The sequence below is a fragment of the Glycine soja genome, chromosome 20 (genome assembly GCF_004193775.1).
Source record: "Glycine soja cultivar W05 chromosome 20, ASM419377v2, whole genome shotgun sequence".
NCBI classification, from domain to species: Eukaryota; Viridiplantae; Streptophyta; class Magnoliopsida; order Fabales; family Fabaceae; genus Glycine; species Glycine soja.
Window position 1 is genome coordinate 1,448,442 of NC_041021.1, and position 121,654 is coordinate 1,570,095.

At 35.4% G+C, this 121,654-nt stretch overlaps 7 protein-coding genes, 1 long non-coding RNA gene and 2 pseudogenes across 8 annotated transcripts; 4 read left to right on the plus strand and 6 right to left on the minus strand.

The window, feature by feature from the left end:
• The first annotated feature begins 15,566 nt into the window (after positions 1-15,566).
• On the plus strand, positions 15,567-21,944 carry LOC114402329. The gene is made up of 3 exons (XR_003664415.1): positions 15,567-15,586; positions 21,489-21,563; positions 21,794-21,944. It is a non-coding gene; the product is annotated as an uncharacterized LOC114402329 (long non-coding RNA).
• Positions 21,945-22,906: 962 nt separating this feature from the next.
• LOC114402328 (17.1 kDa class II heat shock protein-like) lies at positions 22,907-23,617 on the minus strand. The gene has a single exon (XM_028364846.1). It carries the CDS (start codon positions 23,525-23,527, stop codon positions 23,051-23,053), a length of 477 nt encoding a protein of 158 aa, XP_028220647.1. The 5' UTR covers positions 23,528-23,617; the 3' UTR covers positions 22,907-23,050.
• Positions 23,618-35,407: 11,790 nt separating this feature from the next.
• Positions 35,408-37,079, plus strand: LOC114402305 (solute carrier family 25 member 44-like). The gene is made up of 3 exons (XM_028364821.1): positions 35,408-35,554; positions 35,674-36,401; positions 36,434-37,079. The coding sequence occupies exons 2-3, from the start codon at positions 35,712-35,714 to the stop codon at positions 36,791-36,793; spliced, it is 1,050 nt and encodes a 349-aa protein (XP_028220622.1). The 5' UTR covers positions 35,408-35,554; positions 35,674-35,711; the 3' UTR covers positions 36,794-37,079.
• Positions 37,080-54,310: 17,231 nt separating this feature from the next.
• LOC114401656 lies at positions 54,311-56,163 on the minus strand. The gene is made up of 4 exons (XM_028364231.1): positions 55,558-56,163; positions 55,164-55,284; positions 54,772-54,950; positions 54,311-54,659 (listed from the first exon to the last, which is right to left on the minus strand). Exons 1-4 carry the CDS (start codon positions 56,012-56,014, stop codon positions 54,466-54,468), a joined length of 951 nt encoding a protein of 316 aa, XP_028220032.1. The 5' UTR covers positions 56,015-56,163; the 3' UTR covers positions 54,311-54,465.
• A 6,575-nt stretch (positions 56,164-62,738) lies between these two features.
• On the minus strand, positions 62,739-65,304 carry LOC114401520. Its single transcript, XM_028364039.1, has 4 exons — positions 64,824-65,304; positions 63,761-64,017; positions 63,498-63,677; positions 62,739-63,219 (listed from the first exon to the last, which is right to left on the minus strand). The coding sequence occupies exons 1-4, from the start codon at positions 65,230-65,232 to the stop codon at positions 62,887-62,889; spliced, it is 1,179 nt and encodes a 392-aa protein (XP_028219840.1). The 5' UTR covers positions 65,233-65,304; the 3' UTR covers positions 62,739-62,886.
• A 2,843-nt stretch (positions 65,305-68,147) lies between these two features.
• On the plus strand, positions 68,148-69,211 carry LOC114402469 (protein NLP3-like). The gene is made up of 4 exons (XM_028365048.1): positions 68,148-68,311; positions 68,415-68,512; positions 68,637-68,786; positions 68,919-69,211. The coding sequence occupies exons 1-4, from the start codon at positions 68,230-68,232 to the stop codon at positions 69,090-69,092; spliced, it is 504 nt and encodes a 167-aa protein (XP_028220849.1). The 5' UTR covers positions 68,148-68,229; the 3' UTR covers positions 69,093-69,211.
• A 7,023-nt stretch (positions 69,212-76,234) lies between these two features.
• LOC114403532 lies at positions 76,235-78,344 on the minus strand. Its single transcript, XM_028366550.1, has 7 exons — positions 78,282-78,344; positions 77,938-78,205; positions 77,767-77,851; positions 77,323-77,453; positions 77,144-77,234; positions 76,911-77,061; positions 76,235-76,396 (listed from the first exon to the last, which is right to left on the minus strand). The coding sequence occupies exons 1-7, from the start codon at positions 78,342-78,344 to the stop codon at positions 76,235-76,237; spliced, it is 951 nt and encodes a 316-aa protein (XP_028222351.1).
• Positions 78,345-82,349: 4,005 nt separating this feature from the next.
• LOC114403533 lies at positions 82,350-90,412 on the plus strand (annotated as a pseudogene).
• A 7,412-nt stretch (positions 90,413-97,824) lies between these two features.
• On the minus strand, positions 97,825-98,667 carry LOC114403534 (pentatricopeptide repeat-containing protein At5g39710-like). The gene has a single exon (XM_028366551.1). It carries the CDS (start codon positions 98,665-98,667, stop codon positions 97,825-97,827), a length of 843 nt encoding a protein of 280 aa, XP_028222352.1.
• A 7,921-nt stretch (positions 98,668-106,588) lies between these two features.
• On the minus strand, positions 106,589-109,276 carry LOC114403538 (annotated as a pseudogene).
• Between the last annotated feature and the right edge of the window lie 12,378 nt (positions 109,277-121,654).

Genomic DNA, 121,654 nt, shown 5'->3' on the forward strand with positions numbered 1-121,654 from the left:
ACATCCAGCCGACAAGTTTCTTCCTTTATGCTTTGTTTTATGCATGTTTATTATTATTATTATTATTATTATTATTATTATTTTGATGGAAGGTTCAAGCTATTTGAGAGGTACTTCAACTTCAAATTTCATGCTATTCTACTATAGATTTATGTCTTCTTTCTTCATTCTTATTAATTCGTGTTTCATTTTCTTCTTTAAAATTGCAATCATGCTATTCTCATATTTCTTCGTTCTTTATTCGCTTTTGTGATCTCTTCTCTTCACCATGAGTAGGTCGAGGCAACCCACGAGATTTGAAGACGTCAGTGTTCCTCTCATTTTTTCACTTTAATTTTGTTTTAAAAAAATAATTTCATACTTTGTTATACTCGCTGCGTATTTATTTGTAATTGTCTGATTTTTGTTTGTTGTAAACATTTATATTATAAATGTTAAAATTATCTTTATTATTTGTTTACTTCTTTGGTTCTGAGAGAGGTAGCGACAATTCCTAGAGAGAGAAAGAGCCAAGAAAACATTTATATTATTATTATTATTATTATTATTATTATTATTATTATGTAGGCTTTGTTCTTCTATAGTTTCTCGGTTTATTTTCTAATCAAAGAATAAATAAGAAGGATTAGACAAGAAAATAAATTGGTAATGAGAAGACAAAAGGATTGGGATGATAGTAATAGTGATTAAACTACCTTTTGTAGTTTACAATTTTTTAGAAATGTTATTGAATGATGTATTTTGAATAATTAGTTAATTATAAATATTTACTTTCTTCATAATTCACTTCTCAATTTAATTTTAAGCCTATATTGCAACTTGAAGAGCTGTACCTAATTAATTGAGCTTTTAGCGATTTTTCTTGCTTTCTTTGTTCAATGTCGTTATAAATAAGTTCATATACAACAATATCATATAATTTATATGCAAGGATAACATATGTAGGAATGATTTATTGTAAGCAGGTCATACATTTTTGTGACAAGTTCATCCTTGAAGGACCAATTGAAAGGTATAGTTAATTGATATCAGTATTTGTTTTTAGTTCTTTTCATTGACCAGTGGATCCAAATTATGTACGGTTAACAATGCTTCTTCTTACGGACAAAAAATGGTTATTTTTATGTTTCAGGACATTTTGCTTGATCCCAGGCATGATGTCTTTGTTGCTTAAAGTAAAAGAATCATTTAAATATGAATGATTTTTCCCTGAACTTTTTATTTGACATTGGTAGTAGCCATTTTTGGCTAATCCGAAGAGTCTTCAAAAGTTTGTTCGGATTAATGATGTTAAGAATCATTCCTTTGTTTTGCATGTTTACCTTATGGAAGTAGCTAGGTTGACATATGTACATTTGACAGTAAAGTGAAAGGGAGAGAAAATGATATGAAAATGGATTGTAGAAATTAGTCAATATTTTGTAGTTTCAAGCACAATATTATTATAAATAGTAAGTTTCTTTATTGTTACACACTATATTTTATTTTATTCCTATTATGTAATAAAAAATAAAACAATCAACTGAAAATTTAACAAAACCACTGAAACTACTCGATGGATATAATAACCAATCTCATTCCAATAAACTCATAAGCAAAATAAATAATTATAGGTTTCAAAAATCAAATATAATTATCTAAATCAACTTTATACCAACAAGACTAACATATTTTATATATAATGTATTAATATTATTATTGTTATTATTTAGTTATGCCGAATATAATGAGAGGAACACTTACTTCTGTATTAGCTGGGTTTTTTTTTCCAACCATGTATTTGTGCGTGTTATTATTATTATTATTATTACTACTACTACTCAAGTCAAGTGATCATGACTATGCTAGGGTGTTGCCTAGGATATTCCTGTGATTCAAATTTGTCATCATGAGCAAGGCAACCACGAGATTTGAAGGGGTAAGTGTTCCTCTCATTTTTCATTTCAATTTTATTTTATTTTAATTTTTCATGCTTTGTTACACTAGCTGGTCATTTTTGTTTTGGGGATTCGACAGATACATGCACAAGAAATTCCAAAGTAAGTCTGATTTTTCACTTCAATTTTATTTTATTGTAATTTTTCATGTAGTCCTGATTTTTTCACTTCAATTTTATTTTATTTTAATTTTTCATGCTCTGTTACACTCGATGCGTATTGATCCGTAATTGTCTTTTTTGTTTTGGGGATTCGGCAGACACATGGACAAGAAATTTTAGAGTAAGTCTGATTTTTCACTTCAATTATTATTATTATTATTATTATTATTATTATTATTATTATTATTATTATTATTATTATTATTATTAGTATTAGCATTACTCAAGTCAAGTGACCATGACTATGCTAGGGTGTTGCCTAGGATATTCGCGTGATTCAAATTTGTCACCATGAGCAAGTAAGGGCAATCACGGGATTTGAAGAAGTAAGTGTTCCTTTCATTTTTCACATCAATTTTAGTTTACTTTAATTTTCCATGCTCTGTTACACTAGCTGGTTTGTTGTGTTTTGGGGATTCGGCAGGTACATGCACAAGAAATTCAAGAGTAAGTCTGATTTTTCACTTCACTTTTATTTTATTGTAATTTTTCATGTAAGCTAGATTTTTCACTTCAATTTTATTTTATTTTAATTTTTCATGCTCTGTTACGCTCGCTACGTATTGATCTGTAATTTTCTTTTTTGTTTTGGGGATTCGGCAGACACATGCATAAGAAATTTCAGAGTAAGTCTGATTTTTCAGTTCAATTATTATTATTATTATTATTATTATTATTATTATTATTATTATTATTATTATTACTCATGTCAAGTGATCATGACTATGCTAGGGTGTTGCCTAGGATATTCGCGTGATTCAAATTTGTCAGCATGAGCAGGTCAGGGCAACCACGGGATTTGAAGAAGTAAGTGTTCCTTTCATTTTTCACTTCAATTTTATTTTATTTGAATTTTTCATGCTCTGTTACACTAGCTGGTCTTTTTGGTTTTGGGGATTTGACAAGTACATGCACAAGAAATTTGGTGGGGTATCTTTGATCTTAGCATTTTACACTTATTAGTGGCTTTAGTTTCTCTACGTGGTCCTCGATAGATTTTTAGTTGTGCCTTTATGTGTAGATTATAACCCTAAGCGGCATATGAGGTGGATATCTTTTGGTATACAGTTGAGGTTAATTTCGTTGCCACTGCCTTGAATTTTGGTCATTTTATTGCTCGGTACACAACATAAAAATGACAACATTCTTCAAATATGTCGTGAGCAGTGGTGGAACCAAGATCCTAAGTTAGTGGGGGCAAATTATAAAAAATAAAATGAGTGGGTTCAACTATATATATATATATATATATATAAATGGAATAAAATACAAAAATATAAGATTTTATTTACAATTTTTAATTTAAAAGAAAATTTATTGGTGGATTTTAAAAAATGACGGGGTGCAAGTGCACACCCTCAATCTAATGTAGGTCCGTCATTGGCCATGAGGTAATGTTACCACAAGATCCTTCAAACAATAAAAAATATAGGTACAAACAACCAAACTATACCAAGGCTAATTGTACTCATTTTTTTTGTGTATCTATGGCTGGCGAATATAAATTATAAGAAATTGAAAGAAAAATTAGATCATGGCTCCACTTGGTGTCTCAGTCAGTTTCCAGATATGCTTGAAGTGTTGACCTTTTCTTTCATCTTCTTCTTGACCTCCTTAATCTACAAATAATTGCAGTCATGTCAAGGCAAATCCGGTATTTTACCTTTGGTTGAGGGTTATTAGGAACTCTGCAATGCATCAACGTTAGAAACTTCAAGAAAATTTTAAAAATGTAGATTTGGGTCTAATTTAGCTTTAAAATATCAGTTTGTAAATTAAGATTTATCTTTTACTTATATATTTTATTTTAATAATGTTTGGTTTTATTCTTAGGAGGAGGAACATATACCAAGTGACCTGCAGTCTCACCCACCAAAATTCACCTCTCTCTCCCTCCTCTGATTATACATTAATTTGAATTTAGCAATTTTTCTATTCAGACGATAAAATATATTAGCAATTTTCCTGTTGAGATGATAAAAAATAGAAAAATAATGTGTGGAGGGACCGTAAATACCAGGTCCCATGCTCTCGCTATCTGGATTATTGGAGGCGTGCCCCCAGTTTCCCTTTCCTCTATGTTCTCCAAGTATAATGTATGCTGCATTAAATTTGATGATGATAGCTGATGAAGTTTGAATGAATATTAGGTGAATGGGAAGAAGATTTTAAAATGCTTTGCAAAATTAATATTGAAATGGATGTAGGTCTACATATTTTAATGTGGTTTCTGTCATTGGTAAGATGGTTTATTGCCTCTAGCTAGATTTGGATGAAGTAATGTTTATGTATATTAAGAAAAAGAAAAGAGACCATTTCTATTGGAGACTTTTCTGTTGAAAAGGAATACTCATAATAGATATGTGAAGTCAGCACATAAAGGACCTAACAGCCGCTCTATTGTTTATATATTATTATTATTATTATTATTGTGATCATGAAAGATGTAGTTGTATAGTGATTGATTTGACTTTAGCATATTTTTCTTCTGCACTTCCCGAGGAGACTACAGCAACATTGGAAGGCAAGTTTAGCTTCTTAGGGAAGTTTTTCACAAATTAATACACTTCATCTCTTTCTTTGCACTACTTCTCGAAGACCAAACCTCTTTCTCCTACTCCACTTCTTTTTCATTGTTGTTTCATCTCTCTCTCTCTCTCTATCTATCTACACTAAAACATGATTAGCAAGTTTTTTTCCTACTCGACTTTTTCATTGTTCTAAAGCAAAGCTCCATTAATCTCCAGCTGTTGTCCTCAATAATGGCAATGTATTTGCAAACGACCCATAGAAGAATCTCTCTCTCGGATGTGCTAAAGTTTTTACTTTTGTTTATATGGAATTTCTTTCATTTACTCTTCCCTCCGCACCTGAATTAAAAATAATATGTCTCTCTTGCATCTTTGCTTCCTTCTATATTATGATTTATTTTGGATTTCTCTACACCCTTTGTCACATCTAGAAAGGGGAATTGGGTTGGTTTGATTTCATATAGTACGTCATGTGTTTCAAAACTCATTGCTTTTGCAGATGACTGCATTAGAGGATATAGAAAGGCAAGTATTGACTTATGGAGAAAGGTATTTGATCAATCAGAGGCCTTTCTATTTTTTCTCTCATTCTTCAATCCCAACTTTTTTTCCTTTTCACTAAAATTCTCCTGTTGCTACTTCAATTCAAGAAGTATCACTTAAATCATTAACTTAAATTGTAATATGAGAATTTGTGAGGTTACCCATTTCAGGAAGCCATTGGAGCAGTTCTTAAATGCAGTCGTAGATGAAATCACTTTGAATGATATTACTAAAATTTCTCGGAAGATTATTTCCCCGCCTCTCACTATGGCATCATATGGGGATGGTAATAATCAATTAATTAGTAGTAACTTAATTCAAGCATTCGATTTGGTTACTGATACAAAATGCTATTGCCATGTCTTTGCCTTGTAGTATTCAATGCCTCCTAGGGAGTTCCATGCAAAATGAAATTGCTTTTTCATTCTCACCAAGCCAAAATAAATCTCGGAGAATTTTTATTGCGGATATGAGATGAACTTTTTCAGTTTTGTTTTTAGTCATTCTCTTTGAAATATAGGTGTATGATCTCACGGCATTTTCCTTCTTTTTGTCAACTAATTAATTTTCTGTATTTCTTTTATTAGTTCTTTTCAGGAATAATTGATTTGGTTTCTACTTCTGTAAAAAAAATAAGAAAAATGATTTATATGTCTTCTTTTGAGGCAAAAAAAAAAAAAAAAACAGTCTACAAGAGGATTATGATTAATTTGTTAAATTCGTACTGAGTATTGACAGAAGGAGGGTTTGCAAAAATAAAAACCTGATGCTTGCAAAATAAATAATGAGTGCCAATATTGTCTCCTCCAAAATAAGTCTTATCTCCCAGCTGTTCCTCCAACAATTTAAGGGCCTCTATGAACTCCTTCTTGGCAGCTTCTTTTTCTTCTCCCTTTGATGTCCAAATCTTCTTTCCAAGATCATGTATCTATTCGGCATTAAGAATTAACACCCAATTAGATCATAAAATGTAAGTGAGAAAAAAAGGGGTCACTAATAATAACCAATACACTCATATCTACCATAGTGATACCAGAAGGGATGATAGAGACAATCAAATATGTTTTGTTAGACACAAGATCAACCACTTAAGAAGATAATCAAATACTTTTTGCTACATGTTGCTAAAGTAGGCTGAGGAATATTTACCAATCAATAAAACAACAAAAGAACAAAACTATTAAACACGGAAAGTAGCTGAACCACTTAGATAGGTTGTGGAGAATCTAGGGGAAAAAAAGGTGTCTAAAGAAAGTAGCTATTTTTATCCAAATGGGGTCCATTTTCCTTTCATTAAACATCTCTCATATTCCAGATTACATCTAAGCCTCCATAAATGGTCTTACGACTTTGTGGAGACCTGTGTTTTTGATAAAGAGTCGCCCAGACCTGGTCACTGCGACCCCCTTTGTGAGGAGGCACCCCATGAGTTTTATTTTACAGGGCTATTTTGTCGACTTCCCTTACTAAACTCTCCATGAGTTTTAATTTTATTTTTTTGTTTTAATACATAGGTAGAAGCTCCTAGATTTATGTTTTGTTAAGCTTTCTGGTTGCTTTGTCCAAGTTTAAAGAAAATCATTGCACTTCTTCGAATTCTTTTTTTATTTTTCTGCTTCTTCGGATTCTTTTTTTTGCTTGGTTAGGTTCTGAGCGTAATTTCAAGAGCTTATGATCTACAATGGCCAATATTCTTGCCTTTTACTGATATTATTCGTGTTGTTATTATTATTATTATTATTATATCTACAAGAGTATCAACTCGGACAGCTCAAGGCAAAAATAGTCAAACTTAGGACACAATTATTGAAGTCTTGAAAAGTATGCTGCTATTTATAGTGTTTATTATTGGTTTCTATTTTCATATTTAGTTTCTCTCATGAGTTTTTGTATGAATTTTGCAGGAGAGCAAGATTTTGAAGTTTTTATGATTTATGTGGAATCCTCTTTCATGGGTTAGTGGCGAACCTAAGTTGCCTCCAGGAGGTGCACTTGCACCCCCTCATTTTTTAAAAACCATCAAATTTGTAAATAAAATCTTATATTTTTGTATTTTATTTCATCTATATTTATATAATTGAACCCACTATTTTTTTTTTATAATTTACCCCCCGCTGAGGAGTAAGCTGATGTATACTTTTAAGTTTTCATTATATATTTTGTTGAAAATGTTTATTTTGATATCTCTGTGTGAATGCACATAATAGAATAATGACTTTCATCCCTGATTCAAATTTGTCTTCTAAATCAAGTTTTGTAATAATAATTAGACTCATATGACATTTAAAAAATAGATTCATGTTATTAGTCATATTATTATTATTATTATTATTATTATTATTATTATTATTATTATTATTATTATTATTATTATGTGTAGTTGATTTAACTTTAGTAAGTGTGTTTATTTTTTATTTTATTAATTTGTCAACTTATTATATATCATTTTTAATGTTTTATTTTTTTATCAGACATATATAAGCAAAACCAAAATAATTCTCGAGTTTTCTTCCCTAATCCTTTTTATTTTTTTCCCCCAATTAGAAAACAAACTAAAAAACTATAGAAGAACAAAACTTACATAATAATAATAATAATAATAATAATAATAATAATAATAATAATAATAAGGAAAAAGAAACTAAACAAAAATAATTCGCAAGTTTTCTTCCCTAATCCTTTTTTTCCCTGATTAGAAAATAAACTAAGAAACAATTATTTCCTATCTCTTATTATTATTATTATTATTATTATTATTATTATTATTATTATTATTATTATTATTATTATTATTATTATGTGAGTTTTGTTGTTCTATAATTTCTTAGTTTATTTTCTAATCAGAAAGGTAACGTTTTTTCTTTTATTTTCTGTAATTTTTATCATGTATTTCTTTATCTTATATGTTTGGTTTCTTTGGGCCGAATCATTATTTTCTTTTGCTTCCGATGAATATCTAATCTTTTTTTATGTAGTTTCAAGCATATAAGAAACCAAATAATAAGTTTATCGTCAATATATGAAAAAGGGATTATAGAAATTAACATTTATCGTTAATATTTTATAGTTTCAAGCACAATATTATTATAAATAGTAAATTTCTTTGTTATTTCACACTATATTTCATTTTATTCCTATTATGTAATAAAAAATAAAAAATCAACTAACTCGTGCGTATACGCACGGGTCACCAACTAGTTATTATTATAAAGGAAATAATCTTATTTCGTGTCCATTTTTATATGGACATTTTTATCTTAAACTATTATAAACAATATAGATCCAACTACATATGCAGTTAATCTCCAAGTCCATACAAGGAGTGCCTATTTTTGCACTAGTAATAAATAGCAGATCTGAAAGATGAAATTTCTATCAAGACATCTTGTGCCTCCATGTTGACCAATGGCCATGTGAGTCGTGCAAGAAAAAAGAAAAATTTACCCGCGGTATATTTATACGCCAGTCAACGGCTTCCTTAGATATGTACCAAACATGAACAAATTAAAAGAGAAAAGCAACCAAAAGATGAAAATGATCATACCATATAGATTTTAAAAAAGCATTTCGGATCTTGCTGAGAATGAATGTAATACTTAATCAACCAAAACATGTATTAACCAAATATATATCATCAACTTTACTATTGAACAAACAGATTTCATTTGGTTTCTAAGGCTTTCACTTAAAATTATCCTTCAACAATCCAAATGCATTCAGGACAGGCAACTCTTATCCTTCCTTGTATGTTGAAAGCATGCTAACTATTGAGTTTTGTTTCTTTGTACGTATAAAATAAATGAACCGTGTTGCTTTCGACATACACAAACACTGAAACACATCATCTTGTGCCTGTCCATCAAGCCATGGATCACATGGATCAAAAGTAACTAAAATTATTGGTCAATAGCAATCCAATGCAGCTTTATTGTACCTCATAAAAAAATAAGCACATAGAGTCAACTGAATTCAAATGATGGCTGCCAAAGACTTGTTGGTTAAATTTTGAAAATCGAGATAATCCTGGATAAATCTGAAGTCGTGTATAAACACTTTCAGATTGAATCAAATTTCGGGGTTCAACCAAAATTGTTCAATCGGATAAAATCAGAAGATTATAATTCAAGAGTTTTGTTTTGGTCTTGTATGTTTTTCCACATGTTATGCTTTCTGAACCAGGATGATTATTTATAATCAAAGAACAGGTGGTTTTTGGCGGTTGAAGGAAGTTATGGAAGTTTTATCCTTTAAAAAAAACGGTTGGCGGTTGATGGAAGTTTATCTTTTTAAAAAACTGTCTTTTCTTGAAAAATAACTTCCATGTAACTTCCAAAATTTGACTTCCATGTAACTTCCAAAATTTGCCTAAACTGAGCATCTCGTTATTACATTAAAATAAGCGTGCACTCTTATTTTAACATAATAAAGAGATCAATTACACTAAAATGTCCAACAAACCTCCCCCATTTTAGTGTAATTACCGATCAAATCACCAAAGTCATAACATACAACAAACTACTGCATAGATGAAATATCGTGACGATTGAATTTCATCTTAGCAAATTACACGTTTCAAATATTCGAATATCAGGGTGTCACTAAGGATTGAACCCTTTCTATTCATAATGAATACATGAAGATAATCTGCACAATAGTTTATAACATTACTCTTGCTCGACACTAGTTTACTAGCCTGTGTGCCTATCCTTCATAAGCATATCAAAGCCAAGTCTCAGCTTCTTGAAGCGGCTAAACTTCATGCTTATATAGGTAGTCCTTTTCTTTCTTGCACCTGTAAATGCAATTTTTCAAAAGAACCATTGAGAAGTTATACTTCAACCTCCTTAACTTACAGAACCGAACACATACCTTTTGGGATACTTTCGATGATGTGTTCCAATCTCTACATGTTAAGCTTTCCACATTGAATTCAGCACCTAATGTCATATTAGATGGGAATTGGGTATCTTAACATAAGAGATTTCATATGGACTTTAATCCTAATCCCACAACCGACCTTTTCACGAGATCTCTACTTAACCCTTTGGTTAAATGATCGGCCAAATTATGCTGAGTTCTCACAAACTCCACTGATATCACACAATGCATGATTAACTCCCGAACCATGTTGTGTTTAACACCCAAGTGTCTAGACTTCCCATTATACACTTGACTATATGCCTTAGCCAAAGTTCATATGGGGTAACCTTATTCCTTTTGTTAGGAATTCGGTTCAACAAGTAACAGGCTGTCAACATAGCCTCACCCCAAAATCCTTCACTTAAACCCGAATAGAATAACATGGAATTCACCATTTCTTTCAAGGTTCTATTCTTCCTTTCGGCTACACCATTCTGTTGTGGTGTATAGGGAGCTGTAGTTTGATGTATTATTCCAGTAGATTGAAAATAAACCGGATCATAATACTCACCTCCCCTATCCGTACGAAGAGTTTTGATTAGCCCATTTTGATGAAGTTTTACCTCTTTCTTATAAATTTTAAATTTATCAAGAGCTTCATCTTTTGTATTTAATAAATATACATAACAATACCTTGATGCATCATCAATAAAAGTAACAAGATATTTTTTATGACCTAATGATGGAGTAGCATGCAAATCACACAAATCACTATGAATAAGGTCTAAGACTTTAGTCTCACTTTTAACATCCTTAAAAGGTTTCCTAGTGATCTTGGTCAACATGCAAGTTTTGCATTTTTCAATGTTTATATCAAAAGGAGGAATCATACTTGTTTTTGACATATCTTTTAATCTTTTGTAATGAACATGTCCTAATCTAGCATGCCAAATTTCTGATTTTGTCATATTAGTTATAGAACTACACGAGGCCATACAAACAGATTCATGAACAAAAGGAACATCAATGTTTAATTTAAACATTCCATTACAACGATAACCAAATCCAACAAACGAACCATGTCTTGACAAGATGTACTTATCACTTTCAAGTACTTGCTTGAAACCACAATTATTTAAAACCATACCAGACAATAAGTTCTTCCGAATACCAGGTACAAATAAGACATTATCCAAATACAAACTTTTTCCGGAAGTAAAAACTAAATTCACACAATCTAATCCTAGGATTGGTTCAGTTGCAACATTGCCCATTTTCACAATAGAGCCATCATCGATTGGTCTAAATTCCTTGAACCAACGACGATCTTTGCACACATGGCTTGTTGCTCCCGAATCAAACCACCAAGCAACGTCATCATCCTACACATAGAATGCATCAGATATTAGTGATACATAATTTGAATTCGTATTCGAATTAAAATTATTCACTACAATCTGACCTTGTTGCTTTTCAGGATCATTAGACCCACTTGGACCAGCCTTGTTCTTTCCTTTGAACACCCGGCAATCCCTCTTTAAATGACCAGGTTTCCCACACTTCCAACATGACAATTTTGTCTGTTTGTTTGGACCTTTGTTCTTATTTCCTTGAAATTTTCGTTTGTTACCTTTAGCATTGTAATTTTGCTTAACTGTTCCACTTTCCTCTACCATATTAACGGAAGAGGAACCTGCTACGGTTTTATCATTGACTTTGTCAATTTCCTGAGCCCTCAGCGACTCCTCAATCATGAAATGACTACCGAGTTGAACCAGAGTCAACTCTTCCTTCTTATGTTTCAAGGTATGCTTGAAGTCTTTCCAAGAAGAAGGCAGTTTATCAATTATAGATGAAACTGCAATGGATTCATCCATTTTCAAATCATGTTGAGTAAACTGACCCAAAATCCGCAGCAGTTCATTATATTGCTCCATAACAGGCCTCGAATCAATCATTTTGTAATTAAAGAAATTACTAACTAAGAATTTGTTACTTGAGGCATCTTCTGCCATATACTTGGATTCAAGAGAGTCCCATAATTCCTTAGCAGACTCAACATTTTGATAAATATCAAAGAGAGAGTCAGACATACCGTTCAGAATGTGTCCACGACAAATGTAATCGTCGTTCTCCCATTTCGAACGCTTCCTTGTTTGATCCAGAGTTTCGCCTTCCATATACACCGGCATCGGTGTACTCAGCACATACACCACATTCAATGTTGTCAAGAGAAAGTGCATCTTCTTCTGCCATCTTCTGAAATCCTGCCCTTCAAACTTGTCCAACTTCGCAAACTTGCTTGTCATCTTCGAATTATCGTTCGTCATCTCGAAAGATTTGATTCAATCTTTTGTTGGTTAAATTTTGAAAATCGAGATAATCCTGGATAAATCTGAAGTCGTGTATAAACACTTTCAGATTGAATCAAATTTCGGGGTTCAACCAAAATTGTTCAATCGGATAAAATTAGAAGATTATAATTCAAGAGTTTTGTTTTGGTCTTGTATGTTTTTCCACATGTTATGCTTTCTGAACCAGGATGATTATTTATAATCAAAGAACAGGTGGTTTTTGGCGGTTGAAGGAAGTTATGGAAGTTTTATCCTTTAAAAAAAACGGTTGGCGGTTGATGGAAGTTTATCTTTTTAAAAAACTGTCTTTTCTTGAAAAATAACTTCCATGTAACTTCCAAAATTTGACTTCCATGTAACTTCCAAAATTTGCCTAAACCGAGCATCTCGTTATTACATTAAAATAAGCGTGCACTCTTATTTTAAGATAATAAAGAGATCAATTACACTAAAATGTCCAACAAGACTCACGTTTGTAGATAGGTGCTTCTAAAAGAGAAGAAGCTTTTTAGAGGCCCAGACTGATATAACATAATGAGGAGCTGATGGAATTCCTCCCAGCAATACCAAAACCATGAATTATTTACCAAAAAATATAGAGACATAATGTTCCATTATCAATACCAAGAGAAAAGACGCAAAAAAGAGATATAAGAATCTATCAAGCTTGCATCTAATAAATATACGTACTTAAAATAAGGAGCAGCTAGAGTAACTTTTCCAGACAGATCCAGATGGTTATCATACGTGCTTTTGGGTTATTTGGCATTTTTATGATTCCATAAACCTGCAATTGAACTTGCTTGAAATAGAACTTCAATCTGGTTTGATTAGGAGACCCTCTCCTAACATTGACATGCTTGTAATTGAAGTTGCTAATGACTTCATTCTAATGAAGTCCATCTCTACCTTGAACTTGCTACTGGCACTAGCCGCCAAGGCTCTGTTTTGCTTCAACATTAGGATTGGGAAACCTCTCTTGACCCATATTTTGATTCTGATTCCAACCTTGACCCCGCTGGTGACTTTGCTTCTCTTGACTCTGATCTTTGATGCTTCCCCTCTTTGTACCTTCAGCTTTTTCCACTCCAAACCCTTGCTATCATTCGTCCCTGAACTCAGAGAGTCCACCTAACCTTGAGCGTGGTCTTGTAAATACTCATCCTCACATTGGTTTGTATTTTCCTTTGGCTTAGGAGGCCTCCCACGGCCTCTACCTGGAACTCGAACACGCTGCTGCTTAGCTTGAACTTCTTCTGGTAATTGTGCCTCACATATGTTTGTATCTTGAATCAGTTTAAGGGGCCTCCCCTGGCCTCTACCTTGACGACCTTGCTGAGGTTGATCTTCTTCTTGTAACTGCTCCTCATATTGGATTGGATCTTCTTTTAGTTTAGGAGGCCTCCCCCGACCTCTACCTCTACCTCTACCCCTACCATGATCATGATCATGCTGCTGACCTTGATCTCCTTGTCATAACTGCTCCTCATTTTGATTTAGTTTAGGAGGTCTGCCCTGACCTCTACCTTAACCAAACTTCACCCGACCTCTAACTCGACCAAGCTTCACCCCACCTCGACCTCTACCTCTGCCCGACTGATGCTGCTTCTCCATTTTGTTTATATTTGGTCTTTGTTCATCATGAATGTCATCATATGAAGGTAATAATGACTTTCCTGGGTAGTTTGCTTCAGTCTCTAACTTAGGAGGCCTTCCTCTGGGATGCTTTGGAGGCTTCTGCTCAGAACCCCTGGACAAAAGGTTCTCATCTAGGTCCCCTTTAGGTCTTGATTGTAATGCTGGGCCTGGTCATCATGAGCATTCTCCAAAGTTGATGAAGCTTTTCTTTTGGACACTTTACCCATATCATCTGAAGAAACTTGTTGCAACTGTGTTGGAGGTAATTCTATTCCTTTAGACACTATGTACTCTGGAGAGCCTTCTGAAGTAGGAACCACCAATTGCTTCCCAATATCATGTGTTGGGTTAACAGGAGAATTAGGTGCTGCTGGCTGGGATGAAGAACTTGTTTCTTTTTGGTTTGAATGAGAAGAGCACACCATAACATGATAAACAAAATTCAGTCCACGAAAAATAAATAAATGCCAATGCATAAGGTGGGTTCGAAATGCAGGGAAAAGCTTTTGTTAGAAACCAGACTAAGCTACACTATGCTAAACTACACTAAGCAGGTATTAGATAATTCTTCTCTATTCTATTTCCATTGCCGGTATCACTATTTATAGATACATGTAGATAAATGTCTATGGAAGTAACAGAATTGAAATAACAGAATCTGTATAATTAGTTATAACCGAATTATGCTATTTGTTATATGACAGAATTGGGTGGGGAGGCAATGGAATCTTCTGCTGCTTGTCCCTTACACGAAATCCTTGAGATGGTTAGGCCTCTTAGTGATCCTTACGGGTCTGCTAGTGTGGGTACTGTGGTATTGGAGTTGCTATCAGCTTTTGATGGAGAAGGAAGGGTTGAGTTTTTTTAGTTTAGAAATCAGAGTCTTGAGGTGAGTCATGACGCGCGCGGTTCTGGAATCTTCGTCGTCGTCATGATGGGTGGTTGTGTATGTACGATGCATCGTACGTTTGAAAAAGCTGAATACCATTTTGTTGCGTTGGCACCCAAAGTTTTTTTGCTTCACTTGTTGACGTAAAGAGTGGGTTCTTGTGCTGAAAGAGTGATTTTTTTGGAGCTGAAAAGAAAGAAGTGACGTCTATTACGAGGGAGGAAGCTCCAAAATGATGTGGTGCTGCCGCGAGGGTGGACCACTAGCACATGACTAAGTATGGCAACGGGGCGGGGTCGGATTTTGCTTACCCCATCCCGGCCCTGACTCCCCGTTTTCCTCCCCGTCTGAGCGCTCGAAATCCAACGGGTTTATATTTACCCCATTCCTGTTGAGGTTTTCCCGTTCCGTCTTGCTCCTGCATATTTGTAAAATTTTATTAAAAAGTAATTTTTCATAAAATGAAAAATATAATTTTAAATAACAATCATAACATATGTTTAGATTGTACATGACAACATAAAATTCAATCTAACACTAGCAGCAGGTTTAGATTGTGAAGATATATTAAGTGTGAAATGCTTCAAGACTCACCTCCCATCTAAGGCATCAAACTATATCTTCACAATTGGTTATGGGACTGTTGCTTCAAGACTCCCATCTAAAGCAGCAGGTTACATTTAGTTGTGTTGTAGATTGTATTTGTGCATATATCAAATTTTGTGCACATAGGAAATGCCCATGAGTGTGTTTAAATTTACCAGTGGTATTGAACAAAAATGGTTAGCTAATAATATTATCTCAAACATCAAATATCATGTATCATGACTTAGTTTGTAGTATTAGATAACATTTTTATTCTAATGCAGATTAAATATTATAGTGAACTTTTGATTCCTGATAACTGCTAAATAATAGTGAATTAATAGTGGAAAATCGGTCTGAAATTAACTTAGAATTAATTATTTAGCAGTTATTTATGCTTAAATTTGGAAAGATTTAATTAATTTCGAATTCTGACTGCAGATATGAAAAAGGGAGGTACAACAAGCAAAAAGGAGCAGAAATGAAGAAAAAAAAGAAAAAAAATCAGAAGAGGGCCCAGCCCAGCACTCGCGCTAAGCACGCAAGACACGCTCAGCGCGCAAGAAGGCAAGGCGCTGAGCGAGGCGACAAGCACAAGGATTTCAGCTTGCGCTAAGCGCACGACTCGCATTGAGCGCGCGATGTAATGGCGCTGAGCGCGAGGCTTCGCGCTCAGCAAGACTACGAAGGCCCAGAACCCAATTTTGCACCTATAAATAAGAGGGTTAGCCTAGGAAAACGAACACACTTCCTCATAGCTCGTTTCTCAGACCTCTGGCACTCAGTTCTCTCATTTTCTTATATTTTTATTCCTTTTCTTTCACCCCCCCTTCTCATTGTAAAGCCCTCATGACTATGAGTGGCTAATCCCCTAGCTAGGGCCTAACAGGCCTAAAAGGCCAATGATGTATGGAGCATTTCAAGAGTTATCAATGTAAAGAGGATTTCCTTCCAGGTTCTTTTATCTGTTTTTCTTTCTTATTTATCCTGTATCTCAGTCTTTATTTTCTGTTAGGATTTAGTCCACTCGGGAGAGGGTAAAGCCTAATTAGGGGTAAGGAATGAATGTTTGAATATGTTTTAAGGGTTATACACTTGGGAAAGGATAACGCTTAATAGAACAATCAAAGAAAAGAAATCATAGGGTTAACAATGCTAGGCATAGAATGATAACCCAATGCCCATGCTTTAGCAACCATCTAGAATTTAATCTTAATGCACCTTAGTTATTGAGTCTTTGCAAAGGCATTTGGAAGATAGATAATTAAGGTAGACTTGTCATCATGAGGTATCAGCGACAAGTAGATTGATAGATGTGGGGTAGAATTAGTTCACTGGTATTGATAACAGACAAATCCTGAATTCATATATCTAGGCTGATTAGACTTGTTAAGTTTTACCAATCTTTTATATAGACTTTATTCCCTATTTTATTGTTTGAGTTATTTTATTGTTTGAGTTTTCTTTAACTTAGAAGTAATTATTCCCCATTTTATTGTTTGAGTTTTCTTTAATTTAGAAGTATTTATTCCCTATTTTATTGTTTGAGTTTTCTTTAATTTAGAAGTAATTACTTAGATTTAAATTGTCTTTAATTTTACAAACTAAATTTACAATTTGCAAACTGAAAAGTACTTCACACAAGTGCAACAAAATCCCTGTGGTACGATACTCGGATTACCGAGAAATTATTACTACAAGCGATTTGGTATATTTGCCAAAGAGCTAACAAGTTTTTGGCGCCGTTGCCGGGGATTTTGTTTTCGCATTTAAGTGCCATACTATCAGTTTGTAATTTGTTCCCCTCTTGGCCATTCTTTCTATAACTCCTTCTCTTTCTCCATCCTTCTTCTTCTCCATAAATTGCACAGGTACAACCTTGTGCTTTTATGCGAGGTAGGTCTACATCTAGAACCGTCATTCCCATTGACTTGGAAATCGAAGCTACTTGGTGTAACAACGCCGCAAGAAGACAAAGGGAGCAGGACATAGATACTTCACCTCCTCCTTCTCCAAATCACGTTCAAATGGACGAAGGACCGGCACGTAGGGTTACACTAGAGGATTTCTCTCATACTACTACTCCTGAATTCTTCACAAGTATCGCAAGGCCGGAGGTTCAAGCGCCTAATATTTCATACCCTCATTCTCTCATTCAGCTGATTCAGGGGAACCTCTTCCATGGTCTCCCAAGTGAGGATCCCTATACGCATCTAGCTTCATTTATAGAAATATGCAACATGGTTAAGATAGCTAGAGTTCTAGCAGAAGCGGTACGCCTCAACCTCTTTTCTTTCTCGTTAGCAGGAGAGGCAAAAAGATGGTTGCATTCCTTTAAGGGTAACACCTTTAGGACTTGGGAAAAAGTTGTAGAGAAATTTCTGAAAAAGTACTTCCCGGAATCCAAGACAGTTGAAGGGAAAATGGACATCTCATCTTTCCATCAATTCCCAGATGAATCCCTTAGCGAAGCCTTAGATCGTTTCCACGGATTGTTAAGGAAAACACCCACTCATGGATATAGCGAGCCGGTACAATTAAACATCTTCATTGATGGATTACGACCTCAATCAAAGCAATTACTGAACGCATCCGCGGGAGGAAAGATCAAGTTAAGACACCCGAGGAAGCGATGGAACTCATTGAGAATATGGCAGCTAGCGATCAGGCCATCCTTCGCAACCGTTCTTATGTCCCAACAAAGAGAAGCCTCCTAGAGCTCAGTACACAAGACGCAACTCTGGCACAAAATAAGCTGTTGTCCAGACAAATAGAAGCTCTTACGGAGACTCTCAACAAATTGCCCCAACAACTGCAAGCAGTGAATACTTCTCATTCCTATGTTTTCAAGTAGAGGATGTCCCACATGTGGAGGGACACATGAGCCTGGACAATGCACAATCCAACAAGAGCCCTCTCAAGAAATAAATTACATGGGCAATCCTAATGAGAGAAGACGATGGAACTGAGGATAAGAAAGAAGAAGAAACGAAAGAGGAAGAAAAGCTAGAGGAAGAAGAGAAGGTGGTCTCACCATCTAAAACCAAGAGTCAAAAGGCAAGAGAAGCTAAGAAGGAAGAATTGCCACTCTTGCCGCAGGATCTTCCGTATCCTAAGGTACCGACCAAGAAGAATAAAGAGCGTTATTTCAAGCGTTTCTTAGAAATATTTAAAGGACTGGAGATCACCATGCCATTCGGGGAAGCCTTGCAACAAATGCCCTTCTACTCTAAGTTCATGAAAGACATCATCACCAAGAAGGGGAAATATATAGATAGCGAGAACATTGTAGTAGGAGGCAACTGTAGTGCAATCATTCAAAGGAAGCTACCTAAAAAGTTCAAGGACCCCAGAAGCGTTACCATCCCATGCACTATAGGGAAAAAAGTGGTAGATAAAGCCCTCATTGATCTAGGGTCAAGCATCAACTTGATGCCCTTATCGATGTGTAGACGAATTGGGAACCTAAAGATTGATCCCACTAAGATGACACTTCAACTGGCAGACCACTCAATTACAAGACCATACGGGGTGGTAGAAGATGTCCTAGTCAAGGTTCGCCACTTCACTTTTCCGGTGGACTTTGTTATCATGGATATCGAAGAGGACACAGAGATTCCCCTTATCTTAGGCAGACCCTTCATGTTGACTGCCAACTGTGTGGTAGATATGGGGAACGGAAGCTTGGAACTGAGTATTGACAGTCAGAAGATAACTTTTGACCTCTTTAAAGCAATGAAATACCCACGGGAAGGTTGGAAGTGCTTTAAGGTAGAAGAGATTGATAAGAAAAATAATGTCAATATTCTGGAGACACCACACACTTCATTGGATAAAGCAATGGTAAATACGATGGACTGTCTCACCAATGAAGAAGAAGAGGATCTAAAGGCTTGCTTGGAAGACTTGGATGGGCAAGAAATCATTCCTGAGGAAGAAACCTGTTTTGAGATATTAGAGAATGAGGCTCTGCCCAAGAAAAAGAAGGTCGAATTAAAGGTATTGCCTAAGCATTTAAAGTATGTGTTCTTGGAGGGTGACACCAAACTTGTAGTAATTAGCAATGCACTAACACAGGAAGAAGAGAACAGGTTGGTGGACATCCTGAGGAAGCATAAGGAAGCAATCGTATGGCATATATCTGACTTGAAGGGAATCAGTCCTTCGTACTGCATGCATAAGATAATGATGGAGGACGATTACAAGCCTATTCGACAACCTCAGAGGCGTCTGAATCCAGCTATGAAAGAAGAAGTAAGGAAGGAAGTGCTTAAGTTGTTAGAAGTTGGACTCATATACCCTATCTCTGATAGCGGTTGGGTCAGTTCGGTACAAGTAGTCCCCAAGAAAGGTGGAATGCCAGTTGTGAAAAATGAAAAGAATGATCTAATACCAACACGAACTGTCACTGGTTGGCGGATGTGCATTGACTACCTCAAGTTAAACGAAGCCACCCGGAAGGACCATTTTCCATTGCCCTTCATGGAACATATGTTGGAAAGACTTGCAGGGCAGGCATACTACTGTTTCTTGGATGGATACTCAAGTTATAATCAAATCGCGGTGGATCCCAAGGATCAGGAAAAGACGGCCTTTACATGCCCTTATGGTGTTTTTGCTTACTGGCGAATGCCATTCGGATTGTGTAATGCACCAGCTACATTTCAGAGGTGCATGTTGGCCATATTCTCATATATGGTGGAGAAGAGTATCGAAGTTTTCATGGACGAATTCTCAGTTTTTGGACCCTCGTTAGACACTTGTTTGGGAAATTTAGAAAAGGTACTACAAAGGTGTGTAGAAACCAATTTGGTATTGAATTGGGAAAAGTGCCTATTTATGGTTAGAGAGGGTATTGTTTTGGGTCACAAGATCTCATGTAAAGGAATAGAAGTTGACCCAGCAAAGATAGACGTCATCGAGAGGTTGCCACCACCACTGAATATCAAAGGCGTAAGAAGTTTCTTGGGGCATGCTGGCTTTTATAGGAGGTTCATTAAGGACTTCTCAAAAATAGCCAAGCCCTTAAGTAATCTGCTGAACAAAGACGCAGCCTTTAAATTTGATGAAGGATGTTCAACAGCGTTCCAGACACTGAAGCATAAGCTCACCACGACACCCGTAATGATTGCCCCAGATTGGAGCAAGGGTTTTGAATTGGTGTGTGATGCTAGCGATTATGCAGTAGGTGCAGTTATGGGACAAAGGCATGACAAGGTTTTTCATGCCATATATTATGCCAGCAAAGTCCTAAATTACGCCACTACAGAGAAGGAGATGCTGGCCATTGTTTATGCCTTAGAAAAATTTCGGTCTTACTTGATAGGATCAAGGGTCATTATCTTCACTGATCATGTTGCCATCAAGAATTTGCTAGCTAAGGCGGATTCGAAGCCGAGATTAATTAGATGGGTCCTGTTGCTACAAGAATTTGATATCACCATCCAAGATAAGAGAGGATCCGAAAACGTAGTGGCTGGCCATTTGTCCAGATTGAAAAATGAGGAAATCACCAAAGAGGAACCGGAGGTAAAAGGCGAATTCCTTGACGAGTTCCTCTTACAGGCTGACACCCGACCTTGGTTTGCCGACATGGCCAACTATAAAGCCACAAAAATCATTCCGGAAGAACTTGATTGGAATCAGAAGAAGAAATTCTTGCATGACTCACACTTCTATGTCTGGGATGATCCTCATTTATTGTTTGAGTTTTCTTTAACTTAGAAGTAATTATTCCCTATTTTATTGTTTGAGTTTTCTTTAATTTAGAAGTATTTATTCCCTATTTTATTGTTTGAGTTTTCTTTAATTTAGAAGTAATTACTTAGATTTAAATTGTCTTTAATTTTACAAACTAAATTTACAATTTACAAACTAAAAAGTACTTCACACAAGTGCAACAAAATTCCTGTGGTACGATACTCGGATTACCGAGAAATTATTACTACAAGCGATTTGGTATACTTGCCAAAGAGCTAACAATTTCATAGGTCAGGATACTGATACAGAAAGATTGAACAAGCTCGCAACTTTCCAGAGAAAGGCTCTTCAGCATGCTTTACTTTGTGAGTTACTTCATTTCTCCTTGCCAATTCATTTTTATATATTTTCCTGATTCTAGATTGTTTAGAAACGTAATTAACAGTCCCCAGATTCTTTGTGGGGGCAGCTAAGAACTTTAGGTTTCCTTTTCTAAATGGTTGCATTCTTTGTGAAAATTAGAAATGTTCCTTAAAGCACACGCTTAGCTTTGGGCACAGTAATTCAAGGAAAAAAAATTGTTTTTATTTGGCAGTTCCAGCTGTTGAAAGAATTGTGTATAGTACATGTTCAATCAACCAAATTGAGAATGACGATGTCATCAAATCTGTTCTGCCCATAGCCGAATCAAATGGATTTCAATTGGCAAAACCCTTCTCCGAGTGGCAATGTCGTGGTCTACCTGTGTTTGAAGGCTGTAAGTACCATTCTTATGCTTCATCACCAATTCCCGGTCTATCGTCGCTTAACACTTATTGAAGATTTTTAACGCTGTTTGTTTTCTTACCTTTCAGCCGAATGCCTGGTTCGGACAGATCCTGCTAAACACGGTGAGGGTTTCTTCATTGCTTTGTTTACTAGGAAAGATGCTAACTTTTCAGGGGGCCCAAATAAAAATGAAACTAGAATTTCCCACAGCACTACGAAATTAAAAACGCGCGAAGAAAGAAGAAACGCGTACCGTTTGTTAGCACTAACCTATTCAAAATGTGGTTAAATGATAGTACAATTGTTAAGTCTTGGCGGTCGAATTGAAGGGATAGAGACAAAATTATACTTCCTTTATTGATGTCCGTCTAAAACCCATTTAGAAAATGGATTAACTCGAGTTGTATTTTGTTTTCATTCTATTACATTTTTAAATAATTTTCATTACATTCGCTCATTTTCTTTCGTGCCTATTTATTAAAAATTGATATCAAGAGTTCTGTCTAGCCTAGGCTAAAAAAGTAGCTTTCCATGTTATCCACCATGATATACCGAACCTGAGAAAATGCACCATTATTGAAAGAAAGCGCCACCAAGGTATACATACATCTATTGTCGTTCGCGTTTCCACTCATTAAAATTGTATTGAAAATGTTACCAGTACCCTAAGGCTATGTTGGGATTGGTGATAAAAAAAAATGAAACAGAATGGATCAGAATATAATGGAGTGGAATGGATTGAAATGAAATGAATTCAAAATATCATTCTATTGTTTTGCTAACTTTAATAGAATGAAACAACTTAAATACCTCACACCAACTTATGCAGCAAAATCATTTAGTTATATATATAGTCCCTGTCACTTTTTTTAAAACGAATTTTATGTTTCTTCCCTTGTAAATTAGGGAATTTTTTTCAAGCATATAAAAAAAATAGGAATGAAGGAAATTAAAATTCATACAAAAGCATGCATTATATCATCCATGATCAAATTGCAGTGTGATAAGCATAAAGCAGACACGATAGAAAAGCATTGGCACACAGAAAACAAAAACAGGGATAGATAGCGTTGGAAGTTGGAATTCAGGCTATCTTGACCTCTATAGTCCTGGGCTTCTTGGGCTGAGGAGGAGGCAGTTTATTGACAGTAACAGTGAGCACACCGTCTTGGCAGACAGCAGAGATAGCATCGGTGTTGGCATTCTCAGGGAGAGTAAACTTCCTCATCAACTTGCCAAGCCTTCTCTCCATCCTCAAATACTTTCCCCCTTCTTTCTCTTTTTCCTCCTCCCTCTTCCTCTCGCCGCTTATCAGAAGCACGTTGTCGTCCTCCACCTGCACTTTAATGTCCCCAGATTTGAGGCCAGGCATGTCGATCACGAAAACGTACGAGTTAGGGTACTCCTTCACGTCAGCAGGAGTCGCAGCCATTGCCTTGGCGTCGCGCACGTATGTCCGAGTCGGAGCGTTCAAGTTCTTCTCGGCGTCCTCCGTCAGATCCATGATTCTGTGCAGAGTGTTGAAGAATGGAGAGTCCAAATCCATCAACCTCATATCCATTGCCTTCTCTTCTCTTCTCTTGCTATCGTGTGCTTGTAGACGGCTGCATTTTCGGTATTTAAAATGGAGTGGTAGTTTCCAGAAGGAAGTTCCAGGAGGTTCGCTTCATGCTTCTAGTATTCTCCAGAACAGACCCCAAAAACAATTACCGAATCAAACAGGCCTGGTCTTTGCTATGGCCCATTTTGAATTTCCGTCAAATCCAAGCCCATTCATTCCGTTTACTCAATTATCGGAATCACAACTTACAGGCCTAATAAATATCTGTTAAATTGTAATTTTGCTATTTTTAGTTTTTTAAATTTTTTATTTTCGTTTCTTGAATTTTAATTGTAATATTTGATTCTCTAATCTTATAAATTAGTGATTTTGATCTTCTTCATAGATTATTAACAAATAATTTTAATTAATTGAATTATTAAGTTATTTATAAATTAACCAAAATAATTAATTATTAAAAAAATTGAATAAAAAATTTCTAATAATAGTTTTCTACAATTGTGAACCTTGTTTTCTCTACAAACATTTCTTTTATCTTCTTGTCACACACAACTCCACCTATAATAACATCACTTAATAGTTTTTCATTAAAAAAATTTAATGATTAATAATTTTTATTTAATTTATAATTAATTTAATATCTTTAATAATTAATTATTAATTAATAATCTATAGGAGAATAAAATGACAAAAATTATAAAATTAAGGAAACTAAATATTTCAATTAAAAGTAAAAAAGATTAAATAATAGATGTGAAAAACCAAGAGTATCAAAATTATAATTTATATCAATAATAATAAACTTAACAACATATAGAGAGAGGAGGTATATCATACATGTGTGGCGTAAATGGCATCGTTTTGAATGCAGAGTTGGCTTTGTATGGGTGGCTTTTGATTGAATGCCTTATACGTGGTTGTCCGTTCCACGTCCCACGTGGTTTTTCTCTTTTCTTGCCTCCAAAAAGGGGGAAATAGGGTAAAAAATACTGAGCTTTGAAATTATATTGTTTCGTGAATAAAATATGTACTTCATTTGTTTTATATATTTTGGCTGAGGATGATAAATTCATTCGCACTTATGCTGATCCACCTGAATTGTAAGCGATGAGGCATCATAACAAATAAGCGTGGGAGCGCAGTTTAGTACCTATGTCACAATATAATACCTACCCATCTTTCCGGTACTCGCAAATTTGTTGAATACACACCCATATTCATATATCTATGCCTATAAATAGGATATGTTCCATAAAGTATTCTCAGATAATTTTTAACTGTATATATTAGCCTAAAATAAATAAGTTTATTAGTAATTTTTAACATTTTTTAAAATATTACTTAAAATATAATTTTTTTTAAAAAAATATTAGCTTCTTGTTTTTTATATATTTTTTTTATCCTTAATATATTTATCAAATTTTTTACTTATAATTTTGAAATAAATCATGTTTTTATTATTTTTCAATCATTTTACATTTTTCAACTCCTTTAATAGTTAATTTTATCAAATATTTATAATTTAATAACTAATTTTTTAACTTTTAATTAATTTTTTAATTATTTTTACCAAACATAACCATAATGACGATTATTCATTTGATATACTTATTCACTATTATCAATTTATCATTAATTTTTTTTCCATTATTATTTATGAAGATAAAAAAATGTTACCACAAAGCATGAACAACATACTTAACTGTCTCACTATTACATAAACCTCGATGGTATGAGACACAAAATACCTCATTTGTCCCTAATTATAATAAAAAAATCAGTTTAATATAAAATTATATATATTTAATACGGAGTAAACAAAATTATGTAATACTAATTATGATATTGGTTATTTATTAATTATACATGTTATTTAATTTTAAAAGACTTTTATATTATTATTATTATAATTATCTCTACTAATTATGATATTGGTTATTTATTAATTATACATGTTATTTAATTTTAAAAGACTTTTAAATTATTATTATTATAATTATAGGTGGTAATCAATGTTATTATCCCATTTGACCTCATCACCAATATAATACCTAAATTACAGTTATAAAAGAGAACTTTTAATAAAAATCATTATTGATAATTTTTAATGAAAGATTCAACTCTTAGTTCAAATCCATTTTCTAAACTTAATATTAAAAGAAACAAAATATGTTGTAATATAAGAGGATTTATTCTCTTTCTTTGTCATTTTTTAATTATCTTCAATATTTTATAATTAATGCTTACTTTAAAATTTTTAGTTCAGTATAACCATTTTTTTTCTCACGCCATGCTACAAGACTAATTTTACTCAGATAAAATTGATTCAAGGCAGCGCTAGTGGGATTCAAACTCTCTTATTGTAGGTTTAATTAATTAGTTCACACTTAACTAAATTGGAATTTGCATACCCCTCTTCACTGGCTAAGAAACAAGGAATTCAGAGTTGAGACGTTTAGTTGAACTCAAGTTATAAATTTCAGTCATTCTCGAGTCAAACTCCTACATAAATTTCATATGGTAGAATGTTCTCATATACGCATGGTTATCAAACTCTCGAATTAACTTGTTAACTCTTACGAATTTATGAATTTACTCACCCTCTGTGAATTAACTCTTGAGTAAATTCTTTTTTTAGTAGACTCTGGGTAGACTCTATAAACTCTAAGTAAACTCTCGAGTTTATTATCGAGTCAACAAGTCAGCAAGTTAAAAAAATTAGACCAAAATGTAAGTCATTTTGGATTATTTTTTGTTTGTTTAGTATTCAACATACCTTCATTTAGTGTGTTATTTTCAAATACAAAATTTTTCACATTTAATACCATCAAACTCTTGTTCTCTAATAACATCAAATCCGCAATGAAAATGATCTACCACTACTATATAATATCTGTAAGTTATTATCTAGTAGTGATGCATGACTAGACTTGATTATTAAGTATTGTGAAATTTATGATTTATGTTTTATTGATATGTTATTTATAGATATTCTGTTATTATTTTTATATAAAATGGACTCTTACAGTTTCCGAGTTGAGTCCACAAATCGAGTCTATAAAACTCTCACGAGTTTACGTAAACTCTCGAATTTGATAACATACATAAACACAAAATCATTATTTTATTCAAGATGAGGTACGTGATTAGAAAACCAGTATATATCCAAAGTCCACACCATAGATAACTTTAACATGTGACATGTCTAGCTTGTCATTAATTAAGCAATTTTGACCTGAATGGTCTTGGGCTCCGGTGGTGGAAGCTTCTCGACGGTGACGGAGAGAACCCCATCCTGAGAAACAACATATATCTTATCGGGGAGAGTGAACCTCCTCAAGAACTTGGCAACCCTTTTCTCTGTTACGAATAGTAACTTTGAACATCAGGTTACGAGGCCCAAAAGAAGGAACAACATTCCTGGGCACTTGAAGGACTATGAGCTTCAAGCTTAACAGATTCTCGGGAGGCATAGCAGCACGAAGGAAGTTGAGGGATCATTCTAGAAGCTTAGGGGCAGTGATGTAGTCATGCCACAAGCCGTTAGGATTGTTAGTTAGCTGTTACGTAACTAACTGCATGTATAAAAGCCAAGTTCAAACCCGTGAGAGGAATATATGAATAATATTCTCCTTCTGTGCTTAGATTCTCTCTCTCTCTCTTGTTTTCCCTCTAGAATATTCTTTCACGAGAAAAGGTTCCTCCTAACATTGGTGCTTTCATTGTATCCTCTCCGCCATGGCTGAAGCTACACGATCGAAAACAAGCATGGAGCGTTGGGAAGATGTGTTTGCAAAGCTCTCGGCATCCATGACTTCAAAGTTCGATGAACTTCTCAGTCGTATGAATCAATTAGAAAACTCCCACACCAACACTCACGCTCCGTCGTCGTTTGCGGCCCCCGCGGTAACGGCCACCGCCAACACAGCTTATCGATTGAAATTGGAGGTTCCAAGATTTGACGGCACGGATCCAGAGGGATGGATATTCAAGGTAACTCAGTTTTTTGAGTACCATGCGACACCGGAGCACGATAGGTTGACGATAGCATCGTTTTACATGGAGGGCCCAGCCTTAGCATGGTTTCAATGGATGTATCGAAGTGGCCAACTCTCCTCCTGGACAGCCTTTCTTCACGCCATCCATGCACGGTTCTCGTCCTCAGCATACGAAGATCCTACCGGAGTTTTGTGTAAGCTCACACAGCGGACCACCGTCTCGGCGTACCTCTCAGAATTCGAAACTCTTGCTAACAGAGTCATCGGTCTCCCAGCGCCATTTGTCTTGAGTTGTTTTATATCAGGACTTAATCCTGCAATTCGAAGGGGCGTTCAGGTGATGCAACCACATTCATTAGCTCAGGCGGTTTCCTTCGCGTGCCTCCATGAAGAGAAACTTCTCGATGGTCGCCGTCAGACCAGCAAACCTGCTTCTTCCTTAACCCTGGGAACGAGTGTCACGCGTACATCTCCTTCCTTGACCTCATCCATAGCGGATTCGCCACTGCTTCCTTCTCCGAGTAGACCCCGTGCTTCATCCATTCCCTTCAAGAAGCTAACACCATCGGAACTCGCCATACGTAGGGAACAAGGCCTATGTTTTAACTACGACGAAAAATATTCGAGGGGGCATAAGTGCGCTTCATCTCTATTCTTATTTGTTACCGAGGATAAGGATGATAACCGTGAGATAGACCCAGGACCATCGCAGTTGCCTCCTCCATTACAGGAATCCGTGCCGACTCAGATTAGCCTACATGCCTTGTCCGGTCACGGTGCACCGGAGACACTACATCTCACCGGATTCATTTGTGAGCATCGAGTCCAGATTCTGATCGATGGGGGCAGCACCCATAATTTCCTACAACAGGAATTGGTTACATTGCAGCAGCTGCAACCGCAAGAGACCTCAACATTGCGGGTCACCGTAGGTAATGGTGAGGAATTGCAATGCACTCAGGTATGCCCTAATCTCGTCGTGAAAATACAAAAGCATGAATTTCAGGTTGACCTTCATGTTTTGCCCATAAGGGGAGCCGATGTTGTGCTGGGAGTCTAGTGGCTCAAAGCCTTAGGCCCAGTCCTTACGGATTACACAGCACTCACGATGAAATTCATATACAATGGCCAATTGATTGAGTTAGTAGGGGATCGTGATTCATCTCTTCAAATGATATCACCGTCTCAGTTACGCAGGTTGGTGGATACAAGTAACACTAGCACCTTCTTCCACATTAAAATGGAACCTTCCATGGAAACACCAGTAACGATAGCCCACCCAATACCGGCCGTCCAAAGACTCCTCTCCAAACACGCCTCCCTCTTCCAACCTTTATCAACTCTACCCCCATCTCGAACCACAGATCACAGTATTACCCTCCTTCCTAACTCGACCCCAGTCAATGTAAAACCTTACCGTTACCCTCACTTCCAAAAACAAGAGATAGAGACCCAAGTCGCAGCAATGCTCAGGCAAGGCCATATCCAGTACAGCTCAAGTTCGTTCTCCTCTCCGGTTCTATTAGTTAAGAAGCGCGATGGAACATGGCGCTTTTTTGTGGACTATCGGGCTCTTAATGCCATAACAGTCCGGGATCGCTTCCCCATTCCGATAGTTGATGAGCTTCTCGACGAGCTCGGAGGCGCTGTTTGGTTCTCAAAGCTCGACCTGATGCAGGGATACCATCAGATTCTGATGAGGGAGTCCGATATCGGCAAAACGGCATTTCGCACTCACCATGGGCATTACGTATTCCGTGTAATGCCCTTTGGTCTTTGCAATGCTCCGGCAACGTTTCAGGCGACGATGAACAGGTTGTTTCAGCCTCACTTACGAAGGTATATCATCGTCTTCTTCGATGATATACTGATATACAGTTGCAGCCTGGAAGAGCATATCAATCACTTGGAAATCGCGTTCCAGGTATTAGAACATGGCCAGTTTACTCTTAAGCTCACCAAGTGTTCGTTTGCGCAAAAGCAAATAGAGTACCTAGGCCATATCATCACCGGCAATGGGGTCCAACCAGTACCGGAGAAGATACAAGCAATTCAGGAGTGGCCACAACCACGATCCACACGAGCTTTGCGGGGTTTCCTAGGTTTGGTGGGATTTTATCGCAGGTTCATTAAGGGATACGCGATGATAGCCCATCCGCTTTCGCAGTTACTGACTAAGTCGGAGCTGGTTTGGTCACCGGAAGCCGACAATGCGTTCCAAAAGCTCAAACAGGTGGTCACGACGGCGCCGGTACTCGCTCTTCCAGATTTCTCCAAGTCCTTTACGGTAGAAACGGATGCTTCGGGCTTGGGAATGGGTGCTGTGCTTTCGCAGGAAGGACACCCTATCTCCTTCTTCAGCAAGCAATTTTGCCCCAGATTACTACAAGCTTCCACCTATGTCAGGGAACTTGCCGCCATCACCGCCGCGGTTAAGAAATGGCGGCAGTACCTATTAGGTCACTCTTTCATCATACTAACGGATCATAGGAGTTTAAAGGAGTTGATGAATCAGGCGGTTCAAACCCAGAACAGCATAAATACCTAGCACGACTACTGGGTTTTGATTATGTGATTCAGTATCGAGCAGGGAAGAGCAATATCGTTGCGGACGCACTTTCTTGGTCAGGAGCATCAACAACTGCTTCATTATTCATTATCTCATTCCCTCACTTCGTCTTCCTCGAAGATTTGCGAAGGGAGTTGCAGGCAAATCCCGAGTTTAGGGAATTAAGAAGGAAGATGACCGCTGAACCTCACACATATCCTAATCATTCACTAGCTCAGGACCTCATTCTTTATTTCGGTCGTATATGGTTACCCCAGGGCTGCTCCTTCATCAAGGTCCTACTCTCAGAGTTCCATCAGTCGCCGTCAGGTGGGCATATGGGATTCCACAAAACCCTCAACCGCATAACGGAGAATTTTACGTGGAACACGAGCACTCGAGACACGCGTGACTTCGTCTCCAATTGTTTAGACTGCCAACTAGTGAAGTACGAAACAGCTAAACCTCGAGGCCTTCTATGTCCGCTTCCGGTACCATCACGGCCATGGGAGGACCTTTCGATGGATTTCATCGTAGGCCTCCCGGCGTATCGCAGTTACACATGTATCTTGGTCATTGTGGACCGTTTCTCTAAAAGAGTACACCTAGGAATGCTCCCCTCTCATCACACATCACAGATGGTAGCTCAATCATTCATGGAGATGGTGGGCAAATTGCATGGGATGCCTCGCAGCATCACCTCAGATCGTGACCCGCTTTTCATGAGCAAGTTCTGGCAATCCTTGTTCTCTTTAAGTGGAACCAAACTCCGAATGAGTTCTGCATATCATCCTCAAACGGATGGGCAGACTGAAGTTGCAAATCGAGTGGTGGAGCAGTATTTACGAGCGTTTGTACATCGGAAACCCAGCTCGTGGGGGCGCTTCTTGCTGTGGGCGGAGTGGTCGTATAACACATCCGTCCACTCCTCCACGGGGGTAACACCCTTCGAAGTCACGTTCGGCCGCAAACCTCCGAGTTTTCCACAATATCTTACCGGCACTTCCACGGTACCTGCAGTGGATGACTTACTTAGTCAGAGGGAGGAAATGTTCAATCTACTTCGCCGGAAATTGCAGAAGGCACAAGCTCGCATGAAGGACATCGCAGATGGACGTCGCAGGGACCATGAGTTTTAGGTAAATGATTGGGTCCTGGTCAAGTTGAGACCTTATCGTCAGACCACGGTGGCTGGACCGGGTCAGTCTAAACTCTCGAGGCGTTTTTATGGACCCTTTAGGATTATTGAGAGAATGGGCCCCGTAGCGTACAAGCTAGAACTACCGGAACACTCTCGCATTCACCCGGTGTTCCATTGCTCACTCTTGAAGCCCTTCGTGGGCTCGACTGAGTCGGTGAAAGCAGAAACACTTCCGACTGGAGCTATGGACAATCAACCACTCACAACACCTTTAGCCATTCTAGGTCAAAAAATGGTTCCAACAGACCAGGGGCTTACACGCATGGTTCTAGTGCAATGGCAAGGCTTGCACCCAGATGAAACATCATGGGAAGAGTGGGAAGGCCTCAAGGAACAGTATCACCTTGAGGACAAGGTGCTAATTGAAGATCGCGGGAATGTTACGAATAGTAACTTCGAACATCAGGTTACGAGGCCCAAAAGAAGGAGCAACATTCCTGGGCACTTGAAGGACTATGAGCTTCAAGCTTAACAGATTCTCGGGAGGCATAGCAGCACGAAGGAAGTTGAGGGATCATTCTAGAAGCTTAGGGGCAGTGATGTAGTCATGCCACAAGCCGTTAGGATTGTTAGTTAGCTGTTACGTAACTAACTGCATGTATTAAAGCCAAGTTCAAACCCGTGAGAGGAACATATGAATAATATTCTCCTTCTGTGCTTAGATTCTCTCTCTCTCTTGTTTTCCCTCTAGAATATTCTGTCACGAGAAAAGGTTCCTTCTAACATTGGTCCTTTCATTGTATCCTCCTTACGTAAACTCTCGAATTTGATAACATACACAAACACAAAATCATTATTTTATTCAAGATGAGGTACGTGATTAAAAAACCAGTATATATCCAAAATCTACACCATAGATAACTTTAACATGTGACATGTCTAGCTTGTCATTAATTAAGCAATTTTGACCTGAATGGTCTTGGGCTCCGGTGGTGGAAGCTTCTCGACGATAACGGAGAGAACCCCATCCTGAGAAACAACATATATCTTATCGGGGAGAGTGGACCTCCTCATGAACTTGGCAACCCTTTTCTTCGTTCTCAAGTAATACACCCCACTACCGTCCTTATGTACATTCTTAATGTTTTGCTAATTATTGCTTATCACTCATGTCTCTGAAGCTGTGTTTTTGAGTTTGAGGGAATATATACACACAACTATTATAGTATTATTCAGATGGATGAAATGCAGCACCAATTGGGAGGTGGTGTGAATTTATAGGGTGTTAAAGAAAAACAACCTCATAGTTCTATAGCTAGTGAGTCCTGGAATGGATGTAGAATGGTCAGGTGAAGATCAAGTTGAAGCTTTTAGGCAATCCCATGAATTTTCTTTACCCAACATTTTTAAATCTGAAAAAGTAATTCTTAATTAGAATAGATTTAATCAGACATACATGAACTTGATTAACATTATTTTATTATATTTTTTTATGACTAAAAGTCTTTTTACTTCCGTCAAATTTTATTATGAAAAACAACCATTTTATACATAGGATAGTATATATATTAAATTGATAGATAGAATTTTTTTTTTTACACAGGATAAGTGTATATATGTATGACAAATTAAAACAAATCATACATGGACAATAAATATAATAAAAAGAGAAGAAAAATAAAAAGAATCAGTGATCAAGAAAGAACAAACTCTCCAACAAGGTTGTAAGTTACTGGTGTGATGGCCACAAAAACAGAATTTTCCCAGGGCTTACAATAGGTGCTAATTAATGAAAATATCAAACGAAGTCATGTATGACCCACCGTACGTAACAAAAGGAAGTCATGTCTAGGGGTCGAGTCCAATAACCAAATATTTTTATAAGTACGAATTTAACACAAGATCAAATTTTACTACACTCAAATACGTGTTCAATCAATTAAGCTATACTCGTGGATAACTATATATGATTTAAATATAAAATAATGTTATATCCTATAAGTTCTCTACAATTTTTTAATACTTTATAAAAATATTAAATGAAAAAGTAAATTCTGAAAACTCAAAATATTAATGTTATATTTCCGTACAAATTTTCTTAATGTGTTTTACAAAAAAAAAATATATGTACATTTAATCTTTTGAAAACATAAACAATTTAAAACTTTACTATACAAAACAGGTTGTTAAATAAAAAGTGTTATACGAAGATGTAAAATTATTTACTTAAGAAATATTTAATACTTTATTTATCTAAATAAGAAAATTAGTGAAAGATTTATATGCAAAAATTTTATTACGAGCATTGTTATATTATGTGGCACGAAAAATGAAAATATCAAAGGAAAATGTTTGGTGAGCATCTTATATACTATCTAACATCCAAAAAAAAGTAAAAAGAAAAAAGGTAAAATATATAAAATTATGAATAATTCATGTATTACTTTTTAACACCAGTAACAAGCGCAAAAATGAGATAGTTAAAACTGAGTGACCTGTTATCATTCATGAAAATTTCGAAAAGTATCATACTTTTAGCCACGTATTCTGGAGTTAGTTCTGCAATAGAAGTCTTATATTTCCTTTTATTATTATTGTCCGAGTAAATTTCGTGTGTGTACTGTGTACCATGTTTTCCATTTTCCATTTTCCATGCAGAAGAATAGTGTGATTTTTCAGTTACCTTGAAAACGCTGCATTTTACCAACATTATCGTTTCCGTGAATATTATTATTATTATTCTAACAATTATTAAATGAACTTTTTTTAATCGTAATATTATTTCTGAGCATCTTCAGTGCTGTTGTTTAATAAATTACCTATTTTTAGATCTCATTGCTTACGATTTTTTTACCATTAAGCATGTTTTTTTTTTTTTGTAGTGTTGAAATGAAGAGGAAAGAATGGAAATTTTTTAAGACGTTAGTGTGAATCCTACCTCTTCATCACATTACTTTAATTAAAAAAATATTTCTTTTCATTTTTATTTTATTATATTTGTTTTTACTCTATCAAACATAACATAAAATAAATTTATGTGACATGCATGTTGGATTGTTTAAAATTAAAATCTAATTACTTATATAAGTAATGATGGCTTATGTTTTAAAAACATTTTCTTATAATGATTATCTTAAAAAAAGATATTTTAGTTAGTTTCTAAAATTTTTTTATAAGCTAAAAAACTTATTTAATTTTACAATAAATAATTTTTTTTTGGGTTGTATAATAAACAAATTTTCTTGATAGTTTTTAACATTTTTTGAAACACTACTTAACTAGTTTCTAACTATTTATATCTTCTTTCACTTTTATTTTTGATATATTTATTTATTTACTTTATTATCTTTTTTAAATAAATCATAATTTAATTATTTTTCTATTATTTTATATTTTTAAAGTATTTCAATATTAATTTTATCAAATACTTATATTTAAAACTTACTTAAAATTATATTCATTAAAATAAAATATGTATAAATAATTTAAGTATATTAATAAAAAAATAAATAACTCAAGATGAAAGTCTCTTAAATTATACCTATTTGAGATGCATTTGTACAATTAATACTAGTGTGATAAACAAAGCACTTATTTAGATTAGTACTAGTATACTAGTACTTTTGTTCATTCAAATTCCTTACAAATTTGTTTAAATTAAAAAAAAAAAAAACAAAATCACCGATTTCTAAAACCTCAGCATTCAGCAATGCTGCTTAGCCATGGTCCCCAATTGAAATGCGCTGGCCATTAAAGATTAGTCCTTAGTCCATTCACATCTCATCCACGGCAGGCTAATGGCGGAATAAGACTGTCACTTGAGCCCTATCAGTGGCCGAGCAACTTCTTCCACCACAAATCACCATCTTTCATTCAGCTTTATTCCAGAAAAAAACCAACTTAATTCTTAAAAAATTAATAAAAAGTTATTATTAAGACCACCATTTTTTAAAATTAATAATTTAAACGCATAAGTTTTGTTTTAAAATATAATTATATCTTTTCTGTAATTCACTAATTTACATTTTATTAAGCTGGACGAACAAATTCTTGTTGAATAAACATTTTATTACTAGTATTGTTTTTTGATCGAAAAGAGAAAAAAATAAAAAAAAAAGCGATAAACATTACTAAATGAAGCGATTTGCTATGAACAGAAAGATAACAAAAAACCGAAAAGTAAGAGAGGTACGGACACGTGTCCATTTCCGTGATCCACCAAACCGTGACGATAACCCTGTCCCATTCTCTCTCTCCCTGCGACGCTCTCTGCAAGCATAAATTCTCTTTATTCCTTGGCTCACTTTCTCCTCACCACCACCATCATTATGTCACCCTTGGTAAGACCTATCCTTCGCTTATTCTTCTTCCAACAAATGTTTCTCTCATTCACACTAAGCATGTGTCTTATTATTTTCATTCTGTCCCTGTTGTTCTTTCTTTTTCTTTTTTTTTTAAGTAAAAACAAGAACCCTACTTACTCTGAAAGTGGCGAAGATGAGTTTGGGAACCGCTGAGGACGAATCCGGTTCCGAAATCCACATCCCAGCCGAAATCGACTGGCACATGCTGGACAAATCCAAGTTCTTCTTCCTCGGCGCCGCCTTATTCTCCGGCGTGTCATGCGCACTCTACCCCATGGTCGTGTTGAAGACGCGCCAGCAAGTTTCCTCCTCACGCTTCTCCTGCCTCAACATCTCCTGCGCCATTCTCCGCCACGAGGGCCTCCGCGGCTTCTACAAGGGCTTCGGAACCTCCCTCATGGGAACCATCCCCGCACGTGCGCTCTACATGGTCTCCCTCGAGATCACCAAGAGCAACGTCGCCACCGCCTTCCTCCAATTCGGCTTCTCCGAGACCACCGCCGTGGCTGTGGCCAACGCCGCCGCGGGCGTCACCTCCGCCATGGCGGCCCAGCTCGTGTGGACCCCAATTGATGTCGTGAGTCAGCGGCTCATGGTTCAGGGGAGTGGCGGGAGTAAAACCACAGTGCTCGCGAATCTCAATTCGGAAAATTACAGAAGCGGGTTTGATGCTTTTAGGAAAATTATGTGTGCTGATGGAGCGAGAGGGTTTTATAGAGGCTTTGGGATTTCTATATTGACTTATGCGCCTTCCAATGCGGTTTGGTGGACTTCTTATTCCATGGTTCATAGACTCATTTGGGGTGCTTTTGGTGTGCTTTTGGTTCTTACATGGGAAATAACAATGGTAGAAAGGGAAATGAAAAGAATGATAGTAATAAGTATAGCAGGTCTGATTCGAAGGCAATGGTGGCGGTTCAGGGGTTGAGTGTTGTTATGGCAAGTGGGGTATCTGCGATTGTGACAATGCCGTTTGATACGATAAAGACGAGGTTGCAGGTGTTGGATCTTCAAGAGGGGAATGGGAGAAGGAGGCCTTTGACTTTTGTTCAGACGGTGAGGAATTTGGTGAAGGAAGGTGGGTTGCTTGCTTGTTACAGAGGATTGGGTCCGAGATGGGCTTCCATGTCCATGTCTGCCACAACTATGATTACTACTTATGAGTTTTTGAAAAGAATGTCTACCAAGAATCAAGAGGATTTGAGTCCACCATAGGTCAACCACTCAAATATTGTTAGGAATTGGAGATTAAGAATTAAGAATTAGGATCAATCACTTGTTTCTTTGCTTGGATTTTTCTTTGTCATTTCTAGCACTCTAGTCTACCTCATCGGACACCAAATACAATGTGATGTTGAGATTGTATATACAACTCTTGTTTTTTTCTATCTTTTGTCTAGATCTTTTACCAAATACAATACCTATGATTTTTACTTATTTTTTAGGACTTGTCTTTTAGATTTTAGAATATGGAAGCATTGCTATGCTCCTTATTAGTTTACTTTGAACCTTGGGTTTTGGGATGAATGGGGCTCTGACCTTTGCGACTTGTAAAGGACGTGTACTAGAGACTAGAGACATGAATTGCAGGGTCGTGTTTTTTAAAGTCATTCCCCCAAAATTGAATTTTTTTGTCCTTCAAGTTATGTATCGACTTTTATTTTATTGTTTGCTTTGCTTTATATTTACACATTACCCAAAGTCCCAAACTCAATACTCTATTGTAAGATCATGTTGGGAGTTATAGTTAAATTTTCACATCACGTGAAATCGATTAAAAAAAAAGTAAAGTAGGATCATTGTCATTGCGATTTGAGAGGCTGAGAATTTTGTTGATTGGGCAACTTTTGGGTGATGCGATAGTTTGTTTTAAAATTTCAAGAGTGAAAATATATTTTAAAATTTCAGATTTTGATAATGGTCATGGTCAAAGAGGCTCATATGAAAAAAGTACGGTAGCAAAATATGAAGAAATAAAACGCAACAGAGGCAGCAACAAACATGGGTGTACCGACCAGTGAAATACGCCTCCTGAAACTAGGGGCTGATGAAGAAACCATTTTTCGATCTATTTTTGTACCAAAAACATTAAAAGAAAAAATGATCGTACCTGTTTATTTTTCTGTGGATTGGCATGTGTTGTAGAAAAAATAAAACTAGAAGAAAGAAACAAATTTGGAAGAAAAAGAGCATTGTGCTCAGCATTTCTCATTATTCAATTATATCAAATACAGAAGGAAAAACCAGCTTATATAGAGCTTGATGAGTTTATAACAGAAAACTAACTATAACAGAAAAACACTAACCAACTAACTATAACAGAAAAACCAACTAAACCAAAAAAAGAAGATCTGGACACAATGGATTGCTTCTTACTCTTCTAAGAAATTAGGGAAGTTCCTAAGAAGAAGCATATACCTAAGATGGACCTTCGAGTGTCAAGACAAGCTCCCCAATCCGAGTCACTGAATCCTATTACAGAAATGGAAGCTGAAGAAGAAAAGAACAAACCTATGCCAGCAGTGCCTTTGAGATATCTTAGAACATGGTGGGCAGCTTGCATGTGAATGTTTATGGGAGATTGCAAATACTGGCTCAATTTGCCAACAACATAGCAGATATCAGGCCTTGTGTGAGTAAGATACAAGAGGTTCCCTATAAGCCTCCTGTAAACAATGGAATCAGAAAGAGGAACACCAGAAGCTTTGTGTAATTTCAGGGTAGGATCCATAGGTAAGGAGCAAGGTTTGGTAGCAAGCAAACCAGTGTCTTGAAGAAGATCAAGACAATATTTTCTTTGATGCAAGACAATACCTGAGGTGGATCGAGCTACTTTAAAACCAAGGAAGTACTTGAGTATTCCAAGATCCTTAATACTAAATTTGGCATCCGGGGACTGCTTGAGTTGCTGGATTTCAGCAAGATCGGTGCCAGTAAGCACCAAATTATCAACATAAACAAGCACAATAGTGAGGCTAGTAGGAGACCTTTTAGTGAAAAGAGATTAATCTACCTTGGGTTGTTGGAAACCTGAATCAAGTAAGGTGGAAGTAAGCTTGGCATTCCATTGCCTACTGGCCTGTTTTGAACCATACAGAGATCTTTGCAGCTTGCAAACTAAAGCTGGATTAGCAACTATCAGGCCTGGTGGTACCTTCATATAGGCCTCCTTATGTAAATCACCATGTAAAAAGGTAGTGTTAACATCAAGTTGATGAAGATGCCAACCTTGAGAAGCAGCTAGGGATAATACAAGTCTGACTATGGTCATTTTTACAACTGGACTAAAGGTTTCAATGTAGTCCAAACTAGCAGTTTGGGTAAATCCCTTGGCTACTAATCTAGCCTTGTGCTTGTCAATGGATCCATCAGCTTTGAACTTGGTTTTGAAAACCCACTTGCAGCCAATTGGCTTTTTATCAGGAAGTAAATGAGTAAGCTGTCAAGTGTTAGTCTTCATAAGAGATGATAACTCAGATTGAATAGCCTGTTTCCAACTTTCATGACATATAGCTTCCTCAAAACTAGTAGGTTCAGATTGTGAAGATATATTAAGTGTGAAATGCTTGTGATTGTGTGAAAGTCTATGGTAAGAGATGTAGTTGGAAATGGGATACCTGATGTTGGAAGAGATTGGAGGAGTTGAATTGTGAGCTATGGCAGAAAGGAGGGAGTAGTGGTAATCTTGAAGGTAAGAAGAAGAGTGTTTCTGTCTTTGGGATCTACGGGGAAAAGGTAGATTTTATGTATCAATTGGAGGGCTAGCTGGTTGCTGGTGTGACTCAGTAGGTGGACTTGATAGTTGGGATCGGGGAGGTTGAAAGAGAACAGGCTGATCAAACAAGAAATTATATGAGGAGGAAGGAGAAATAGGTGTAGTATGTTGTAGTGAATCAGTAGATGGAGAATTATGCAAGTAAGGAAAAGTATTTTCATAGAAAATAACATCTCTAGAAACAATAAGTTCTCTTGTTGTAAGATCAAAGAGTAAATGACCTTTGACACCTGTTCGAATACCTAAATATACAAATTTTCTTGCTTTGGCATCAAACTTTTTTTCTGTTAGCCTTGAGTATAGCATAAACAGCCAAAAACTTTGAAGGTAGAAACAGATGGAATGCATTTGAACAAAATTTCATGTAGGGATTTTTGATGCAAAAATTTAGTTGGCAATTTGTTTATTATATGAATAGTCTGTGAAATAGCTTGTGTCCAAAAGAAGATAGGTAAATGAGCATGGAAAAGTAAAGCTCTAGCCACAACAAGAAGATGCTGATGTTTTCTTTCCACAATCCCATTTTGTTGGGGTGTCTCCGCACAAGAGGTCTGATGGAGAATGCCTTTGGAAGCATAGAAATTTGTTAGTGCAAATTCAGGACCATTGTCTGATCTAATGCTTTTAATTTTGACAGAAAACTGGGTTTCAATCATAGATACAAATTGTTTGATATGATTTGCAACTTCTGATTTGAGTTTTAGAAAAATGAATCATGTATATCTACTTTTATCATCAACAATAGTAAGAAAATATTTGTGCCCAAGTAATGAAGGATGAGCATAAGGACCCCAGATATCCATGTGCAGCAAATCAAAACACTGAGAAGAAATAGTAATGCTATCAGGAAAAGATAGGCTCTTATGTTTGGCAAAATGACAAGTGTCACAAGGTTCATTGGAGTTTGTACAGTCAATGGAGGAATACAATTTGGTCATTTTGACAAGTTTATCATGAGAAAGATGTCCTAACCTATTATGTCAAACATTGCATTTAGTGGAAGGAATAGTATTTATGTTACAAGTATAGGAAAACTTAGTTGGTGAAGAAGATAGGATGTATAGCCTAGCTCTCAATTCAGCTGCTCTAATCATCCCCAATGAGAAGGGATCCTATATAGAGCAACTAGTAGGGTGAAAATTCAAGGAACAATGCAGATTAGTAATGAGTTTTGAAACTGAAATCAAGTTAAAAGTGAAAGAAGGAATAAACAGGACAAATTTGAGATCCATCAGGTAATTTAACAAGGATAGGTCTGATTTGTTTAAGGCATTGAAACTGAGTTTGGGAAAAACAAACATGATCAATAGCTCCACTATCAAGAACCCAAGAATTTATGTTAGAACTATAAGCATGAAGAGTGGCACAGAATATACCTGAATTGCCATTCTTATGAAAACTAATCAGCTGATTAGTGGAGTGAGAAGAAGAGGCTTGTGAAGTTTGCTGCAATAAAGAAAGGAGAGCCTTATGTTGCTCTGGTGTAAAAGCTATAGATGAAGTATCTGCAGCCACCTCTTTCTATCCAAGGGATTGCAAATCATCTTCAATTTCTTGATCATCCAAAGAGTATTGATTGATAGTACTCCCTCTTTACAAGTGAGGGGGTAATCATGTTTCTTGTAACAGGTGTCTACCATATGGCCTGTTTTGTTACAGTAAGAACAAATCTTGGATCCTCTTCCTCGACCTCTTCCACCTAATGAATGGCTTCCATGACCTCGGCCTCTGCCATAAGAAGCTTGACTGGTATGCATTTGGCCTCTGCCATAAGGACCATGACTGGTTTCCACTTGAGCAAAAACCCGAGAATCATCAAACTAAACAACAAGCTGCCTCTCTTGTTGAATGAGAATAGATAAAACTTTGTCTAAATCAGGGAGGGGGTTCATCATCATGATGTTGGATCTAACTGTGGAGTATTGTTCATTGAGGCCCCTTAAGAATCTAATCACATAATCACCTTCTCTGTAACTCTTAATAACAGAAATAAGATCACAAGCACAAACAACAACACATGTGCAGGATGGAATAGCACGAAAATTGTCTAATTCTTGGATTAAATCTTTCAATTTTGTAAAGTAAGAAGTGATAGTAGCATCACCTTGTTTAAGCAGATACAACTCTTCTTGTAAGTCACTAATGCGAAACACATCACCTTGATAATAGCGTTTCTTGAGAGTATTCCAAATATCCGAAGCATTCTCCATCCACATAATGGTTTGCAGGATTTCTGGATCAAGCGAATGATGAAGCCATGAAACCACCAAGGTATTACAATGATCCTAAATAGTGAAATTAGGATCATTAAGAGTAGGACAAGGCAAATAACCATCAACAAACTGGACCTTCTTCTTGGTTCAGGGCAAGGAGCATAACATGCGACCATGAGTGATAATTGACACCATTGAGAACCTGAGCAACAATAGCAACACCAGGATTCTCATTGGGATGAGTATAATAGGGATTCAACAGGTTGGCAAAGGTTGTGTTATTGATAACAACATTATCAGCCATGAATAAACAAGGAGGATGCGGGAAGAATTTGATTCAAAAGGAAGGAATTGTAACGAGGACAACAATGGTTGCAAGGAGGAACCAAGAGCATAACGAAAGAAAGATCAACTGATACCATCTAGAAAAAAAATAAAACTAGAAGAAAGAAACAGATTTTGAAGAAAAAGAGCATTGTGCTCAGCATTTCTCATTATTCCATTATATCAAATACAAAAGGAAAAACCAGCTTATATAGAGCTTGATGAGTTTATAACAGAAAACTAATTATAACAGAAAAACACTAACCAGCTAACTATAACAGAAAAACCAACTAACTAATAGAAAACAAAAAATACAGAGTTCAACATGTGTCAACCCTGAAGTTCACAATGAATTAGCATTAGCATTTCTATGAACCATTGAGCATCAAAATCTGTGTGCCAATCCCTTAACTTGATCTGCCAGATCTCTTGCTGCAAAGGTTCACATTTTTGGAGGCCGAAATTTTGCAACTTTGGACGGACAGTACTGCATGAAATTTAACCGCAGAATACAGACAGTGACAAATACAATGGTTACAACTTACAACTTACAAGGATAAGAGCTAGCTGTTAATCGTGCATGTCCAGACAATCAGGGTCACATTTTGCAATTTGCATACCATCACAATCTTCGAAAAATTTCAGAAATTCTCGTGGTTGCCTTGCCTTGTCACCGAGAGTCTTTTAAAAAAATTTAGATCCTCGTGGAATCATATGTAAAATTATAGTTATTTTTGGTAATAACTATTAGAATGGTTTTCATTTTAAGACAATGATTGTATTATTATGTTTAAACTATCGAAGAAATAATATATTAAATATTTAAATGAGATTTTTCTATTTAATTTTATTTCCAAATTCTAGATCATATATTTAAACAATAGAATTGGAGTTAAATTTTTAAGTTTTTTGCCCCATTCTTCGCATACACAAATATAAATTTTATGACTCTGAACTTATTCTAATTCTTTTAAAATTAAAATTCTAAATTATATTTTCTATTTCATCGTCTAAACACATCCTAAGATAATTTATTTATATTATTATGTAACCGAAGAATATGATATCGGTGATACAGCATGGACACGAATCCAATCTGGTATGTTATATTGTTATTGGCATCGAAATCAGTTCCATCCATAAAAAATGTCTTCTTTTATGACAGATATGAAGAATTATAAAAATTAAACAAAAGCATGAAACCAAATACTTCTATATACTTGAACTGCAGCTTATGCTATTATATTTAAAATATAAGCGATATGTTTCTTTGAAGAAAATATATCTCTTGAAGGGAACTATAAAGTATGATTCTTAAAGTGTAATTTTTAAAAAATAATATTTTGTATAAGATATACTATTATTTAATTATCTAATCCACGAGACCAAATGGCAGTCGTCCCAGCCACCTTAATTTATTCTTCGAGCTGCTCAATCCAGGAAAAATAATTCAATGGAGCTGAAGAAGTGAAACCAACGGCACATGAGTAAAAAGCCCAAATTGGAGTTGAATTTTGCCCATGCTTTTCCAGTCTCCAGTTACAGAATTCACCTCACTCATCCGGTTCAATGGATTTGGTCTTATTATGTAGACATATTCGTGGATGAGAATGAATCCAAAGCCATTGTATATAAATTAAAATAAAAATCCCCATGCGATGAGAATGAATCCAAAGCCATTGTATATAAATTAAAATAAAAATCCCCATGGGAGGGAATTAATTTCAACTAGAGTTTCATAAATTTTAAAGAAATCATTGTTAACTAATTAATAAGTGTATCAATTTAATCATAAGTAGTAAAGATTAAAATGAAAGTTTAAGTGTCGAATCCATATGAACTTTGGTTGTATTCAAGTGATACAAACTCAATTATTAACCAAGAGAAGAAATAAAAGAAGAAAGAGATAAAGAATTAGTCGTGTGAAATTTAAAGTAAGACAAAAAGAAAGATAATAGGAAAAATAAATAACAATTTAATGTAAAAAGATGAAATCAGAATATGATGATGTTGAGTCCTAGTATGCCAAAATTATTTATAATGTAATGTAGTAGATTTTCTCTAATTAATGAAATTCATGTTTTCACTCGCATCTACTGAATTACCCTATCTTTGGTTTCCTACACGAAGGGCCTAGTTTATTTATAATTTTTTTTCCAAGTTTCTTTGCAGAGATAAAATAATGAATCACATTAAGATAAGAGATGCAAAAATTCTTTGGCAAAATAAATGTCAATCTATTTCTAGCAATGAATTTATTCAAATATCCTTTCCCAATTCTTTAGAAAATAACTATTTTTCAATGCATTTACCCTCTAAATATTATATGGGTCACGTAAAAGAATAATAGAAACAAAATTGCATTAAATAGATAATAGGAAAGAATTACATTACAAGAGTTTAGCCTTCAGACTCCCAACAAAAAGGGGTTTAGTCTCTCAGTCATGAGAGAATTTATACTTCAGGAGCTAATGAAAGAAGAGTTTAGATGACTAATAACAAGAAAAATAGGAATGACTAAGGAAGAGGGTTTTTCCTAAGGGATAGATTCAGGCTTTGGATAGCTTTGAGACTTGGGGTATTTTTTCGTTTTGCTTCCTACTCCTTTTATATGTTTAAGGTAGCATACTTTTCACGTTGACCTCGCGCTTAGTGCGGACTTTCGCACCAAGTGCGCATTTGGGCTTCATCGTGGGTCTTCTCGCGCTAAGCCTGAGTTGCACGTTGAACAAGACTGCGCGCTAAGCCTGAACTTGTCCACTAAGCGAGAGTGCACGCTGAACCTGGATTAAGCGCTGAGCGAGTTGTCCAATCCTTCTTTAATGTTTTTCTTTCAGATTTTTCATCAATTTCATCTGAAGTGCTTGAAATCTTCTTCTTTGGACTTTTGCTAATAAAAAAATTACAAAGATGTTAATTTCTTCGTTATTTCATTAAAATCAATAATAAAGTGAAGAAATTATTATCATTATTAATCAAAATTGACTATCAAATTAGCTCAAATTTCGCAGTTTTCAGTCCTTCGTATTTAACATTCTCTATCCTAATCTTTTCTTTTTCACTACCTTTATTATGTGACAATCTTATTATTTTGGGCTCCAAATCGAAATTTTAATGTTCATGTAACAATTTTAATTCTTAAATGTGTATATATTCTTACACCAATTACCATAATATATATTCGAATACATAGATTTCAATCTCATGTTCGCTATAATGTCAGCTCAATCCATGAATCATAGGCTCATAGTTGTGAAAATGAAGACTATATTTGACAAACAGATTAATAAATCACCTTAAAGTTTTATAAATTAGTTTATAGCTTCTAAATCTATAAGATGATAATTAAAACTGAAAAGTATAGCTATAGTTTCATAAATTTTAAAGAAGTTTCATCTTTTTAACAAATTTAAGGGATACCAAATCTTCTCATGCTCACGTAACCTAAGAGATTTCAAATTAATGACAATTTGTGTTTAAAGATGCAAGTATAAAAGTTTGCTTCTTGCAAAGTGTGTATCTATTCATGAAAAGATATAAGTATGAAAAATTGTGTTTTTTCGTAAAAGGATGTGTTTATTAATGAGTATATATGGGTATGCTAGTACTTTTTTTTCTTTCAAAAAAGTTTATCTATTCATAAAAGATGCAAGTATGAAAGATAATGATCTTTTATCAACAAATGTATCTATTCATAACAAGATATGAGTTAAAAGATATAATCCTTTATGAAAGGATCTATCTATTTGAAGGATTATATCTCCTTATCAAAAAATATATAAGATGGTATATAATTAGGAATGATTATGACTTTCATAATTGTTTATCTTTTCACTAAAACTTTTTAATTAAACTTTTCACTAAAACATTCCTGAAAATATTTTTTAATTAAACTGTTCACTAAAACTTTTCTATATAAGGAGCGAGAATCTCAAAGATACTCAATGCCCCCATTAGAAAAACAAATCCATTTAACCTAATTCTATCATATTTTATTATTTATGATGTAATTCATAATTTAGCTATAGATTTAAATTCAAATTATTTATTATACAATGATGATATTAAAATTAAAATTTATAATTTTATGTAAATTATTTAAATCTTTCGCAATGAATTCAATTCTGGTAGCTTAAATTCAATCTAATCTAATCAAATTTAAAGTAGTTTGAATTGAATTAATAATTTTTATTTTAAAAGGAGATAAATGAATTTAAATAAATAACTACAAAACTAATTTATTGAGAGTATCTTATTTAATATTTTATCCATTTGGTAGTTATTTATTACACTTTATTATTTTAAGATGGAAAATTATATAACAAAAGATGAGGAAAAAAAGGAGTATTTACATGAATGAGATTAAGAAATTCAGATTGGACATGCTCTCAGTCTCAGATGAAGTGGGCATTCAATGTTGACATGTTTCGAGTATTCATGTGAAGTGGGATTTGTTGGCCCAATTTAATGACTGATATTTACTATCACAAGTTAAAAACCACAGGTGAGATAGTGTGTGGATGTCAAAAGTTCTTAAAATTATCTATTATCTATTATCCACTACAATTAATGAATGGTTAAAGTTGCTATATATAGAACAAAACTGATCATCTCTTCTCTTTGGAGGAGGGGGCTACTGTTGGTTGCTTTCATTAATTCCATGAGGTAAATCAACCTACAATACATGAAAGCGGATTTGGGAGTTGTAAACCCTATATCATGCATGAAGTAGTTGAGGCGTTCTAAGGTGAAGTAGTAAAATAAGAGCTACAACGGTGAAGCATTAAAAAACGCCGTTAGATATATTTAATATAAAACTAGACGATGGGATTAAAGAGGGAAAACTGAATTAACCGGTAAATTTTTGATACTTTTGTTTTTTTTTTTTTCCTTTTCGTCAACTCATCTCCACCAGCCCCAGCTCTTCTAGAGTTGATTTCATCATCGTGAAACAAATAGCTTTCATAGGAAAGTAGATAAAGAAAACTGAAATAACAAAAGCCCCTTCCTTAATCACTTCACCAAATGAATTTCATGGTAAAATCATGTAGTACGCCTACCATCACAACAACACATCAACATAGCTAATGTCATGGAATCCCCTTGGTCCATTCCTTTCGTCATCTATGTTCAAAGCCTTAGGTCTTGGGGACGTTGAAGTGCGCCACCGCAAAGGAGGCCTTGGGGTTTTCGAAGCCTTTCTCTACGCTCTGAGCCGCTGGACTATTGGGGCGGTCTCAACCTCCCTGACATGCCGGACTGGAGATATTGTTACACGACCTTAAGCTTGTTTCAGATCTGAAAGTAAGAAACTGAGAGCATGAACCAGTGAGAGAGTTGCCCAACAAAATAAACTTTTAATAATTTATATATATATATATATATATATATATATATATATATATATATATATATATATATATATATATATATATATTATGTTTTTCTTCCGATAGAAAACCTGCTACTACCCATCATTTTAATGCTACACGAGTGTTGTACGAATTTCCAAACTTCACCTTAGAACGCGTCCAAGTAGTTGCATGCATGGTGGTGTGGCATAGGAGGATATCCCTTTGGCAGACTTTGCTATTTCGAATCAGACCAGTTCTAGGGTGGGAAAGTTTTTATGGATCATTAGATCTTTCAGCTTTTAAATTAATGTTTCAGATTCTTTTTAATATTTCCTTTTATTTTCTTTTTACCCGAAGTACTCCTTCATCCCCCTATGAAATTCACCCTATTCCCACCTTCTCCTGACTGCAAGGTACCGATCCTCTATTCTTTATCACCAACCTCAAATTTGAAAAAAAAAAAAAGCTTAGATCTGGAGGAAACAGACGATGCGGTGGTGGCATTGAAGGACATGACTCTCAATTGGCGTCTCGCACCGAAGCTTGCGGCAGAAGCGACACCACTGCAACTGCCCTCAACAAAAAACGTGTGGCCGCTGACGCCGTTAGCGATGACGGACTCACCGTGAAGTGTCAAAATGTTCTGGCAGCGACAACGTTGGTCTTCAACATCAGAGAGAAGAAAGAAGGGAAGAAAAGGAGAGAGAATAGGAGGAAAAGGGTAACTGGGGAAAGACAAGAAGAAAAGGATAAAAAGAAAGAAAAAATAGCCATCAGAGATTAGAATATAAAAAATCCAACGGTTTAAAAAAACTTTTCTATGATGGAAAACATGTTTAACTTTTCCACCCTAGAATTATTAATTGGTCTTCAAAATTATCAAGAACTTCCCAGTTTGAACTTTGAAGTGACTTTCCAGCATATTGCATGGACAGAGAATAAAGAGTATGTTGAGCTGAAAAATATCAAAACAACGCGATATTTATTAATCCTAATCAACAATTTTTTATTCAAGGGTCTAGCTTGTACAACTTTAATGTTCAACAGACTAACCATAAGTACTTTTTTATCATTAAATAAATAAAAGTTTTATTTCACGTATATGTATTGTGATGTGGCCCCATGTGTGCTTATTTAGGATGTGAGCCTAGCTATTATTTATTTTGTTTAATTGTTTTCAGGTTATTTATAATAATTTTGAAAGGAAAAAATTACATATACTTTAATAAGATTGTAGATTTTTTTTTCCATAAAAGTGAGAAATTAAGAAGTGTGATAACGAGCAATATTATGAAGAGAAATAAAAATATATTAGAAATCATTTTGAGGATATAATTATTTACGAAATTTTAAGAATTTAATTAACGTATACCTAGTACCGTTGTTGTTATTAAAAAACCAACTTTTCTTTCAACTCAAATGACGTACCAATTCACTTGATTGGTAAGAAAACATACATCATAAGGAAATTTCAATATGACTCTCACTCACCACAGAGAAAATCCAACGAACGTAAACAAAAACAAAGTCTAAAAAATAAAAAATAAAAAACCCGCAAAAACACATAACAATCCAACGCATTATTACAAAATAAAGAACAAGTTCCTCTCCAACCAATTAACTTCAGGAATTTCTATACCCGTTGGGGTAACTCCACCACACAACTGAGTCATTTCTTGTTTAATTCTTCGAACCTCCATGCTAGTTGTCTGTATTATCACTGGATCTTGTGAAGATTCTAATGCTCTTTTGAGCACTTTCAACCTCCTCGCAAGGGGTAGCAACTGAGCACATAAATGTCACAAGACACATGATGTCAAACAAAGGATAGAGATAACTCACAACAAATGAAATAGCAAAACGAACTAAAGAAGATTAATGCAGCACTGAACCTGTCTTTGGGGCCATTTATATAAACGATACTTGCGGCAAATTGTTGAAATATAAACTTGATTTGGGCCTAAATTAATTATTTAGTTCCTTGGACTTAATTATTTTGGGCTTAAGTAATTATGAGTCATGTTTCTAGAGAATTCTTGTAGTGTTTGGAGTGTCTAGATATTTCTTATGGTTGTAATATTCTCTAGAATACTCTTTGGATCTCTAGAGTTGAGAACTCTCTAGAATTAGTGTGTCTAGAGTTCTCCTTAGAGTAGTATAAATAGAGATGTAATCCTACACATTTGTATCAAGCAAAAATACAAAGTTCTCTCATCCATAAAGAATTCTCCTTCCTATCAAGTTTCTATTCAAAGTCTCCAATATTCCCAAACACTTTTCCTAAACATAAAAAGCCTTATTTCCAACAAAGTGGTATCAGAGCTTCAAGATCCTCAAAAGATGGCGAATGGAGGTTTTCCTTTCCAAATGCCGATGCTCACAAAGAACAACTATGATAATTGGAGTATCAAGATGAAGGCACTACTAGGAGCTCAAGATGTGTGGGATATCGTAGAGAATGGCTTCGAGGAGCAAGATGAAGCCTTGCTAAGCCAAGGTGTAAAGGAGACGTTGAAGGAGTCAAGAAAGAGAGACAAGAAAGCTCTCTTTCTCATTTATCAATCAGTGAATGAAGATACATTTGAGAAGATATCCAACGCAACGACGGCCAAAGAAGCATGGGATAAGCTTCAAACTTGCAACAAAGGAGTTGAGCAGGTAAAAAAGATTCGTCTTCAAACTCTTAGAGGTGACTTTGAGCGTTTGTTTATGGAGGAGTCCGAGTCAATTTCTGATTATTTTTCTCGAGTATTGGCTGTAGTCAATCAACTTAAAAGAAATGGTGAAGATGTTGATGAGGTAAAGGTCATGGAAAAAATACTTCGAACTTTAAATCCAAGTTTTGACTTCATTGTTACAAACATTGAAGAAAACAAGGATTTATAGACCATGACTATTGAGCAACTCATGGGTTCCTTACAAGCATACGAAGAAAAACAAAAGAGAAAAATTAAACAAAAGGAGGCTACGGAGCAACTACTACAACTCAACGTAAAGGAAGCAAACTATGCAAATTACAAGAGCCAAAGAGGACGAGGTCGCGGCCAAGCTCGTGGACGTGGACGAGGACATGGAGGAGAAGGAAGAGGTGGTTACAACAACCACTCCAACAAATTCAACAATGGAGAAAGAAGTTGGAATCCACAAGTAACAAGAGGTCGTGGAAGAGGAAATTCATGGTCGAGGTATGACAAATCACAAATCAAGTGCTTCAATTGCAACAAGATTGGTCACTATGCATCCGAGTGTAGATTCTCGAAGAAGGTTGAAGAGAAAGCTAACTTTGTAGAAGAAAAAGGCGGAGAAGAAGAAACTTTTCTACTCGCGTGCCAAAACAAATTTGAAGAGAAAAGAAACAAGTGGTACCTCGACACTGGCGCAAGCAACCACATGTGCGGCGATCAAAGCATGTTCGTGGAGATCAATGAAGCGGCAACTGGTGATGTCTTATTTGGAGACGACTCAAAGATACCAGTCAAAGGCAAAGGTAAAATTCTCATACGTTTGAAGAATGGGAGTCATCAATTCATATCCAATGTCTAATATGTGCCTAACATGAAGAATAATATTTTGAGCTTGGGACAATTATTAGAGAAAGACTATGACATCCATTTGAAAGAACATAGTCTTTTCTTAAGAGATTGTAGACATAACTTGATTGCTAAGGTGCCTATGTCAAAGAATAGAATGTTCCTCTTGAACATTCAAAATGATGTGGCAAAGTGTCTCAAGGCTTGCTATATCGACTCTTCGTGGCTATGGCATCTACGATTCGGGCACCTCAACTTCGACGGTCTAGAGCGTTTAGCGAAGAAGGAGATGGTGAGAGGCTTGCCTAGCATCAACCACCCAGACCAACTTTCCGAAGGATGTCTAATTGGGAAGCAATTTCGTAAAAGTTTTCCAAAGGAATCAACAACAAGAGCAACAAAGCCGCTAGAGCTCATACACACCGATGTCTGTGGACCAATAAAACCCAATTCATTTGGTAAGAATAGGTACTTTCTCCTTTTTATTGATGATTATTCCAGAAAAACCTGGGTTTATTTCTTGAAGGAGAAATCAGAAGTGTTTGAAAACTTTAAGAAGTTCAAAGCCCTCGTGGATAAAGAAAGTGGTCTTTCCATCAAGGCCATGAGATATGATCGAGGAGGAGAGTTCACTTCAAATAAGTTCAACAAATATTGTGAAGACCATGGAATCCGTCGCCCACTGACAGTGCCAAGATCACCACAACAAAATGGAGTAGCAGAGAGAAAGAACCGGACCATACTTAACATGGTGCGAAGCATGCTCAAAAGCAAGAAGATGCCGAAGGAGTTTTGGGCTGAAGCAGTGGCATGTGCAGTTTACCTAACAAACCGTTCTCCAACAAGAAGCGTGCATGAGAAGACACCACAAGAAGCATGGAGTGGAAGGAAGCCCGGGATCTCTCACCTCAAAGTGTTTGGAAGCATTGCCTATACCCATGTTCCAGATGAAAAGAGGACAAAGCTCGATGATAAAAGTGAGAAGTACGTGTTTGTGGGTTATGACTCAAGATCCAAGGGGTACAAGCTCTATAATCCAAATAGTAGAAAGATCGTCATAAGTCGCGACGCGGAGTTCGACGAAGAAGATTGTTGGGACTGGAGTGTTCAAGAAGATAAGTATGATTTTCTTCCTTATTTTGAAGAAGATGATGAAATTGAACAACCAATCATAGAGGAACATATTACACCACCTGCCTTACCGACACCAAGGCTGGATGAAACAAGTTCACGTGAGAGGATACCGCGACTAAGGAGCATTGAAGAGATTTATGAGGTAACCAAAAACCTAAACGACATTAACCTCTTTTGTCTTTTTGGTGATTGTGAGCCTCTAAGCTATCAAGAAGCAGCGGAAAACATAAAGTGGAAAGATGCCATGGACGAAGAAATCAAGTCAATCACGAAGAATGATACGTGGGAACTTACTACACTTCCACGAGGACACAAAGCAATCGGAGTAAGATGGGTGTACAAGGCAAAGAAGAATGCTAAAGGAGATGTGGAGAGATACAAAGCAAGATTGGTGGCTAAAGGCTATAGTCAAAGACAAGGAATTGACTATGATGAGGTATTTGCTCCTGTTGCTCGTCTTGAAACTATTAGACTGATAATTTCTTTGGCAGCCCAAAATAAATGGAAGATCTATCAAATGGATGTGAAGTCAGCCTTCTTGAATGGTTTTCTCGAAGAAGAAGTCTATATTGAGCAACCACTGGGCTATGAAGTAAAAGGGCAAGAAGAAAAAGTCTTGAAGTTGAAGAAGGCGTTGTACGGTCTCAAGCAAACACCGAGAGCTTGGAATGTTCAAATCGACAAGTACTTTCAAGACAAGAACTTCATCAAGTGTCCATATGAGCATGCACTCTATATCAAAGCGCAAAGTGGACATATTTTGATTGTGTGTTTGTATGTAGATGACTTGATCTTTACAGGGAACAATCCAAGCATGTTCGAAGAGTTCAAGAAAGATATGTCAAATGAATTTGAGATGACGGATATGGGGATCATGGCATATTATCTCGGCATCGAAGTAAAACAAGAAGACAAAGGAATTTTCATCACCCAAGAAGGCTATGCCAAAGAAGTCCTTAAGAAGTTCAAGATGGATGACGCCAATCCAGTTGGCACCCCGATGGAATGTGGCAGCAAGTTGAGCAAGCATGAAAAAGGAGAGAATGTGGATCCAACTCTTTACAAAAGTTTGGGTGGAAGTTTACGTTACTTGACATGTACAAGGCCGGATATTCTCTATGTTGTAGGAGTAGTAAGTCGCTACATGGAAGCTCCAACCACAACTCACTTCAAGGCGGCAAAGAGAATCCTTCGATACATCAAAGGTACAACAAACTTTGGCTTGCACTATTACTCTTCTGACAATTATAACATTGTTGGCTATAGTGATGATAGCAATTGGAGTGGAGACTTGGATGATAGAAAGAGCACTACTGGTTTTGTGTTCTTTATGGGAGATACTGCTTTCACTTGGATGTCAAAGAAGCAACCAATAGTCACACTATCAACTTGTGAAGCCGAGTATGTCGCTGCCACATCATGTGTTTGTCATGCAATTTGGCTAAGGAACTTGTTGAAAGAGTTAAAAATGCCACAAGAAGAACCTATGGAAATATGTGTTGACAATAAATTAGCACTCGCTTTGGCAAAGAATCCAGTCTTTCATGAAAGAAGTAAGCACATCGACACCCGTTACCACTTCATAAGAGAATGCATTGAGAAGAAGGAGGTAAAGTTGAAGTATGTGATGTCTCAAGATCAAGTTGCCGACATTTTCACAAAGCCACTCAAGTTGAAAACTTTCGTGAAGCTAAGGAGTATGCTTGGAGTCACAAATCAAGTTTAAGGGAGGATGTTGAAATACAAACTTGATTTGGGCCTAAATTAATTATTTGGTTCCTTGGACTTAGTTATTTTGGGCTTAAGTAATTATGAGTCATGTTTCTAGAGAATTCTTGTAGTGTTTGGAGTGTCTAGATATTTCTTATGGTTGTAATATTCTCTAGAATACTCTTTGGATCTCTAGAGTTAAGAACTCTCTAGAATTAGTGTGTCTAGAGTTCTCCTTAGAGTAGTATAAATAGAGATGTAATCCTACACATTTGTATCAAGCAAAAATACAAAGTTCTCTCATCCATAAAGAATTCTCCTTCCTATCATCAAGTTTCTATTCAAAGTCTTCAATATTCCTAAACACTTTTTCCTAAACATAAAAAGCCTTATTTCCAACACAAATTGCCTTAATTACAGTAACAGACATTTCTAAGACATCCTTTGCAGCCTTCATAGTTATGTGGAACACGCCACTCAAATCATTCAATGTCATATTATTTATCCTATCGGACTGAGCAAACACAACTCGTCAGTTAAGAAACTTAAAATGAATTCAAATGAATAGATTAAAACAAAAGTACGAGATGCAGACTTCTTAAGAAATAAGAAAACAAAAAGTATAACTGTTGTGAGCAGAGGGGAAGAAGATTAAAGTGTCTTGGTTCGAGGTCCAGGTCCCTCCTATGAGTTAGAACTCTCTCAATAATATTCTCTGGTTTTATTCATTTCGTGCAAGGCTTTATATACAGCGTTCTTCATATTGCTATTGTACGTAACTACTTACAAAGCTGTTACAACAAACAAACTAACGGTCATGCTAAGCTTATTAGGAGATGCATGCACTTCATACGTAATCGTCTAAGTGTTTGGGTCGCAAAACGTTCCTCTTTAGCCTTTCTGCACGTGCTCCTTCTGGTGTTAATGTGGTATCTACGGCGTTTGCTGCACTGGTGGCTCTATCAATAACCTGATCTTTGCGACTACGTTTATGCCTTCTTTTCTCAGGCTCAGCCTCAGGTCCTTCTTTCTCCAAATTTGCTATACATACAAACATAACGATTTAAAACTCAGCATATATATATAACGATTGAAGAATGAAATGGTTGAAGAGAAAACACTTGACATGACAATCAAAGAGATGAAGACCAACGTGGAATCAAATCATCGTCTTCGTTATTAGTGCGTTTTCCAACCCAATCTAATTTGGTGCAGAGGGCTTCATAAAACGCAGAAAAAGCTTCTTCCACAATAATGTACCCTAATTTATCCTTCTGCGCAATGTAATCTTCAAGGAAACCCTTAACTTCTGCAGGGGTTCCGTTGGTGAAACTGATAATAATCCCTCACACGCAAAACGAAATCAAGGTTAGCAATTGCAGACAAAAAGTAAAAGATTGAAAAGAAAAAACTTAAACATATATAAAAATAACAATGAAACTTTGTTAGTTTTACATAACAACGCTCGAGAGTGACACTGATCGCATGCATGCATGCAATTACTAGTCGTACCAACAAGACTTAATTGAAATAGTTAGAACTTACTCAATCATTTGATCATAATTGTCACATGGAGGATCACCCGGCGTAATACTCTGATTCTGAATTATTATATGGTTGATCAACCCTATCCTCCCATGTATTTCAAGTCTCTCAAGATCATTACCTGCGATTTATATATATTTTTTAAATTTAAAGAAAATAAAAAACGAGAAACAAAATAAACCCGGTAGCAATAGAATTGCGGGCATTCATTAATTATCCATATGTAGCCACATAATTCAAATTTTTATTTATTTATTGCCAAATATTAATTATTAAGTGTTAATTTTTTTGGTCCAAACACATAATTTTTCTCTCATTTCCTTCTCCCTCCTACACCATTCAACACATCTTATGTGTCGAAGGATATTATTAAAATTAAAACTTAATTACGTACCATTGGTGTGAATTGTCTGTCTTAGAACTTGGCAGCAAGTGCAAAAGAATGGCCTTGGCACAGGAGGCCAATCCATAATCCCACTTTCAGGCTGATTCAGATTGGATGGACCCGCTTTAAAGTCATACCTGAAGGATTGATGTTCAATATCCACATCAGTGAAGGGATATGTACGCTTGTTCTTGGAAGACCCCGCTACTTGGTAGTTAGGAACTCCTCCTCCACCAATGGTAAAATTGTCATTGCAAAAATGCTGCTGGGATTGATCTTGGATCGTTGAACCCGTGGAGGAAACATAACCACCCTGCAGGGATTGCTGTTCATCATTTTGTAGGTTCGGTTCGGGTGCAGGGTCCGGTTCGATAAAAAAGTTATCGAGAAGTGGGCTGACAAATGGATCTCGACACGTGTATGGAACAAACCGGGAGGAGGAGTTGTTGTCGTCGTCATCACCCATTTAATCACAAACAAAAACCTTGTTGCTTTGGTGGGGAAAATGGAAAATGTGTGTGTGGTGTGGTGCAGTGGTGGTGGTAGCGGCCGCGCCAAAGAGACAGCGCCGCCGCAACGGGGAATGTTTCAGACACGATTCGTTCGTTGGTAACTGGAAACAACAACCCAAGACATGTCTGAATGCATGGGAATTATATATATATAGGGGACTAAGAGGCACCAGTGCCAGTTATAACGGTTCATAAATTTGAATCTCGAGAGACACTTCAAAACGAATACGACTCTGGTGTAACAGAAAAGGAAAACATTTTATTTTATTGTACTCCAGGATATTATATTCTACTATATTTCATTTTTTTTTCGATGAACCTTTTTTGGAAGAAAACAAATCTAAAATCTGATTTTTTCAGATTCACTTTTTTTAAATCCTCTTCAAAAAAATATTTTTCCTAAAAAATGATATTTTATTGTTTTTATGAAAAGGTTCCTCTTCAAATTTTCATTTATAATAAGGAAAATAATGACTAGATTTCCCCATTATAGTTGAAATCTACTATTTTTTGATAGAAAAACAAACACCTAAAAATATAAAAAGAGAGAGAGAAATGTAAATATAACAAATAGAGCAATAATCTTCCAAAAAACAGAGCAATAACATATCTGTTGTAAATTTTCTTACAAATCTTCTTACTACTTCATAAGTAAAAGTATCTAATGCTTTAAAAATTTGAAATATATATCATATTTATTACGTAATAGAAATAAAACGTTCAAAAAATAAATTTTAAAAAAGAGGAGAAATGTGAATATAACAAATAGAGCAATAATGTATCTCTTATAAGTTTTCTTACAAATTAATCTTCTTACTAGTACTTCATAAAGTAAAAGTATTTAATGTTTTAAAAATCTTTTTTTTATCAAATATGAAGTTAGACCGGAAGGTTAATAAAGTTTAATCAAACATTATTTTCATTAACAATTAAACTTAAATAATATTTAAATAATTTAACTTTAAGTTTAACATATTAATAACTTATATTCCATCACTATGTTAAAGAATCTAGATATTCTAATTCTAATAAAAAATATAATGTGGTAAAAAGATAAAAATACCAAAATCAATAGATGCAGTCAAATATTTGAAGTATAAGATATTAAAGTATCAATAATGTTTGATTTATAATACTAAACTCACCTCAATTTTGTTAATAAAAAAATATAACACTCCCTTCAGTCCTTAATTTTCTTTCATGGTTAAATTTTCAGAGAATTATTTTTTGTTCTTATTTATCAGTCACTTATAAAATTTAAGATCATATTAATTATTATTTTATCAATTATAAATTAACTTATCTTATAATCTTTAATTAATTTATTCATGTATTTTATTGTCGAGTGAAAAGAAAAGAGGTAAAAATATAAAACTTCACAACTATTTTCTTAAAATCAATAAAATTTATTGCATTTATTGGTTTTCACTTAATAACCTTAAAAAACAGATAAAAAGAAAAGGAAGGAGTGTAAGACATAATTTATTAAAAAAATGATGATCCATTTTATAATTCCTATGAAGCTATTAATTTAGTCTCTAGTTGGCCTTGTTAAATACTCTAAGTATTTATGTCTTTATTAAACTTGAATGTTTTTACATCCGTCATACCAAATTAATGATTATTAATAAGAGTATAATTGGTTTATTAGTAACACTTTTTTAAAAATAATTTATAAAATCAATTAAATTAACTATTTTTATTTATTTGTGTGATTATGTCAAAAAAATTATAATAAAACCAGAGGATCTAGTAAATAAACAACTTCGTAGAAAGTTGTGGTAAAAAATAAAGTTTAAAAGTTTTTTCAAGAAGAGTTACATTTATTTGAACATAAAAAATTATTAGTTAAAATGTAATTTTCATCTTTTTATTTTTTAATTGAGATATTTTATCTTTTATTTTTTAAAAAATATACAATATAATTTTAATTATCTTATTTTTTAATTGAAATATTTCGTCCTTCAATTTTTAAAAAGTCTATGATTTTGATTTCCTTTTCAAATTTCAGACTTCAAGAAGAGTTACATTTATTTTCTCTTAATAAATTAAGCTTGTTAAAAATTATTTTTTTTAAAATATTTGTCATATGAATAATAAATAAATAAGTATAAATCAATATTTATAAAATATACAAATCTAACATTTAAAATTGAACACAAAAACTAAAATTATAAATTTTTTAAAAATAAAAGACAAAATATTTCAACTAAAAAATAAAAAACTAAAATTATAAATAAAAAAAATAAGAGACCAAAAATGCATTTTCGCCAAAATTATTCAAACAGAATGGTCCAACGTATTCCTGAGCAAAAGTGTCCTTTCATCCCGACCCATTTCTCATCCTTTGCTCATGTTTTCGTCCTTACTATCCTCACCATGAGACTCACAAGACCGTGTCTAAAAATATTAGGACCTAAAATAAAATTTATAAAGAGCCTTGATGAAATATTAATTATTAAGTATTAATTTTTATATTAATTTTCTATAGCTTTTTGAGCTGCAAAAATAATTTAGTAATATTAAATAATCAAATAATTATAATATTTTACTCTTAATAGATAAAATAGTTAATTTATTTAATTTATATATATATATATATATATATATATATATATATAAAAGAAAAAATGTTTAAAATCATATACCCTAAAAATAGAGACAATTACTTATTAATATTTTCTAATACATATCTATTTTATTGTGAAAATATTGTTGTATATGTATGTATAAATATCAAATAATTGATTTTTTTGTACTATCATATTCATATTCCATGCTTTAATAACAGTGAAAATAATAATTTTATTTTTTACTTTAAAATTATTGACATATAAAACTTGCTTATTCAAGGTACCAAGTTTTTCCCTGATCGATATCTGCCGACTAAGTCCAGTCCACGAGCTAATGGATTGGCCCGTGGCCCAATAATAAAATAATATAAAAAATGAAAAGCTTAAAAAAATAAAACAAAGAAATATTGAAAACTTGATTTTTTTTTTTATAGGAACTGAGATTAGTGAAAAAAGAATAGGAAACAATATATGCATTAATGAAATTTTAAAGAAAGCTTCGTTGCATTACTTTTTTTGGAAGTTTCGTTATATTACTTAAACATCAAATAAAGCATAAAAATAAATTTACATCAAATATATATTTAAATACGTGGTCAATATATACTAATTACCACGAAGTAATTATTCAAATACTTAATAATGCTAATCACACATCAAATATATTTAAGTTAATAATAGTATTAAACTTTCAGTAAAAAAATATTATAAAACTATGAAATAATAATTAATATTTTAAAAAATAATTAATGCACGAACTAGACTATTAACCTGCAAATCAAACATTACAAATTAAAAATAGATAAACCCTCATTTAAATGAATTGACATTTTGGTTGGTCCTAACATGCGGGTTAAACAAACTATTTATGGGCAATTGAATTTTGTATTTTCCTAAATATATGTGCACCTCTCATTTTTTTACCCCTTTTATCTTCTTAGTTTCTCTTCTTTCTATTGTAGTCGCATCTACAACCCATTATCGTTATTCTTTTCTTCCCGCAACCATTAAAGGTATAAAGCAAATCCAACTCGACGTCCCAAGAATCTCTTTCCTTCTCCAACTCTCCACTCTGCACGTACGTTTTAACGCAATCACATTCACGTCGTGGATTTATTTCCGAAACAGGCTTTCTATAAGGGAATAAATTCGCTTACGGAATGATCATTCTGGAAGGAAAAGTCTTATGGAATACCTTTTTCGTAAGCAAAAATAGTATTATCTGAAATAACCATTTCGGAAGGTTCAAAATGTACTTTTGGAAAGGCTATTCCGAATTGTGTTTTTTGCCTTTGGAATGATTTTTCCATAAGTCAAAATCATACTTTCCAAAAGGTGCAAAATACACTTTCGAAAAGGCTACTATGGATTCCAGCCGTTGCTTCCAGAATGAGCTTTTTGTATGTCCAATATTGATTTTCAGAACCCCCTTTCCGAAATATATAAAATACACTTCCGAAAAGGATGTTCTGGATTTACAAATCTGGTTCTGGAATAATCATTCCTTAAGCTAAAGTTCTCCCAGAAGAGTCATTCTGGAAGTTTTTTTGGCTTACAAAAAGGCTATTCTAGAAGACTTTTTTGCTTATGAAAAGTTCATTTCGAAAGGTTTTTTTTGCTTATGGAAAGACCATTCTAAAAACTTTTTTTGCTTACATAAAGGTTATTCCATAAACATTTTTTGGTTACAAAATGGGCACTCTAGAATGCAACCCCATTCACACCAAAAACCACCCCCACCAAAACCCAACCTTAACCCCACCAGAAACCAACCCCAATTGCATTGGAACCCAAACCCACACCAGAAAGGAAAAAGCTTACCTTCGATGACAATGGAGGAAGGGAATGAGGATGCGTGGCTTCAAGACGAAGGACGAAGGGAGCAGCCTTCGCAGGAGGGAGACATCGCGGAAGGCACCCCTCGCGAGTGGGTTTAAGAAGGTAGTGCCAATTCATTAAGGGCAATAGGATAATTTCAAACAAAATTGAGGGGGGGGGGGTACAAGATACACTTGTAAGAGTGTATGATTCAATTCCCCATCAATGGACTAAATTCATATACCTATCTCTCTAGTTATGTTATAAATATTTTAAGAGAAATGCGAGCAACATTCTCTTTGACATTGTCTTTCTGATACTCTATTTGTTAAAATTTATTAAAAATCACCAATTTTGGCGGTCTCACATCTCAAAAAAATATTAGAAATAAAGTGTGAACAAAAAAAATGTTACTAGCACTCATTTTAATCGTTGCCCTATTTAGTTGAATCAGTTAGTCAAAGATTCAATTTTTTTGAATTTATATTGAAACCCTGATATTAACCATACCATCAACCAAATGAGTTACAATCCAAACACCTACAAAGGATGAACATTAAGGTTCCAATGTTGGATTAGCCCCCTCTCCAATATAGTTGTGCAAGAATTCCATGCACGTTAATGTTCCTTCGTTGCCTCAACTTTCCCATTCAACTGGCATCTCCTGCATATCTCCTCAGATACTGTTTCTCCATCTTTCAGTTTTCCCTTTGCACACAACACCTTCACAAAAGTGAAGAAAATGTCTTGGTTGATTACAAAGTTCTTGTCCATTATGTCATAATTGTCTTTGGTGTCATTTCTTCATCCCCGTCTTCAAAAAATCCCGCAAGTAAGCAATTATGCATAGTGGCATCCAGGTTATGCCCATTCTGAAGCATATCCGAAATGAGCTCTTCAACTTGTTGCATCCTACCCTTCACTTTACAAAGACCACATATCACTGTGCAATAAAACAAGAAGTTAGGCGAGCATCCCATCTAAGGCATCTGCTTCAAAAGAAGAACTCCTTTATCAAGCTTCCCCTCATCCACAAGAACTCTAAACACTGCATTAAAGCTTGACATACTTGGCTTAACACCCTTTACCACCTTTCCCTCAGAAGCAACACTACTTCACTTGGTTTTCTAATCTTGCAATACTCATTGATGACGACGACCCGATACGCTTTCACATCTGGCTTCATCCCATGACTAACCATTTCCCTCAAATGCTAAACAGTCTCATCAGACTTCCCCACAATGCAAAACCCCTTCAACAAGCTAGTGTTTGTGGCAACGTCTTCTTTCAAACCATTCAACTGAATCCTACTCATCATCTTCCTGGCCTCGTCCGCTTCACCGCTCAAACAAAGACCTTCAATCAAAGCATTGTAGGTCACAACATTCGGGGAACACATTCCATAATCTCTTTCAAGCACTCAAGCGCATCTCGGAAATCACCTCTCTTTGAATACCCTTCAATCAAAGTGGTAAAACTCACCACATCTGGCTTGCAACTCTTACTCTCAACCAGTCTGTCAAAAACCCTTGTGGCACCCTCCATATCACTTTTCTTACAAAACCCGTGGATCAACGTGTTGTAAGTAACCATGTTGGGTTCGTAGGGCATTTCCTCGAACACCAAGGTTGTCGGAGAGTCAGTTGGAGTGGCAGAGAGGGAATGGGAGAGCAGGAGGTCGGTGATGGCAGCGTAGCACAAGGGTGTGTGGGAGTAGTGGTTGTGGTTGGAGGCCCAGTTGAAGAAGTGAAGGGCATGGTGGGGAATGTTCTGGTTCTTGATAACGTTGATAACCAAGTTTGGGGTGTGGTGAGATGAGAACTGTTTAGGGGGGGGGGGGGGAGGGGTGAGTAATCTGGGCTTTGGGGATTTAGGTTTTAAAGGATTAAGGTGATGCAGGATATGAGGGAAAGGTTTGGAATTGAAGGTGTAGATGAAGAAGAAGGTTTGGCTATGGCTTTCCGGAATGGCTGAGTAGCCATTGGCAGCAAACTAATTTGCCACTGTTTTGTTTCGCTCCTTATATGTCTTTCACTTTGCTATTTGGTATCAACTTTTTATTTCACGCGAGGAGTCCTATATTTTGGGACATCTAAAAAAATACAAACTTCCCATTCGATCTCAGATCTCTCTCTATCATACTACGTTGTCTACTTGAACACCTAACTTATTACTTACGAGATTGGATGAATTTATTTGATCCCACTCACTAGAACACTAAATATGGGGGCACTTAATGCCCTAAACATCCATTTATTTGATATTTGCAATAATATTTTTAACAAAATTAAACAAATTCAAATATGTCAGAAATGAAACATTGCATAGAGTTGATGGCACAAAGAATGAATTTTAATTTTAAGATTCAGGTTCATAACTCTGATTTTGAGATAGAGACAGTGTCTAATTGTACTTGTTTGCTGTAAGGTCACGAATCATAATGATGAATCGCTTTTTGGATGTAGCAGGGCCGCTAAACAACCAACATCAGGAATTGGAGAGGGACGAGTTTGGTTCGGCCAGGCCATGACATGCACCTGAATTGTCTCATATTGGTCTATAGCTGAAGTGAGAATGTCCTTCATTTCAGATTGGTCACAACAATGCACAAGGCCAGCAGAACAAGCACTCGTTGGCATTATGCTCTTGCATTGCAACCTTGATATCACCAGAAGGAACCTATTTGCACTTGACTCTTCATACATTTCTCTCACCCCAGCACGATCAGCTGGTGAACCCCTCATCACTGAATATATGTACACAAAGCCCTGCAGTAACACAAAACACAAAATCTAAGTTCTTGCCACTGTGGTTGTTCAATAAGTGGATGTTTGAGTTGTCCTTGAGGGTCCTCAAAATCAGGTTTCGAAAAGGATCAGGGAGGTGTCTTTTTTGCAGACGGCTGTTGGATTCGTATGGGGATGTGTGCTGGCACATAATGAACAAGGCTCCAAACATAGCCTAACAAGTTCTCAAAACATGTTCTACACACAATTGCTATAAAATACTTGATGAGGAATGAGGAGTGTTAATTAGCATTACACACCTCTTCAGTTCGTTTAATTTCCATGCCAAAGCGAGCTTCGCCAGGTTGAGGGATTAACACAACTGAAATTTCTGCTAGTCCAGGCAAAAACCACAACCTTATACCATGCATTATTTGGTTAGCATTGTTGATTTTTTGCTTGCTAGTAGCTATTTCCCTTTTCAAGAAATGAGTCTCCTCCTGCGTTAGAAGATTGATCCATTAACATGAGAAAAACACTTATGAAATAAAGAACTAAGAAATCTGAAGAAAAACTGTTTTACCGTGGAGGGAATTTGTTCTGTTTGGATATTGACAAAAACAAGAGGGACCCCAGAGGAAACTGCTGCACTAAACCATGCCATGCACCTAGCTGTGGTAGTATCGATGCAGTACTCACTAATTAGGGGCATAAATAGAATGGAGCTTATTACTGAACAACATTGGTCAGGCAGATAGGTGCCTATTTTCATCTTCCAGTTATATTTGATCCCACTTCTGCGGAATTCTCTCCTTCGCTTGTTCACTCTCATGCTCATTTCTGCAAACTTGAGAGAGCTCAGAATGTTTGATTGTTGTCACAGTTACATTGCAAATTTTCAAATAGCAAAATATCCTTCTTAGCTTGTTAAAGAATGAGCTTATTTTTTATACACTAATTAGAGTGACTAACACTGTAACTAATTAGAAAACACACTAAATATAACTTAGTAAACCCCATTATGCGCTGACAATTTAGTTCATGAAAAAACTTGAGGCAAAATACTCTTCGAAAGGTTTCTCTTTTTCTCCACATTAATCCTTTCGTCAGTCAGTTTCATTCAATTATATTGGCAAATTAGTTTCATACAACACATAATTATAAACAATTTAATTCCCAAACCAATTATGCATTTAGCGTAATTAGTCCTTTAAAGTTATATATTATTGACAAATTAGTGCTTGGAAAGACTAACAAGTCCAACGAAAAAAATTAAATAACTATTTTACCTCAAAAAAAATTTCAAAGACCAAATGATCAGTCCCTATATCTTTCAGGAATGAAAATGAAGGTTTACTTAAATATAACTTCTAAAGTAATTATTGTAAAAAAAAATCAATTATATAGCATTATATGACAGTGGAAAAAATATTTACATCATCAATGTATTCTAATTAAATTCAAAGAGTGTATATATTAAGCATGTATACGAATAAATAACCACCCTTATGATATGTGTGTTAGTGTTGAATTCTATGTCAATCATTTAAAATTGCTACTTCATATGTAATCCTACATGGTTCCAACTTTCAAATATTACCTAACACAGATGACTACATGATGAACAATAAAGTATGATTATGTACCCTGCAGTTCATTGCACCGCTCTAATGTCAGATCCCCTAAATCCGCTACATGTCTGTGATCCGTTGCAGCTTGGATAGTATACTTCCTTTGAAGTATGGAACCCTTCTGCTGCACAATGCGGACTTGAAGTTTCATCAAGCTATCACCTCTTCTAACCTGTATCCATATGAGTTCCCCACGGGGGTTAATCTTTCCAAGCTGAGAACTAAACTCTGAACTGGCCTTGACCGGTAAAAAGGAATCATCATCAGCCTCGCGCTCAGAAAATCCTTCAATGACGTCCCCTGGTAATGGCATGCTCTCATCCCACTCATCCGCCACCTCTTGCTTCACTTGTTTCACACAAACAAGTGTTTGATCAGAAGTAGCCATGCCCTCCTCCCAATAGATGAAGCAGGATTTGACCATGAAACTGGATCCAAGTTAACCCACCAAAATATTTGATATTATGGACAGATTAATGTCTCTAGCTTGGAAGAAAATTTTGTTAGTATATATCTGTGTATATGCTTTTACCATCTTCTCTTCCTTAGCTTATATAATATCGTCGTCCTTCGTCCGTTCTGATAAGAGTCTTACAATAATGCCACACAAGCTATATATGGCCGGCTCCACGTTCTCGACGGCAAATTATTTCTCTGTTGATAATATTTTATTTCTAAGTAAATAACTCATTCGTATAAAAAAAAAATAGAAGAGGTTATTTGCTTCTTTTTGCGCATATCAAATAAGCACTTGTACAAGAGACAGAGGAAAAGTTAGTTTATGAAACTCTTGCTTAGTTTGAAAAGTGAAAACAACTAAACAAGTGCATTTATTTTTCAAGCATAATCAGGAAACTAAATGTAGACAGCTTGCATATCCCCCTTCAGAAGACTAGCCAATTGCATATAATATAATAATATAAATTCGCCAGTGTAAAATCCAGGAAGAATTCAACCAAAAATACTCCAAAAGATTTCAATAAATGGTTGATAGATGACAAAGTTTGTCAACTTTCTAGTTTAACTTCAAATTTAGAAAAACGTTTAACTCATTGCACAAATTTTATATTTAGAAATTAAATTGTCTTTTTTCCTTTTTTAATAGGTAAGAAATTATTTGAAATGCAAACCAAGTGTAAATAATAAGATGGCAGCTGCAAAGCCTGCAACAACATGCAAATTTTAATAGAGAGGCCTCTAGCCACCTCTTAATTTGCAAAGACACATATGAAATAGAGAGGCCTCTAGCCACCTCTTAATTTGCAATAAATTTTAATATTCTCTAATTAAAAATAAGTTACAATTTATTACATATATCTTATTACTAAATACATGTAACAAATTTATTTGCAAAATAGTTATAATTTATTACATGTATCTTACATGGTACAAAAAAGTACTTATAAACTAGCATTTAAATAAGCCAACAATTTTTTTTAAAATGTTATAATTACTAGTTCTAAACAGAATATTTAGTTAATATATTATCTAAATGACATAACTTAATTGTTTCTCCAACAATATTTATTAGTAAATTATTGTTTTTATGTCATCAATAAACAACAAAAAAACATTGAATATTAATAAAACCATATTTATTTCTATAAACTATGTTTTTTAAATGGAAAACTCTAAAAACTAAGTGAATAAATAATAAACTAATAAGAAAGACCAATAAAAAAATTTAATAAAAAGATATATTTTTAAAAAATATACTTATTTAAAATTGAAGTTGCATAAATTAATAAGAGATTTTTTTAAAATTATTCTTATTTGAAGTTAAATATTCATTCATGTATAATATAGTAAGGAATAATGCCATCGTCAAACTAATATCTTGTTTTATTTTTCTCATATCATATCTTGTTCTTCATTCTACCCATCATGTAAGCCTTTAGACGAGCCAGAATTTTTTGGGTCTGAAATAAGGTATGATTGAATAAAAATTAAAGATTAATCTTTGAGATACTTGATGTATCACCTTTTTTTAATAAATGTTTTTTTATAATTACTGTTAAGGAGAACATGTTTAAATTAGTGTAAATTAAGAAATAAAATAAAATGAAATAGAATTCTCATTTCAAAAAAATAAGATGTTTCCCGTCGACAATGTACGAAGTGTCTATGCTTGTCATAGTTTAACGGAACAGACTTGAATATTTGCAACGGTCATTAACCGCCACTGGCGCCTCTTAGTCCCCTATATAATTCCCATGCACATTGCCTTTCACAGTTTTTATCGTTGTATTGTATCCAACCACCAAAGAATCTCGTGTCTGAAACATTCCCCGTAGCGGCGGCGCTGTCTCTTTTGCAGCCGCTACTACGTTTCCTTTTTCCCCGCCCAAAGCAACAAGTTTAGTTATTTGTGTCTCCAATATGATCCATCGTGATTAAACACATACATCCATGGATAATAACAACAACAACTACTCCGGGTTTGTTCCCAATAATGATACTGATGATGACTGTACATTTCTCCAAACCTTGTTGGAATTGGACCCCCAACATTTCTATTTACCCACTGAAGAATTTGTTTCACTGTCCCTACAACAGCAACAACAAAATGATCCTTTTGGCGTTGAAAAGGGTAATAATGTTCCCTTCCTGCAGGGAAAGAATAATAACGATTTTCCCATTGGAGAAGGATTAGTTCCTGATGTTGTTGATGTGGAGGAAGAGGGTCCACCGAGGAGGACGGGTAAGGAACCAATCCTCGAAGGTCAAGGTGATCGATTCTTCATACATGGCCATGACATTTTCTTTGGAGAAGGAAGAGTTGGTAATAACGTTGAACCCCCGCAAGAGAATCAAACTCAGCCACCAAATAACCAAGATGTGAGGTCACTTTGTTCTTGGCCCCCACCACCAGAGCCATTCTCTTGCAGTTGCTGTGAAGTTCTTAGACAAATAAATTACACCAATGGTAATAGATAAATATTTTTTCTATGTCAAGTTTTGAATAACCATATAGATAAATAAATGTCCACAACTCTATATATTATTCCGGGTTTAGTTAATTTTTCCACCGTAATTTCTGTTTCCCATTTTAAATTTAAAATATATCGCAGGTGTTAGGTTTGACAAGCTTGAGATTCATGGAGCAGTCGGGGTGATTAACCACGCAATATGCCTCGTTGAGGATAAGACATCGAATCGTCCTCCAAGGGACACTTATCAAATAATCGAGTACGTTTTCTAACTTCTAAGTCTTGCATTGCTACTACTATTTGCATGCATGCAAACAAAGTTTCGTTGTTATTTTATGTTTTAGTATCTACTTGTCAATCTTTTAATTACTTTTTTGTCTGCAATTATTATCAGTTTCTGCAATAAAAACACAGAAGAAATAAGGAATTTCCTAAATGTTTACTGTAAAGAGAGGACTGAAGCAGGGTTCATTCCCATAGAAGATCCGTCGATGTCTGCCTTTTATGATGCCCTCTGCACTGGAATGGATTGGACTGAAGTTTCCAATGACGTAGACGATGATTTGGGTCCACGTTGGTCTTCATCTCTTTCATTAATGTCACATTTTCTTTCTGCAACCATTGACAATTTCATTCTACAATCATTATGTTGAGTTTTGAATCGTTATGTTTGTAGCAAATGGCACGGAGCAAGAGTCGGAGTCTGAACCTGAGGCTGAGAATGGAAGAAGGGCTTCAACTTCTAGGCCTAGACGACGTGATATGGCAGTTCAGGTAATATTTTATTGTTTTCTTAAGAAGTGTTGTGTTTGCATTAGTAGTGTAACTGTTTTGATCTTTTCATTTTAGTGGGGAGAATTTGAGTTTTGACCGAGTAGTTGTGTTTTACATTGCACAGAGGCAGAGAGTACCAAGGATGACATTGAGTGATTTGAGCGGTGTCTTCCATTTGACTATTAGTGCTGCAGCGGTCAAACTGGACGTAGGTGACTCTACCGTGAAGAGTATCTGCCGCAGAGGAAAATTGAAAAGATGGCCCCAAAGAAAGGTTCAATGCTTCCTGCAACAATCTCCTTTAATTTCGTTTTGCTAGCTATTTGATATTTGATTTTGCTGTGAGTAAATCATCTTTATCATTAATCATATATGCATGCATGTGTCTTTGTGACCATGTGCTCAGGTGCAAAGCCTTGCCAAGAAGGTCAGAGTACTCGAAAGAGCATTGAATTCGCCAGATCCAGGGGTGAAGCGAAGAACTCTAGATGAAATCCGAAGACTTCAGCAAGAAATAATTGAGAATTGTGGTGGAATTACCCCAACCGGAATACCGATGCTCCAATTCGATGAAGAATGATGGAGAGAGGAGACTATAATATAAACTATGTTATTCGAATTAAGTTTTCCTTTATTTCGTACGAACGTCTACATTGTTGCTTTGTGGCGGGTTATTAGATTTCTTTTGATCATTTTGTTGTTTAGTGTTGGTTAATAATTGTATTTTTTTTATTCCTGAGTGAAGTTTATTTGACGTCATTATGATGAGTTACAAAGGTTGGTTTAATTTTATTTATTTTTTAATAAAAAAAATAACTTCTTGGTACCAAGACTTTTATTCGCTTGTACCTAAATTTGCATGTTGTTGCAGGCTTTGCAGCTGCCATCTTATTATTTACACTTGGTTTGCATTTCAAATAATTTCTTACCTATTAAAAAAGGAAAAAGGAAAAAAGACAACTTAATTTCTAAATATTGTGCAATGAGTTAAACGTTTTTCTAAATTTGAAGTTAAACTAGAAAGTTGACAAACTTTGTCATCTATCAACCATTTATTGAAATCTTTAGGAGTATTTTTGGTTGATTATAGGTTACACTAACTATTGTATCACTCTTTCATGTACATGATTTATTCTTAAACAATATTAAGTCAATAGTATTTGCACATTACTACTACATATACGGGATGAATATTACATGTTGGTATTTTAATATGTTGATCTTAAATTCTCATTTTCAAAGTGTGACACAATATTGTAGAATTTATTGACAACTGGAAGTTCAAATGGAAAATTCTGCTGAACGGAGGAAACGTAAAAAACACATTTTGCAATAAAGAAGACAAAGTTTTGATAGTCCAAATCAGCATTTACCTAATGATAACAATGAATACAAACCCCCAATTCATTTGTGCATATTTTATAAATACTAATTTGGATATAACTACTGTTATTGTAGAAAAGCGTAAGCGTACCTCACCATGTGACCCACACTTTATTGGTGACAGTCCCACACTACAAACACAGGCTACACCATTATCAAACATCACTTCATCTGCAAATCAGTGTCAGCAACATCATACAGGGCAATTTCAAATTCGACCGAGGAATTTAGTGGATGGATGTACCATCAATGCCTCATCAATCCAGAGGAATCTGTTGTCCAGGTTTGGGAAAGAAAATTTAAGTTCATCAAACATCAATCCGCCATCAACTTCTACATTACATACTCCCACAGGTGTTGTTCCAATTCAAACTGCCACCACATATATACATTCAGGAAGATATACAATACACAATTCAAAAGTAATAGAGCACATCTCAGATGATAGTGATGATGAAATCAATATAACACAGGGAGATATTGATATAGGTAATATGTCGTTATTGTTATTACATCATGTCAAAATGCCAACCATGTATATTTAACTTCCAACGTATCTTACCAACTTAATTATATACACACAACTCATTTTAGATTAAACAATTTTATGTCATATAGATTATTCATTTGACGACCCACCAACGAAAGATGATGCTGATACTGATGATTATAGGAATCTAGACACACCATATCATTATCAAAATACCGGTTTTGACGATCAACTTTCAACTTACATTGTGTTGTCATATATTTTTTTTAGCATGGGGAGAATCTAAACTTCCAAATTAATGTGTAGGTCCAACTTACAATGATATTGGAGATCCAGATTGGTAATGCAAGCACTGTAAAGCTATAATGTGATATGGTGAAAGGATTAACAAAGATAAAGAGACCAAAAACCCATGGTTTGCATTATGTTGTGGTGATGGAAAAATACAACTGTCTCTACTACAACATCCTCCACAACCGTTGAGGCAACTACTCTATGACACCAACAACTCACAAGCTAAGAACTTCCAGCAAAACATTCGTTCATATAATCTGATGTTTGCATTTACATCACCTAGTGTCAAAGTTGACATAACCTATAATACTGGAAGAGGTCCTTCAACATTCCGCATACATGATCAAAGGAATCATCTTATTGGAAGCCTCCTACCTATGCCTAATAACTCACCGAAGTTTGCACAACTATATATTTATGATACAGACAACAAAGTCAACAACAAGCTTTCCCAAAACCCGTAAGTCTTAGCATTCAACAAATTGCATGATGCATTATAGTTTTTTAAATTGTCTTTTTGATAATGTATATCATTAATAATTGTCTATGCATCTTCGTCAATGTCCAGTATCAAAGATATTCTTGATGAAGACATTATCATTGAAATCATGAATATGCTAGATAACCACAATCAATATGCATAGAAGTTCAGAATGGCAAGGGACAAACTACAATGTTTTGCGGTTTGTGACCTGAAACTTAAACTCATTAGTGACAGACAATTAGATGAAAGATTATATAATTTGCCAAATGTTGTTGAAGTGGCTGCTTTGATTGTTGGTGACAAGCATACATGCAATAACAGAGATATCATCATTGAGAAGAAAACAGGCTTGCTCCAAAGAATAAGTGAACTACATCTTGCATACTTATATAAGCAACCACATGTATTAATGGAGAACATTATGAAATTGTTCTCCATTAATATTTTGTACAAAAGCTTCTAAACAAAAAAGAAGTAGCGCTTCGCCTGCATTCCCTCGCATTTTTTTCCCACCAAGCGTTTGATCAAACATTGTGTGGCACAGACGTTTTGTGTCCATCACTGCTACAGTACTTCAAAGTACTTCTTATTAATTGCCTCATTAAATGTGGTGGCAGCCTTTATGCATATCAGAGGCATTTCAAAAAATTTGCTCGAAAATTGTGATGGCAGATTTGACTTATGGCAAACATACTTATTATTTAATATATTTTCACTATATTTGAGTTATTCTGAAATATTGCCATTAAATATTTAGAATATTGGCGTCGTAAATATTTTCCTATGAGATGAACATTCAAATAAGTGATTTAATTTGATTTATCTTGGTAAAATTAAAAATCTTTTGGTTTGAAAATATAAAGTTTTATTAACACTATTAAGCAATTTGATCTTACGCATTACATTTTAGTGTTATTGGACAATGTAACTATAAGTAATAAAAGTGACATGCTCCAGTGACCTTCCAAATATTAAGCAACAAATACTATATTCAAACATATGAAGGCATAAATAAAGTAAGTCAATAATTTGATAATAAATACGATGAAACCATTTTCGGTAACGTTGTTCAGGAAAAAGTATATACGATATAAAATATTGTCTATTTCCCCAAGGGAATTAAATTACAACATCGAAAAAGTAAATACTAAAACAAAGTTACATAAATTTTTCATCAACAAACAACTGTAAAATAAAGGTAGTGGATTCTGGATTGCAATATTCAACCGGACTCGTCTTCATTCCATGTCATCTGCTTCCTGAAGATGACCTCCCATACATGTTGGTTAGGCCTGTAATAGAAGACAACCTCATCACCGGCCATCAACTCATTTACGGTTAAGTAATGGTACCATGGGTGACCAAGAGATTGTAGCCCATTATGGATAGTCATCTTCCAAAGGTGACGACGACCATGAATACCAAGGACAATCATATATTTTGTTGATGCATCAACAAAATTCAGAGCATCTGGTGGCAGCACCTACATTAGAACCAAGCCAGTGAGTAAACATTTAAAGGTCATCAATAAACACAACATAGATTAATTACATGACCAAAGACTTACCAATGGATAAGTGCGTGAGATCAAACGTTGGGTAACATCTATAGTAAAGACATGAGTTCTAGTGGTCGTGAGAGGCCTTCCACATGTTTTTCTATGCAGTGGTGGCATGAAGTGGATATGGAACATCCAATTCTTCTCAGGCACAACAAATGTGATCATGACACCTTTATGAATGCCCATGGTTCTCCTGAAGCCCTTCAGTCCATCAGCAAAGTAGAATTTGTTATTATGTTTTCTGAGCCTTATATAGTGCTTGTCTCCATTGTAGTCAAGCAGCACATAAAGTGGGTAATGTGGAGCCCATTGTCTATGATATAATGATGGTATCTCAATGAGATTCTGCAAGTAAACATGTGACAATTGTATTTTGGATCATTTAATAAGTACATCAGATATCATTTTTTTGGGATTAAGAGAAATGGATAAAAACCTTAAGGTTGGCAATACTTACCCTACCAACATGGAATGCCACCTTAAATTGATATGTTACTGTGCATCCCAACAAAACAAGTGGGTCCTGAATGCCAATATTTAATGTAATTAGTTACTGATAATTTGTACTAATTTCATATAGATCCTAAAATAAAAGTTGTTACAACATTGGAATGAGATGATGAATATGCTTAATCTGTTACCCAACATAATATGGAACATGAACATGAATGACGAAACTATAATGAACATATACATAAAAAGCAAAAAGACGAAGCATGGAAGGAGATGATAAATATCATCAATATCGTACGTGTTAGGCATACAAACATGAAGATGAATGATGAATCTATAATGAACATATACATATAAGAAACAAAAAACAAAGGATAGGAAAAGAAAAAGAAACTTACAATTATAATTTGGAAGATGAATTACAAACATGTAGATGAATTTTTAAACTATAATGAACATATACATATAATAAGCAAAAGATGAAGGATGGAAAAGTAAAATAAACTTACAACATTGGAAAAAAATGGTAATTATGATGAATTTCATACCTGACAGCATGACAAACGTGAAGATGGATGATGAAACAATATTGAACATATACATATAAGAAGAAAAAGACGAAGGATGAAAAAGTTAAAGAAACTTACAACATTCAATGCAAATGATGACTGTGTACTCATGGTGGTAAGGGTTGTGTGATGTTCTTGGGCAAATGAGTTAACAATTGGTGAAATTGTTGGTTATGGTTTCCACAGACGGAGAGAAAAATAATCAAGGTTTTCTAATTACGACTTCCAATGCATATAGTAAACATGTTTATGATTGAATGGGGTTTAGTAAATACACAATGTCTACTTGATGTAACTGCCGTAGCAGTTAATGCGTATTGGAAACTGCTATATATGTGAAGTCTAGTTGAATACTGTATAATAGTTGGAATATGAAGAGTTTACTTTGTTGTATTGATTATATTTGTCAGTTAATATTCATTAACTATAATAATTGTAAGGCTATCAGACTTCCGATAAATTAAATCTTGATACTAATTGGATGTCGTCAAAACCTAGGTTTATGATTTCTATTGTTTATTAATTAATATTGTTGTATATTAATTGTGAGATAATTATAATCTTTTTCACTTCCCGCAATAATGATAACTTTAGTACATTAAATGCATTTGTTTTAGTCTGCAATCATGAATTAACAATATTATATATTATATGTAAGGGTTCTACTCTATCCGTCATACTTGTAATTAATTTTCATGAATAATAATTGCAAACATTTACTCTTCCCAAATTATAATTATACAGGTAGTATTTTGTTTTGATGTATTGGGCATTGGGAAATTGCACCTCAAGACACGTCTAGTCTATTAATTACATGGATCCTTATATCTACTCTAATAATTACTATGTATTGTTATATGTAAATTGTACTTAGAAGATTGAAGGTACTACTCACAGTCTATTAATTAAATGCATCATTATATCCACAGTATAAAGTATTAGGACTCCATCGTACCTGTATAAGCACAAATTCCAAGAATATCTACTGCAGGGATTTTGTAGATGTGTATACATTACCGTAATAAGTATGTCAGCATTGGGGAATATTGAAGGTCACTTGTGAACCTGCAAGTAAATGCTACTAAAAGATATATCAAAATAATACTCTTGCATTAACGAATATAAAATACATAAATTGCATTGAACAAATTGACCCCACGAATTTGAATCGACTACAACAATGTTAATAGAATGAACGATTCTGATACATGCATAAAATCATTAAAAACAAACGATAAAAAACATTATTTTCTGTGTTTTAATTTAAAATTAAAAGACATTAATCTTTCACATTACGTTGTGAATGTTATTCACATTTTATTTTTCACCAATTTTAAACTAATGTTTTTATTATTATCATATTTTGCATTATCAATTTATTTATATGAACTCTAGCTACTTGGTGGTAAAATTACTAACATTAATTTTAACGATACCTATTACTGTCCATACAATTCATTGTTCATACATGGGTAACTATAGTTGTTCCACATCACAAAACACATGATAATCTGGACCTATTTGCTACAATCAAAAGGTTATACCACATGTAAAACAAAACATACATAATTTAAAAAGTTACAATATTTAAATGAAATAGCTTCTAATTACTTAGCTTTGATATGCTTGTTGGTGGATAGTTCATATGGTGCGTATTCGTCAGACTCAAATTCACTACTACCTTGCTGATCACACATTCTTTTCACAGGAGTGACAAAGGCAGTCTTTCCAGGATCGTAATCAGCTAACTATGACAATGAAGGCTATGTAACAAATAAATATATTATTAGTAAATACCAATAGAAGAATTAAAGTCATTATTTCATCGCCTAGTAAATATAAATAATTTAAACAATATCACATAAATAAAATACCTATCGTAGGATGGTAATCCTGTGATGAAGTTGCAGCACCAACAGCTGGTGACTTGCCTATACTTAGTTCATCCTGCATATAATACATTGATCGAAAATATAATTTTTTTTAAAAATTATGAAATAGACTCATATGGTTAACTTATTATTACCTGCAGACCAAGTGTAGATGTCAATGCCTGGATATGATGTTCCTCTTCGCTAACATCCAACACAAATGATTGGCACATCTGAAAACGGTACTTGAATCTCACAGCCCAGGTCTTACCCAACAATTCATCAACACACGCAGGGAACACCTTGATCTCATCACAACTCTACAAATTAAAAAACATTTTAAATGCACTATTAATACACTTTTGCATTGATTGATGATTGTAATATAAACAACCTACTGCAATCAACTCTTGACGACATTCATCCACCGTTTTACCAAAGATCTTGATACACGTCGCATCCCATAAATGGAAGTTAGCCTTCTCCCCATTCTGTTCCATCTTGACAACTAACTTATACCTTACACAACAAATATTTGTTTCATTAAAAAGTCAAATGTGTATTACTTCAAAAATCATTCGAATTGACTTTAATGGCTATTTGGTGAGAAATACATGTTACCTTGGAACAGTGTGAGTAACTTGGTTCTGGCACGAACAACAGGCTGCACCTATTTTCAATGGATCAAATGTTGTAGTACAGTAGGGACAACTATCATGACTCCATGGTGTATCAATCATCACTTCATCCACGGTAGCAACGGTCAAACAGTAACAGTCCTAAATGAGTTAAATGATATCAAAAATCAAAATGGATTGGTCAGACGTGGCAAACTGAAATGGGTTAGTGGTCACAGGTGGGAAACCGAAATGGCGCTCTAACCCCACACCCCTTCAATTAGAGAAGTGCATTGGAATTACAAACATGTTGGAAACATAACAAAGTTGTTGGTAAGTGAAGGGCATTAATTAGAAATACACAAAAAAAAAAATAGGTGAACCGCATTGAAAATACAAATGCCTTCGAACTTAGTGGAAAACACAAACGTCTATGCAACACATTCAATTAACAATGAGTCAAATAACACACCCCGTCGCTTAGTGAACCGCATTGGAAATACAAATGTCTTCGAACTAAATGGAAAACACATCGGTAAGTGCAGTGCATTAAATTAACAATGACTAAAATAACTTTATATAGCTTCACGTATGCTCAAACCGGTCATTAAGTCGTAATGATCATTAATGACATCCAAATAAGAGGATCGTTAATTTAAAACATTTATACACGTACCTGTCTCAATCTGCTTATTTCACCAAAGCTCACCATTTGGGCATTATGCAAAAACTTTTCCGCTGAGTTTCGTTGGGAATGTTGGTTAGATTGGGACTGAGAAATGGTTCCTTCATCTGTTACTCCGCCAGCATAAAATGGCACACGTAACCTGCATTAATCAAGAACATAAATTTAGAGTTTTATCAAAGTGTTTATAAACACACGAAAGAAATTAAATTCATAGATTGTACCTATCACGGAATTGTTGGATTTCTGCCATGTCAGTGTTGACATACAACTTGGACCCATGCTTGATATTTTGTACACTGAGGGGATACTTGTCTGCAAAAAATAATAGTTACATGTATAATACATTCATATATTGAATTCAAGCAAACATGTGATACATGGAAATTCACTTAACACTGACCTTTGGGTTCTTTGATCTTAGCAAAAGTTAACATAAGGACCAATGGCTTCCGAACAAAATGGTTTTTCCCGATAGCATCATCAAGCTGAACAACATATTCCTCCCACACAGTCATGATGATCTCAGCATCACTACAACAGAACAAAATATATAGATATTATTAATACTCGTGTTCTTTCCCCGTAATTAAATTTGATCACTAATTATTGTAGCCTATTAGTCTTCCCGATACATTTAATTAATTTAATTTTATTGAAAATAATGAAATTAATAATATGACTTTAACTGACGAATCATTAATAACATTTATTTATATATGTCGACGCCTATTAGATAGTAAGAGTAAATACAAAATTTTAACTTTTACAAAAAAAAAAAGGAATACTTGTAATGGTCCATATTTAAACCGGCCTTAAAATTAATGGCATGAAAAATTAATAATACCTGTTATCTCTCAACTTCATAGTCACTCTGTATGCAGGATTAACTGTTTTACGTTCAATAACTTCAGCGACAACACCGACAACATCTATTTACAAAACCCCAATAAAACACTATTGTTACTTATGTTGAATATAGATGATATGCTGTGTACAAAAATGATAAATGACATACCAACTAACGTATCACGGGGTGCCACGCCAGAAATGATATCAGCAAATGCAGTAATGACATGGACATTAGGAGGAATCTCAGGTCTGTCAACCTCCTTGATAGATGTAGTTTTCACGAAATAAACCAAATATTTAATTGTACTCACTTTGTATTCAAAATGATTGTAAACAACCTTGACGTTATGAATCACATATGCACCACCGCAGCGCAACTTCAGCTCAAATTCAGGGAACAATTCTTGCCATAGAGTTGCGCCAATCTTTGCACCCTACAAGAAATACAAATCAGACTTGTCAATAAACTAAATTACCAAAACCACTGAAACTGAAGAACATGGAAATTACCGTATGGTCCATCAACACCATGTCAATGGCTTGTCTACCATTGTGCTTGTTAACATGCCACATATTAGTGATTCAGACTGCTATCTTCCAAGTACCTTTCTTTGTATGCAATTCCGCTATCAGGTTTTCCTTCCGAGACATGACTACAAATAAATGACAGTATTGTGATTATCGATACATAAAATTAATTTACGGACCATAACAACACAGTATGCACATACAAACATTGAAGCACAGAGTTGTCAATATTATGAAAACAAAAAATCCAGATGACACATACAGACAGGAAGAAGAAAACACAACAACAACATTTGCCATTTCAACTAACGGATTGATCTGGAAAAAAAAAATACACACTGTTAACTACACAATCAGACCAACGAGAACAAAATCATTTAGGCATTTTTGTTTCCAAAACGCATTACTTATGAAAAAGATGTAGCCAATGATGCAAAATTGACCTCAAATCGGCACCAAAAGAAAAAAAACACACCATTCCAACAAACAAAAACCAACTGGGTTGAGAACAAAAAATAAATAACATTGGAAAGTAAACAATCCAACCCACCACAACAAAAACATTTAACTATTTATGTTTTCAAAACCCATCCAATATAAAAAAAACATTTAGCCAAGCATGCAGAACTTACCTGAATATAACATCAAAACTCCAACATGGCACCATTAAACAAACAAATGAAGAAATGGGGAACTATGGTATAGAAAATGAACTTGTACTTAGGGTTGGGGGATACCTATTACAGGCGTTCTTTCTGGTTGTCGTTCTCGAATTCTTTGTTGTTCTCGACCAAAAACATAGTGGAAGTGCAGTTAGGGTATAGAAAACACAAACATGGTAAAGCAAACAAAGGAAGGCAGGACAAAATATATATCTAACCATTTGTGTTTGGAAAACGGATAAAAAAAACATGTGGCAAAAGATGCAGAACTGAGATGAAAATGCAATAAAAAAATAAACCAAAGAATCCGAGAAAGACATGAGGAAAATGTGGTAAAAAAAATAATGTACTCGATGATGTGATTATGACGTGAAAATGCAAGCAAAACCAAAACAAATCAGAATTACAACAAACTAATAGAAAATGTTGGTATAGAAACGATACACACAGTAAATTAAGCAAAGAAAGCCAGAACAACAAAAAAGATTTAAGCTTTTGTGTTGCGAAAAGTCATAAAACAAAAAAAAAAGTTACCCAATGATGCAGATCTTTGATGAAAATGCAACGCAAACAAAAATAATGAGCCATTACAACAAACCAATGACGAAATGAAGAAAATGATGGTGTAGTAACGAAAAGAAAAAAAATAAGGCACCATTACAACAAAACAAAGGAACGCATCTGAACAAAAAAAAATTACCCACAAGGTGTTTCGAAAAATCATTTAAACAAAAAAATTAGGTACTCCATGATGTGATTATGACGTGAAAATGCAAGCAAAACAAAAGCCAGATTTAAGCTTTTGTGTTGCAAAAAGTCATAAAATAAAACAAAGGTACCCAATGATGTAGATCTGAGATGAAAATGCAACGAAAACAAAAATAATGAATCATTACAACAAACAAATGACGAAGGCGCAAAAAGCTTGGTATAGGAAACAATAAACACGGTAAAGAAAACAAATGAAACATGCATGTCGCAACCTACCCTTCGGAGGGAGGGTGACGCAAGACTCATGGGTGCGTCTTCCAAGAAAGGAAAATGCGCGAAGTCGCCACCAACGTTTATTTGAGGAAAACGTCAGAAAAACCGGAAAAGACGTAGTCTACGAATTTTAAGTGAAAGGTTCGGGAGTTGTATTTATGCACGGAGAAGGTATTAGCCCCCCACGCGTCTGTCACAATGGACGACAACATTTTTAATTAAGTGTGCAAACATGACTTCAATTTGTTTTATTTTTCCTTTCTTACGTTCTTATGTCTTTTTATGCCTTTTTGTATTTTTTATCTTTTTGTGGTCGGCTAGGGTGTTTCCCTTGCTCCTACGTATCCCTCAATTGTGATAAGGAAATCAGACCTACGTAATTCTTTGAGAGCTAAACGTTGGTTAAATTGTTTTTATCCTTTTTTGCAAGATATATTTTTATTGAACGGAAGGGTCATTTAAGGCGTTGGACCATTAAACGACCTTTCGATTCTTTTGAAAGGAGAGAAAACATTAAGGCATTGGACCATTAATGATCTCTTGTTTTCTTTTTTGAAAGAGGTGACAAAGCTATGTGTTGTTTTTAGGCTTTTTAAATCCACGTCTAACCAATAAAAGCGAAAAAGACCATTTCAAGGCGTTGGACCTTTAAAAATGGTTTTTAGGTGATGAAAAAAACTTGGTTTATGAATTGATTTTAGCCTTAGTTTCACTTTGGTTATTAGTCAATTTAATTAAGAAAGAAAATCCCAAAGAAAAAAACGTCCGATTGATTTTTTTGATTATTTTATTAAAAGATATTTTTTTTATTATATTATTATTTTGCCTCTTTTTGGTTTTAAACGTGGTTAGGCATGAAAGATCGGTTGGATTTTATTTTAACAAAAATTAAAAGATATTACCACTCAAATGATTGGTGGAAATTTATTTTTTTTTATTAGGCGAGAAAATGACTTAAATAAATGACTAAAGCAGGTCAAAAGGGGTACAGAAAGTAAATAAAATAAAAGTAAAAGCATGTGAAACAAGTGGGGACCACTAAGGGTACATAGAATGAATTGAAAGGCTCGATTTTGGGAACTTATCGGTTGAAGACCGAAGAACGACGAAGAACGAATGAAGAACGATGAAGAACGGTGGAAAATCTTCGCGAAATCACCCACGGAAACGTCTCGGAAGCATTACGGAAGCGCCTCGGCTTGGATTTTCTTCATGGAAACAATTTTTCTCACTAATTTTAAGTGATTCTCAGATACCAGGAGGGTTGAACATTTTTGTTCTGCCTTCCTTCCCCTATTAATAGGGGAAAAGAGGGAGGTGGTTGCCGCCAGCTCGCCCAAGCGAGCTGGGTTGCTTCCACCAGAAGGCACCGCCTTTTGTTGGAAGATCCTGGAAGGCCCAAGTGGGCTTGATTGCTATTTGCACACCCCTGTTTACTAAATACACCCCTCTCAGCCCTTTTTTGCTGATTCTTTTTCCGTAACATTACGGAACTTTACGAATTACGTAGCGATACTTGTTTTCTTTCCGTAATGTCACGAAACCTTACGGATTACGCAATCATCCCTTCTTTGGCTTCCGGAATGTTACGGAACTTTATGGATTGCACATTAACACTTCCTTTCAACTCCCGACATATCGTGGAACTTCACGGATTGCCTAACGATGGGTGTCAAGTACCTCGAAGTGGTCAAGCGAGGGTCGCATCCTAACAAACAGATGGTCCCCGGATGAAATTAGGGTATGACAATGCACAACAAAAAGATTTAACCATTTCAGTTTCCACAACTCATACAAAAGAAAAATGTACCCATACATGCGAAACTAAGCTGAAAACGACTTCAAAACAAAATCAATGCAGCATTACAACCAAAAAAGCAATAATACACGAAATGTTGGTAACGAAAACGAACCTATAATTAGGGTATGGGATACATATGGCTCGGCTTGTATCTCAATTCTCGTTGACGGCAAAAATGAAAATGGAAGTGCACTTACGGTGAGTGGTCATATGAGGCAAATGAAAATGGGGGAAAATTGAAAAGCCATAATTGTCACACAATGGAATTCGAAAATGCAGCAGTCACTTCAGTGGCGCAATAAATGTCCTTGGAAACATACATGCATCGATAACTGAAGTGTACAGTACGCAAACGACAAAAAGTAATAAATGCAGTATGACAATGACATTTTTGGGTGGGAATCAGGACGCATGACATCGCGACATGTAGGCACTAGCACGTCCATGTCAGCATCATCAAGGCCTTGTTTGTATAAGATAGATGATGAAGACCCGCTAACCCGGTAAGGTAAAAGCGAGACCCGATCCATGTGAATTGGTAGGTTCCGATGAGCTGAGCTGAGCTGAAATCAAAGCGAAGGGTTTAGATTTCCGAAATCAGAAATGAAAGCATCCGCACTATCCTCACTGCTTAACTTGAAATCTTTCATTTTCCACCGCCATTCTCCCACTTCCAACTCCTTCTTCCCCCCTTTCTTTCTCCATCCAACCCCCGCCACTGCCGAATCCACCACTCTCAAAATCCAATCATGTCTGCCACATCCGTCAACTCCGAACGAGCACTTGCCCCTCCTGCCATTCCCTTGCCCCCTCCCCCTCTCTCTAACTTCAAAATTGGCCTCTATCAACTCTCTGTCAGCCCCGACAAAGACAACAACATCGCCCATGCTCGCACCGCCATTCAGGATGATGCATCAAAGGGCGCCCAACTTGTTCTTTTGCCTGTCAGTCCCTTTTCCTTCTTTTTAGGATCACACTTAAGGGAAGGATTGCTAACTTGTTTTGTTTTGTCTTGTCAGGAAATTTGGAACAGTCCTTATTCCAATGATAGTTTTCCTGTCTACGCTGAGGATATTGACGCCGGTGCTTCTCCTTCCACTGCCATGCTATCTGAACTCTCTCGTATCTTGAAAATCACTATTGTTGGTTGTTTTATTCCAGAAAGTTATGGAGGTCTCTTGTACAACACTTGTTGCGTCTTTGGCACCGACGAAAACCTACTAGCCAAGGACCGCAAGGTACCACTCCTCCCAATAACTTGTACACTGAATTTCGTAATTCAACGGAATCTTGATTGATTTTCTGTAATTTCTGGTATATTGGCTTGCTTTAATATAGATACATCTTTTTGATATTGACATCCCTGGGAAGATTACTTTTATTGAATCAAAAACTCTTACTGTTGGGGAGACTCTGACAATTGTGGACACAGGTCTAAACATGTTCTTTGATCCCGCATTCAAACTCATTCACTTTAGTTCTATCTGTTTTAGTACTGATATAGTCTTTTGTTCTGCGATCATGTTTGTTGTCATGTAAATGAGAAATGTATGTTTAAAGTTTCAAGTTTCAAGCTGATGCTAATGTTGGCTGGCTGCAGAGGTGTATGGTGGCGAAAGGAAATGAAAGTTATTATGGTTGTAGCCTTGTAAGATTGGATAAAGCTCTAAAATGATTGACTTATACTTTTCCATGGTTCTTCTTGAACTTAAATGCCAGGGTATCTTATGAACAATTTGAGATTGTATGCCTCTATGAGGGGAAATTTTGTTAAGTATATCACTTGTTCAGATTACTTGTTTTTATGTATTTATGGCTTCTCATGTTTGTGCATATATGTGAGTGTGGGATACGAAAGAGAAAACAATCATTAAGAAATTATGACATTATTATAGAAGGAGAGGATAATCTGTGCGCTTTTTTAACTAATTATGCTTTTAATCGAGTTTTACCCAAATGAAACTGAAGAAAAAAGATAGCAACCTTGTAATGTAGGCTTCCCATACAATCATTCTTTATTTATAAACATGTTTTTTGACTACCATGTCACAAGAGTGATTTAAATTTTTGCTATTTGTGATTATTTTTTTCTTGCAATGAAAATTTTGTCTGGGTAAACAAATTGAAATAATGAGTTGATTCATGTAGAGGTTGGACGCATTAGCATAGGCATATGTTATGACATTCGATTTCCAGAACTAGCAATGATATATGTTGCTAGAGGTTTGTCTGATTCCAGTAATATGCTTGGAAAGAATTGATCTTACTCTACATTTGATTTGTTGACATCCACCCCTCCTACGTGCCATTAGCATCATAGAATAGCAATTTTGATTTTTTGGGGGTGGAAGAGAGATTGGTTCACATACATTGGGCAACACTGCCTGTGTATTTCTTATTTCAGGGATATACTAAAAGAAATTTCAAATTCATATTTCTTGGTATGATATTTCAGTCCCTTTATTATGCGTTATCTGTCAATTATTTCTCTTTTTTGTATAGGCTGTAATCCAGAAGGTTCACTAGAGATTAATTATCCGATTGTGTCTTGATTTGTTTTCAAATTTGTAGGATAATAAACGTAACTCACAGAATGAAGGGAGATGAATGCACACTTTTTATTGAATAATAATCTGTTTAAATAGAGATTTTTGTAACTAAAAGAAATCATAAAAGCAATAACTGACTTCCTAAACAATAGCCACTAACATAACAGCTACTAAGTAACCAAAAAAAATAAAATAAACAGTCCTAAAGACTCGGTCAAATAGCTAGCAGAAAACAAATTAATAGGCAACTGCTGATACACACGTTCAACACTCCTCCCTGTATCAGTGGTTGGCAAGTCCAAGTTTCTCTCTCAGTAACTCAAATCTGCTTCTTTGAAGTGCTTTGGTGAAGATATCTGATAGTTGGTCCTTAGTCTTGCAGTACTTCACGCACATTGTACCATCCCTCTGTACATCTCTAAGAAAAAATAATTTGATGCTAAAATGCTTTGTTTTTCCATGAAAAACTGGATTTTTAGAGATGGCTATGGCTGCTTGGTTGTCCACCATTACTTTAGTAGTTATATCTTGCTCCAAGAGCAAATTAGTTAGCATTTTCCTTAGCCATAAGGCTTGATTAACAACTGTTGTGGCTGCTATAAATTCTGCTTCAGCTGTTAACTATGCGACAATTTCTTGTTTTTTGGAACTCCAAGAGAACATCCCTGATCCAAAACTAAAACAGTAGCCTGAGGTGCTTTTCATGTCATCTAAAGACCCTGCCCAATCACTATCAGAATAGCCTTGTAACTTGAAATCTTATGATTGACTAAACTTCATTCCACAATTTAAAGTCTCCTTAACATACCTTAACACTCTTTTTGCTGCTTTAAAGTGAGATTCTTTAGCACAATTCATAAATCTTGAAAGTACACTTACAGCATACAAGATATCTGGTCTTGTTGCTGTGAGATACATTAAGCAACCAATTAAGCTTCTGTAAAGTGCTTCTTCCACTTGTTCTAAACCGTCATCCTTGCATAACTTCTCCTTTTGACACATAAGAATGTTCATGCCTTTACAGCTCTGCATGTTGAATTTCTTCAGGATCACCTTTGCATACTTTCTCTGACAGATGAAGATATCACCTTCATTATGCATAACCTCCATACCAAGGAAATAGGACATTTCTCCTAGGTCTGCCATCTCAAAGACTTGCATCATATCATCCTTGAACTACTGAATAAGTTCTACATTGCTGCCAATGACTAAGAGATCATCAACATACAAAGAGATCAAAATGAAGTTAGCTTGATCACCTTTGATGTATAAAGTGGATTCACTAAGACTTTTAACAAAGCCTAGTTTTGATAAGTACTCATCAATCCTGTTGTACCAGGCTCTTGGGGCCTGTTTCAAACCATACAAAGCCTTCTTTAATAGATAGGTTTTGTCCTCATGTCCCTTCACAAGGAAACCTTCAAGTTACTCAACATAGATTTCTTCCTCCAGAAATCCATTTAAGAAAGCTGACTTGACATCAAGTTGGCAGATTTTCCATCCCTTCCGTGCTACAATAGTTAGCAACATCCAAATGGTATCATGCCTTGCAAGCGGAGCAAAAGTATTAAAGAGATATACTCCAAAAATTTGAGCATACCCCTTTACTACTAACCTTGCTTTTATGTTTGTTGATTGATCCATCTGCATTCAGCTTTGTTCTAAACACCCACTTCACACCTATGACTTTTCTGTGTTCAGGCCTTTCAACAAGTTCCTAAGTCTGATTTTTATCAATCATGACAAGCTCCTCCTACATTGCAGCACTCCATTTTGGATCCTCCTTTGCATCCCAATATCCTACAGGTTCTAGAACTGCTACATTGCATCTTTCATAAATATCTGAGAGCAATCTAGTGTCTCTCACAGGTGTATCATCAATTAACTCATCTTGATTTTGCAAAGGATCAGCTATCGGCATCTTTTCAGTATCATTTCAGCTCCATTTCTCATTCTCCATTAAGTATACATCCCTGTTTATCAGAATTTTCCTTGTGTAAGGTTGGAAAACTCTATAAGCTTGAGATACTGAACTATATCCCACAAAGATACCAGGTTCAGCTTTCTTGTCTAGCTTGTCTCTCTTAATCTGTGGCACATAAGTAAAACACAAGCATCCAAATACTTTAAAATTTTTCAAGGAAGGTTTATAACCATACCAAGTCTCAAAAGGAGTCTTCCTGTTTATTGCTTTGGTGGGAAGTCGATTAAGCAAGAATACTGCAGTGTTTGCAGCTTCTACATAATATTCCTTAGGCAACCCTTTCTCATGAAGCATACATTTGACCATTTCCATTATCGTTCGATTTTTTCTTTCACTAACCCCATTTTGTTGAGGGGTGTAAGGAGTTGTTAATTGATGCTCAATGCCTGCTTCATCACAAAACATGGTGAATTGTGCTGAAGTGTACTCCTTGCCGTTATCAGACCTCAAAGCTTAAATCATGCAACCACTTTGCTTTTCAATCCACTACTTAAATCTCCAAAACACACCTGCAACTTCTGACTTAGACTTAAGAAAGTAAATCCAACACATTCTGGTGAAATCATCTATAAAGATGATGTAATATTTACTCTCTTTAAGCGAAGTAGTCCTTTGAGGTCCGGCCAAATCTGTGTGAATCAATTGCAGCTTCTCTGTTGCTCTCCAGGTTGATTGTTTGAAGGGTAATCTTGCTTGCTTGCCATATTGACATGCTTCACAGCTTGGTAATTTAGTATCTAAGTGAGGTAAGCCATGAACCAACTCCTTTCATTGCATGTTCAGCACAGTTGCATGATGAAATAGCCTAACCTTTTGTGCTAATCTTCTATACTGTTTATAATAGCTGGATAAGCTGCTTGCTTCTCCTTCAGTGGGTCAAATGAGAAACTTTTGCCTTTCATTTTGATACTAAAAATTTCCTTGTCATTGACATCTTTAATCAAATAGTGCTTATTTTCAAATATGACTTTAAACCCCTTCTCAACCAATTGTCCCACACTCAGCAAGTTTTGATCAATCTCAACCAATTGTTCTGATTCTAACTTTTGATACCTGTGATATGTTCAACTCTCTGAAAACTCTTGATCATGGGTCATGTGGTTGGTACAACCACTATCCACTAGCCAACATTCAGTTAAGCTACTGCTTGTAAAACAAGTTGCTACAAACAATTGTTCTTCCTCTTATTGATCTGCAACTTAAGCCTCATTCTTTTGTTGAAGATTGCTATTGCAAATTCTCACATGATGCCCCAACTTGTTGCACTTTTCACACTTAACATCGGGTCTTCTCCAACATTTGAAAGGGGGATGACCCATTCTGCCACAGTGCTTCCAAGGAGGAAATCTTTTGTTGTTGTCTGCATTATTGTTGCTAGTGTTAGCCGTTGCTTCTTGTGTGTTGAAATTCTTCTTCTTGTATTTCTTCCACTTGTTTTTCTCTCCTTGGTTAATTTGCAATTTGGCTTGCAATGCTCCTTCCATAGAACCATCAGCCCTCATTCTTCTTCTTTGCTCTTGGGCTTGCAAAGCATTTACAAGTTCTGCCAAGGTAAGTTTTGACAGATCCTTAGTATTCTCCAAGGATGTAATAGTAGCCTTAAATCTTTCAAGGACAGTCACCAGTATTTTTTCAACTATTCTTGAATCGAAAAATTCAGAACCAAGCAATCTTACTTTGTTGGCAATGCTAAGAAGCTTGTTAGCATACTCTTTAATTGTTTCGGACTCGTTCATTTTCTGCATCTCAAATTCTCTAACAAGATTCAGGGCTTGCATTCCCTTAATCCTTTCATCTCCTTCGTATTCATTCTTGAGGAAACTCCAGATTTCACATGCTGATTTGATGGTCATTATTCTAGTGAAAATTTCTTTTGAGACAACAGCAAACAAAGAAGCTCTTGCCTTTGACTTTCTTGCTTTCCTCTCCTTTTGATTTTTTATCTGAGCCATTGTTGGATTGGTTGGTAAAGGAAGAACTTCGTAGTCTTCCTCAACAACTTCCCAGAGATCATTTGCCTCCAGATATGCCTCCATTCTTGCTGCCCATATTTGATAATTATCACCATCAAACACAGGTGGTGCTAGTGCTGTGTACAATTTTTTAGAATCCATCAATTTGATGAATTGAAGCAAGGTGTTTTGGCTTTTTGTGGTGGGTTTCACTCGGTTCACTCACAGGTCCCTCTTAAGAAGAAGGCTCTTGATACCAATTTGTAGGATAATAAACGTAACTCACAAAATGAAGGGAGATGAATGCACACTTTTTATTGAATAATAACCTATTTAAATAGAGATTTTTGTAACTAAAAGAAATCATAAAAACAATAACTAACTTCTTAAACAATAGCCACTAACATAACAGCTACTAAGCAACAAAAAAAATAAAATAAACAGTCCTAAAGACTCGGTCAAATAGCTAGCAAAAAACAAATTAATAAGCAACTGCTAACACACACGTTCAACAAAATTCACACAACTATTATTATAATTATTATTTCTTTTTCTAAGCTTTAGCAAACTTATGGTATCAGTCAGTTTTTGACTTCAGGTGCTCACTTACTCTGCTACCCTGGGGCATTTAACATGACAACTAGACCATTACATTGGGAGTTATTGTAGAGGGCAAGGTATAATGGATACAACATAATGAAACATTCAACAACCTGCAACACATGTTGTACTAGTGTTTTGTTTAAATTTTATAACCCTATCTAGTCTTGTAAGTTTCGAGTAGCAATATATTTTTTATCCCTAAAAATGGTATTTGAAATTAGTACTTATTAAATTTTATTATTTTTTTAGTCTTTAAAAATTATAAATACTATGCACTTTTAGTCTCTAGTGACCAGTGAGGAACTAAAGCCGCACTATTTTTTGTTAAATCTAGGACTAATCATGAAAAAAAATTAAATAGAGATTAAAATCAAATAACATCGTGTTTTCAATCCTTGAAAAACATATTGAAGACAGTAACAAACATGCAAATTATTGTCTTCAATATGTTTTCAAAGATTGAAAACATGATGTTATTTGATTTTTTGTTAAATCTTTGATTTTAATCACTATTTAGATCTAAGACAATAATTTACATCCTGTTTTGCTTCCATTTCTTTCTTCTGGCTCTTACTTACCTTTTGGCCCTGCAAACCTTTTTTTATTTTAACTTTTATAAAATATTTATGATTGAGCAGTAAATACTAATCAATATTCGATTGCTAATCTGTGTTTTGCTTCTTTACATGCTGGGCTACAGATAATCAGGTAATGCCTCCTTCGAAGTTTTGTGGCTTTTAATGCATGTACACTAACATTTTAATTTAAACGTATGTAAAATTTGAAATCATTTTTATTTATTTATTATTTATTTAGTGTAGTTCTTGAGGGATGAACCGAATAATAGGCTTGTAACAGTAGCTTTGAATTGATAGATAACTGCACTGTGAATGAGAAATCAAACCCCCCAACCCCACAAGGAATTTACAGTAGATGTCTGATAAGTTCTTGAAAGCATGTGCTACCTTACATTCCTATGGTATACATTATATAAATTATATAAAAAAATTCAAAATTGAGGCTATCTCACTATTGCGTTTTTTGGGGATACTGCTATCCAGGATGTAAAACACTGGTAACTATTTAGTGGGCAAATAATTTTAATGGAGGGTAGAATAAATAAGGAAGAGAACTGTCCAGTAGACAGTAATTTCTAATAAGGAGGAAGCTGAAATAAGTAGGAAAGGGAGAGAGTTAGTTGGAGAGTCCAGGTCTCTTGAATACCTGAGTTATATTTTCTGTTTTCGGTAATTTTTCATATCCATCCGCTACAGAGCTACAAAGTGGGTTTGATTTGAATAAATTTTCCATTTTTTTCTTCTCATCTCTGATCTAGTTCCATTAGATTGATGCAGTTGATTGTGTGATCAATCAGTGATTAAAGCAGGGTATGGTTAGGGGTTTCTCTATATTTCGACCAGGCAACCATATTATTAATCATTGTGTGAATTGCAAATTTTTAAGCTCTGACGAGATTAGTGGATGCTTACCAAAATTCTCTTCTGACAGTTATATGTGGCTACCTGTTCATCTGCCCGGGATACTGGATCTGGTTATGTGGCTTGGGGCCTAAAATAAATTTTATAAAAAGCCTTGATGAAATATTAATTATTAAGTATTAATTTTTATATTAATTTTCTATAGCTTTTTGAGCTGCAAATTTTTTTAGTAATATTAAATAATCAAATAATTATAATATTTCATAAAATAGTTAATTTATTTAATTTAAATTTTAATATATATATATATATAAGAGAAAATTTTAAAATCATATACCCTAAAAATAGAGACAATTACTTATTAATATTTTCTAATATACATCTATTTTAATGTGAAAATATTATTGTATATGTATGTATATATATATGTCAAATAATTGATTTTTTTGTATTATCATATTCATATTCCATGCTTCAATAACAGTGAAAATAATAATTTTATTTTTTACTTTAAAATTATTGACATATAAAACTTGCTTATTCAAGGTACCAACTTCTTGCCTGATCGATGCCTGCTGACTAAGTCCAGTCCCCGGGCTAATGGATTGGTCCGTGGCCTAATAATAAAATAATATAAAAAATGAAAAGCTTAAAAAAATAAAACAAAGAAATATTGAAAACTTAGATTTTTTTTTATAGGAACTGAGATTAGTGAAAAAAGAATAGGAAACAATATATGCATTAATGAAATTTTAAAGAAAGTTTCGTTACATTACTTTTTTTGGAAGTTTCATTATATTACTTAAACATCAAATAAAGCATAAAAATAAATTTACATCAAATATATATTTAAATACATGGTCAATATATACTAATTACCACAAAGTAATTATTCAAATACTTAATAATGCTAATCACACATCAAATATATTTAAGTTAATAATGGTATTAAACTTTCAGTAAAAACATATTATAAAACTATGAAATAATAATTAATATTTTAAAAAATAATTAATACACGAACTAGACTATTAACCTGCGGATCAAACATTACAAATTCAAAATAGATAAACCCACATTTAAATGAATTGACATTTTGGTTGGTCCTAACATGCAGGTTAAACAAACTATTTATGGGCAATTGAATTTTGCATTTTCCTAAATATATGTTTACCTCTCATTTTTTACCACTTCTATCTTCTTAGTTTCTCTTCTTTCTATTGTAGTCGCAACTCCAACCCATTCTCGTTCTTCTTTTCTTCCCGCAGTGCAAGTCTAGAGCCTCTTTCCAGTTCTTTTTCTTCTTCTCCAACGCTTCTCCTCGCAACCATCAAAGATATAAAGCAAATCCAACTCGACGTCCCAGGAATCCCTTTCCTTCTCCAACTCTCCACTCTGCATGTATGTTTTAACACAATCACATTCACGCCGTGGATTTATTTCTGAAACAGGCTTTCTATAAGGGAATAAATTCGCTTACAGAATGATCATTCTGGAAGGAAAAGTCTTATGGAACACCTTTTTCGTAAGCAAAAATAGTATTATCTGAAATAACCATTTCGGAAGGTTCAAAATGTACTTTTGGAAAGGCTATTCCGAATTGTGTTTTTTGCCTTTGGAATGGTTTTTCCATAAGTCAAAATCATACTTTCCAGAAGGTGCAAAATATACTTTCGGAAAGGCTACTATAGATTGCAGTCGTTGCTTCCAGAATGAGCTTTTCGTAAGTCCAATATTGATTTTTGGAACCCCCTTTCCGATATATATAAAATACACTTTCGGAAAGGATGTTTTGGATTTACAAATCTGATTCTGGAATAATCATTCCTTAAGCTAAAGTTCTCCCAGAAGAGTCATTCTGGAAGTTTTTTTGGCTTACAAAAAGGCTATTCTAAAAGCCTTTTTTGCTTATGGAAAGCTCATTCCGAAAGGTTTTTTTGCTTATGGAAAGGCCATTCCAGAAAAAAAATTTGCTGACATAAAGGTTATTCCATAAAAAAAATTTGGTTACAAAATGGGCACTCCAGAATGCAACCCCATTCACACCAAAAACCACCACCACCAAAACCTAACCTTAACCCCACCAGAAATCAACCCCAATTGCATTGGAACCCAAACCCACATCAGAAAGGAAGAAGCTTACCTTCGATGCGTGGCTTCGAGACGAAGGATGAAGGGAGCAACCTTCGCAGGAGGGAGGCATCGCGGGAGGCACCCCTCGCGAGTGGGTTGAAGAAGGTGGTGCCAATTCATTAAGGGCAATAGGGTAATTTCAAACAAAATGGGGGGGGGGGGTACAAGATACACTTGTAGGAGTGTAAGATTCAATTCTCCATCAATGGACTAAATTCATATCCCCATCTCTCTAGTTATGTTATAAATATTTTAAGAAAAATGTGAACGACATTCTTTTTTACATTGTCTTTTTTATACTCTATATTTGTTAGAATTGATTAAAAATCACCAATTTTGATGGTCTTACATCTCAAAAAAAGTATTAGAAATAGAGTGTGAACAAAAAAAATGTTACTAGCACTCATTTTAATCATTGCCCTATTTAGTTGAATCAGTTGGTCAAAGATTCAATTTTTTTGAATTTATATTGAAACCCTGTTATTAACCATACCACCAACCAAATGAGTTACAATCCAAACACCTACAAAGGATGAACATTAAGGTTCCAATGTTGGATTAGCCCTTTCTCCAATCCTCCCCCCCTGTGATAGAGAACTGCAAATGAGCTAATTGGGAATTAACTATTTTATGAAAGCTAAAATTGAGCTGAGTAATCTGATGCCTCTTTATTCCTTTGATATTTCTTATATAATAGTGTATACATGCTGAGCTGGAATTTGTTATAACAAACTTTTGAAATATTTGCTTTCTAACAGATAAAACTAAAGGAGACTAGTATCGTGCAAGCACATAGAGGCTGACTATATCGCGAAGCTGCGACCAAACTATTCTATACGAAGTCTTGTAAGTGTTTGGGCTTTCGTATGATCCTTGTAGGCCTGTTGTGAACATTGCTATTTGCTGCTGTGTGGTTATTGTCCCCAAGGTTGTAAGAAGTACGCAGTTCGTCCCAAGATTCCCAAGAGGTATCTTCAGGAGCCAAGCCGTCCCATTGAACGAGCACCCTTTTGATAGCTGGGGTAACAGACTCGTCCCATTTCCAATCCACAATAGACAGTGGGGAGATAACTGGGTTGTTCTCAATGGCGTCCGGTGGAAGATGAGTATATTCGGCCGGTAAAGGGCCGTGGTGGGGCTTCAGCAGGGAAATGTGAAAGACAGGGTGAATCCTTGAATACGCTGGTAACCGGAGTTTGTAGGCGACTGCACCAATACGCTGAATCACCTGGAACGGGCCATAAAAACGTTTGGAAAGTTTGTGAAAAGTGTTGGCTACCAAATTTTGCCGATAAGGACGGAGGCGGACGTAAACCCAGTCGCCGACAGAGAACTGAACATCACGGCGGTGGGCGTCGGCGTTGGCCTTCATTTTCTCCTGGGCTTTATGGAGGCGACGAAGCAAAGCAGCGTGAAGTTCTGTGCGATCAACAAGCAGGTTATCGACTGCATCAATAGATGATGTACCCTGGATATATCGGGATATCGACGGCGGCGGCCGACCGTAAATCACCTCGAAAGGAGAAAATCCCGTGCTTGAGTGGATTGTGGTATTATAAGACCATTCAGCAAGAGGAAGGAAGCGAAACCAGAGGGAAGGTTTGTGGTGGACGAAGGAACGGAGGTATTGCTCCAGAATCCGGTTGAGGACCTCCGTCTGACCATCAGATTGGGGATGATAAGCTGTACTCATACGCAACTTCGTCCCACTTAATCGAAAAAGCTCACGCCAAAAGGTGCTGAGAAAAATGGAGTCCCTATCGGAAACCAAACTCCAGGGAAAACCATGGTGTTTGCACACCATGTCCAGAAAAAGCGAAGCAACCTTGAATGCAGAGTAATGAGTTGGGAGGGCGCCGAAGTGAGCCCCCTTCGAAAATCTATCAACCACGACCAAAATTACAGTGAAGCCTTGGGAAGAGGGTAAACCTGTGATGAAATCCAGGGATAAGTCTTCCCAAACCGCAGCCAGAGGGGGAAGTGGTTGTAACAACCCACCAGGCTTCTTAGTTTCATACTTCGTTAGCTGACATATGGGACACTGAGAAACGAATTGACGAACGTCAGCACGCAGGTTCGGCCAGTCAAAGTTCTGTCGAACGCGATGAACAGTTTTTGCCACACCAGTATGTCCGCCGAGTGGTGATGAATGAAATTCGGCCAAAAGGATAGACGTAAAGGGGTTTGGAAAAGGAATCCAAATGCGGCCCTGACGGAAAATCAAATCCTTATGAACCGAAAGTGAAGGGTGTTCTGTTGGCCGGGATTGAATCGCCTGAAGTAATTCAATATATTGGGGGTCCTGAGTTAATGTATGACGAAGCTTGTCAAGAAAATCAAGGTGAGGGACCGAAAAAGACAAGCAAACACCATCAGAAATACGTGAAAGTGCATCAGCAACAATGTTGGTTGACCCTGGCTTGTATTTGATTTCATAGTCATAACCGAGAAGTTTGACCAAGTAATTTTGTTGTTCGGGGGTCTGAATGACTTGGGACATAAGGTCCTTGAGACTCTTATGGTCTGTGAGTATAATGAAGGAATTGCCCAGCAAGTAATGGCGCCATTTGCGCACGGCAGAGGTAATTGCATGAAGCTCGCGAACATATGCTGATGAATGTTGCAATCGAAGGCAGAGTGTTTTGCTGTAGTATGCAATGGGATGGCCCTGTTGCAAGAGCACTGCCCCAATGGCCGAAGCTGATGCGTCGGTTTCAAGTGTAAAAGGAATGGAGAAATCAGGAGTTGACAAAACAGGGGCCTGTGTCATCAGGTTCTTAAGTGTCTGAAAAGCAAGGTCTGCAGCCTGGGACCACTGAAAATTGTCTTTGCACAGAAGGGCCGTGAGTGGTGACGCCACTGTAGCATACCCCTTGATGAACTTCCTATAAAAACCGGTCAACCCAAGGAAACCACGAAGAGCAGTTGGGGAAGTTGGAACCGGCCAAGCTAACATGGCCTGGATTTTTGCAGGGTCTGGGGCTACCCCTTGGGCAGAAATAACATGGCCTAAGTAATTAAGCTGAGACTTGGCAAATTCACATTTGGAATGTCGCAGAAGGAACTTGCGGGCTGAGAGGGTTGCCAGAACAATATCCAAATGGGTAACATGGGTGGCCAAGTCGGGGCTGAACACCAGAATGTCATCGAAGAAAACTGCGACAAACTTACGCAGGAATGGCCGGAGAGTGTCGTTCATCACCGCCTGGAACGTAGACGGGGCATTACAGAGGCCAAAGGGCATTACCCGGAACTCGTAATGACCCTGGTGCGTACGGAAGGCCGTCTTGTGTATGTCGGAGTCCGCCATTCTAATCTGATGAAAACCTTGCCGCAAATCGAGTTTCGAGAAACATGAAGCATGGCCCAGGTCATCGAGCAATTCATCTATGGTGGGCATCGGAAAACGGTCTTTAACCGTTAGAGCGTTCAAGGCTCTGTAATCCACGCAACAACGCCATGTACCATCTTTCTTTTTAACCAAAAGGATTGGGGAAGAAAACGGGCTATGGCTTGGTTGGATTAGACCAGAGTCGAGCATAGAGGTGATTTGTTTTTCGATTTCGGTCTTTTGGAAGTGGGGGTACCTATATGGTTTAACATTTACGGGTTCGGTGTTAGGGAGAATGTGAATATGGTGTTGGATGGTACGGGGAGGAGGAAGGTTGGTGGGTTCAGTAAATATGTCTGGGTAACGGGCCAGGACGGTGGCGATTGGAGGTGGTAGGGGTTGGGGGGGTGGTGTAGAAGGGGAAGGTGGTTCGGGTTGGGTTGCAACTGGAGTAATGTGGAATAAGGCTGATAGGCTTTGGGTCTGCGCAAAACGTTTTAGCTGATGGGCCGTAATTGGAGCTGGGGTGAGGGGTGCATCAGCGTGAAGAGTAACGGTGTGGCCCATATAGCGAAAAGTCATGGTCAACGCTGCATAGTCGGTAGTAATTGGGCCGAGGAGTTGCAACCACTGAACGCCCAGTACTAGGTCGACACCGCAAAGGGGAAGATGGAGTAAATCTAGGGTAAAGGAATTACCCTGAATCTGCAGAGGGACCTGGAGCGAAATGGTGTCACACTCCAGGGTGTTGCCGTTCCCAACCATCACGCGGAGAGGGGTGGTAGGGGAAGAGGGAAGGGCAAGGAAGCGAGCCATCCTCGTTTGGATGAAGTTATGCGTACTGCCGCCATCCACGAGGATGACGAGCTGTTGATGGTGAATCAAACCAAGCAATCGAAAGGTCTAAGGGGCAAAGGTGCCTTCCATGGCGTTAAGGCTTATTTGGGAGACAACTGAAGGCGCCGCAGGTGGGGAAAGAGGAGGCTCGAAATCATCGGGTTCGTCATCTGCAATGAACAGGTGGAGGCGGGGTTTGCATCTGTGACCAGGGGACCACTTGTCATCACAGTGGTAACATAACCCTTGGTCACGGCGGAGGGCAAGTTCTTCGGATGTCAAGCGCTTGACCGGGATTTTGGAAGGAGGAAGGGGCAAGGGTAATGGTGCTGGTTTAGGGTAGGATGAAGGCTGGGGAACTGGAGTGGAGCGGAAACTGCGACGACGGTCAATGCATCGTGACCATCGAACCTAGGTACATCCAGTTTCATATGATGGTGGCGAGAGGCAGGGGATGGTGGTGGTTGGCCGGGAGAGATGGTGGAGGGTGAAGGAGCTGTGATAGTGGCTAGCCGATCGAAAAGGGACTCGATCTGGGACGTAAGAGAAGCATGGACGGATTCTATTTTTGTGTTAAGGTTTTGGTGACTGTCTGTTAACGAAGCATGGCCTTGTGTGAGGCGATGAACAGCCTCCTCCAACCTATCCGTGGTTACCTGTCGTGTGTGATGCTCCGGCATCGGAAAAAGAAGGCAGGTCGGACCAGTTGATAGAGAACTGCAAATGAGCTAATTGGGAATTAACTATTTTATGAAAGCTAAAATTGAGCTGAGTAATCTGATGCCTCTTTATTCCTTTGATATTTCTTATATAATAGTGTATACATGCTGAGCTGGAATTTGTTATAACAAACTTTTGAAATATTTGCTTTCTAACAGATAAAACTAAAGGAGACTAGTATCGTGCAAGCACATAGAGGCTGACTATATCGTGAAGCTGCAACCAAACTATTCTATACGAAGTCTTGTAAGTGTTTGGGCTTTCGTATGATCCTTGTAGGCCTGTTGTGAACATTGCTATTTGTTGCTGTGTGGTTATTGTCCTGGGTTCTATAGTTTTTAGGGCCTATATAGTTGTGCAAGAATTTCATGCATGTTAATGTTCCTTCGTTGCCTCAACTTTCCCATTCAATTGGCATCTCCTGCACATCTCCTCAGATACTGTTTCTACATCTTTCAATTTTCCCTTTGCACACAACACCTTCACAAAAGTGAAGAAAATGTCTTGGTTGATTACAAAGTTCTTGTCCATTATGTCATAACTATCTTTGGTGTCCTTTCTTCATCCCTGTCTTGACAATATCCTGCGAGTAAGCAATTATACATAGTGGCATCCAGGTTATGCCCATTCTGAAGCATATCCAAAATGAGCTCTTCAACTTGTTGCATCCTACCCTTCACTTTACAAAGACCACATATCATTGTGCAATAAAACAAGAAGTTGGGCGAACATCCCATCTTAGGCATCTGCTTCAAAAGAATAACTCTTTTATTAAGCTTCCCCTCATCCACAAGAACTCTAAACACTGCATTGAAGCTTGACATACTTGGCTTAACACCCCTCACCACCATTTCCCTCAGAAGCAACACTGCTTCACTTGGTTTTCTAATCTTGCAATACTCATTGACGACGACAACCCGATACGCTTTCACATCTGGATTCATCCCATGACTAACCATTTCCTCGAACACCTTGCGTGCACTCTCGACCATGCCTACTTTGCATAACCCACAAAACATGGTAGTATAAGTGTAAACATCAAGTTCCAATACAGCTTCTGTGAGAACCTGATCGTAGATGGCCTTGGCAATGTTGACACAATTGGCCCTCATGAGGACACCCAATATGGCGTTGCAGGAATACACGCAGTGTCCTTTGTGAAGGTATTCGCTCCATGGAACCAGTGAATGGTGCCCCTGATGTTGCCGCGGTGGCCGAGAGCGTTGATGAACATGCTGATGAGGTTGTCGGAGAGTCAGTTGGAGTGGTGGAGAGGGAGTGAGAGAGCAGGAGGTCAGTGATGGCAGCGTAGCAGAAGAGTGTGTGGGAGTAGTGGTTGTGGTTGGAGGCCCAGTTGAAGAAGTGAAGGGCATGGTGGGGAATGTTCTGGTTCTTGATAACGTTGATAACCAAGTTTGGGGTGTGGTGAGATGAGAACTGTTTGGGGGGTGAGTAATCTGGGCTTTGGGGATTTAGGTTTTGAAGGATTGAGGTGATGCAGGATACAAGGGAAAGGTTTGGAATTGGAGGTGTAGATGAAGAAGAAGGTTTGGCTATGGCTTTCCGGAATGGCTGAGTGGCCATTGGCAGCAAACTAATTTGCCACTGTTTTGTTTCACTCCAAATATGTCTTTCACTTTGCTATTTGGTATCAACTTTTTATTTCACGCGAGGAGTCCTATATTTTGGGACATCTAAAAAAAATACAAACTTCCCATTCGATCTCAGATCTCTCTCTATCATACTACGTTGTCTACTTGAACACCTAACTTATTACTTACGAGATTGGATGAATTTATTTGATCCCACTCACTAGAATACTAAATATGGGGGCACTTAATGCCCTAAATATCAATTTATTTGATATTTGCAATAATATTTTTAAAAAAATTAAACAAATTCAAATATGTCATAAACAAAACATTGCATAGAGTTGATGGCACAAAGAATGAATTTTAATTTTAAGATTCAGGTTCATAACTCTGATTTTGAGATAGAGATAGTGTCTAATTCTACTTGTTTTCTGTAAGGTCATGAATCATAATGATGAATCGCTTTTTGGATGTAGTAGGGCCGCTAAACCACCAACATCAGGAATTGGAGAGGGACGAGTTTGGTTCGGCCAGGTCATGACATGCACCTGAATCATCTCATATTGGTCTATCGCTGAAGTGAGAATGTCCTTCATTACAGATTGGTCACAGCAATGCACAAGGCTAGCAGAACAAACATTCATTGGCATTATGCTCTTGCATTGCAACCTTGATATCACCAGAAGGAACTCATTTGCACTTAACTCTTCATACATTTCTCTCACCCCAGCATGATCAGCTGGCGAACCCCTCATCACTGAATATATGTACACAAAGCCCTGCAGTAACACAAAACACAAAATCTAAGTTCTTGCCACTGCGGTTGTTCAATAAGTGGATGTTTGAGTTTTCCTTGAGGGTCCTCAAAATTGGGTTTTGAAAAGAATCAGGGAGGTGTCTTTTGCAGACAGTTGTTGGATCCATATGGGTATGTGTGCTGGCACATAATGAACAAGGCTCCAAACATAGCCTAACAAGCTCTTAAAACATATTCTACACACAAGTGCTATAAAATACTTGATGAGGAATGAGGAGTGTTAATTAGCATTACACACCTCTTCAGTTCGTTTAATTTCCATGCCAAAGCGCGCTTCGCCAGGTTGAGGGATTAACACAACTAAAATTTCTGCTAGTCCAGGCAAAAACCACAACCTTATACCATGCATTATTTGGTTAGCATTGTTGATTTTTTGCTTGCTAGTAGCTATTTCCCTTTTCAAGAAATGAGTCTCCTCCTGCGTTAGAAGATTGATCCATTAACATGAGAAAAACACTTATGAAATAAAGAACTAAGAAATCTGAAGAAAAACTATTTTACCGTGGAGGGAATTTGTTCTGTTTGGATATTGACAAAAACAAGAGGGACCCCAGAGGAAACTGCTGCACTAAACCATGCCATGCACCTAACTGTGGTAGTATCGATGCAGTACTCACTAATTAGGGGCATAAATAGAATGGAGCTTATAACAACATTGGTCAGACAGATAGGTTCCTATTTTCATCTTCCAGTCATATTTGATCCCACTTTTGTGAAATTCTCTCCCCCGCTTGTTCACTTTCATGCTTATTTCTGCAAACTTGAGAGAGCTCAGAATGTTTGATTGTTGTCACAGTTACATTGCAAATTTTCAAATAGCAAAATATCCTTCTTAGCTTGTTAAAGAATGAGTTTATTTTTTATACACTAATTAGAGTGTCTAACATTGTAACTAAATAGAAAACACACTACATATAACTTAGTAAACCCCATTATGCACTGGCAATTTAGTTCATGAAAAAACTTGAGGCTAAATACTCTTCGAAAGGTTTCTCTTTTCTCCACATTAATCCTTCCATCAGTTAGTTTCATTCAATTATATTGGCAAATTAGTTTCATACAGTACATAATTATAAACAATTTAATTCCCAAACCAATTATGCATTTAGCGTAATTAGTCCTTCAAAGTTATATATTACTGACAAATTAGTGCTTGGAAAGACTAACAAGTCCAAAATTCAATAACTGTTTTACCTCTAAAATATTTTCAAAGACCAAATGATTAGTCCCTATATCTTTCAGGAATGAAAATGAAGGTTTACTTAAATATAACTTCTAAAGTAATTATTATGTAACAAAAAATCAATTATATAGCATTATATGACAGTGGAAAAAATATTTACATCATCAATGTATTCTAATTAAATTCAAAGAGTATATATATTAAGCATGTATACGAATAAATAACCACCCTTATGATATGTGTGTTAGTGTTGAATTCTATGTCAATCATTTAAAATTGCTACTTCATATGTAATCCTACATGGTTCCAACTTTCAAATATTACCTAACACGGATGACTACTTGATGAACAATAAAGTATGATTATGTACCCCTGCAGTTCATTGCACCGCTCTAATGTCAGATCCCTTAAATCCGCTACATGTTTGTGATCCGTTGCAGCTTGGATAGTATACTTCCTTTGAAGTATGGAACCCTTCTGCTGCACAATGCGTACTTGAAGTTTCATTAAGCTATCATTTTTATAGGCGATTTGTGAAGGATTTTAGTACCTTGGCAGCACCATTGAATGAGGTAATTAAGAAAAATGTTTTCAAATGGGAGGAGAAACAAGAAGAAGCTTTTAATGCTCTTAAGCAAAAGTTAACCAATGCCCCCATACTTGCTTTGTCAAATTTTTCAAAATCTTTTGAAATTGAATGTGATGCTTCAAATGTTGGGATTGAGGTTGTATTGTTACAAGAAGGCCATCAGATTGCTTATTTTAATGAAAAATTAAGTGGTCCTACCCTCAACTATTCTACTTATGATAAAGAGTTGTATGTCTTAGTGAGAGCGTTGAAAACATGGCAACACTATCTTTATCCCAAGGAGTTTGTGATCCATAGTGACCATGAGTCCCTAAAATACTTAAAGGGGCAAGGTAAGCTAAACAAAAGGCATGCCAAATGGGTGGAATTTTTTGAGCAATTTCCTTATGTTATTAAACATAAAAATGGAAAAGGAAATATTGTTGCGGATGCCTTGTCAAGGAGACACTTTTTGCTTTCTATGCTTGAAACAAATATGATTGGATTTGATTGCTTGAAAGAAATGTATGAAGGAGAGGACACCTTTGGTGAAATCTTCAAAAATTGTGAAAAGTTTTCTAAAGATGGTTTTTATAGATATGAAGGCTACCTCTTCAAAGAAAATAAATTATGTGTGCCCAAGTGTTCTACTAGAAACTTGCTTGTGTGTGAAACCCATGAAGGTGGGTTGATAGGGGCATTTTGGGGTCCAAAAGACCTTAGATACATCGAAAGAACATTTTTATTGACCTAACATGAAGAAAGATGTGCAGAAATTTTGTGAGCGTTGTATTGCTTGCAAAAAGGCCAAGTCAAAGGTAATGCCTCATGGTTTGTATACCCCTTTACCAATTATGGATTCTCCATGGATTGATTTATCAATGGACTTTGTTTTGGGGCTGCCTAGAACAAGTAATGGTAAGGATTCCATATTTTTTGTTTTTGATAGGTTTTCTAAAATAACTAATTTTATTCCTTGTATGAAATTTGATGATGCTAATCATGTGGCGGATTTGTTCTTCAAAGAAGTGGTGAAACTCCATGGATTACCAAGAAGCGTTGTTAGTGATAGGGACTCCAAGTTCCTAAGCCATTTTTGGAGGACCTTATGGGGAAAGTTGGGTACTAAGTTACTATTTTCTACTACTTGTCACCCTCAAATGGATGGACAAACAAAGGTCGTGAATAGGACTTTGGGTACCTTGCTAAGGATCGTTTTGAAATAGAATCTTAAGAATTGGAAAGTTTTCTCACCTCACATTGAATTTGCTTATAATAGGGTTGTGCATAGCACCACTAGTTGTTCTCCTTTTGAGGTTGTTTATGGTTTCAATCCACTAACTGCTCTTGATTTGTTACTAATGTCTAATATTTCAGTTTTTAAGCATAAGGAAGGACAAGCCAAAGCGGACTATGTGAAAAAGCTCCATGAAATAGTCAAGGCCTAAATTGAAAAGAGGAATGAGAGCTATGCTAGATAAGCAAACAAGGGGAGCAAAAAGGTTGTTTTCCAATCCGAAGATTGGGTTTGTGTTCACATGAGAAAGGAGAGGTTTCCGGAGCAAAGAAAATCCAAGCTTTAACCAAGATGGGATGGTTCATTTCAAGTAATTGAAAGGATAAATGACAATGCATAAAAGATTGAATTGCCCAGTGAGTACAATGTGAGTACTACATTTAATGTGTCTGACTTAACTCTTTTTGATGTAGATGGAGAAGCCGATTTAAGGACAAATCCTTTTGAAGAGGGAGAGAGTGATGAGGACATGGCAAGGACTAAGGGCAAGGAACCTTTAGAAGGACTTGGAGGACCTATGTCAAGGGCTAGAACAATGAAGGCCAAGGAAGCTCTTCAACAAGTGTTAACTATGTTATTTGAATTTAGGCCCAAGTTACAAGTGGAGAAGCTTCAGATTGTCAATTGCACCATGTTCCAAGAAGAGTAGAGGGCGCCACCTTTGTTGAGTGATTTTATTAGCATTTTGTTAGTTGAAATAAAGACCCAAAATTGTGTTAAAGTGGTTGTCAATTCTCTTTTGATTTTCACCACCTATGGGCTTGTTTTAATTTAAAGAAATTAAGGTTTAATAAGGTGGAAACTCTAGGCTTGTGGCTATCTCTTGGTTGACCAAGAGCTAAGCATTTTTCCACATGTTTTTGCGTCTTAATTCTAGTTTAGTTAGGTATAATGACACCATCAATTGTTGTTATTGGTGATCATTTGTCTTAATTCTAGTTTTAATTAGGTATAATGACACCATCAATTGTTGTTATTGGTGATCATTTCATCTTCTCACTTGTGTAACCAACTTGATGCCATTCTTATTTATGGGCTTCACATTTTCTAATAAAAAAGATACCATGAATTGAGTTTTAATCAACATCTAAAGTGTGGGAGTGAATCTCCTTAGTTACTTGAGTGATTCAAGAAATTTGTTTATCAAGGAACACCATCTTGTGTGTGACACCAATTCTGGAGGAGTGATTCTTCTAACCACCTTCTTCATTCTCCTTATCCATTCCATTTTCTAAATTTCATACAAGTAAAAAAAAAAAACCTTTAAAGATCCATCCTCAATCCTTGTGTAAATGGGTTTATATCACTAGGGGTGTCCGTGAGAGCGTTGAATGGGTGCATAAGATTGACTAGAAAGGCCAAGTGTTGATGAAATTCTATAAAGCGATTGGTTGTTCTAGTAATATGGTAAGGACTATGAAGGGAGGGTGACACTTTTTAACTCCAAAAAAATACTTGTATCTTGTTGACCTTCTTCTTAATGACAAGGTAAATCAATTGATTCTTAATGATATTATTAAGTCATCAATTAACATTGTTATCCAGAATTAATACAAGAAAAAATTAATCTTCAAAGTCTAAAAAAAAATACTAAAATAAAGAAACACCATATTTTACTGGATCAAAAGTTATTTAATCCTAAACTTTCCTTCACTTCCACATTAAGAAATATGATACTAGTCCATTTTTGTTTCTTGTTGCAAAACACTGAGTAATCTTGTCTAGCCGCAAGCATTAACAAAAAAAAAATGTATCAATTTCTTTATACCCACCCCAGATGCACACCCACTTTTACATTAACACCGGCCTTTTGAAAAATTGTTTCGTTAATAGTGTGTTTGGATGGAACAATTCAGCAGGGGAAATCATTTTCTCAAGGAATTTAAAAGGATTCATGATAAAATAGCTTGTTTGGATAGAGTATTTGAAAGGAGATTTAATTTTTGATATTTTTATGAATCATTTTAATTGACTAAAACAGTGAAATTTCAAATTTTCTAAAAAAATATAGAATTTGAAATTATTTTTTAGAGATGCTTACTCTGACTCATGTTCTTCCTTACGACTCTTTCGTGTCCAACACTCACAACTACCGGTGACCAAAGTTTTTACAACCGACATCGACATAAGTTGTTTTTCACTGACATTGGTCGAGGTTTTCTCGGTCAGAATTTTTTTGTATGATATCAACCAAAGCTATTTTTTGCCGATATCGGCTAAGATTTGTTTTAGTTGATATTGGTTAGGGTTATTTTCTCACTGATGTCAGTCATGAGAAATTTTTGCTAACGTCGGCCAAGAATTTTTTTGGCCGTTGTCATCTAGGTTTTTTCAGTTGATGTTGACCAATAATTTTTTGGCTAATGTTGGCTAGATTTTTTCTATTAAAATCGGTCATGACTAACTTTTGAGTAGACACCTACTAGGGTTTTTCAGCCGACGTCAGCTAGGTTTTTCCAGCCAACATCAGCAAAAGCTATTTTTAACTAATATAGGCTAAGGTTCTTTTTTGGCCGATGTTAGCTAAGTTGTTTTGACTAATGTCAACTAGATTTTCTTAGCGGACATCGGTTAGGATTTTTTTGTTGACATCGACTAGAATTTTCTGGTTGATATCAACCAATGCTATTTCTTAACCACATTAGCTAGGTTTTTTTGTTGATGTTGGCTAGGGTTTTTTCTATTAACACCAGTTAGGTATTTTTGACCGACATCGGGCATGACTATTTTTAGTCGACATCGACTAGGTTCTTTTAGTCGACATCCACTAGAGTTTTTTTGGCCGACATCGGTTAGAGCTATTTTTTAGCCAACATCAGGCAAGACTATTTAATAGCCGATGTTGGGTATGGTTTTTTGTCTGACATTGGTCAGGGCTATTGTTCAGCCAATGATGTTTTTCGGCCGACATCGAGTAGGTTCTGTTAGTCGGCATCGACCAAGCTATTTATTAGCCGATATTGGTAGATTTTTTTGTCAACGCCTACTAGGATATTTTAGGCTAACATTGGCTAAAAATAGCCTTGGTCAATGTCGTTCGAAAAGACCTTAGCTGGTGTCAGCCAAAAAAACCCTAGCCGACGTTGGTAAAAAAAACTTAGCCAACATCGACTGAAAAATAGACTCAGCCAACGTTAGCCGAAAAGTAGCCCCAGCTAATGTCAGCTAATAAATATTCCTAGTATACTTTGACAAAAAAAATCTTATTTGATGTCGACCGAAAAATAGCCTTAGTTGATGCGGTTTAAAAACATCATTGGCTGGTTGTGGTAAGGCAAAACAACCCTAGTTAAAATTATCAATACTTTATATTTATAAATTATTAAAAATTGAAAAAAAATTAAATAATATTTCAAAGTAAGATTGTGTTTATTTTCTATAAAGTTCAATATTAAAATTCTATCTATTTAAAATATAAAATTGAAATTTTGCATATGGAGGAAATTGAATCTATCCAAACAAAGAATTTAAAATGAAAGAAATTTGAATTGATTTATGCAAACAAATAATTTGAAAAATAAAGGATATTAAAATCAAAGCAATTCAAATTCTAGGCATTTCAAATTCGCTGAAATTTTGAAATTCTCTATCCAAACACAAGGTAAAGAAAATAAGGCTAAGGAATTTGTTTTAGCAATAGTCTGGTGACATTTAAAACTATTTTTGTTTTTACATGTAATTTTGAGTTCTGATATAAAATTGGAAACTCTCCATAGCTACGTCGTGCACTAATAATCACATATAATTATACAGAGAAAAAAATACTAAACCTGCTAAGCCATTCATTTTCTTCAAATGAGATTCTTAAACCTCATCGTTTAATAATCTCATTCTCACTCACGGTTTAATGTCGCTAGTTTCACTACAAATACAACGAAGTGAAACTATAGTCTGTTTGTATAAAGAAATTTAATAGAGTAATTCAATTTTTTAAAGGATTTTAATTACTTTTCGGTGAAATAAGATGTTTGGATAAAATTTTTGAAAAAGAAATTAAAATTTCAGTATTTTGTTCAAGTGCTTTAATTAACTTAAATATTAGGATTTCAAATTCTTTCACAAAATGAAAGAATTTGAAATTCTTTTGTGAACTTAGGATAGGAACAGGTTCTCTCACCTTCATCATTTCCAACAGTTTCTCCCTCTTCTCTCTCTTGCAAGACTTAGGATGCAACGCCTTGGCGAGCTCCGCTCGCACAATCTTGGGCTTCCCGATGCGCACGACGAGATCGGAGCCGCACGCCTAGAGGCTGCGGTAGAGGTTTGAGACAGAGTCAATGAGGAAGGCGACCCGGTAGGGGCCGGTCTTGTCGAAGCCGGATGCCGACTTGCCGTAGTCAGAGGGGTCAAAGCAGTAGACAGGGAAGACAGAGAAGGAGTCGTTGGTGGCGATGAGGCACTCATTATCGAGGAGGCGGAGGTCGTTGCGAAACCAGACGAGGGCGGCGTGACAGAGGGCGGTGGCATTGGAAGGGTCACGGGGGCGGTGGGGAGCAAGGGAGAGAGGGGCGTGGAGGGGATTGGCGGAGATGGTGGATTTGAAGGAGGAGGAGTGGTGGTGGAGAGAGAAAGGTCTGTGAGGGATAAGGCTTGGTTTGGAACTTTGAGCTTGCTTGGTTGAAGGGTGGTTGATGGATTTTCTTGGGTTGGACAAAGGGGAAAATAGTAAAGAGAGAGTGGCTACTTCATGCTCTTTCTCTGCTTCAAAAATTGTTTCAATCCTATTTTTATAACTAATTTTGCTTCTTTTTTTTATAAAAGGATCAATATTTTTACTAAAAAAAACTATTTTATTCAAGTATAAAATTTTAAAAAAGAATGCATTTGATTATTTTATCAAAATAAGAAATTTTGAAAATGAAGAAATTAAATTTCTTTATCCAAATACAAAATTTTGAAAATGAAGAAATTTAATTTTTCATCCAAACACAGAATTTTGAAAATAAAAAAATTTAAATTGAAATATTTGAAATTCTTAAAATTTTAAATTCTTAGAATTTTAAATTCCCACATCCAAACACACTTTAAAAGATTTTCCTGTTATTTAAACAAACCCCTTTCCAAAACTCAATTTTCTATCATTTTTGTAGAATTAACAGGCTGATCAGTAGGCAAAAGATGACCAGCCCCCAAAACCACAACATTGGTGAGAGACTTCCAATTTTGAACATACCGTGCAAGCTCTCCATTAACCTTCCATATTTTTCTTTCAGAATTTAGAAACTCCACAATCCCTTCCCATTTCACTGTCTTCACCCAAACCTCTGTTTGAACCACACCATCCCTCAAATCATGCTGACCTTGATATAACAACACCTTGCTCATACTCAACAAGTATTCCACCATATATTTCACACTTTTCATCACATCAGCATGTAATACATCCCCAACAACATCACTGCATGACTCATACGCAAATGATTCATTGATCCCCAAGGCCTTCTTCACCTCAGCAATGCTCAAGAATTGTTCAACCAAATCATCCTCATAGGGTGTTTTCCTTGTATAGTCATATAAAGTATCCAACCCTGTCATGCTCTGCAACATTTTCAAGACTTTGTTTCTTGCATCAGTTGCTTCACTCCAATTCCCCATCTGGGGCAATCTAACTGCTTCCAATTAAGCTTTCTCCAACTCATTCTTCTGCCTCTCATTGATCAATCCAACATAATAAGCATTCACAGCATGACTAACCACTTGAGTTTCGGGGTCAGTTAATCCATCCCCAATAGCCACACCAGCCAAATTCACTCTTTCAGAAACATTCAAGTTTGCATTTTTCTCTAATATATAGTACCCAATTGCAGGCACATACTTCCCTGCATAGCTTTCACCAGTAATATAAATAGGGCGATTCTTGAAAAGGGGGTCAAGTTGAACAAACCTGGTTATAGCAGCAAAAAGATGCTTTGCAATGCCGTTTTGATCCGTTGGAATTTCTTGTCTCGTTGAGGCCACACTGAGGCCTGTTCTAATGGGATTGTCAAGGAAAAGAAGGCCAAAGATTCTATTCCAAGCACCAGGGTTGGGTTGAAGGGTGAGTGATTTGGTGACACGCCACTGTCCAAGTTCATACAAGTTTCCAATCATGGAGGAGCAGCCAGGGCCACCTTGGAGCCATATGAGAAGTGGAGTTTTAGAGAAAAGTAAAGTTGAGTTTTGTGCTTCATAGAAAGCATAGAAAATGGAAGAAGTTGAAGTGGGACTTATTGGAAGGTAACCATGCTTTGTTGGGAATGCTTCTTTAGGGAATGAATTGGTTGATTTTGAAGAAGCTGAGACTAAGAGAGGGCATAGAAAGAAGCAGAAGTAGAAAAAGGCATGGTTTTTTATGAAGGGGTACTTGTGGGTGGTTGACTCCATCATCTACTAGTGTATATTTGAGTATATGCACTCTGTAGCGTAATATATGAACTGAACTAATAGCTATACTTTGGTAAAAATCCTTTGGGTTTGGATACCAACAAGAAACATAAAAAAAAACGGTGATGAGAATGGCATTGAAGAAGCAGAAGAAGATAAGTGCTTTCAGGAATAAGGAGGTGGGTGTCGTTGACAACATACATGTGTAACGCGTATGCACTGACCTAAGTGTCGTCTACCACCAACTATAACGTTCTTTTAATTAAATACTAGTGATAGTGATAATTCATTTAAAAATAAAAATATCTTTAATCACCGGATTTTTATTGAATTATCTCTAAAAAGAATTCACATTAATTTTATATGTCTTATTTATCTTTCTCGTGTGAATTTCTTGTTTAGTATCAAGCAATTTCAACTAAAAATATATAATTGAACTGAAGAAAAAGGTTCACATTAAATTTTCATATAATAAAAGTCTTAATTTAAATAAGGCTAAATGATCATTTTTAACCTTTTAAATAAGATAAATGACCAAAGTAATTTTATTTTTTAAAATAAAAAATCGTTTTAAGCAAAATAAATAAGATAAAAGAATAAAATGATTATTTGACCATTTAAATAATAAAGTAGATTTAAAACGTCACAACTTGAAATGAATTTGTTAAAATGTTTTTGTTTTTGTTTTTACAATAAATCCAACCTATAATTCAAAATATAATCAAACCAATATATGTTGCTACAATTAAGCCAATTAGGTGCAAACTACAAATATTTTTCAGAATCATCAATATTTGCAGCAACTTTTGTTCTTAACTAAATCAAGGTGCACATGAGCTAAGTCAATTAATATGTAAGGCATGCACTATGATTTGAACCTGAGTTAAGGTAAAAAAAAAAAATAGAATCAAAAGAGTGAAACTATAACTCAATTTCACATATGCAAATTCAAATGCTTTCACCAGATAGAATCAAATGATTTCACCAAAATGCAAATTCACATATATAAAGCAACCAACTTCTAGTATTTGACAGAGAAACCAACTTATGGCTTGCTGAATCATAATCTAGCAGCTCATCACCATCATCTTCATTGCAATCACGGGTCCTCCTCTTCTTTCTAGCCTTTTTTTGTCCTACATTTTACTCTAACAGAAGAACTGCAATCAACACCAGAACAAACATGACAGTATTTCTGTTGTATCTCCTTTCTGATTCAGCTCAAGTAACTTATCAAAGTTGGAATTCATTTTTCAGATATAGCAGTAGATAAAGGGGGAAAACTAGAGACTTTAAAAAGCAATACATGACCAGGTTTCATCATAATATTCTTTAAATTACCTGACAAGTTCTCAAAGTAAAACTTCCTTAAGGCTATAGACGCTGTGAACAATCAAATCCAATAATTTTTTATGAAACACACTGTTTCACTTAATAAGGGAAGAAAAAAAAAAGAAAAAGAAAAGCCCCTCTCCAGCAGTTTTATACTACCCGAGACCCCTCCCCCATTTTTCAAAATACCTTCTTCCTTTTCAATAACCCACCCCCCATCTCTCAAACCCTATCTCTTCTTCCCCAAATTTTCATCTCTCAATCTTTCACTCATCTCCTTCCATTGTTCCAAAATTATCAAGCTTATTGCATCCTTATGTCATTCCTAAGCATAAGAAGGTGATTGAAGAAAAAGGGAGTATCACTTATTTTCTTTATATTTTTCTATTTGATCTCTTTAAGGTAAAAATTTATAATCCATGGTGTTAGATGAGTATTTTGTAGCATTGATTAGTTATGGGTTGTGTGAAAAGGGTTAGAAATTAAGTATTAGATATTATTGTGGTTTCCTCAAAACCCTAGGTTTGTTAAAATTGAGGATTTTGTCTAATATCTTGTTCTCTTATTTTAAATGCTTAGATCCTGTGAAAAATAAGATGGTTGATCTTTCCAATAGCATTGGAAGACATTGATTGCGTTACTTATGTGAGTAGCTAATCTACTTAGCGACATTTTTTTTAAGTTCTTTTAGGAGAAGCAAGTAAACTTTAAAATATATATTTTTTTTATGATCTTTGAAATTTTAGGAAAAATATTCATTTTTGCTTGATTGAAATTTATTTTGAGATTTTGATAAGATATATAAGGATGGATGTAGGATTATTTGTTTATTTTATTTATTGTGAGTTCTTGATTGATTACCGTTTGCTACAACGAAGAGATAATGTAGCCTATAAGTCAATTTCTCATAGTATATGTATATTTGTCGTTTGCTACAACGAAGAGATAATGTAGCCTATGAGTCAATTTCTCATAGTATATTTATATTTGTTGTTTGCTATAACGAAGAGATAATGCAGCCTACGAGCTAAATGTCGTAGTTATATCATTACCGTTCACCACAACGAAAAGATAATGTGGTCTATGTGCACATAGTGGAATGAAAGTTTGATTATAAAGTTATTATTCATGAATATCAGTTTATGAGTAGTTTTGAAATTATATATTTTGATTATACTGATTTCTAAAAGTAGGTTGTAAGTTATTTATTTAATGTCATTTAAAATTTCTTTAGATGAAAAGACTCGCTATGTTGTGCTCTCCTTCCTGTTCACTTTGTATTTTATGTTCTCACTAAGTCTTTGTGACTTATTCCCTTATTTTATTTTATTTTATTTTTCTCATATACACAAATAGTAGAGTGACTGACTTCCTGGGATTTGCTGACTTACCCCGGAATTTGATTATCTTTTGGTAGACCCCTATTACGTTTGATGGATATTTTGTTTGTAACTCCAGTATAATGCAGCTATAGGGATAATGGTACTTATAGATTTAGAGAGGATTCCTTCATTTTGAAATTTAAATGATTCTTTCTTATAGGTATGCTGATGATATACTTGTGATGTTTTGATATACTTTGACGATTAGTATTTATGATCAACATTGTTATTAATGGATATTTTGGACAATATGGTAAGGGTCTATGTTGTGACCTGAAACCTTGATATTAAATGGATAGAATGAGATATATATATATATATATATATATATATATATATATATATATATATTTGTCTAGATATATTATATGTTCTTTTACAGGTTATTTAATATAGGATAGGCTAGCCAGACTAACAAAATTAGTCTGTACATCGATCATGAACCAAGGGTGGGTCATGACAAATTAACTCACCTACAAAAACAAATGGAATTCACTTTCTTCATTATCACTCAAGCATTTACACGCAAAAACTGGAAAAATGGAATTCACACAAGCTGTTATTATAAGCAACCAATTTCTGTACTGCAGAATCAACACCCTCCTTATTAGTTCTCGACAGGATTCATCAACAAATATGATGGCAATTTATTTACAATTCTAGGACCTGAGATTATGTGAACATTTACTATATGAGCCCAATCCAATATACGAAAGACCCCTCTGAGATAATGGAATAAAAAGTCATATTGATGCATAAATAGATAAGACTAAGAGGAAGCCAGAACAAGATTCAATGATAGTTGAGCAGTCTTACCCTTCATATTGCATGGTCATTGTGTTGCCAATATTATCAAATTTACGATCCTCAAAGATTAAGAAGTTATATTTTTCTGCAATCTTTAGTAAAATAAAGCATATATTAGACCAACTAGACCAGAACTGTAAAAGATTGCCTGAAACTTATCACACACAATGCTCATAGTACAGAACACCCTTATCATTGGTTAAAGGCAGGAATTGGCATCATGTTTGAATAAATTCAAGCAAATCTTCTAGTGTGCTAATGTAAATAATATCAGAAACCAAAAGGTTTCTTGTGCTATCCTGTGAAGGAAAAAAGGCATATAGACAAAGGAGAGCATCTTTTAGCACTATATTGAGAGAAGATTAGAGCCAAAATCAGCAGTAAAATCTGGAAAAATATCTACATGAGTCTTCAGCAAGCATATCTCAGGTCCAACTTGAAAGAGAAAACCGTTTAAATTAGTTAAAAGAAAATATATGATCATGGCCAATCTTCTAATTAGAATCCAGTTGATGTTAATAAGCCAGAGAACACAGGATTCTTTCATGTATATAAGCAAGAAAACAAAATTACAAGTTCTAAGTAAGAAAATACATTGCAAGCTGATGATCCAAGTGAACAAAATAGCACTTGTTCCTAAAAAAGATATCAGAACTACCTTCTCAAAAATTTCAAGCAATTTAGCTCCAGTTCCAACATTAGCAGCCAAACACATATTACTCTCCTTCTCAGCCATTATCTCAAACAACCTCTGTCCCATTGGATTATTCAACAACTTAGCCCTCTCCCCAAATGACAAAGCTTTGACCTTAGTTACAGGCTGTAACTACGATTTACAGGCTTCTCCACCTTTGCCAAAGCAGCAACCTTATGATTATCCTCTAAGAATTTCGTAACAACCCTACCATCTCTTCATCAAGCTTCCCATGATTGCTCAAAATTTTGACCCTTGGCATATAGTGAAATGATGCAGATTATAAAGTTGTGTAGTAATATAGTCCCAGTCAGCTTTCTAAACATGCAGCTTCAAGTGTTCATTATAAATACAAATTTCATTAGGTAAACCGAATATAGAGGCAGACTCTACCTTGAGAGATCAGAGTCCTTACATTTGTTCAGAAGCACATCTACACTATCCAGAGCTCCTCCTCCAAAGACACCATCTCTACCTAAACTTAGTAAAAACATCAAGAAGCACATGTTCTATTGCTAGTGATTATTTATTAATCTTCCGCCTATGCCATTTGATTTCCTAGATAGTTTGTTTAAATGACACGTAATCAGTGGATATAGCATGTGCAAGATATATATTACTAGAGCATATAAAAAAATTGAAGGCAAATAATCTTGCATTTTATCTAACCCGAAAAAATCTCCATTTAAAGGCCAAAGTGCAGGCTAATGAGAATGCTCTTCAAACAGTATATTTCTTTTCTAGTTCAATTGCGACATTCATAAGAATATGAGTATAATTTTATAACTCTGGTTAAAGCTGAGTTACTCCTAAAAGTTTTGAGTTTAGTTCACTTACATTTTAGCCCTTGGATTCTACTTACTATTTTTATGGTTTTTTCGTTTGCTTCTAAACATAATGACAAGTAATAACTTTCCTTATATTCACTTGTGAGCAAAATGTATGATTTCCCAAGTGATGTCTATTTCTTCCAATATGAAAATTTTATATACACTTTAGATGAATGACAACAAATTCATATATATGTGAATAAACAACTGGTTTGGCACCGGCAAAGACAAAAAATAGCTTCAACAAAGGACAAAGTAGTTGTCGGTTCCTCATACAATCTATAATCTTCAATTTTCAAGTATAGGTTGTAACACCATTTTTGGTAAAATAAATATAAATGTCTGTTAAAATGTTTGTTTTAAATGATTTTGAAATCAATTGAATAGTTGTGTGTATTGCATAGTTCAAACTCTAGGGGCTCATATATGATTTTAAATGTCTGTTTTTCATGAGATGATTAGTCATATAAACATAACATATTAATATTATTACTGTGATATGTATATGATGAAAGAGACGTGATAATGTGATGTCTTAGGATTATGAAAGTGTGATGAATTATGTGTAAGTGACAAATTAAGTGTGTTAAATTGTGAGATCACACGTGTATTGAGATGTTGTGGGCTATGAACTGTACGATCACATGACTATAAGACCTTTTAAGGGCGACGAGTTAATGCACAACGAGTATTATGATGGGATCCACTGTGGGAACCAAACAAGTTAAATTACTTTGAGGCGTGACGAGTTAAAATTATTTTGAGAACAATTGAGGAGTTGTGTGTTTTGTATAATTTGTAGATAAAGTTTGTGTGTTAAAATGTTTTTGGGTTAGACTTGAGTCAGGAAGGAGAGGTCCTGATGAACTCTTTAGAGTCTAGGCCTTGGGGTTAAATACACCCGATTTGAGTCCTCCTTTAAGCATGTGCAATTCCCATATGGTTGGAGCATTCTCGCAAAACTGTGTGACCCTGACTAGTCTCTTTATGATTTTACCTAGCGAAAGTGACTTGGCTTACAAGTGTGTGGTCTGTCTTGTCATGTACTCCTAGGCGTCCGACGAGGTTTTTGACTGACATGGTACCATATTGCATATAGGATTGAGTCTTAGCGTATTTGTTGCATAATGTCTGTGTAACGATTAGTGTGACTTGTTACGTGATGGTGAGTAATGAATTGTGTGAGTGAGGGATGTTGTGTTGTACTTGAGATTTGTTGTTTTGAACACGTGATTAATGTGAAGGTGTGGAATGCGATTTTTTGATTAAATCCTTGAGACAAGTGATGTTACGTGTTAAGTGTTGAAATGATACAAATTGTGCTAAGTTGAGCTTGTTATACTTATATTATGTGTGTGTGTTATCTCTACATGTTTAGGAATGTGATAACACACTCCTTGTGTGTTGTTTGTGTTTGGATCTTGTGATGATCTCGAACCTTGTGTTCGTGGGAGCAAAGGACTAGGTGGATTGCTTTAAGGAACCTCGTACTAGAGGACACTAGAACACAATATTCTAATAGGATGTGACATCGAGACATGAGTTTTTGTTTTAATTGCATGATATTTTGAACATGAGTTCTTTTGTAAACTTGGACGACTTTATTTTGAGCCGAAAATGTTTTCATATCCTTAATTGATAAGTTTTTAATTTGTTTATTAATGCAAATGTAAACCTTTTACCCACATGAGTTCATTTATGTTCATTGAATAAAATAATTTTATGTAATTTCACATTTTCATGTATTTTATTATATAAATATGTATATCGGGGTATAGGGTGTCACATAGGTAGTTGTGCATCTGTGCATGCAACTTTAACTTATTGCCCTAACAAACATGAACTACTCATGGTACAAAAACTAGTCTCATAAAAACTATTTTACACAAAGTTATGAAATTCGGTCTGGTCATTGATCCAATTGAGGTAATGAGTTAGTGGGTCAGTGGTCCAACCAGTGGGCCAGTAATTAGCCTGGTTTGACCTAATATATATTAAAAAATTCAAAATAATATAAGTATATAACTAACATTATTTGATTAAGAAAAGTTCTCTCATACTTTAAAATCCAAAATAACAATTGAAGTATTAAAGTTGATAACACAAGTCCACAAATTATAATTCAATAACACAATTACGCAAGTCTCGAGTTTTTTTGGAGCATTTCATGTTATAAAAACCAGTCCAGGTCGCCGGGTTTACCCTAAACCGATCGGGTCATCTTGAGCTAGATACATGGCCGGTCCAACAATCAAACCAACCCAGTTATGCCGCTGGGTCCCGGTTGGACCGAATCAACCAGTCGGATCGGACCGGGTTTTTAAACTATAATTTTACATAACTATAATGATGACCTTAGCTAATCACAATATTAAAGAAATGAAGTCAAGTAAAAAGAAACTAAGATTTCTTCTTTCTTTCATATATCTTCTTTTATTTTGTTAAACTTCTCATTGCATTATGCACCGTAAAATCTGTAATGTACCAAACTTGAACAAATTAAAAGAGAAAAACAACCAAAAGATGAAAATGGTCATACCATGTAGGTTCTAAAAGAGTGTTGCAGATCTTGCTGAGAATGAATGTAATACTTAATCAACCAAAACATGTATTAACCAAATATATATCATCAACTTCACTTTTGAGCAAACGAATTTCATTTTGTTTCTGAACCTTTCACCTAAAATTACCCTTCAACAATCCTATTATAAAATAAGCGTAACTCACCAAATTAAGGGAGACGAATGCATGCTTTTTTATTGAATGATCATCTGTTTAAATACAAATTTATTGTAACAGAAAGAAGTAATAATAACCGACTTCCTAAATAATAACCAACCACTAACATAACAATAACCAACCACTAACATAATAACTACTAAGTAACAGAAAATAAAATAACTAATCCTAAAAAATTGGTCAAACAATTAATAGAAAATAACAAACTGATAGGCAATTATTGGTACATGTTCAACACTCTTCCTTGTATCAATGGTTGACAAGTCCAAGTTTTTCTCTCAATAGTTCAAGATTTAATGTAGCCGTATCCATATCTCTTTTTCAACACACTGAAAATAAAACAACTAATCCTAAAAACTTGGTCAAACAATTAATAGAAAATAACAAACTGATAGGCAATTACTGATACACGTTCAACACTTTTCCTTGTATAAGTGGTTGACAAGTCCAAGTTTCTCTCTCAGTAGCTCAAGATTTAATGTTGCCATATCCATATCTATTTGAATGCTTTCTTTCTTAACACACAATGAATTTGCTTCAGTAGCTATTTGTGCAACCTCCTTGAAATTTCTTGCAGCAGTAGCAACTTTCTTTTCTGGTTCTAGTTCTAGGACTTTTTTATCTATGAAAATAATCCTCTGCTTGAAGGATGTTATACGTTGCTAGATGCTTGGCTGCATCTTTTTAAATCCAGAGACAACTTTATTTATCTTATTATCTATAGCTTCTAAATAAGAGTCATTGTTTGCTATCTCTGTTTCTTTCTGTTTAACTAAAGTAAGAAGTTGTTCCAATTCACCCATTAACACATTCTTTTACAAAGGATCTCTTTTTCTTTTTTGTCTTTCTGGATTGAATGCTCAGTGGTATTATTCAATTCTAAACGAGCTTCATTCATAAATTGTAATTCAATCTCCAACTCCATCCTTTTAACCTTCAAGGCTTCAAATGATGAAAGCCATTTGCCCATTTCTTTTTGAATATACTGATGATGCTCTCTTCATGGTAGAATCTCCATTATTTAAAGCATTCATTGCATGATGGACGAGTGAGATTGCACATTGTTCTTCAAGAGCTACATGATGAAAAAGACCTAATCTTTTGTGCCAGACTTCTATATTGTTTACAATAACTGGATAGGCTGCTTGCTCCTCCTTCAATGATCAAATGAGAAACTTTTGCCTCTCATTTTGATATTGAAAGCTTCCTTGTCATTGACATCTTTAATCAAATAGTGCTTATTTTCAAAGATGACTTTAAACCCCTTCTTAATTAATTGTCCCACATTTAGCAAGTTTTGATGAATCTCAGGTACATACAAAACATCATAAATTAATTTTGTACTTGCACAACTTTCAATGGTTACAGTTCCCTTTCCTTCAACAGTGATAAGATCACCATTGCCAATGACCTGTGATTTGTCCAATTCTCTGAAAAGCTCTTGATCGTGGGTCATTTGGTTGGTACAACCACTATCCACTAACCAACATTCACTTAAGTTTCTGCTTGTAAAACATATTGCTACAAACAATTACTTTTCTTCTTGTTGATATGCAACTTGAGCCACATTCTTTTGTTGAAAATTGCTTTTGTAAATTCTCACATGATGCCCCAACTTGTTGCACTTTTTACACTTAACATTAGATCTTCTCCAACATTTGAAAGAAGGATGACCCATTCTGCCACAGTGCTTGCATGGACGAAATTCTTTGTTGTCTCCATTATTATTGCTTGTGTTAGCTGCTACTTCTTGGGTGTTGAAATTTTTCTTGTATTTCTTCCACTTGCTTTTCTCTCCTTGGTTAGTTTGGAATTTAGCTTGCAATGCTCCTTCCACTGAACCTTCAATCCTCCTTTTTCTTCTTTTCTCTTGGGCTTGTAAAGCATTTACAAGTTCTGTCAAGGTAAGTTTTGACAAATCTTTAGTATTCTCTAAGGATGTAATAGTAGTCTTAAATCTTTCAGGGACAATCACCGGTATTTTCTCAACTATTATTGAGTTGGAAAAATTAGAACCAAACAATCTTATTTTGTTAGCAATTCTAAGAAGCTTGTTAGCATACTCTTTAATTGTTTTAGACTCCTTCATTTTCTACATCTCAAATTCTCTAACCAGATTTAGGGCTTGCATTCCTTTTATCCTTTCATCTCCTTCGTATTCATTATGGTCGGAGGAAACTCCAGATTTCATATGTTGATTTGATGGTCATGATTCTAGTGAAAATTTCTTTTGAGACAGCAGCGAACAAAGTAGCTCTTGCCTTTGACTTTCTTGTTTTCCTTTCTTTTTGATTTTTTATCTAAGCCATTGTTGCATTAGCTGGTAAGGGAAGAACTTTGTAGTCTTCATCAACAGCTTCCCAGAGATCATTTGCCTCAAATGTGCCTCTAATCTCGTTGCCTAGATTTGATAATTGTCACCATCAAACACAGGTGGTGTTAGTGTTGTGTATGGTGTTTCAGAATCCATTTATCAGATGAATTGAAGCAAGTAGGTTTTTTTGTGATGAGTTTCACTTAGTTCACTCACAAGTCCTTCTTAAGAAGAAAGCTCTAGATACAAATCTGTTGTAAAATAAGCGTAACTCACAAAATTAAGGGAGATAAATGCACACTTTTTTATTGAATGATCATATGTTTAAATACAGATTTATTGTAATAGAAAGAAACAATAATAGCCGACTTCCTAAATAATAACCAATCACTAACATAAAAACTACTAAGTAACAAAAAACAAAACAACTAATCCTAAAAACTAGGTCAAACAATTAATAAAAAATAGCAAACTGATAGGCAACTGTTAATACACATTCAACAAATCCAAATGCATTCAGGACAGGCAACTCTTATCCTTCCTTATCCGTTAACTCAGAGAAAGGGGAGGTCTAAACACATATGACTATATTCATTTATTATATATATATGTAAAGAAGTGCAAAACTCAATAGTTAACATGTTTTCAACACACAGAAGCACACCATCTTGTGCCTCTTCATCAAGCCACGAATCACAAGTACCTAAATTTTTTTGACAATGGAAATCCTTAGTAGCTTTATTGCTCCAATCATATGGAAATTGCACAGGCTTAAAGGAGTACTCAAACCGGGTGTATTTAACCCCAAGGCTTAGACTCTGAAGAGTTCATCAGGACCTCTCCCTCCTGATTCAGGTCTAACCCAAAAATATTTTAACACGCAAACTCTATCTATAAATTATACAAAACACACGACTCCTCAATTGTTCTCAAAATAATTTTAACTCGTCGCGCCTCAAAATAATTCAACTTGTTTGGTTCCCACAGTGGATCCCATCATAATATTCGTTGTGCATTAATTCGTCGCCCTTAAAAGGTCTTACAGTTGTGTGATTGTATGGTTCATAGCTCACAACATCTCAATACACGTGTGATCTCACAATTTAACACACTTAACTTGTCACTTACACACAATTCATCACACTTTCATAATCCTAAGACATCACATTATCACGTCTCTTGCATCATATACATATCACACAGTAATAATATTAATATGTTATGTTTATATGACTAATCATCTCATTAAAACAGACATTTAAAATCATATATAAGCCACTAGAGTTTGAACTATGCAATACACACAACTACTCAATTGATTCTAGTTTTCCTCCTCACACATTGGTTAATAACCGATGTTGAAAGTACCAATGTGAAAAGTAGTATCGTTAACATCAGTTTTACAAAACCGATGTTAACTAATAAATACAACATCGGTTATTTAAATAGTCAATGTTATATAATAAAAATTATGAAAAAAAGTTATAAATCTACATATCAACATCAGTTTTTTTTAAAATCGATGTTAAATGTCACTAACAACATCGATTTTTAAAAAAACCGATGTTAAAGGTCACTAACAACATCGGTTTTTTAAAACCAAAGTAAGGGATGAAAGCTACACAAGGATTGTCATCATGTACACTAGCAAAGTGTTGAGATTCATCCCTTAGGGTAGCCCCACTATTTTGCATTGTATTTTTTTGGTCTTGTGCTTTTATATAGAAGGAATACTTGTTTATATCATATCCTTGTCAAGTTATAACATTTCTTTTAGGCCCATCTGCTAACTTTCTCAACATTTCAGAAGCATTATCATCAGTCAAGATTATGTGTTTAAACCAATCTAGGAAAGTCTTGTTATGCTTTTTCAACACCGTGTCCTTCGACATTTTCAGATTATTTTGTTTGACTAAACCTTCACGATGAACTATGTATGACAAAACTGCATTACTGTTATTCAATGCATACAAATGAGTTTGTTGCAAATCTTCTATACTTGGAGTGATGACATACAGTCCTCTCGAACTCTTACCTCTCACTCTTTCATCATGCCAAGACTCGGAAAACCCAACAGGTTTAGCTTTTTCAATGTACTCTGAACAAAATTCAATGGCTTCTTCTGCAATGTACCTTTCAACAATAGATGTTTCCGGACGGTGCAAATTCTTGGTATACCTTTTTAAGATCTTCATGTATCACTCAACCAGGTACATCCACCGCAAATAAACAGGATCACAACATTTGATTTCTCTGACCAGATGAACAATTAAGTGAACCATGATGTCAAAGAATGCAGGCGGAAAATACATCTCCAACTCACACAATATAATAACAACCTCATTTTCCAGCTCGTCTAACTTCACAGGATCAAGGACTTTGCTACATATGGCATTGAAGAAAAAGCACAGCCGAGTTATGGCAAGCTTGACTTTGTTAGGA

Bases quoted from the DNA above. Each gene is read 5' to 3' on its own strand.
- LOC114402469 (XM_028365048.1), top strand. From the start codon at position 68,230: ATGTCTGCCTTTTATGATGCCCTCTGCACTGGAATGGATTGGACTGAA. The intron at 68,312-68,414 runs GTTGGTCTTCAT...TTATGTTTGTAG, and splicing joins AGACGATGATTTGGGTCCAC to CAAATGGCACGGAGCAAGAG. The intron at 68,787-68,918 runs GTTCAATGCTTC...CCATGTGCTCAG, and splicing joins AAAGATGGCCCCAAAGAAAG to GTGCAAAGCCTTGCCAAGAA.
- LOC114403534 (XM_028366551.1), bottom strand. From the start codon at position 98,667: ATGCCCTTCACTTCTTCAACTGGGCCTCCAACCACAACCACTACTCCC.
- LOC114402305 (XM_028364821.1), top strand. From the start codon at position 35,712: ATGAGTTTGGGAACCGCTGAGGACGAATCCGGTTCCGAAATCCACATC. The intron at 36,402-36,433 runs GTTCTTACATGG...AATGGTAGAAAG, and splicing joins GTGCTTTTGGTGTGCTTTTG to GGAAATGAAAAGAATGATAG.
- LOC114403532 (XM_028366550.1), bottom strand. From the start codon at position 78,344: ATGTGGCATGTTAACAAGCACAATGGTAGACAAGCCATTGACATGGTG. The intron at 77,852-77,937 runs GTATGTCATTTA...TTTTGTAAATAG, and splicing joins ACCCCGTGATACGTTAGTTG to ATGTTGTCGGTGTTGTCGCT. The intron at 77,454-77,766 runs GTATTATTAATT...GTTCTGTTGTAG, and splicing joins ATGAAGTTGAGAGATAACAG to TGATGCTGAGATCATCATGA.
- LOC114401656 (XM_028364231.1), bottom strand. From the start codon at position 56,014: ATGGGTGATGACGACGACAACAACTCCTCCTCCCGGTTTGTTCCATAC. The intron at 55,285-55,557 runs GTACGTAATTAA...TATAAATCGCAG, and splicing joins ACAGACAATTCACACCAATG to GTAATGATCTTGAGAGACTT. The intron at 54,951-55,163 runs GTAAGTTCTAAC...GATTATTATCAG, and splicing joins AATTATGATCAAATGATTGA to TTTCACCAACGGAACCCCTG.
- LOC114402328 (XM_028364846.1), bottom strand. From the start codon at position 23,527: ATGGATATGAGGTTGATGGATTTGGACTCTCCATTCTTCAACACTCTG.
- LOC114401520 (XM_028364039.1), bottom strand. From the start codon at position 65,232: ATGGTCAAATCCTGCTTCATCTATTGGGAGGAGGGCATGGCTACTTCT. The intron at 64,018-64,823 runs GTACATAATCAT...TCAAGTTTGCAG, and splicing joins GCGGTGCAATGAACTGCAGG to AAATGAGCATGAGAGTGAAC. The intron at 63,678-63,760 runs GTAAAACAGTTT...CTTCTAACGCAG, and splicing joins CAGAACAAATTCCCTCCACG to GAGGAGACTCATTTCTTGAA.